At 42.5% G+C, this 144,179-nt stretch overlaps 3 protein-coding genes and 2 long non-coding RNA genes across 5 annotated transcripts in view; 3 read left to right on the top strand and 2 right to left on the bottom strand.

Moving 5' to 3' along the window:
- Positions 1 to 4,833: 4,833 nt before the first annotated feature.
- NEUROD1 (neuronal differentiation 1) lies at positions 4,834 to 9,502 on the top strand. Its single transcript, XM_072980958.2, has 2 exons — positions 4,834 to 4,953; positions 6,773 to 9,502. The coding sequence occupies exon 2, from the start codon at positions 6,783 to 6,785 to the stop codon at positions 8,007 to 8,009; it is 1,227 nt and encodes a 408-aa protein (XP_072837059.2). The 5' UTR covers positions 4,834 to 4,953; positions 6,773 to 6,782; the 3' UTR covers positions 8,010 to 9,502.
- Positions 9,503 to 19,117: 9,615 nt separating this feature from the next.
- Positions 19,118 to 24,874, bottom strand: LOC140702227 (uncharacterized). Its single transcript, XR_012081323.2, has 2 exons — positions 24,212 to 24,874; positions 19,118 to 22,840 (listed from the first exon to the last, which is right to left on the bottom strand). It is a non-coding gene; the product is annotated as an uncharacterized LOC140702227 (long non-coding RNA).
- A 60-nt stretch (positions 24,875 to 24,934) lies between these two features.
- CERKL (CERK like autophagy regulator) lies at positions 24,935 to 83,668 on the top strand. Its single transcript, XM_072980953.2, has 13 exons — positions 24,935 to 25,372; positions 45,240 to 45,482; positions 50,254 to 50,385; positions 55,801 to 55,864; positions 61,873 to 62,015; positions 68,425 to 68,499; positions 69,244 to 69,421; positions 71,015 to 71,083; positions 71,575 to 71,600; positions 71,677 to 71,785; positions 75,270 to 75,366; positions 78,500 to 78,675; positions 80,758 to 83,668. The coding sequence occupies exons 1-13, from the start codon at positions 25,042 to 25,044 to the stop codon at positions 80,837 to 80,839; spliced, it is 1,725 nt and encodes a 574-aa protein (XP_072837054.2). The 5' UTR covers positions 24,935 to 25,041; the 3' UTR covers positions 80,840 to 83,668.
- Positions 83,669 to 87,302: 3,634 nt separating this feature from the next.
- Positions 87,303 to 144,179, bottom strand: part of ITGA4 (integrin subunit alpha 4) — a 64,176-nt gene continuing 7,299 nt past the window's right edge. Inside the window, exons 3-28 of the mRNA XM_072980947.2 lie at positions 139,705 to 139,811; positions 139,237 to 139,363; positions 137,118 to 137,185; positions 134,478 to 134,604; positions 133,965 to 134,050; positions 132,662 to 132,724; positions 132,432 to 132,569; positions 128,135 to 128,246; positions 125,769 to 125,863; positions 124,234 to 124,324; positions 121,539 to 121,584; positions 119,285 to 119,439; positions 118,240 to 118,397; positions 111,241 to 111,390; positions 108,125 to 108,201; positions 101,757 to 101,907; positions 99,841 to 99,939; positions 98,705 to 98,784; positions 98,258 to 98,347; positions 97,036 to 97,126; positions 95,864 to 95,971; positions 93,999 to 94,118; positions 92,282 to 92,401; positions 90,786 to 90,884; positions 89,501 to 89,620; positions 87,303 to 88,353 (exon numbers count right to left, since the gene is read on the bottom strand). Coding sequence (XP_072837048.2) covers positions 88,249 to 88,353; positions 89,501 to 89,620; positions 90,786 to 90,884; positions 92,282 to 92,401; positions 93,999 to 94,118; positions 95,864 to 95,971; positions 97,036 to 97,126; positions 98,258 to 98,347; positions 98,705 to 98,784; positions 99,841 to 99,939; positions 101,757 to 101,907; positions 108,125 to 108,201; positions 111,241 to 111,390; positions 118,240 to 118,397; positions 119,285 to 119,439; positions 121,539 to 121,584; positions 124,234 to 124,324; positions 125,769 to 125,863; positions 128,135 to 128,246; positions 132,432 to 132,569; positions 132,662 to 132,724; positions 133,965 to 134,050; positions 134,478 to 134,604; positions 137,118 to 137,185; positions 139,237 to 139,363; positions 139,705 to 139,811 — 2,783 coding nt within the window. The 3' untranslated portion in view covers positions 87,303 to 88,248. The remainder of the gene's footprint in view (positions 88,354 to 89,500; positions 89,621 to 90,785; positions 90,885 to 92,281; positions 92,402 to 93,998; positions 94,119 to 95,863; positions 95,972 to 97,035; positions 97,127 to 98,257; positions 98,348 to 98,704; positions 98,785 to 99,840; positions 99,940 to 101,756; positions 101,908 to 108,124; positions 108,202 to 111,240; positions 111,391 to 118,239; positions 118,398 to 119,284; positions 119,440 to 121,538; positions 121,585 to 124,233; positions 124,325 to 125,768; positions 125,864 to 128,134; positions 128,247 to 132,431; positions 132,570 to 132,661; positions 132,725 to 133,964; positions 134,051 to 134,477; positions 134,605 to 137,117; positions 137,186 to 139,236; positions 139,364 to 139,704; positions 139,812 to 144,179) is intronic.
- On the top strand, positions 133,422 to 134,553 carry LOC144589349 (uncharacterized). The gene is made up of 2 exons (XR_013545434.1): positions 133,422 to 133,517; positions 133,724 to 134,553. It is a non-coding gene; the product is annotated as an uncharacterized LOC144589349 (long non-coding RNA).

The following is a 144,179-nucleotide window of genomic DNA, read 5'->3' on the forward strand; positions in this document are numbered from 1 at the left end:
CTGACGCCGAAGGACCCGGGAGAGTCCCCCCCCCCCTCACCGCACACCATCCCAGGGAGATCCTTCAGGGCGCCCAGACGCCGGGAAGATTCCCTCTGAGGGCGATCCTTCCGGAGCCCTCGCTAGGCACAGAGAAAGGGGGGCATTGGCGCCCCATCCCCAGCCATGCTCTCCCCCTCTCCTCCCCCCCCCGCGGTCCATCTGGCGAGATGGGAATCCGAGCCAAAGCCCGGCGTTCTCCTCCCCCCCACCGCACCCCACCCCCCACCGCCTTGAACCCAGCTCAACGGGGGTTAAAAGTGGATGAATCGGTCCCATCGGGGATCTCGCCTTGCAGTCTAGGGGCGGGCTCGATGGGCGGCGGGGAGCAAACGCAGCGATGGGGCGGGGAGTGGGGAGAGCGAGAGCAGAAAGGTTGGATGGCAAGAGGGAGGGGGGAGGAACCATCTCCCGAGGGTAAGCCTTCTCTCCCTCCCTCCTCGACTTTAGGCTTGCTTTGCTGGTTGCTAAGCGTCACGGGACGGCTCATAGGAGACTTTCTACCTGCCCCCCCCTTCACCCTCCTCCCTCCCCTGGCCACCTTTCCTCCCCGCCTCCCCCAAGCTGGCCTCTTCTGGCACACTCTCTGGAACAACCCTCCACCACCATCTCCTCCTCCTCCTCCTCTCGCCCCCCACGGCAAGTCCTGCCGCTTCCTCGCCCGCCCGACTCATTCCTGGAAAAACATCCCTCCCGGAAAGGGAAAGTTGCCCCACCCGATCGGATCGCCTTTTTCTCGCTCCTGGTTTCTCCCTATCAACAGACGATCCAGCCATAAGAGGCCTTGTGTGGCATGTTTGACAGAACATGTGTTCATGCGTGTGTCTGCAATTAAAAAAAAATCCAAGTCCTCATTGTGATTTGTGTATTAGAAACAAAGTCTTGACTTACGTCACATTTTTATTGGAAAAGGATGAAGTCACAAACAAGGCCACCGTCAAATGTAAAAAGACTTTGCAATATAGTTTTCTAAATCTGTGTCTCGCTTTCCACCTAAACGAATACTAGTGAGTGGTTAAATACTGAGAACCTGGTGCAACTGAAAAGTGAGGTTGTGACGGAGCTTGGATCATTTTAAGGCTCTTTTCTTAATGGTCTTGTGGAACTGCTCTGTTCCGCCTCTGCATTCTCCAGGTGGGGATGCCTGTTACCCTAATTACTTCCAAAGTGGCAGACCCATTCAGCCCTCTTCGGGAAGTTCTTCTGTCGGGTGGAGGTCTCGTCTTCTGCGCCAAAGTCCTAACCGGAGGATGACACCCCGGTTAAAGACTCGGGCGGCCAGATGGCGCGGCATAAACGTGTACACTTTTTTAAAACAAATAAAATAAATGTATAATATTTTCCTTCTTAATTCCACCCCTGTTCTCATTCCAGACCCTTTTCTCCAGTATCTTATCTCTGCTCTCCAATTGTCATATAACGCTACGCTCAAAACAGGTGGGATGGGGTGAAAGCGGCTTGCTCCAGGCCTTGCCGGAGGAATTCAACGCGGAAGCGCCTGATCCATTACGTTAGAGACCCTTTGTAGTAGGCGTTGTTTTGCCCCGGGAAGTGGGACTGCAGTCCTCGGGGTGGACTTCCTCCCATACCTTTTCACTCTCGGAAGCGGCACCCTTTCCCCTCCTCTTTGATTTGAAATCTTCTTGAGTTGAGTTTGGGAGGGAGGACTTGAAGAAGGGGTCGGAACTCGTCGCCTTCCATCGCTCTACACAACCAAGGAAATTTAATAGCCAGACCTCTTTGGTTAATTGCTTTTTTAAAAAAAAATTCTCCTTCCAGTCCTACACACAGGGACAGAGGGGCGGGGCCTCAGGTCCCACTGAACTCAAGGGGGCTCATTTGAGACTAAACGTCTCTAGGATTGCCCCAAAGGCTCCCAAAGATCTCCCTGAGGCCAGACTTGCCCATGGATCCATTAACAGACACCTCTGTCCGCAGGAAAATTGAGGGGAATGGACGGAGAGGAGCGAATTGGGGGCAAGAAGGCCTGGAAAAGTCTCGGAGGAAGCCATCAGGACTAAAAGCGGCCAGAAGCGAAAAGCTCCTGGTGAGGAAAGAGCAGAAAATAAAGTGACCCTCACTCATATCCACCATTCCTGGTGTTTGTGGTTGGTTCACAGACGCAAACAAAATGTCTATTGATTCTCTTCATGTTGCTGTTTTTCAAACTGATGACCCTCTCCTGGTGTTCTTCCGACGTGGCATCAACTCTAGCTGGCTTCGGCCTTTTTCTCCTGGGTGGCGGAAAGAAAAAGAGATTTACCCTTCCCCCCCCCCCCCCGTGCAACCCCTCACGATTCTGTCCCAGGTGCTTCGAAACCCTCGCCTGAAATGCCCTGGCCAGAACGGTCTGGTCTGCCTGCTTTTCCTTGACAAGAATTCTCATTCTCCCTCGTCCCCAAATCAAATGAAAGCAAAGCAAAGCATGTTTAACAGGATCGTACCATACTCGAAGGGATCCTCAGACGGTCTCCCTGGGGACAGCCAATCAGCAATATTTTCACGAAATTCTCTTGTTGCAGCAAAAGCAACCAAAGACCTTTTGGCACATTGAGGAAGAATCAGCTTCATTTGGCCCAAGTTCCTACCGACTGCAGCCCGCTTCATCCCACACATGCTTATGAAGAAATGGGCTAAAACTCCAAAAAAAAGTTTGTACCCAATAAGAATCTTTAAGGCGCCAACAGACTCTGATGCTTTTGACAACAGAGAACGGTGGGGGCGTGTAAGTTTTAGAGTTAATGTGGGGTTGCCCTATATGAGAGAGAGGAGGAAGAACGATTTCACACCTGTTTCTCAGTCCTAGAAATAGGATCCACACATACACACAAATCAGTCAAGTGCTGTTCTCAACATTATCCAAGCGCCCAGTGAACTAAGCCCTGCTAACTGAGCGCAAGCGGATATTTAGACCTCCGAGGCGCACGGATGAGAGACTTCGGGAAAACTTTTTGGAATTTGTGGACACTTCAGATGGGGGGGGGGGTCTTGGAGTGCACTGAAGAAGCACAAGGTCGCTCGGGATTCCTCTCTCAGCCCTTCATCCATCCAGATCAACATAGCATAGTAAGACGTGCACACCAGATGTGAGCTTGTGTAGGATGAGCGCTCCAGAGACCTGGCTTCCGATCCATGAGGAGCTCTGGAAACTCACTGGAGGGCCTGGAGGACAAGCTATTCCTCGAGTATCTCACCTGCCTCAAACACCCTCTTAGGCTCACCATTGAAGTGACCTGAGGGCACGCAACAATATGTGACGTCCCCCCCCCTCCGCCCGCCGGTGTGTCTGCCCGTCTCCAGTATTTCGCTAGCTCATGAATGGGACGAGATTGCAGAACGATCTGTCCATCTTGAAAGATCGCTGAGCTGCTAAGTATTGAGCTGAACAATATCTAAATATCGATGGCTCCTTTCTTCTCCGAGAAAGGTTTGTATGGCTTACCGAAACCCAAAAGGTTCATGAAAAGTTTGTGGGGGGGGGGGGGGGTCAGGCCGCCCGCACCCGTTGTTTCTTTTTTTTTTTTTTTGCTCTTCTCCTACTCTATATAAAGCCCCAGCGGGGATTCCTGTTTCAGGGGACCAGAGGCCTCTTCTTCGGAACGATGATGATGGAGACGGTCGGGAAGTTCCTGGCCGAAAGGCCCGTTCCTTGCCCTTGCTTGGGTCTGCGCTCGCTCGCTCTCTGTCTCTCAAGTCGTCGGGCAGCTCTTGGCCTGGGGGGGCTTCGGGGTTGGGGCTTGAGTCCGGCCCGATTTCCCTTCCGGAGAGCAGGTGCGCCCGAGGTTCCTTGCCGAGCCACCGGGGGGGGGGGCTGGGCTGGGCCTTGCATTGTTTTTTGGGGGGGCAGCGCAAGGCGAGGAGGCAGGGAAGCGCCCTGGCCCCCCGGGCCTTGGCCGGCGTCCCCTGAGGGGGATTTCCCTTCCTTCCGGGGGCCCTTTACCCCCGGGAGCCGCCCGGCAGCACCCACAGGAGAACAACCGCCGGAGGAAGGCCGCCTCCCCCCCCGATCCCTCCGGAGGTCTCGCTTCCCGGGAGGGCGCCGGTGTCGCTCCGGAGGCTGCCCGGCCGCGCTCGCTCGCCGCCGCCTCGCTCCTCTTAGGGAGCCTCCGGGGACAGGTTGCCAACGCCGTCCCTGCCGGTGGGGTGAGGGGGCGACCCACAGCCGGCCTCGGGACGCGCCCCCCCCAGAGGGGCCGCGGGAGGGCGGACGGGCTCCCCCCATCCTTGAAGAGGCCAAACAGGTTTTTTCCTGGGAACAATGAGAGGAGCGTGTGCGTGTGTGCGGGTGTGCCTGGGGGTGGTGGTGATGGAGGGAGCCCCTTCCCCCTCGCTCGCACACGCGCCCTCCTCTCCCGCCCCCCCCCCGCACCCGCTGCCCTCCACGCGCACACGCGCCTTCTGCCGGGGTCCAAAGGGTTAAGCGCTCCGGCGGGTCGGGAGCAGGTCCGCCGGAGTCGCGCGCGGGGCGACAGATGGCCGCGCTCCTCGGGCCGGCCGGGAGAGCCGGGCGGCATACAAATAGGCAGCTCACGTGACCCCCCTCCTCACCCCCCCTCGGCGCCTGGCGGGGGTGGCCAGATGGCGCGTGCCGGGCGAGAGTGACGCAGGCGCTGCGCGGGACGGAGGGAGGGGGAGGGACGGGGGAGCGAGAAGGGGGGAGGGCGGGAGGGCGGGGCTTCCCACTCGGCCCGCCCCCGGGGGCGCCTCTACGCACCGCCCCCCCGCCCCCACCCGCCCATATAACCCGCGTCTCCTCCGCGTAGCCCCGCAGGTGGGGGGGTGGGGGTGGGGGTGGGGGAGGGGGAATTAAAACCCGTCCGAAAGCCGGGCGCCTTCACAGCCGAGGAAAGCGCTCCAGGAGCAACAGGGGGATGAGACCGTCCCCGCCACGGCGCCGCCTCTGAGGAAGGACAGGTAAGGCGCATCCTTCGCGCCCTCGGAGAGAGAAGAGAGGAGGAGAGCGAGCGGGAGGGAGGGAGGGAGGGAGAGCGAGTTGGGAGAGGCCCCCAAAGGGTCGGGGCTCGGGAGCAAGCAAGGGATCCCCCCCAGCCCCCCCCCCCCGGTGTCTCTCTCCCGCTCTCCTCCTGGAGGGCTCCGAGCCCCCCCCCCCCGCCCGGCCCGGCCGCGCTTCCCGGGAGGGGCTGCTGTTCGGCCCCTTCGCGCTCGGGGCTTGACGGGGTCTTGGCTGAGGGCTCGCCGTCGGGGCGACGCCTTCTGAGGGCTCCCCGGACGGGAACCCCGGAGCGCTCCGAAGGCGGGCGTCGACTCCGCGGGCACCGCGGGGGCCCGCCTGGGACTTGCGCCCGCGCTTCGCCCTGGTCCGTCCAGGTGAGCCTCGGAGGGCGACGGAGCGACGCCCGGGGGCGGGAGAGGGCTTGGCGCGGTTGTTTTGGGGCGGCTGGCAGGTGTCGCGGGACAGGGGAGGACGCCCGAGAGGAGGAGGCGGCCGCCGCCAGGGCGACCCCGTCACCGGAGTCAGCTGTAGGGTCTCCTCCCGACCTACCGAGGAAGGAGGGCTCGGCTCCTGGGAGATCACCCGGCCCTGGAGATCCAGGTCGGGGACCGACATTCGACATGTCCTAAGGGCGACCGGGAGGGATGGCCACCGCGGCGAGGGAGAAGGGGAGGAGGCGCCGGGGCCGCCTTGGAAGGGGTGTCTGGGCAAAAGCCTTCCAGCTCGACGCAACTGTTGCCTTTGGATCCCGTTTGGGGCGGAAAGAGAGCGAGCGAGTCTAGCCGCTCAGCTGGTTCTGGCTGTCGGCCTTTTTTTCCACCCACCCTTCGCCTCACTAGAGAATTCTTCCCGAAAACGACAAAGTTCCTGGGACAAAAAAGAGAGAAAGACAGAGAGAGAAGAAAAGGGGGAGAAAAAAAGGGGGGAAAGGAGGCGTGGTGGGGTGCTTTCTGAGCGGTGGGCTGCACCTGATCCCTGTCTCGACTGCACAGCTCCGCTTGACTCTGGGAACAGTTGGGACGTCTGTGCGGCTATTGTCCAGCGGGTGGACTCGGGGCAGCGGCTGGGGACAGGTGGAGGGGGTGGAGACCCCCCGAAAGGGATCGATCCTGCCCTGGATGAAATAGTTCCTGGCAGCTTGCCTCGTCTGAACTGGCCCTTTTCCTCCTCGCCTTCGCCCTCTCGGTTTTCTTTTCTTTCTTTCTTTTTTGAGCACTGCGTTCTCTGTTCCGGCTCTGCCAGTCCAATTTCCTTTGGCTCCTAATCTCCTTACTGCCCTCAGCACGAATATAAACACGTTACATAATGCAATTTCAGACGGTAAATCTCATTGTAGTGGAGATGTGGAGAGAAAATTAAAAATTTCCTAGTTTCGGAAAGCTTTGTAAAATCCATTCCGTTAAGAGGAATGTGGGCCGACCGAGAACAGGGAAAGGAATATACCTGGGGCGATGTTTGGAAACTAAATCTGTTTAAGTCAAAGCTAACGTTTCCGTTGATTTTAACCGTGTTTTTATTCAAATGATCCCTACACACCATAAAGACAGAGGCGTCTTTGTACGTTCCCTCTAAAATCAGTAAAAATCTGTATCACTGATACTGAAATCAGTGTCACTGTGTGAACTACTGCCTTCTGAGTGTGTTCAGGATTGTAGCGCCAGGGAGTCTTTTGAGGACCACTCCCCTCCCCTTAAGTCTCCGCAAGCTTTCCAGATCTAGCTACCCCCCCCCCCCGCTTTCTCTTGACTCCCTCTCCTATGTGATCTTCCCTGTGCCCAGGCTCGCCAGAATGACCAAATCCTACAGCGAGAACGGGCTGGTGGGGGAAGCGCAGCCTCCCGGGCCCCCCAGCTGGGCCGACGAGCGCTTCGGGTCCCAGGAGGAAGAGCGCGAGGCCGACAAGAAAGCGGCGGACCTGGAGGCGAGGCACGCGGAGGCCGACCCGCTGCGGAACGGCGGGGAAGACCTGGAGGAGGACCTGGAGGAGGACGAGGACCTGGAGGAGGACGAGGACCTGGAGGACCTGGAGGACGAGGAGCCCGAGGAGGACGAGGAGCCCGAGGAGGACGACGGCCCCAAGCCCAAGCGGCGCGGCCCCAAGAAGAAGAAGATGACCAAGGCGCGCCTGGAGCGCTTCCGGCTGCGGCGGATGAAGGCCAACGCGCGGGAGCGCAACCGCATGCACGGCCTGAACGCGGCGCTGGACAACCTGCGCAAGGTGGTGCCCTGCTACTCCAAGACGCAGAAGCTCTCCAAGATCGAGACGCTGCGCCTGGCCAAGAACTACATCTGGGCGCTGTCGGAGATCCTGCGCGCCGGCCGCAGCCCCGACCTGCTCTCCTTCGTCCAGAGCCTCTGCAAGGGCCTCTCGCAGCCCACCGCCAACCTGGTCGCCGGCTGCCTGCAGCTCCACCCGCGGACGTTCCTGCCCGAGCCGGGCGCGGCGCTGGGGCCCCCGCCGCCGCCCCTGGCCCTGGGCCCGCCGCCGCCCCCACCGCCGCCGCCCCCGCCGCCCGCCTTCGCCGGGCCGCCGTACCCGTGCCCGTGCCCTTACCCGTCGCCGGGGCTGCCCAGCCCGCCCTACGGTGCCCTGGACGGCGCGCAGCTCTTCGCGCCCAAGGCGCCGCCCGCCGCCTATGCCGCCGCCGCCGCCGCCCTGGAGCCGTTCTTCGAGAGCGCGCTGGCCGAGTGCGCCGCCGCCGCCGCCGCTGCCGCCGCCGCCAGCCCGGCCTTCGAGGCTCCGCTCAGCCCGCCGCTCAGCGTGCACGGCACCTTCGCCTTCAAGCCCGAGCCGCCCGGCGAGCTGGAGAAGGGCTTCGCCTTCGCCAGGCACTACCCGGGCGCCGCCGCCGCCGCCAGCCTGGCCGGGGCGCCGGGGACTCAGGGGCCGCCCGGGCAGCTCTTCCCCTGCACCGCCCGCGGCGAGCTCCAGCTCGAGAGCCTCGGGCCCTTCGACGGGGCGGCCCCGCACGAGCGCCTAGCGGGTGCCCAGCTCCACGCCCTCTTCCACGAGTGACGCCGCCGCCGCCACTGCTGCCGCCTCCAGCAGCCCCCTTCCCGCCGCCCCGCCAGCGCCCCGGAGCGGCGTCCTCTTCGCCGCCTTCGGAAGTGGCCGAGCTCCCCTTCTGGCACCTCCCGCCGCCGCTCCCCGGTTCCCGGTCTCAGCCTACCCGGGCTGAGCAGAAGAGATGCAGACGACCCTTCCTATTTTTCCCTCCGCCCGCCCTCACCCTCTCCCATCTCATCGGCACAACAAAAATCGCGAGCAATAATTTGGATCTATGCAATGTGTTGATTTTTTTTTAAAGGAAAAATAAAAACCCTAGTCACGGGCCAGTTACAAAAGGAATAATAATGCTGGAAAAAAAGTTGGGGAAAAAAGTATATATCAAATTTCTATTTTTCAATCAACATTGTTTTTCCTACTTGCTACCTTCTCCCATGCTGAATTATTTTGTTGTGATTTTGTACAGAATTTTAATAACTTTTGATAAAACTATTTTAAAACCATGCAGCTTCATCAATTTTTATACGTGTTGGAAACAAAGTAGAATTCTATCTAATTTATACGAGATAATTTAAGTAATTTAAACCAGCAGAAAAAGTGCTTAGAAGAAGAGAGAAACGTCATTCTGTTGCCTTAGCACCTCTCTCCCATCGGATGTCCTTTTAGGTCCCGCACACCCCCACCCCACACACTGCAAGAAACCAGCGATGCGTTTCTTAGGAAACCTGTCCTGTCCTTACCAGCTCTCTATGTTTTTCCCTCAGAGGATGGAAGAACCTTTGATTTTCGATTACAACGTACAAACTAGCAAAAACTGGTGTACATATTCATTCGTGTTGTAAAGAGCAAATACTGACCCTCCTTTCCCCCGAAATCAACAGCTGCTTGACTATCACATTCAGTTTGAACTGTTTCTTGGCCATCTTTGGATCCTACCCCTTTGCGTGGTGCGATTCTGAGGGGCGGGGAGGACAAAGATAACTTGAAAACAGTAGAGTTTCCAGACAATGTTAAATGCATGATTTCTTATATGTAGGCACATGAATCCACGATTTTGTCATATTTACCGTCCAGAAATCGAAAGCGAATCAGGTTTATGATGGTTTGGTTATATAATAAGCCGATTGTAGTCAGTAGATTCAAACCAATCCAAAAACCATTTGACTTCGTAATTAGAACAATATAGTTATGCATGTCCAATGCAATCCGGAATAAGTGCTGTTCGAAATGTAAACGCGGGTTCAACTGAAATCAATCTGTACTGTAATTCTGTTCGTAACCCTGTATATGACCGTGTGATGCACATTTTGGGATTGTAGGAAACCACCTTTGCAACAACGTAGTAAGAAGTCGGTCCAATGTTGCATTTTCTTTTTAAGTGTGACCCCCCCCACACCCTCCTCCATTCCCTTAGTGCAAACAGTTCCTATGGGATTACTGTAACCGTTCCTAAAAGGTGCAACTGCTATTATTTGTACAATAAAATGGAGTTTTCAAAAGTATGTCCGGGTGCGATCTAATAAAGCCCTGGGGCTGGAAGGAGGGAGGGGGACGGTGGGAGATGATCGAAGCTCTGGGCTGTAGGGCATGGAGCTGCTGAGCTGGGCGGCCCCGCGAGTGAATGTCGGCAAGTATGGCCGCTGGCGATAGCGGAGCGTCCTTCCGGTCCTGGGGAAGTCACACGGATTCGCTTAACCGGCCCGGCGAGGCTGCGGTGGAGCTGTCCAGCTCCGAAGTGCTGAAATACCTTAACAATGAGGTACCACAGAGAGAGCTGTTCAGTTGACTCTCCGTCTGCCGTGACTTTCAAGGAATTCCTTCTTTGACTCCAACAAGAGGTCACACCGCATTGACCCCACAGAACTTTCTTTTTGCCCAAGGTAAGGAATTGGGGAGCTGGGCATGGTTATTTCGTGGAGTAGAAAAGGCACAGGATTTGGCTCATCTTTCTTTAGACTCTTTGAACTGAGCTAGGGCACTCAGGACAAGTGTTGTAGCTACACCAACATCTTTCTGCATCTGTATTTTCAACTGAAGCAGGGTGGGTCGTCCTTCTTGGAGAATATAATGGTCCCCTCCTTTTGCACCTGAGCCTTCCCAAGAGTACGGCAGTGTATGTTCATGGGTGGTCGAAGTTCAGAACTTTGTAGGTGATATGCCCTTCGCTTCCTCTTCCCTCTGATTGAAAAGCAAACACACCCCAGTATTTCCCAACCCAAAGTATTCACCTTGGTGCTTTTATCCAAAACAACATGGTTCTCTGGTTATTGTATGGTAGATGGATGTAGACAGAAGCAAACCCTGCCCTTTGCCCATCCCAATTATTCTTGGACTCATTAAACAGGAGACCTCTGGTGCTTCTTGGGAATTCTGTCTCCTATTCAACAGAACCCCTCTCTTAGTCCTAATGAAACTGCACCCTTATTACTGTTTCTTCTCTAGATTATGGGTTGGTTCTGAAATTTCTGCTGCCAAAATTTGGTGAGGTGTGGGTGATGATCTTCTGGAGAAAGACAGGAAATTCTTCCCCTCTGCCTGGGCTGGCAGCAGCATGGAGACTCCAGGATTTCAGGCACATATTTACTTTTGCCTTCCTTTTTCACTTGGCCCTTTTGCTTCAATTAATAGTTGTTGTTACTAAATTTCTAGAGAATCAGGGATCTCAAACATGCACAATGGTCCCAGTCCAGGGAAGGCAGTATTTATTTAATGCATACCCCCAAAAAGAACCCAGGGTAAACTTGTTGTTTAGTCATTAAGTCATGTCTGACTCTTCGTGACCCCATGGATGAGAGCACACCAGGCCCTCTTGTCTTCCACTGCCTCCTGGAGTTGGGTCAGATTCATGTTGGTCGCTTTGATTACTCTGTCCAACCATCTCATCCTCTGTCGTCCCCTTCTCCTCTTGCCTTTACTCTTTCCCAACATCAAGGTCTTTTCCAGGGAGTCTTCTCTTCTCCTGAAATGGCCAAAGTATTGGAGCCTCAGCTTCAGGATCTGTCCTTCCAGGGAGCACTCAGGGTTGATTTCCTTCAGAACGGATAGGTTTGTTCTCCTTGCAGTCCAGGGGACTCTCAAGAGTCTCCTCCAGCACCACAATTCAAAAGCATCAATTCTTCAGTGGTCAGCCTTCTTTATGGTCCATCTCTCACTCTCACAGGGTAGATTACAATGCAGTTAAAAACGGCTGCAATTAAGAACACAATTAATTAAATAAAAATGGAATTAAACATACAGTACAATCATATTAAAACAACTGAATTAAAACAGTTTAAATCAATCTTGAAGTATATCAGTATATGTAAAATAATTTTTAAAAGTAAACATCCTCCATTAAAATCTCCTTCCCCACTCGCCTAAAGATTGCTTGGATATTAAGGATTTTGCCTGCCAAAGGGAAGACAGCAGGGAGGGGGTCAGGCTAACTTATCTTGGAAAGGAGTTCCACAACCTGGCAGCAACCACTCATATGTCACATAGAAATCAATGAGATCATATTTGGCCATAACTAATCTGTCAATTGGTTTCAGCACAACATAAGCATGGCTAACCTTCTTCAGATTGGGTGTCTGTTTCACCGATGTACAAGAATGGCTCCTCTGTAACAAGGCAACTGGTGCTGTCCACTGTGTGTTTGCTCTTTGTACCTCTGACGAGACGTCTGCAGTGATTGTGCCATATTAGTTAACACTTGTTTGCTGTTGCATAGTGTGTGAAATGACCATTGGTACCATGGTTTGGTAGGCACTGTTGCTTACACAGAATAAGAGCAACACAACCCAGGGAAAATAAAAAAAAATCAGCTAAGGCCAAGAGCTGAGTGAAGTATAAACATCCTGGGATCAGGTCCTGCACTCCACTCAGCCTTCTTTCTCTCAGTATAGTTTAACTTGGAAGACAGCAACACATCTGTCAGGATCAGGAACAATTTATGGAGCTACCTTTAGCTAAGATGACCACCTTAAAGTCCTATATACAAATATCTTACGAGGGTCTGTCTGGTTTCTCATTACACCCTAGTTCAATACAGCATGGACCTTAAGAGCTGGCTGTCATGCGTTAGCTTAACTCTGTTGTGGATGACTGTAATTAGTTTGCAAGTATGCTCAAGTCAGCAGATCTGAACCTGCTCACTTGTAATAAATTGCTCCTGTATTGATCAAAACACCACATGGGTGGGTGCAACAGGGTCACACTGTTCAAGCACAGAGGCTCCAATGCTTGACAAAACATGAAGGGAATATATTTCATTTAATAATACCAAGCATGTGCAGAAAAAGCACAGAGTGTGGTACTGTACTCCTCTAGAACTGAAACCCTTTTCTTGACTGGAATCCACTGAGGACTATGTTGCAGAGATTTGAATTTTGGTTAAGTTCCTCTAGCTGCACAGCAGAAGTGCAGGGTTTTGCAGAGCAGAATAGTTTCAAGTTCCCCAGAGTAGACCACCTCTTTCCCATTATTGGGCACTTACAATCTCAACGACTAACTCTGAGACATTAGTAGGCGAAAAAACCATTTTCTTCATTTGCAGTAGTGAACAGGTCACACAGCAAACTGACAAACACGACCGCTTTCTGCAACAGACCTCAGCAGACTCATTGACTGCTTCTAACATACATAAGAGAGGAAAAGAGACAGAACAGGGTCCCTCTTTGAATTCAGAGGCAAGGAAGGAATGCTTGGTTAGTGCTGGAGAGACTGACAATTGTAAAAGGTTGTAAAAACTCTAACAGGTGACACTGCTGCCTCTGAATCCGAGTGCTGCCACCTGAAATTCAGAGGCAGAAACAGTGGTTCACTAAAGTGTACCGGAACATTGTAAATGTGCATAGGATAGTGCACTTCCTTTCTAGAAGGACGTATCTCCTTCCCTTTTGTGTTGGCAGCCATTGGTGGCAAATGAGGGTCAGAAGAGGCCAGAAAAATTATCTGGGAACACATACTGCCCATCCCAGTAAGCAGTGGATAGGGCCAGGGTGTGCTGCAGCTACTTCTGCAATGCCGAAGAAATATGTTGAGGTGGAGTATACTTTCTGGATACCGAAAGACAATCAAAATCTCAGCTTCATTCCTTCCCCTATCAGGAGAGACTGAAAGAAATGGGCATGTCCTCACTGTTAGATCATATGACAGTGAACCAATGACCTTGAGAGGTCATGAGTGCTCCAGTACCGTAGGCATTCAAGAGAAAATTGGACAACCATCTGTCGGACATATGGCTGTCTAATTTTCTCTTGAATGCCTTCAGCGATGGATCTCTTACCACCTCGTGGGGAAATTGGCTCCATAATCATACTGCTCTAACAGTTAGGAAGTTCTTCCTGATATCCATTGACTTGGATTCCTGCACTGAATGGGGGATTGGATTTGATGGCTTTATAGGCCCCTTCCAGCCTATTCTAAATTCTAAAGTGGAATCTTCCCTGCATCGCCTTGAAGTACGGAAGCATATTTTGACCTATAGAGGCGCCACTGAAAAACGTTGTCCATGAGCAGATAAATGACGAAGAACTAAAACAGAGTACATAAAATAAGAAAAATAAATTAATGCATACACCTCAGATTTCTTAATATATATGTTTTGTATTTATTTATTTATTCAATTTTTACTCCGCCCCTCTAGACAACGTCTACTCGGGGCAGCTTATATAGGTTGCAGTCTGTCTTCCTGGTATGCAGTTATTACCTTTCATCTACAGTAGTTTGGGTTGTTTTTTTTTTAAAGCAAAGAATATTAGACAAGCGAGGCATTTGCCTTGGGTGGTAGATACTTGGGTTGGTGTTCAATTGTTTGAAAGCAGGCATGTATATAACATGGCCTGCCCTGTGTTTCCTAAGCAAACCCGTTGCTTTCAGGTGCCCTGGTGGGGGCTGTTCCATGGAAAATGATCAGGAAAAGTTCAGTTCCTAGTCAAGTCTGCTTTTGTGCACAGATTGTTCTTTGACTTGGGTAGCAAAAGATATTAGGATAATCTCAGGTATAGTGGTGTTAAGGTGGTACTTCCATATTCACCTACTGATGTGAAGGAAGGGCAGATTTTACTAGCTAGAAACCGAGTTAATGTTGCTTCCTGCCTGCCTGCAATGTAGAAACCTGCTAATCAGGAGTCCTTTCTAGCACCGGTAGCTGAGGGAACAGAAAAGCAGCTCTTAGCCGTCTCTTCTTTATGCTTAGCAACTAGGAAATGAGATACGTAGCCAGGTTTCACACTGAGAAAGAAAGCATAAACTCAACCCCATGTTATCTCCTCTTTTGTCCCTGAGTCAGGAAGGGCTGATCGTTTTGTTTCTGTTCCTTTTCGGCAATAACTTAACCAACGTTTTCAAGTTTCTTCAAACTAGGGATGGAAAGGCTTTGGGGATTTGAGAGATGGAAATAATGTGAGCGAATGTGAAGCCATCCAAAGTCCATCCTGGGCCGTGAATGTCTGACTCTTAAAATGCTGCATTCACAGATCTCTATATTCAGCCACCTTTGTGTCATGTTAGGATTGCCAATTCTTTTTTTTTTCTTCCTGAGAAATTCCTACTTTTTCATAACAATGTGGCAGGGAAATGATCTTCTCTGTGCTTATTGATTAAGTGAAGGTAGTGTGAAAGTGGAGGACCTTTGTTTCATAAAAAAATTTTTTTTGGGGGGGGATATATCAATCTCTCACATGGACCTAGAAAAAAAAAGTCTCCATATGGGAAGGACTTTAAGCTGGAATAAAATTTTGATTGCAAGGAAAAATGACACTGACAGATTTTTCCATTCCTACCTCAGATTGCTGGACATTTAAAGGCTAGTGAATGTAATGAACTCTTTCCAGTGCTCATTCTACCCTAGTCCTCATATTTATCTGAAGGTTCTGAGAGGACAGAAGGCAATTGCCTTGAGGTTTATGGATTTTGGGATAGATTGCACAGGATACATACTTACATCACATTGTTTTTCCATAAAATTCGAGAAGACAAAAACAAAGGTTCCCATTTAGAAGCTGATCTGCTCCAGACCAGTTTTGGGGTCAGCAATACTGTTGTCTCATGAGCTCTTGTTGCACTCACTCACTTCCTCCGTTTGTTGCCGTTTGGAGCCACGAAACAACCACGGCCTCCAAACGGCAACACCACATTGAGTTGGGGGTTGCTGTTTAACCTCTGGCAGGGAGTCCTTCCCCTACTGCATCCCTTCTGCTCTAGCCAGGTGACCTGCCAGTATTCCCTTGCCACTGTGGCTTGAATACTGCCCACTACTACAGGCTGAATGGATACTGCTTTTTTAAAAAGTTATTTTAAAAAAATCTTTCTGGGTGAAATACACACAGCCTATGTTATTTTCGTGACACAGCTTTGATTATGTATCCCAGCACTAGCCTGCAGTATACATACTATAATATCTTGTCAATGTTATTTTTAAAAACAAGACACAGGATTTGTAAGCCAAGAAGTTTTACCTAAAAAAAGAGAGGTGTCATTTTTCCCAAGTTCTTTATACAGCTGAAATTTCTTTTACTTTATTTCTGTCCTTTATCTACTATGGTCTAGATAAAAGAATGGATAACACTAAAAAATCAAAGGTTATTGAAATTGGAGGATCATGATTTAAAAATGGGCTGGCATGCATATGTGTGGTATGGGAAATGCAAACGACAATCATCATTTTGCAGAACATATCCTGAGGAAGGCGCTCTGCTTAGTATGGCAAAAATTCCAAATACAAACCTACAAGAAAATTCCAGTATGGGTAGCACCAATAAAAGCATTCACTTTGAAAGTATTGAATCAGAAGGGAGCATATACTCACGTATAAAGACTTATTAACCAAAGACCAGAATATAAAAGATAAACAAGCTATAGAGAAATTGGGTCTAGCTACAGATTGGTGGTCAATGTTGAAATTAGAATCAAGATATAAAAAGGACAAAATTATGGGCTTTTTTGAGGGGAAAGTCCAGGTGGATGAATTAAGGATTTACACTAATGAGAAAATAATTTTAAAAAATGTATACATACTTATTAGAATACGACTTAGAGGATGAGAGGGTGAAGGAGGCGATGGTAAAATGGGCACAAAACTTTGGGTATAATATTGATATTGATGAATGGACAAAGATGTGGAAAGAGAATCATAAAATGACCAAGCCAGTGAATCTTAGCGAAAACATCCTTAAAATGTTTTATAGATGGCACTTTACCTCTGTAAGATTGGCAAAAATGTCAGAAGGGATCAGCAATGTTTGTTGGAAATGTAAAAAAAAATCCAGGTACTTATGATAATACATAGTGTTCATGTGAAACAGCAAAAAAAAATTTTGGATACAGGTTTGGGAAATGGCAAAAGAGATTGTTCAACAAAAATTAAGTTTTAAACCTGAAATGTTATCATTGAATATAATGCCAGAAGTTATTGACAAGAAAATAAAATATAGTCTACTATACGTATATATTCACAGCAGCTAGGTTACTCTGGGCCTAAAAATGGAAGAATGTAGAGACACCAATGATGGATGAGTTACTAAAGAAGATATTGGACATTGCAGAACTAGACACGCTTTCAAAGGCATAATGGGACCAAGTTAGAGATTTTGTGTAGCAAAGCTGGAAGCTGATACTGTATATAATTGGGCCGAGAAAAAGGCAGGAATTTAGTGCTCACCGGACCCCTTGAAGATACTCTGATGACCAGATGATGGTGAAATCTCTGATCCACAGGGGAAGGGAGGATGTTTAGTTGTGTTTTTTGTTAGTTATTTGTTAGATTTTTTAAATGTCTTTAAGTTTTGTATGTCTAGATATGAATAAAATGTTAAAAAAGAAGGTAATGAATGTCACAAAAATTTTCCTGAAAAGAAATCACACTCTTGATTGATTAAGATGGTATTGCAATTTTAAAACCTAGTCTCTATTCAAGTCAATCATTCATATTCATATCCTGGCCATAACCAAGCAAGCAAGCAAGCAAGCAAGCAAGCAAGCAAGCAAGCAAGCAAGCAAGCAAGCAACCAACCAACCAACCAACCAACCAACCAACCAACCAACGAACCAACCAACCAACCAACCAAAAGAGAACACATCACCAACCATTATTTTATTATGAAGAACACTATATTCTTTTTTTTTAAATGGAAAAAGGATCCTATAAAGAAGGCATTGCTTGAAGTTCTTTATTTTCTTCAACTCTCCCACAACTTAGTGCTCTTTTGCAAATCAATACACTGATACACAGAGGGGTGCATTCCTAGCCTGCTTTGCCTTTGGGTACTGCAAACTGCTCCAAATGCCTGGCTGGAGGTTCCTCTGTCTACATCTGATCTTGAGGCATCTATCCTGCTCTTGTGATGTACCATAAGGATATAGGCTCATCCAACAAGGCTCTATGGAGAAGGTCAACCCTGAAAGATCCTGGCATGAATCCCTTTCAGAGGAGTGGCTCAGCAGAAGGTGTCTGAAGAATAACTTTTTGCCAGCCCCCTCTAGGTATTCAGCTGCCCTTTGGCTCCTCTTACTAAATGCTGCATTTTTTCTGCTACAGCCAAGACCGTGATCTCGGAGCCACTGCCCCCTTTTCTTATATCCTTTTTTTTTTAAAGTAATGTACATCATTCTGGCTTTCCTTTTTGCCAGTATTTCAGGGTTGCTGCATGCAGGCTGAATAAACACCACACAATCTAACAGCCAACAAAAACAAGCTTCTGTATATAAAAACCAAAGCCTTTTATCACAAGCATATCCGTACCATTTCAAAACAAAGAAGTGAAATTATGCTACTTTAGTCCACTTATTCCTGACTTTAAATAAAAGTTAAAAGAGGAATGAAGAAGACGTGCTTCTTTCAAATTTCACATTCTCATCAACTATCTGCCAAGCCCATGACAGGGACATGGAAAAACATGTGCTAATTCTATAAGCCATTGGAAGACTTCAAGCTTTTGCTTCTCAAAACCCCACTCCGATCAGTCACAGCAAGTAATATTTTAAACGAAGAGAGTTTAGAAAATCATTTTGCAACATGGCATGACAGTTTACCATTCAAAAACAAAAAGGGTGTGCACACAGTTTTGTATGTACATATAACTATGTAAGAACACCCCACTCAAGCCCCCAGGTACATCTAAAATAACTCCATGGAACCCACTGTATGTCGCTCAATTAATAATATGTGAAAGGTAACTGCTAGTTAATAAATTACAAATATAATTATGAGATAAATGATTTCTAATCCTTTTTTTTAAAAAAGCAGCAGGATGAAAAGCAGTGGTGCAGATCAGGGTTTACGCACTTGGTTATCTTGTTCCAGAGAGTTCGTCCTGAATGATGAGAAGTAGAATGACACTCTTCTGAAAAAGGAAAAGGAAAAAGAGAGAAAAAGGCCCCATGTTTTGTTCCTTTTGGCCAAGTGCCTTCTTTCCAACTAGAAGGATTCTTCCAGTCAGTCAAAGGGTAACTCAGATGCCACCATCTTTTATTCAAAGGCAGGCACAGATGTTCCTTCTGCAGGGGAGGTTTTAATTTATGAAAAATGATATTGTTTATGCATGAATGCATTCCACATTTTACACAGTGCGTCCATCTAATAAGAGAAATCAGCAGAACCAGTGCCAATATCAGGAACATATTCTGCAAATTTAGTCCCTTAAATGTTTAATGAAAATTTGGAAGGCACTTGCAAACCATGAGAAGGCTTTTCAATGTGCTTCCCTTTTTTTTTTCACAGCTAATAATAAGTTTCACCTCCTCCAGCCAATGCAGTCGACTTCTGAGGTCTAAGAAACATCAATTGCTGCCAAACCTCAAAAGAAACACTAATTAAGAGAACAAACCAACGGAATGGGATATTGGTTGAGCCCTTACGTGGACTGATGTTCTATTTTATGTTTCCCGCATGTTTTGAAAATCCCAGGCAGTATTTTTTTTTCTCATGAAGAACTCTGCAGCCTTTTCATTTATGTAGCAAAAATAGAAAAGGATAAGACCTTTCACAGCAACATGTGCCATTGTCAACATTTCCACACAACTTTGACACCATCAACACAAATTAAAAAAAACAACAACACTGAGCATGTTAACAAGATGGTAGAATATGTCTGTTGGAAGTAGTCATTTCATTGACAAAGTCATCCTTATGTTGACAGTCAGTTTTCAATCCAAGTTTATTCAGAAGGCATCTCCTCATCTTTAATTTCTTAAAGTAAGTCTAGGCAGGACATAAAGCAGCACAAGGTAAAGATATCCCCCCCCCCAAACAAAAACCTTTTAATCCTCTCAGCCTGACTGGATAGAATGCAGACTTAGTCTTACTTATTTCAGTCATGGCTAAGTATAATGAATTTCAATCGATCTTCTAAGTAAGATAAAGATTACAATTCTGAATAAAACATGCACCAGATAGAGAGCGGTGCAAAGTGTTTTTTTTGCCAGCAGGAATGTCCTTCTGCTGGCTGATCTCAGAGATCTGCCGACAGAGCAGGCTGCCCCTCAGGGTTGCACCAATGTCTAAGATCTGGCAACATAAAGGGGAAAAATACAGGGACAGAGAACAGGTAGAGAAGAATTGAATTAATTCAGATCCAAACCTTCACCAGCATTGGGGTTCAACCTCTGCGCTGGCCCAAAGTTAGGCCAAGGTGAGGGTAAAGGTAAAGGTTCCCTTTGACAATTTTTGTCCAGTCGTGTTCGACTCTAGGGGGCGGTGCTCATCCCCATTTCCAAGCCATAGAGTCAGCGTTTTGTCCAAAGACAATCTTCCGTGGTCACATGGCCAGTGCGACTTAGACACGGAACGCTGTTACCTTCCCACCGAGGTGGTCCCTATTTATCTACTCGCATTCACATACTTTCGAACCGCTAGGTTGGTGGGAGCTGGGACAAGCGACGGGCGCTCACTCCGTCAGGTGGATTCGATCTTACAGCTGAAGGTCTACAGACCTTACAGCACAGAGGCTTCTGCGGTTTAACCCACAGGGTTGTCCTAATTAATTTCCAGCATCCCTAGGCTGGGAGGAGTTTTGAATCAGCACAGATTCAGTTGGCCTACTACCCATGGCCAGTATGACCAGTTTAGGATTGTACAGTAAGGATGGATCCAGGTCATTACTTAACATACTGTATAAATGTGGTTGGTTTGTTTTTGCAACTTTTCTGAGATGGCTTCTTTCAGTCCATAGAAAACTTGTTCAGTGAAGTTGTTAATAATTAATATTCACTGAGCATGGCTAGCATCTAGTACTGTAAAGGTGGCAGACCTATTTGCACAAAAGTTAGACATCTTTGTTGCTTTGTTGTAGTAGAGCTCCCTCCCACACTTTTTAAAAATAAGGTACATCTATTTATATTCTATCAAAGTAGATTGCATTAGAATGACTGGATTTATTATGCACTCTAGCATGGCCTAAATATGCTATTTAGCTGGAAGACCACTACTGCAACTGGTTTCTCCTCCACCGATACTTATCTGCTTAAAATATATTAATGCATATTAGAGTGATGGGTTGAAAAAACTGCAAATGAGTTGTTTAAATCAGTGTTTTACTCTGAAAAATATTGAAATATGTATTTAGTATGCTGTCACAAATAGGGCAATCCAGAATGAAGCCCAACATTGTTCTTAATGTATACATTAGATTGCCTGTTGAATATTTTTAGGCACTGAACAGCAGTTCTTATTTTTCTGGCACTTTGCATTACCAGAGAGTGGTGTAACAATGGCTGAAGTTCAGTAGTAAGCTGCAGCTAGAACAGATCCATTGAATCAATGGAACAGAGCTGACTCACCAAACCCTCACTGATTGAATGGGCCTACTCTGGTTGCAACTTATTTCCACCAAAATAAAAGACTAACATTATTATACATTATAGATAAAATCTGTGATACACAGTATGTAGCATTATTACGGTTGGACCATTTTATCAAATAGAACCAGGGGGCAAGTGTTGACAGGAGTGTAACAAGACGACTACCTGCTTTTTCAGCGAAGTAAAAAGAGTGGATCATGTGTGCAACAGAAGGCATTGGAGGAATGTGTCTCTTTAAATTACATTTAGTGCAAAGTAAAAGAGGCAAATGAGCTAAGTATCTGTTTTGTGACTGCATGAATTAAGAGGCAGAGATCATAAGGAACAAGTACTGTATGTCTGGATGTTTGTTAGTATTGTTCAGTGATCTTCACAAAAAGCTACTTCTCTCTGTTTCTTCTGTTGCTTTTCAAAACAAACCCTTGGCTTCATCACTTCTTAGTCAGTGATTCTAACCCACCAGGATGGATGGCTGTCTAAGGAGAGTCTGAATGGCGTGGAAATGCCTGTTCCCCCACTGGGGAAATGCTACTGGAGGCGCTCGTCTTCCATCATCAGCACGCTCTCAAACGGACAGTTCTGTGGGAGAGTCTTGGATCTTCTTGGAATTTTTTATCCACTAATAAAGAAACATTACTCTCAAAAACATATTCCTTATTGAGTTTGAGGCAGCTAATAGTAAATATGTATCTTAGCATTGGAAACATAAGCTATCTGTCACATTACATACAACATGTCACTTTCCTTTTTTAAAAAAATGTGGCATATCACATGAGTAATGCCTTACAAAGCCTTAAAAAAAACACCTTCGCTTCCTATTTTTGCCCCTCCATGGGGGAATGGGAGAAAGCTTTCAATTTTCAAAGATTGTGAAGTGGCTTAAGCAAAGGGAAAGCTTAAGACATCTGCTTGGTTTGATCCTGGAGATCATACATACTGGAACCAAATCCAAATTGGGCAATGCTACTCACATTAAAAATACACTCGCTCCTAACAGGTAGCCAAAAAGGTGCAGGAAAGCATAGATCGGGGACACAATCACTCTTCTGTCATGTGCTTACTGGGGAAAGGAGTGAATCCCCAGACTTGATCAAACTGTGGAACAATTCCTCATCTAGTCACACCCTTAAATTATGTATAAACTGACAGAAACATTTTGGATCTTAAACTGGTTTATGGTACCTCGTCATTACAGAAGAAAAAACTTGAGAAGCAATGTTTATGGCTGCAAAGTTACCCCTGTTGTCGTCCTTGCCGGTGTTCTGTCCCAACTCGTGTAATTTGTCTAAGAATTAAAAACTGCAAGAGGACTCACTCCTTTCTCCCTCTGAAACAGTTCGCATCCCAAAGAAGGAGAAGGAGCTAACATGTGCCCCAACACTGTAGCTGGCTTTGATATACAGAGGGAATCTTTGAGTGAGCAAGCCAAGTGACTCAGAATTGGATGTTGGATCTGAGTTGTATGACCTGAAGTTTTGTTCATGCATGCAGTCCATTCTGGTGAGATGGGGGTCCCAGAGATGTGTACTGGTTTGCTTGTGGATTTAGTCTTTCGACTTTGGGCATTAGCCAGCCCTTTCCATTCAATGGCTTCTGCCATCTCTGTATGCAGCAAACCTCCTTCTCTGTTCTGTCCATCTGTTCTTGCAGACTTGATCTCATAGCCTCCAGTGTGGGTGAGTTTGGGAGACTTTTATTCTCAGAAGGGAAAAGAGATAAAAGGGGAAATCGGATATGTGTAGATGTATCTTTAGTGACTGTTGTGCTCATATCTGATTGAATAAAAAAGGAAGATGTTCCCTCCATTTTAAATCTGTGTTCTTACAGAACAAGGAGCAGACTCAGCTTCTCTCCCTCCATATAAAATATCAGAAATATGTACTTTACTGAAAAATAAACATGTTTTCAGAAAAAGAAATAAAATATCTCTTGAGGCCAGGCGAGCTTCTTAGACAGAAGCAGCTGCAAGCATGCATGTTGGTTTCAAGCTCCTCTTCAGCAATTTGGAATTGATGGCCCATCTCTCAAAACAGAGTAGAGTCCACTCCATCTGTTGTGTGAATCTGGGACATTAAAAACAGTACATGAGTTTGAAACTGCCCACAAGAACTTGATGCACAGCCTTAAAGATGATTTATCATTGAAAGCTTGCTATTTGATTTTTCTTTTTGTTTCATGTTCTTAAAGGTCAATTAAAGATATCACCTGCTTCTGTATTCTAAAATCCATGTAGCTCTTTCCTTCTCTCCAAAGAAGGGTTCCAGGGGAAAGAAAAACAATGGAGGAAAATGTTTCTATTTTCTTTCGCTGGTAAGGCTTTACTGTAGTCAACTAACTTAAATAATAATTTAACATTAACAATTTAAAAATTGCATGTCCAACTTAATTCTTAGGTTTTAAAACTCCCTAATAGTTAACTACCGTATTTTTCCATGTATAAGACTATACTTTTGTATAAAATCTTTAGAATAAAAATTGAGGGTCATCTTGTACACAGAAGTAAGCTGAGGAGAGAAGAAAAACAAGTGGAAGGGAAAACAGGGATCAAAGCGATCCTGCTGTGCTTTCATCCCTTTTCCCCTACGCTTACTAAGTTCTTACTTTTGGGTTAGAAAAGTCTTATACATGGGGGTGTCTTATACATGGAAAAATATGGTGAACTGTTAACTCTTTCCTCCTAACATTTTCACCTTTGATTTCATGTTTGTTTCAGGAACTCAAAGCATGGCTCTCAAGAGCTCTCCAACCCAGATTCTAACTGGACTGGCAACCGAAAATTCAGCACGTTTGCTAGCCATGTCATTGGGAACGGAATTCCTTGGTTAAAAAAAAAAAAATCAGAGGGTGCCCAATCCTGATTTTGGAGAATTTCCTAGCACCTCAGAACCCAGTTTGGTGTTGCTGGGCAGATGGGAAATTCTTCAAGCAGTATAGATGGCTGAAATGAGGAAGGGTATTTTCCCCCCATGAATGTTCCATATGTGGATCATTAATTATATTTAGCCCTCAGGAAATTTAATTATTTATATACCAATGAAATAAAATGGGAGTGTGGAAGTAGAATATTAGGGATCATCATTGCCCCAAGCAATGAAAAATGAAAAAAAATTATATATTTATAAATCCTGAGTTGTATGTTTTTTGAATTATGGCTGTTTTTATACAGAGTTTAGTGTTACATGTACTCATGCTACATTCATCATATTACTTTTGGATGGAAAACTGTCAGTTAGACACAGCTTCATAAAAAACAAAAACAAAAACTGGCATGGATATTGATTTTGAGACGAAAGCCAGAGTCCATTAATGTCAGTGCCAAATGTCCCACCAGCTTTTATGGAAAGAAGGCTTTCCCTACTGTGTGTTTAAATGCCATTATTAATCCTTCTAAGGAAAATAGGACAACACAAGACGAGAAGAAGAAGAAGGAATACCTTCCGGATTCCACAAAAGCAACAGTGGGTGATGCCTTTTATTGGGCCACTTAAAAAGTAAGTAAGTTGCAAGCTTTCCTAGATGAAATCCACTTCCTCCGGCTAAGCACGCCTCCTCTTCATGCATCGCACAGAAACACTGTAGACAAAAGTCCAGGCTTTTCTTATTTGCTTTTTCACCAGTCCAATAAGTGGTGTCCTCTCCTCCTGCATTTGTACCAACTCGGGGACACCCCCCCCCCCGCGGCCTGTCCCTTCTGCGGTCCTTCCTGGTCATGTTTTTGACAGGCGCGAATGTATTGCCGCTTGGAACAACATTAACTTCTACAGGACCCGACCTCCTGCTAAAATCCGACCTCTGTCCGCACTTGCGCTGGCCGGATCTTTCCACTCCCTTCGGCTCAACAGAGCAGTCCTTCCGACAGAGTCTGCAGAGTGTCCCGGGTCAATCCGTCCAGGGGGCGAGGATTTGCTCCTGCCCCTCGCCTTCCCGCCCCCTCATCCCCCCCCTTCATTTCGCCCCAAGCACGCCTCGCCAGGCCAGAAAGACGTCCTTCTGGGGGGGGGAGAGAGGCAGGAAGGTTCCCGCCTTTCGCCCCCCAAAGGGGCTTCTCCCTCCTCTCCGGAGGGCAAGGCCTCAAAGCCTGGCCGGGAGCGGGGGGTGGGTGGGTGGGTGGGGAGGAGGCCAGGCGCGTCAGGCTCCCAAAGCCCTGCCCTCCGCTCCCCGTCAGGCCGGTGGGAGGAGGGAGGCGCCGCTACCTTGGCAGCCGCCGGGACGCGAGCCCGGTCGTCCCCCTCGCGCGGTAGCCTTTGCCGGGGCGGGCGACGGAATGCGCCGCCACCGGCGGGTCGCCTGGGCCGAAAGCCCCGCGGAGGGGGAACGGCGGGCCGAGGCCGGCTTGGGAGGCGGAGGGAGCGCCTCTCGCCCCTCTGCGACCGAGGAGGACGACGACGACGAAGCAGAGGCGGAGGCAGGGAAGAGCCGGGAGCCCGGCGGCGTGGGGCCAGGCACCCGGGCGCGGGAGGTGCAGGCGGGGGGCGGCAGCGGAGGCGCCCAGCCGCTCCTCAGGGGCATCTTCCAGATCCAGAAGGAGAGTTGCGACGTGGTGCTGAGCGCCCGGAGGCTCAGCTGGAGCCCCATCCGGCCTGAGGGCGTCGGAGGTGAGGGCGGCGCGAACGCGGCTGGCGCCGGGCAGAGGAGAGCCGCTGGACCGGACCGGACCGGGGGAGGGCTGGCTTGCTCCAGTGGCGAGCCCGGGCGGGAGGAGTGGAAGCCTCCCCCGGGCGCGCTGTCCCTCCGCTCCCTCCCTTGGTGGGCAGGGCGGCAGAGGGCGCGCTTCCCTCTCCCCCGCAGCGGCCGGGGCTCCGCCGGGGTCGGGATGGGTGGGAGGGTGGGTGGGGAGAGCAGAAGCCTCCTGCTGTCGAGGGGGGTCCCCGCCGACCGGAGGGCCGGGCCGGGCAGCGCCACTGAATCGCCCCAGTGAACAAGCAGGGCTGAGCCGCCCAGGGAAGAAAACGGTGGTCCGCGAGGGGGGCAAATCCCGGCGTTGTCTGAAGCTAGGCGACGTTGGACGACCGGCATCCGAGCGAGAGGAGGTCCTGCAAGCCGCTGACGTGGTGCATCGGGGTCCCCGAAGAGGGAGAACGCTGAGCGGAATGCAGCTCCTCTCACGTTCCCAGTGGTTATTAAGGACAGCAACAAACCAACCCACCCTGAGTGTTTATTAAAGAAATAACTTGGAATAGGAAAGATAGGATCCTAATTCTGGCTAACCAAAGGGGCAATCCGTGAAGTATATAGCTCACTATTTGCGTCTATATCAGGCGAAATCCGAAGAAAGAAAACAAAACAAAGGCAAAAACAGGTGGCACCTTAAAGGCTAACCATTATATTTTAATGTAAGCTTTGGTGGACACATCCACTTCATCAGACATATGGAAACATAGTGAAATGGAATGAAGTGTCGATGAAATATCAGTTTCACATTCTTTTTTTTAAAAAATAGTAATAAAACTAACATAAAATGTCTGTGCACACACAATACAACTGGAATTCCAAACCTGTGCCACCTTACCCCTTGGGACTAGCTAACCAAAAATATCCGTTTAAACCCTTTTCACCCCATTCTACTCAGTTTCACATTCTGAATGCTCATTGGTTGTTTGATGAAGCTTGCATTAAAATATAATAGTCTTTAAGGTGCCACATGTTTTTGGCTTTGTTTTGATTTTTTTCATTTCTTCAGATTTCGCCTGATGTACTTGAACAGAAAAACACAGCTACCTCTCAGGAAACTACATCTATTTGCCTCTACTTACCTTCACAATCACAACAGAATTCGCACTCAGTTTGTGGGTTTCATCTTTTCTCACAACTTCTGGGGTTGGATCTTGCCCAATGGCTTGATCAAAGTATAAGCTGCCATCTCTTCAGTTGGTCAGTATTCTAGGAGTTCTTTCTCTTTGCATATCTCCTACAAAGCAATGCTTCATGTCGAATTACAACATACATGAATTCACTCTTTTGGTGAGCCATATCTTGTACACCTTTGATTGTTTTCAATAATCTCCATGGATGAATTTTACCTCAGCCTAATGGTAGTTAACATAGCAATGGTGTCAACCTCCGGCCTCTGTGAAAGGTAATGCCACTGTCTTTTGTTCTCAGCTTGTCTAGGAAATGGCTTCTTCTCCATAGTGGAATAGGTTTGTTCTGGCTGTCTTTCAGTAAGTAGTGTCACAGGTCCAGCTGACCAGTAGCAGTTGACCACTTACAAGTGCACACCTCACAATCTTGGAATCTTTTCTTCCTGCCTCTCATAGTTTCGGATGTACAGTGCACATTAGGTGTCTTGCTGCTCTTTTGAGTGCTTCCCATTTTTTCTTGGTGGACAAACAGTTGCTTCCACATCTGGACTTAAACCTGTACTTATCACTGTGTTTGGTTGTATTAATCTAATATCAAGTATCCTTCTTTCATGGATGGTACTTGCTGAGTGGCTATCTCTTGGGCCTAGTCTTTCAAGAGGTTATTCTTTTTTTTTGCATCCGGATTCATAAGAAAGATTCATCCTTCAAGACAGTAAGAGATGTCTCCCAGTCATTTCATTTCTGCCTCTTTGTTCACAAGATTTATTAGTGCTTTACAGTGATCTGGATTTTCACAAGCCAAAATTGAAGATGGAAATTTCATGATTTTTTTTGGTCCCAGGATTCTCCAGGAATTTCCCAGGTGGGATGTGTGGCCCCAAAACACAAGTCTACAGACAGGCTGTATTTGCCTCCATCAGTTGCTTCTTCAGCCTTTTCCTACTTTCAAAACCATTGAGCCTGCCTCGGTGCTCCCTGGAGCCATAGGTGGTGTAGCCTCACTGCCCATTAGGCTCTGTAGGGGGCACCTTGCACAGAACTACTTATGCTCTAGCTAGGGCAACAACTCTCAAACTTTTGCCTGGGGAATTCTTGAAGAATTCTGGGAGTTGGAATCTTTAAAAAAAATGAAGAATTTATAGCCAAAATCATCAGCATAAGTCAGAATGTACGTTCACATATTTAAATCTGCTAGCCTATTCTTAGTAGCATGTGGTTCAGCATTTTGTTGCATGCTATTGACTGAGCTGATCAAGTGCCTTCTGGCTCTGCAGTTTCATCTGGATTTGCCCACCCCCCCCCCCGGCTTAGATTTCCCACCTTGTAGTACTGGCATGCCAATCCTTTGTCTTCTTCGACCTAACCCACTCAGAAAGGTTACTTTTTCTGTTTAATGTGGGCTTTTACTTTCAACAAAGTGGATGGCTCTGCTGCTTACAGTTTTCTCTGTTTTGGTGTTCTTTTGGCATTGTGGAATATTCAACTAGTATTGGTTCTGGGGGAATGGAACTGGTAAAACCAGGCCTTAAATATTTCACTTACCTTGAAAGCCCTATTAGGGTCGCTCTAGGACGATTCTGACTTGACAGCGCAAAACACACACGTTCTTTCTTTAGCTGTGCTGTCAGGTTTGGACCCTCTTTTGTTCTATGATTTGGGTGTAGGGAGAAACATTCTCAGGTGAGACTTACTGGTTATGCATAGCTCATATTTTTTTTTGTCGGTTGCTTTTGATTTCGAAATCTCATTTTTATTTCCATTGACTTGTTCCTGCTTTCTCCCTTTCACTGCATTAAGCACACTTGATGTGTCATGAGGAACTCCTGTAGTTTTGAATGAAGGTGCCTGGAGACTGTACTAAGTAAACACCAATCACACTTTAGAGATAATCTCAGTAAAATCAAGGCCAATTAATCCAGTCTTTCAGATGTATAATTGCAGTAGATGGCTCCTAATTTGAGCAGGGGAGCACATACCTTGAAAACGGAGCTGCCTCTCCACTTGGGCCACAAGCTACTTTTGCCTTACCTTCTTTCTTCTCACCTCTTGACCTTGGGAAAAAAATCTTAGTAGTTATAGCGGGAAAACTACTGTGCCAGTATAACGATCAAAATGTTTGTTTAAATGCCCCAAACAAAGTGATTATTACCTCCTTGGCAGAACACTGGGGGATTCTGCTGGGCTTGCATGGCTTAAAGAAACAAATATGAACAGGCGAATAGAAGCAGAGAATGAGAATGAATGTCCCAAGTATTTGTATAATAAATTCTTTCTAAAAATTGCATATTTCTCCCAACTACGTATCTTTCTGGGAATGACATATGGCAGTTATATTATACTCATTCCATTTATTTAGAGCTTCATGTCAGCTCTATGATTTAGGAGAAGCTGAGGAAACAATTCACTTTTAATGCACATAACCTTGTATGTATGTGTAAGCATTATTAATCACGCATAAAATTAATTACTTGTAATGCAGCTATTTAACACAAGTACAATTTAGATACACTGTACACAGATTGTGGGTCTACATACCTGTACAGCTGTTCACCCGTGATAATATATACATATGCTCATATAGGGATTTCTGAGGATAACCCATCCTTCACATGAAAGAATATGATATAGCATTCTTTGCCTTCTGTGGTATTCAATTTTCTTGATTAAAAGTAGAATCAAGACATTTTTGGGACTTGAGTAAATGGGTTACTTGACTGTGGTTCAAACATTTCTCAGAAAAGCATTGTGGTTAATCTACGCAAAAGTAATTCTTGGGGTGGAACTTGCATAGGATTGTGCTCTCTGGAAAAGTTACCAGTAGGGGGTATGTCACTTCTGGCGGTTGTTTTTATTTTGGACTCCCAGAACACTCCCAGAATTCATCAGGCAGAATTCTGGGATTTCCAGCTCACAGACCTACACCTATAGACACCTGTAGACACCTACGTTTTGCTCACCTGGTGCAGTGCTTACTCTAAGCCTACACTGCTGTTTCAGGCCTTGCTTCCTGTACAAAAAAGGAAGCTGCTGTTTTGTTTCTGGAGGTTTGTAGTTTTTCAGGAGGCATTCTCCTAAAGAACTGCAAAGGGCAATGAGACTATGATTTCCAGGAAGTACTGCAGCACAGTAAAAAATAAAAAACCTTACCAACAGGAAGCAAGGTCCAAGACAACTATGGAATCTCATAGGTATGTCTTGCTCCAGGTGAGCAAAATGTAGTGGTGGGTTTGTGGTCTGGAACTCCTGGAAATCTGCCTTGGGGAACTTAAAGGTAAAGGTAAAGTTTCCCCTTGACATTTCGTCCATTCGTGTCCGACTCTAGGGGCGGCGCTCATCTCCATTTCCAACCCATAGAGCTAGTGTTTGTCCAAAGACAGTTTCCATGGTCACGTAGCCAGTGCGACTAGGCAAGGAACACCGTTACCTTCCCACCGTGGTGGTACCTATTTATCTACTCGCATTTTGTATGCTTTCAAACCGCTAGGTTGGCGGGAGCTAGGACAAGCGACGGGGGCTCACTCTGTCGCGTGGATTCGATCTTACGATTGCAGGTCTTCTGACCCTGCAGCACAGAGGCTTCTGGGGTTTAACCCACAGTGCCATTCAAAAAGCAAACAGACAAAAACAAATGGCATAACCCTAATTACAAGTTCTGTCTAAACTATTGTAGATATAAGTAACCTTATCATGTATAAAAATCCTGTCTACTGATCAAAAACAACACTTAAGAAGCTGAGAAAGATGCTAATGCAAAATATATGCTGACAAAAATGTATGTAGAAAGGAGGAGAAGAGAGGAAGAAAGCAATGGGAAGGGAAGTCTCTAAAACAAGCCTGGTTAACTAAGGGTGTGTGCATCTGGGGCAAGATGTCAAAAAACACAAAAAGTGAAATTAGGAATGCCTAGAATTCCCCTTCCAGTGTTGCTAAATATGTATTGGGGTGTGTGTGTTTTAAGTTATTTGTGTGTATGTGGAGGTGATCACCTATTTCTGGAGGCTTCTAAGAGTGGCAATTCACTTCCACCCCCCCTAAAAAAATGAGAACATTAAGGCAGGGTTAGAGCCATAAAGGCAGCAGAACTGGGGGGGGGGGACCTGCAGTCCCAGAACTGTACTTTGTCCACCCCTCTTCTGAACAAAGCAAAAAACAAAAATAGGTTGAGTTTGGGACACATCGGTTGTCTGCTTAGAACTGTTTGGGACTGCATAGCCCTGGGCTTCAGCACTGCTCTAGGGTCTTGGCATGTCTCGCTCTGGCCTCAAAAACTGTTGCAGATCAAGGGATCTTTGATAATATTAGCTGCTGTTCTGTCCTGCCCTGTCTTGTCTAGCTGTTCCTTTTAATTCACTCCCTGTATTGTTTCCTTAATTCTTTCCCTCTCAAATCTTCTACTCTCAAGATCACTCCATTGAGCAGTGGTCTTTCTCTTCTGTAAGAGCTTCTCTGGGACAAAGAGGATTGTGGTTCAGGGAACCTGCAGGGTTTGTAGAGTTTACTTTACTTCAAGTGGGCAGAATCAAGCATTCTGGAACTAGTGAGTAATATAAGCACAGGAGGAGGGTGGGCATGGTGTTCTCTTTTCTCTTCCTTGTCATTTGGACAGCAACGCTCTGGAAGGCAGGGCGTCCTGTCCATCTGCTTAGCTCTCGAATACAGAAGGCTCTCATCTTCAGAAAGCTCCCCACAGGACTGAGGGAGGAAAGAGAAGGAACTATGGAAGGAACAGGCATGTTTACAATGCTAAATGCCTGAGCAGAGCTCATGTGTCCCTCCATTCATAAAAACGTATGTGTACAGTATTTTTGCTTGATACAGTAGTACCTTCAGTTACATAAAGCCACATTCAGGTGCTGGCCTACATGAGCAGAATCACCGTGCAACAAGGGGCGATTCTTGACCCTTCCTTCTCCATTGTGGCTTTCTTCAAGTGAAACAAAGTTTATCTACAGAGGAGAGGTTTCTCCACACAGATAGGCATGGTCTGCAGGTCAGTTGGAATCTCTTTTTGGCAGAGACGTCACTTTCCATATGAAGAAAGTGATGGCAGAGAACAGAGGCAGTAGAAGCTCCCCTCACCACATAGTGGTTCTCCTTTCATAAGTTAACACCTGAATAAGGCTTAAGATTCTTATACCTGGGTACAGATGAGTTGGGACGGCTGCACAGCTTCTTGAAGTAATGTGCATATGCTCTGTGCGCGCGCGTATGTACATATGTATGGTATATATACTTTTTGTAATGCGTGAACACCCTTCTGACCAAGACTGTTTCAGAAACATTGGTATCAATAGGCACTTAATTATTCTTATTCTTATTCTTATTTATTTATTTATTTAATTTATATCCCAACCTTTTAGACCGAAGTCTACTTTGGGCGGCTAACAACGGTATTAAAATAAAACAAAACAACAAATTACTACACTAGAGAATGGTGGAATACGTATTGACAGGAGGGAAGGCCTGTCTGAAGAGCCAGGTCTTAGGTTGGCTCTTAAAAATGCCCAGCGAGGGAGCCAGACAAATTTCTGGGGGCAGACTGTTCCAGAGCCGAGGGGCCACTGCTCAGAAGGTCTGCTTTCTTGTTCTTTCTGTTTGGGACTCCCTCGGCATTAGGCCCCTCAGCTGCCGCTCCTGGCTAGAGTGAGTGATACAGGTAGATCTAGGTGGGAGAAGGCATTCTGCCAGATATTGAGGCCCTAAACCATTTAGGGCTTTATATGTCATCATTAATACTTTGAAATCAACGAGGAAATGAACAGATAGCCAATGCAAGGCCTCCAGAGTGGGGGAGATATGTTGATGTTTTCTAACCCCAGTAAGAAGTCTGGCCGCCACATTCTGCACCATTTTAAGCTTCCGCATCAGTCTCAAAGGTAGTCCCACGTAAAATGCATTACAGTAGTCTAATCTCGAGATTATAAGTGCATGGACTAGAGTGGTGAGGGCCCTCACATAGGACGCAGCTGGGTGATCTGCCAAAGATGGAAGTAGTCGGTGCGGACCACTGACACCACCTGAGTTTCCATGGTGAGCGCCAGATCAAGATGTACCCCCAAGCTGCAAACCTCATTCTTCATGGTGAGAGTCAACCCCCCCCCACGAAAGTGAGGGAGTTTCCCAAACTGCCAATGTCTGGGCCACCTACCCTCAGGACCTCCATCTTGTCCAGGTTCAATCTCAGACCATTTGCTTGATCCATCCCAGTACGGCATCCAGATAGCGCTGAAGGGATGGAATGACATCCACTGTTGTAGGAAAAAGGGAGATGTAGAGCTGGGTGTCATCAGCATACTGATGACACGAAGCCCCATACACCCTGATGACCTGACACAGCACCCTCATGAAGATATTAAACAGCATAGGAGAGATAATAGAGCCCTGTGGAACCCCACAATTGAGATTCCACGGAGCCGATACACAGTCCCCAACCTGTACTCTCTGGGGATGGTCCTCCAGGAAGGATTGGAGCCAGGCTAACGATTCCCAGCTTGGAGAGCCTCCCCAGGAGGATACCGTGGTCAACGGTATTGAAGGCAGCTGAGATATCGAGAAGGACCAGCAGAGACATTTTGCCCCTCTCGGCCTCCCTCAGGAGGTCATCAAACAGGGGGACCAATGCCGTTTCCGTACCATGGCATGGCCTGAAGCTCGACTGGAACAGATCCAGGGCATTGGTTTCATCCAGAAGGGCCTGAAGCCAGTCAGCCACCACCCTCTCTACCACTTTACTAAGGAAAGAAACATTGGCGACGGGCCTGTAATTGCCAATATTGTCCACCGCCAAATTTGGTTTCTTCCTAATGGGCCTAATGAGTGTCTCCTTGAGAGACCCATTAATTATTGCTGTGGCCTATTCGGTTGTTGTAGGCCTGGCTGCTTTGATTAGCCAGGCCGGGCAAGGGTTAAGTGAGGAGGTGGTGGCATGACAGCGGTCAAGCACCTTATCTACCATATCTGGCATCACAGGCTGAAAGAGATCAAGTCTTAAGTTTGGATCCAACTCATATTTTTATAATGTATTATTTGATCGAGCCATATGGAGTGGAGGTTGCAGAATGCTTCAGGGAAGTTTTTAAAAAAATACAAGGTATAAAACAGGGCAATAGAATGCCCTCAGAGGGTGATTGAATTCATTATAAGGTTGTTTTCCACTGGCTAGGTACACTAGATAATAATGAAGCACTACCAACATTTGATTGTGTTTCAAAATATGTTTATAATTAATTTTGTTGGTGATCGGTATGTTCTGTATAGCAGTCAGCAATCAAAAATGTGGACTATTTCAAAGCTGAAAGAAATTGTAAAATGGCCATTCATTATCTTTGCTTGTTGACTTATTCATCTTAGCAGCTTTCTCTGTGTATTTGTTTGATTACTCAGGAAAGTACTCTGGTGTACCCAGATTAGAAAGTACCCACTTGCTCCCCAGTAAACTGTCTCTTTTTTTTTCACCAAAGCCCATCCCTCCCCCACGCTGCACTGGTCTTTTCTTCCATCCAGCCCAGTATTCACTCAGCCTAATACTCAGTCATTCTAGGTAACTCCCCTTCTGTGGTGTCTGAGAATAGTGGTCATATCCTCGCAACCAGTGATTACAGTTTAAAAAACAATATTTTTAAAATTTATTTATTTATTTATTTATTTATTTATTTATTTATTTATTTATTTATTTATTTATTTATTTATTTATATCCCACCTATCTGGTCATGTGAGGACCACTCTAGGCGGCTAACAACATAAAACATAATACAAAAAATATACATATAAAACAATTTTACATTACCAAAAAGACTGAAATAGAATGGGAAAGCTGTGGGAAAGGGGAAAAAAAGAGGGCATCAGGAATTATCTGATGGGAAGGCCTGCCTAAACATCCATGTTTTTAATTGATTCTTGAAAATACCCAGCGAGGGAGCGGCGCGAATCTCAGGAGGTAGATTGTTCCAGAGGCGAGGAGCCACCGCCGAGAAGGCCCAATTTCTTGTCTTTTCCTTCCGGGCCTCCCTCGGCGTTAGGCTCCTCAGCCTCACCTCCTGGCTTGCACGAGTGACATGGGTAGATCAGTATTTTTGTTAGGTTTGTTTCTATAATAGTGTACCATCACCCAAACTGTTTTTTTAAAAAATGTTCATTATACTCGTTGTGCGAGCGTTGACAGAAATTTGGTGAATAGCAGATGAAGTGTTCACTTCATAACTGCAAGAATAGAATTTCATAATCACAGTTTCTGACCCTCTTTAACAGAGGAGATTCCAAAAACCTACATCCAAGCGCTGTTAAAATCTACTTCTCTGTGGGCTGTATTGCTGTTTGAGAGGAACCAGTTTCAAGGTAAATTAATCCTACATTGTTAAATTGGGAAATCAGTCATATCTGTGCAAAATTATTGTATTTCTGGCTTTTATCATTTTCGACATTCTTCAGGAAAATCAAAATGAAACAAACTTTAGGAAGCATTTGTAGGCTGCTTAGCTATAAGTGGTTCTCATATATAAAACTGAATAGAAATGACAGTAAATCAAATGATAAGAGTAATAAAATAAAAACAAATCACATCAGTCAAAACATCACAGAGCCAAAACAGCGCAAATCTTATTAATCATAAGAAGGATAGGGCAAATGGCAGGTTCATATGAGGTTGCTGTCAGAAGCCTCCATGAAGAGCTGCATCTTAAGCAACCTCTTGAAGGTAGGCGGGGGGGGGCAGGTGCAGCTTGACCCGGAGCTGGTTCCACAGGGCTAGTGCCACAGCCAAGGAGGCCCAACATCTAGTGGCCTCATGGTCTCCTTCAGTGTGGCATAGCCTACTGATAGGGGAGTAGTTGTTTCCTTAGTTATTATGTAGTTCCCTCATAATCTACCTCTGTTGATTCAAATGAGCTACTCTAGTTGTAACTTGCTTTGGAATAGTAGAGTACGTTGCAGTTAGAGTAGGCCCATATGGACCAATGGAAGCTATGGAGGAGTTGGCTTATCAAATCCCCATTGATTCAATGGACCTGCTCAAGTGTAATTTACTCCTCTAAGCAACAGGATTTTGACCATTGTGTCCCTACCCTTGCTCCCCTGGCCAGGTGCCCCAGAAGGATGTTACAATCAATGGTATTGAAAGCTACTGAGAAATCAGGCAAATTAATAGGGAAAACAGGCATTTTCTTTGCCTCTTCCTTGGTGGATGTAATTTCCTTCCCCAAATCAGCATGGAAGCAGTTAATAATCTGTGAAACCCTATTTTTTTTAAAAAAAAAATAGTGAAACTTACTCAGAATTTATAAATGGCAGTTACATATAAAACCTGAATAATGATGAATTTTGTGTAGTATGTTCTTGCATGCTTCAGCAGTGTTGTAATATTTGTGTTTGTTGTTTTTCATGCTAAAAAGATGTTTTACTTTTTGTGAATTATGCATCCTTATTGGAACATTATTTTGGAACATATTGCATTGTGTACTTGATACACCATCATTCTACCATAAGGGTCTGCCGTTACTTCAGACACCAACTGATTTTATGACAGTATTGTATTTCTTTCACATATGCTTATGTTTTTGTTCAGATGAACTCAAAGAACATCTGTTACATTTGTGGTGGCATCTGCCACTTCCTTTTAGAATTTGACACTTTGGTGAAGCAGGTCTACAGTCACTCTAAGCTTTTCAGTGCTGGGAGTTATTTCACAAATAAATGTATTTGACACTAATTTACAGAATTATAGAATCACAGAATAGTGGAGTTGGAAAGGGTCTGTAAGACCCATGAAGTCCCTCTCCCTTGCTCAGTGCAGGAATCCAGATCAAAGCAGATCTGACAGATGGCTGCCCAGTTTTCTCTTGAATGCCTCCAGCATTGGAGCACTCACTACCTCCCGAGGTCATGTGTTCCATTGTTGTTCTGCTCTAACAGTTAGGAAGTTTTTCCTGACATTCAGCCTAAATCTGGCTTCCTGTACTTTGTGCCCATTATGATGTGTCCTGCACTCTGGGATGATGGAGAACAGAGCCTACCCCTCCTCTGTATGGAACTCTTTCATATTTCCCCTCAGTCTTCTTTTCTCAAGGCTAAACAGTTCTTTTCAGTCTTTCTTCATAGGCAGTGGTTCCCAAACTCCCCTGAGAAGTAGCAGTGACAGCAGAGCAGGAGCAGCAGTGAGGGGTGTGTGGTGGCCATAGAGGCAAAGGCATGCAAAGGAGACGAAGCTCAAGCCGGAAGGGTAGCTGCACTGCCAACTTGGTGAAAAAACAAAGGGAAGCATCCTCATTGCTCCTGACTGGCTCGGTGGTGCCCCAGGGAGCTGTGGTGCACAGTTTGGGAACCCCCGCTCATAGGGGTTGGTTTCCACTCCACTGATCATCCTTGTAGCTTTCCTCTGAACTTGTTCTAGTTTGTCGGCATTCTTTTTAAAGTGGTGTGTCCAGAACTGGACACAGTACTGAAGAGGAGGCCTAGCCAGTGCCAAATGGAGGAGGGGACTAGTACTTCATGGGATTTGAAAACTATACTTCTGTTAATTCAGCCTGAAATAGCATTGGCCTTTTTTTGCAGCTGCATCACATTGTTGGCTCATATTCAGCTTGTGATTTACAACAATTCCAAGATCCTTCTCACTCACAGTATGACTGAGCCAAGTATCCCCCATTTTGTAACTGTGCATTTGGTCCTTACCCCCCCCCCGGTGTAGAACTTTGCACTTATCCCTCTTCAATTTCCTTCTGTTGTTTTCAGCCCAGTGCTGAAGCCTATCAACATCTTTTTAAATGTTGTTCCTGTTTTCCAAGGTTTTAGTTATTCCACTCAATTTTGTGTCATCCATAAATTTAATAATTATTCCCTGCACTCCCTCATCCACCTCATTAATAAAAATATTGAGGAGCACCAAATCCAGGACTGAGCCTTATGGTACCCCACTTCTTACCTCCTCCCAGTTTGAGAAAAAGCTATCGATAGGCACTTTCTGAGTATGATTCTGTAAGTAACTATATATTGACTTGACACTTGATCTATCCAGTACACACCTGGTTAGCTTGCCAGTCAGAATATCATGGGGCACTTTGTCAAAGGCTTTAATTAATCAATAGTTACATTTTATGATGTTATGTAGAGAGAGAAAACTATTACAGTAATTGATAAGAAGAAGCAGAAGAGAACAAGAGGACAAACAAGAAATCACTTCCTTAAAATTTAAGAAATCAAAGAGTAAAGCAGGAAGCTGTGTAAATGGAGACTGCAGCCAAGAAATCAGAAGACATCTGAGCTTGGAAAGGCTCTAGACTTTTTCTAGGAACTAGAAAACATCCTCAAGTGCAAGAATTTTCACTGGAGACCAAGATGAAGATTGTCTACTACACTATGATATTCCTGATCACTTGTACACATGTGAAAGCTGGTCAGTGAGGAAAACTGACAGGGAACTAATTGCTTCATTTGAAATGTGTGGGAGGATTGCTTTTGGATATTGTGGACTGCCAGAAAGATGGGTAAGGGTGTTCAAGATCAAATCAAACCTGAACTCTCTCAAAAAACCGAAAATGACTATAAAATATCACCAGCTATTATATTTGAGGCACATCATGAGAAGACATGACCCCTTGGGAAAGGCCCTCGTTCTGAGAACTGCTGAAGGCAGCAGGAAAAGGGGAAGAGCAAGTAGGAGGATGGGTTGAATCAGTGAAGGAACCCACAGCCCTGAGTTTGCACGAGCTGAGTGGAACTGTTGACAATAGGATTTATTGGAGGTCTCTCATTCATAGGGTCGCCGGAAGCCAGAAGCAGCTTGACAACAAGTAACAACAATGGAAACATTAATATGTCTTGGACAGTATTTGGTGTGGGTTAATTAAAAAAAATCCTAAAAGCATTTTTTAAAAGTTCCTATCTGAGCGTAATACGTACTATATTGTGTCAAGAAAGAGGAAAAATTAATCATTGAAAATTTTTTAGTAGTGGAACAACAGTATGTCACATAAATTTAATATGCCATAATTCAATTTATTTTCCTTGTATGTTTACATATCAGTTGAATATAGGAAAGCATGTGTAGGTAGATGTTGCAAACCTTTCAGCGTCTCGAATTAACAGATGTCATGTTCTGTGTAGTGGTGTGTATCATAGAAACGGTGAGTGTTACAAAAGCAAAAATTTAATGAACAAATGACATAATTACTGACACCAGCATTACATTATTGTGATTGACTGACTGTGATTGGGATATAGTTGCGCAGATTTTTCCCCCCTTTTGGAAGACAAGATTATGTAAGGAACTAGAAACACAACAGCGAAAAAGACATAGAGAGTTAGAGAAAATAAATGCTTTTTGTTTGTCTTTTTGCTATTCTATAGTGGATCTTATTAACTACAGTGGGTTTGATCTTGGTGTTTGTATACAGATGGGCAACTGCAGGTAAGAGGACAATGCCAGTTTCTATTAGCAGTCAACAACAACTGGGTGTGCGTGTGATGTTTAATAAGAAGCTGTGAGATAATGGAGGAGATTGGGAACTTGCTTACAGTGCGCCCCCCTCCACCCGATATGGCCTGATGTCACAAGAGTGGCCATGCCAGTTGTTGGAGACATTTGGAGCCTTTCCATGTTACACTTTTGCAGAGCAGAATAATAATTAAGCACAGTATCAGTTGGGAAGGGAACTCTGCCTGTTTCTCCCACCTGGATGCACCACAGCTTGATAGCTGTTGGCACTCTCGGGCTGAGCTTCTGCGTCCTCGCAGCAGGAGCAGGCGGCGCCTGTGGCCGTGGCTACTTAGTATGCAACCCTCAGGGAATCTGGGGTTCTCACCTGCCATGCCATGCCAGGGAAAGAAAAGAAAAGAGAAGGAGTTGTTCGTAAAGGTGAAACTATACCAGTAAGACTTGTTCCATTGGAACAGCATTCCTCCTCTATATGACAACATATTATTTTGAGTTTATCGCTACCATTCTGAATGGGCCAGTGGAATTCTTTCGTTTGGAAGGACTAAAGTAGCCGATACATATTGTCACAGACATTTCTTTTCGGGAGTGGTAAAATCAGCATAACCCAGTTTTGTGCGGGGCGTTGGCTGATTGTTATAGTAAGGCACTTTCATTTCTATGGGATCTGCTTTTAAAATTACATTTCTGATCCATGAATTCAGTATTTCTAACCTGACTGACAAATCTGATTCACAGGTGGACATTATGATTACAGGCACCCTGCAGGGAAGCACTTGTGAGGAACCACCATGTATGTGTAGGGGAAAACGGCACAGTTTGAACTGGAAGTTGTCTTTTGGTCTGAATGTTATTTGCACACCTCTTGTTTGCGTGTAATATCTGCTACAGGAGAAGTATAAAGAATCATCATTTTAAAGACATCAAACACTACTTACCCTGTATCTCCACACACGTATGGATATTATAGTCCATAGTACAGGTTGATATTATAGTCCACAGTACAGGTTAGGAATAATAAATTCTCTAAATGTAGACAAAATTCTGTTTATAAACATACTTATTTTCTTTTTATGTCCTTCTTAGATACTTTGAAATAATAGCACACATGCACATTTGCTACTTGATGGTTATCACATCAGATGATGAACAGACTTAAGAGATGCATTATAGATCAAACTCCATAGAAATAATTTTTGTCCCATACCTAATGGAGGCACTTCACATGTACAGCTGGTCAGTTATAAACAGATGAGATACTGTGTGTTGATCATGCATCTGTGAATTGGCACTGAATTCGCCGTTAGTGTTTTCATTCTTTCTACTGTATAGCTTTGACTTTTCCTAGCCTTATTTGATTCTGCAACCATACTTGCAGCATTTCCAGAGTATTGGTTGCTGGATTATCATATACAATGATGCAACATCTCTTTCTACCAAATATGCTTTAGAAAGGAAACTTGCATTCATCCAGAAGCAATAGACTTTTCTAAGAGACTGCACAGTATTATTTAATCCTGTGCTTTCTTGCTGTGAGTGAAAAGTAGGTTTGCTTCAAATGGATCAGATCATATTGCTGTCAAATTTGTCTGGAAAAATTTTGACAGGGGCATTGAGCCCATTTGCTGTACAATGGGATTTATTTCCAGTTATGTGTGTGTAGACTGTATCCTTACAAGTGAAGAATACAATGTATGGCCATTTTGCACAATAAGGTTAATTGTATTTTATTTTGACTTATTTTTGTAAGTCTTGCAGCTCGGCCTTATTCTTGTTTTTACCGGGAAGAGTGGTGTTCAATCCTGGAACCTCAGAACCTCCAGAGTGAGTGATTACATGAGATTGTCTCCTCTTTTGAGCAGATAGTGCTTTTCATGCCTGACAAAGGTATAGAATCAGGTGGCTGAAGAAAGAGAAAAGTGTTGGAACCGTTGCTCTCCTTTTGCAAATGAATCATTGGCACCCTGTCCTGATCCACGAGCCTCCCAGACTGACTGGGGAAAGCTAACACCAACAATCATGTTCGTTCATTCATGTACGTGAGGCACAAGAACCCTTCATATAGATGTGCATTTTGTGCCCAGAAGAGCAGTCTCTGCAAAACCTGTTTTCGCTCTCACACTGTTCTTGAATCAGACCAGATGATGATTTAAAAAAAATAAAATCTCAGACCTTCTTAAAATTCTTTTTTCTTTTAAGGCACAGATGTATGTGAAACAAAAAGAGAGAGAGAGAGCTGAGTCATTGTTTTTGATGCATGTTGCCAAGTTGCTTCCAACTAATGGCAACACTATATATTAACTAATAAATTATTGACGTCCATCATTATTACTACATGGTGTGATAATTGTAGATCAGTGGAGGTGGACCCTGTCATGGTAGGTGCACATTGAAATGTGCATGCAACTGTGGCAGAATGCCGTGTGTTAAACAAAGTGCACAGCTGAATGCCTGCCATAGTCTATGTACTGCTGAAAGCAATGCCGTGTGGACAGACCATCTTCCCGAGGTTATGGATCCTCTTTGCCATGGGTTCAGCACTGCAGCAGTATGAAACTGAACGCTCAGAACGTGTGTTTAAAAAAAAGATGTTATCAGAACCTGACCTTACCATCTATGTCCCCTTAAATTATGGGGGCACAATACTGTACCCCCTTACACTTTTAAGGGATTGGCTGTCCTTTTGTTTGCCCGCTCTGGCGGATTAGTAGGCAGGAAATACCAGGAAGCAGCCATAGTAACTGTCAATCTTGGGACTGTGACTGCTATCTGGCAGAGACTTTTTACAGGCATGGAGACGACCCAGAAGAGCTTAGGCCATGCAACACCTTCCCCAAATCCATGCACACACTAAAGGGTGTGCATGGATTTGCCTTGTAACTCAGAAGACTGAATAACAAGACGATGACATGTATGTGTCCTCTGGCACCCTCCACCCTTTGAGTCCCTGGTGGAAGAAGAATTTTCAAAGATGATTTTAGACATTAATTAAAGAATATTTATGTCTGGGCATTTCATTTATTTTATAATATGTATAAAATTATATAAGTGCTTAACACATGCCAGTAGAATTTAGTATCTTAGTCACACTTATTTTTCATGCTGTATTTGAAAAAGTGGACATGTGCAGAAACTGTGAGTACAATTAGCATCAAGCAGATAAATCCAGCTCTAATCCTGTTTATGCTCTACATCAGGCAGATGTGCCAAAATTGATGGAGACAAGCTCTTGGCTTATAATAATATTTTTAAGAGCTATTCTAGTATTGTTTTTGTTAAGACCTTTCTTAATTTTAAGTGTTGTTTAAAAAAAGAGAAGAAGCCTAACAAGAGTCGCCTGTTTTATAAGGCTGCTCTGCTCTTATGGTGATGAAACAACCTGGCAGGAAAGATTATCTTTATTCCTTGTAATTAAATTGCCTTAAAAAAAATACAATGGCAAGTGGGTGCTGAATTAAATAAATAGCATGATATCTAATGTATACTTAAATCCCTTGTAAGAACAGATGGTACCCTGTAACCTTCTAGGTAATATGAGAGGAGAGTTAGTCTTTTGAAACAACTAGCAATAATCCGTATGATACTAATGAACAGAGAGTTCTTGAATGAAAGAAAAAAATTCTAGTGTTTTTTTTTTTTTTTGAAAAATACATGTTCAGATTATCTGAAAAATTTAAGATACGAGAAATAAAACACTTCCTCTTTAAATTTAGGGTTGAAATGCAGAGATTCAGGTGACGTTAAAGGATTTGGTAGTAGAAAAATTATTTCTAATGTTAACGATTATTCTGGAAAATATGTTTTGAAAATGGTGAAACTAACACCCCAGCCAGAATCCTGTTGTGAATTATTGCACTCGTGATGGTGTGGTATTCACAGTCTGCCAGCTTCATGCCTGATTGTGCAAAATGGCCCTACACCCCATTGCACGACTTGTGAGGCATGTGACAGAGAGAGAGATCATACTGCCTCCTGTTGTTTGCCTGGGCATTGTTAATTTGACCATGTCATGTAATAGGATTCTGGCCACTTTCATTTCCCTGTTATGTTGGAGAAAGGCTGCTCTACTGTGGTGGGTCGTTGCCATAAATCCAATTGATCCTAGAGTTGCAAGGAATGTTTGGAACACCTGATACTTCCAATGCCTGCAGCTTCTTTTGCGACAAGACCACAATAGCAGACAAACAAATCAGAAAAAAAAAAAAATGGTTGGCTAGAACCAGCGTATGGTCAGAGGGATTTGTCAAAGATATTCTGTTTGCACCCTTGATTATCTTGACCTTGGGCCTTAGGCTGTGATACTTCACCCGCTCCAAGACCGTCCTTGAATGGCTTGAAAGACACATGGAATGAATTGGACTTATTTTGCTCCATTTTACCATTATACTCAGGAGCAGGTGGTTTCCTTTCTTTATGGACAGGCACTTTACATTTAGCAAGGTAGAGAGTCAGCTCAGTGATGGTCACAGTGGGAAAGCATTCGGAACCGGTTACCTCAGTGGTTCTTAACCTTTGTTACTCAGGTGTTTTTGAACTGCAACTCCCAGAAACCCCAGCCAGCACAGATGGTGGTGAAGGCTTCTGGGAGTTGCAGTCCAAAACCCCTGAGTAACCCAAGGTTAAGAACCACTGGGTTACCTGACCTTCAGACCTTTAGGAAGTGGTACATGGCTGCCTTGTTTAGTCTGTTGGAATCGTCATAATATATTTTGTCCCTCTTTTTTGTGGTCTGAAAGACAAACGGTGAGACTGACTGAAAGACCATTGAACTTTGAATCCAGGGATTTCCTCTTTTTTTTGCCTCCTTCTTACCAACTTCATTTGAAAGAAGGATGCCTGGAATGAATGGTGTTCCAACCTGGAAACCATTTATGCCGCAGGACACTGTAGGGCTACCCTGAAGGGGAGGCATGGCGGGGGTAGGGTGGGTTAAATGTCAGGAAAATGATTACAAAATTGTACAGTAGTTCCTTCACTAGTGTTATGCTTCTGAACACTTCAGCCAGGAGGAGGAGGAGGAGGAGGAGGCTTGTGGCCATGAGCTTAATTGATTCAAAATATTGTTGAATCAACAACGCAACTGATAAAGCTGAGGATGTGAATGGATGATGGAATGTGTGAATTAATTTCTTAAAAGTCCTCGTGATGGCCTTCCAGCAAGCTTTTAATCCAAACATCAGGTTTTGGAGTTCCAGAAACAACCAAATGTTATTTGATTTTTTGCTTCAGCAGCTTCAGAACAAAGTTAAGGACTCTTTTCAATGCAAGGATTTAGTGGCAGTCTAATCTATGTAATTGTCAGCAAACTCTCTTTTTGGACACAGGAGAATATGCTGTTGTAATGGTGACTTTCCATGGCATACGCTGAAACTGCTATTTTAAATTTTTGAAGTGAGGATTTAAGAAGCATTGGGGAGGTTAAAAGGCCCCTTGCTAATAGCTTGAGGAGAAAAATGGCTCAGTTGACTCCATGCTCATCTTCTACTTTGTTGCTAGGCTTTCTTAGGAAACATCAAGGGAGAGAGTGGTCTCCTGGGGAATAGAGTAATATGAAATGAATCCATCCTCTCTATGAGAAAGCTTCTTCTAAACATTATTGGCAGAAATTCTATTTGCTTAGTGTGGTAAGTCACACTAGAGTAGGCCCACTGAATCAGTGGGGATTTGGTGAGTCAACTCCATACAGTAAGTAACACCTAAAGTAGACCCATTAGAATCGATGGGATATACAAAGGAGTTAACTCACTAAATCTGACCACTGACTGACTGCCGTAATGTGCTCTAGCTCTGATTCGTATTGGCTTCAGTGACCTATGTTGTGTTCTATTGTATTGTATTGTAATGCATTAATGTATTTTTAATTTATTGGATTATTTGCATTTATGTGTAAACTGTTAACTCCCCAGAGACTGCATATTGCACTATTGAGCGGCAAATGAATGAATGAATGAATGAATGAATGAATGAATGAATGAAATTATTATATGAAGCAAAAGGATTTCAGCCATTGAGTATGGGGTCAGAGCAGTGGTGGTGAAGCATGGTGCTGCTAGTAATATGAGGACCAGTCCTGAATAATTTTCAGGCTTATGTAAATCTTCTCTAGAGGAGTCATTTGAAATAATAAAGTAAATAAATATTTTTACCTGCACATTTATTTAGGAAGGAACTAAAATTGATTACATTGTGATTTTACTAGGAGATTGAACTTTCTCTTCCTCTTTGAACAGGTGGTTCAAGCATGGGCCAGCAGCATAAAGAGGAATACATTGAAATGAAAGATGTATTTTCGGTAAAACTGAAGCGACGTCGTCTTGCTGGGCAGCAAAAAGGTGGCTTGTTATTAGGCATCGCAATTTTTGTTTGTCTAAAAAAAGAAGGAAACAAACTTAAAGATTCCATCATCAATTTAAGTAACTTAAGTGAAGACCATTGTCACTTGTGGTTGAAACACATGAAAGAAATTTTGAGTGGTAAGTACTTTTCAGGAACATTTAATTTCTCTAGTTTCTGAAGGCCTCTCTCCCCACCTCTCTCCCCACCCACAGAGTTGCTCATGTACCGAAACATTGTACCATGGTCCTAACCATTAATTGAAAAATAATTTTAATTGACTCCAATAGGTCTTAATGTCTAGATAAATATGCTTTGGATTTCAATCTTATTCTGTGTGTCAGGGTTAGCACATTTTGAACTAGGCTAAGTTTTGGGTCAAACATAAATGCATCTGTGGTTTATTTAGCTAAACGAGGGTTTATTTTATTGTTCTTGCTCCTATGTAATACTAAGCACAGATTTATTTTTATTGTGCATGAATCTCATCTTTGCTGACATCCTTCTCTGGTACAGATGGTTAAAATTTCAAACTGTAGCCTACTAGGCCAGCTGTACTGTAAGATGTACTGAGGTAGCCATGTACTATACTATAGCACATTCTGGTGGCTATAAAGGACAACAAATGGTGAATAATTTAGTTTAATTTAATTTAATTGACCTGTGTCCAAGGCAAAGTTGGTCCTTATTCTACCACTGTGGCCCCTTATGTTCAACATGTCCATCAGGGAACCCAAGCTCAAAATTCCTGTCTGGGCCCAGAAGTGACCTGAAACCTCATCCTAGCCTGTAGGGTGACTGATATCCACAAGGAAGAGACCAGTGAGGTGGCAGGGCTGGCCTCTTAAGGCCTCTCTCCCCACCCACAGCGTTGCATGTGTCGTGATGCAGTTACAGTATATCATACAATGTCCCCCTGCCTCCATTGCTGGAGTGGGGGAATGCTCCTCCCTCCCTTCCAGCAGCATTTGCTTCTAAAGAATACTGCCTCAGTAGAGGATATAGAGGAGCTTTTTTTTTTTTGTATCTTTTCTACCTTAGGTTATCAATAGTCCAAATGAGCATAAATATTAAAAGGCAGCACTGCAGATAGTTCATTCTTTGACAACATTCTGTATCTCACATTGCACGAATAGAAGACTTGAGTTTTATTTGAATGCTTACAAAACTATTTTTCATTAAATACAAGTGAATGAAAATAGGAAAGTTAAAATCAAGGGCAAACATGAGTATCCTGCTGAAGAGCGTTTCAGAAAACTTTTGTGAAAGTTGTGAAAGCAGAATGCCCCCTTTAAAAAAAGTTTAGAAAGTTTTGATATGAATTATTCTTTTGTTGTCTTCATAACCTTCACTTACTGGAACATCTTCCTTTAAAGAGTAAAAGATTCCAGAGAATGTCATTTTATTTGTGTTCCAAGAAGAGAGATTCAGGAAAAGTCTCCTCCTCCTCGTTCTCCTCCTCCTCCTCCTCAGCAGGACAAACATGAATTGCCAAAAGAGGTCACGTTGGGTTTGATTTCCAGTTTTATCTTTTAATATTCTTTGTAATGCTCATTAGTTAACCTGCTTTTAGCATTTGAAACTTCTTAAGAAAGGAGAAGCTGTTCCACTGGAGTATATAATCCAAAGATAAGCCTAAAGTGTTGGAGAGATCCAAACGCCCAAATAGGTATTCCCCAGCACAGCTGTATCTTTCGTTTCTGTGTCATAACCTTATCATCATTTTAAACTGTAGAATTTCTTTATGCGGCAGAATTTCACCTCCTCTTGGGATGTGTGTGTGTGTGTGTGTGTGTTAATTTCTAAATCTGAAGTTTTGTTTGACTTCAGCAGTGAACAAAAATATAGCTGTGCTTTCAAAATGCAAGAGAGTACGGTTATTTATAGAAGAAATGTTTCACTGAATCTTCTCTACAACATGCCTCCCACAACAAGTTTGAATGTTTATGTCGAGCGCTTCATGCGTGACGGCTTAATTATCCCCTTAATGTTATACATTAACAATGTAACATCAATACAGTAGTGGTATAGTTCTAGTTAGCATGAAAAACGTTTATTCACCTCATTGCTTCTGTCTCTGTGTTACAGTTTTCTCATTGCTTGTTGTATAAAATATTAATAAAGTATATGACAGTGACATCATTTCAGGCTCTTAACTTTTGTAAACATGAGCCTGCTGCCATAAAACTAAACCCTGGAAACAGCACAGATGTGTGTCTGAGGGTAGCGTCTCTGCTGCCCTGCGAGCTTTTGTTTTCAGAACACCCTGATTAACCTCTACTTTTCATGGTTCACTGATTCACTGATAGATCAAGTTTAAACTAGTGCATATTAGCACATTTGTTACCACCGGAGGAACAGTTGGCTTTTCTGTTTTTAAAAGAGCCATTTCAGTTTGGCGGGTGGCAGGCGGGCGGCGAGCAGTAGAACAAGCAATTCAGTAGAAACGTTCATTTCTCGAATATGACAAAGTCTGCAGTTTGTAGATAATAGCTGATGAGAAAGAAAACTTTTAAACAGGAGTGCCTGCTAAAATAGGTTTTATTGAAGGGCGTGGGGGGGGGAGGCAAATATAGGAGATAAAATCACATCTAAGCAGATTCAGAAACAAGAGCACGCTTTCTAAGCTCTTTGGTCTGGTTTGGGAATTTGTTGGTTTTTCTGCCTGAGTGCCTTGTGGATTGAGAGAGGTACCTCATCCTTAACTGTCTCCCTGCCCAGTTACAAGTCACGTGTGCGTTTCTGCAGACTATTTTGGTGCCTTCTTTCCAAGTCATATGTAGCAATCTCAGCCCAATAAACTGGGCCAAGAGCAAACGGTGTGCTTGCACTGCCCTGCCCTCATGTTCTGCTGCCCTCCTTTTATCAAAAGCAGACCCTTGCTCCCTTGTGGGTGGTTGCTGATGCATATTGGAACTGGAGGCCAGAAACGGGCATTAAAGATAGCCCATAGTTGATGCTGAAAGGATGTCAGTGCTGCGGAGAGATGGCTAAGCTAGTCTTTCTGGGTTTATAAAACCTGACTTCAAAGGAGTCCCTTGCTTAAATACAGAAAAGCAGTCACAAAACAAAATAAGCTAATCTGCCTAATCCCAGGGGTGGGAGAAGCTCGTGCTGTGACATCGGACACTCATATTAGTAAAGAGTGTGCCTCTTTCAGCCGCAGGCTATCTCTCATGTCTGTTTCTGTCTGGAAACACCGATTTCAGAGTTCAGGAATGGGACCACTTTTAGAGCCAGGCACTGACTCAGATGAAAGCTTTAAAACAGTAGATGAAGTTTTTTCACTTGTTGGGAAAGCTCTGTCCATTAGTTTACCTCAAGGTGCACAGACTTTAGGCTTGCGTGATCTATTTTGGTTGCTACTGGAACTATGAGATCCATCCAACTAGAACTTTGAATGTGGGATGTGTAGCTAGAAGCCTTCTAACCGTTGCAGTTTGTTTTTGAGAAGAGGACCAAAACAGAACAGAGTTCTGCAATCAGAATCTCCTCCTGGGTATATATCCCTGCTTTAATCATTCCAGTGTTATAATTCAGAGCAACTACATGACATGTCATTTTGTCACTGCTGTCCAATAAGTGGGAATCAGAAGACTGTTGTCAGGCAGGAGCGTGCATGGAGAGGTGCAGACAGGCAAGTGGTAAACTAAGGAGAAATTCTGCTGGGGTTGGTGGACAGGTGAAGCTTAAAAAAAATCAGTGGAGACCAGACTGTCATTCTTAGCCAGGTACAAAGTCACAGAGAGAGGCAGTTGGGAGATCTGTGCAGGGAGGCGGTAGGGAGCTCTTGCACAGAGGTAGGGAGGAGTCATCATTGGGGTAGTGACAGTCCTCTTGCAGACTTGCAAAGCAGTAGCTCGTCACAGCTAAGGGTAGGTGCATTATATCAGTGGAACATATGGAGCAGTTGATTCACCAAAACCCCGCTGATTCAAAGGGCCTATTCTAGGGATGACTTACTACTGGATTTCAGCTCGTGCCTTTGTTAGAATATTAAGAACAGAGAAGTCCACAGATAATGAGTTCTTCGAGTGGGGCATAAACAGCTTTCTAAAACTTACCAGACACTTAGAAATATGTTAGGTGGAGGCAAGGCAAAGGTGGGTGCCGAGAGAAGAAGTGGAAGAAGGAAGAGAAAAAGGCAAAGTCAGGAGAGGTGGCAGACAGGAAGGGATATTTATAGTCAAGAAACAAAAGAAGTTGAGCTGAAGTTGAAATTTAGGTATGGGTAATGTCTCCTGGGCCAGTGATTTATTTTTCACCACAAATGAATATGGAACAACAACTGACAATTTGTTTAAAATGACCTAAACGATAAAGGTCTGGGCTTTTGTTTTTCCCCTCACATACCCCTGTTTCTTGATCCTTTAATCAAGGGCAGACTTCTTTTGCACCTGCTCCTTCTGTGTGGCATGATACATAATCTGTAAATCCTGAAAATTGTAGGATCAAATCTCTGCACCAACTGTGGAGTACTATTATCAGTTTTTTTTTTCCTGAGAGGCATTTCCTCCCAAATTCTCAGGAGAATACTCTCCTCTCACTTTACTTACCTCTTCCTCCTCTTTCAGGCCTGAACTATGACCTAAAACCTCTTTCTTCCTAGCTGTCACCTAATGCTCTTGATGACGCTGACTGACTCATTTGTACTGTTTATTCTTAGCCGTAGACTCATAAGCAGGTCAGCGCTCTGGTGGTTGTTTCAGGATTACGTAGGTGGTGGGTCTCCGTAATGAGGATCCTCGTGGAGGAAACAGTTATTGTTCTAGACAACCTGGAACTGCGGTGATTTTCAGATTGCACATCTATCTGCATATATTAGAATTAATCATCTTACCTTTTTTTTTTTCAAAACTGTATGTTAGATCCCTTTGAATATGTATAATGTGTGCATTTTTTTCCTTCCAGGTTTTCCAAATAGGCCAAAGTCATTAAAAGTTTTTGTCAACCCAACTAGTCACAGAAAAGAGGCTACTCATATTTATTATGAACAGGTTGCACCTCTCTTTAAGCTTGCTGACATCAGAACGGATGTTACAGGTAAGATGGTCTACACAGTGTGGTTTAATTCGTTTTTCAGACTGACATGACAGCGAAATAAAGCAGTCTCTCTGTGTTAGTATATTAGTGAGACCATAATTAACAAATGAGTACATTTAAAGTATTCCCTTTCTCATTAGTGAGTAGTGCTGCAAGGTTTTTAAATTATACCTAGGATGTTCTTGGTTGTGTGTTTTTTTAAACCCTCTCAAACTGATAATTAATTGCTGTAGATATAAAAAATGCTGGGTAAGTGGGGCTCATCAGCCTTGGAAGGCAGCCCATCTAGGAGAAGGAAAACTCTGATTCCAAACCTCCACTGCCTTGTGGCTATATCCACTGATGGAAAAGGTTTCAGGAGTTAACCTAGAGGCAAAATCGAGAGTCAGAGTCCCAGAGGCAGTTCGTGTAACTCTGCCAGCTCCTGCGATGTCACTGGAACCAGTTGTATTGGCTCTTGCCCTTCCATTGGACTATTTCAGCAATGTGGAGAGGGGGGATTTGCTGCTTGGGTATCAGCCTATCCTCCATATCATTTTACCCAGGCCTCATGCCCTGGAGAGGACACTCCAGCTTCGTGTACAGCATTGAAACAACACAGGAAGTAGCAGTTACCAGTTATAAGTCTTTACTTGACTGATGCAGAGCATGACGCCAGGGGCTACTTTCAATGGTAGGAGAGGTGATTGTACCTCACTAGGTAGCTACTGCCTGCCTGAAGCTGGGCAGTCCCAACCACTAACAGGGGACAGATTCCACAGTGTGGAAGGGACTGTCACTCTCGAATTGGCCTTCTCAGCCACACTAGACGCTGTTCCAAGTCCTCCATACAGAGCATGTTACCATAGTCTCCTGCGACTGAAGGATGTCTAACTATAAAAAAACCGGCAGTAATGTAAGACATGATTCAGTATTGCTACAATAAGCATCCTTGTTACACTTGTCTGGAAGTCAGTCACATTAAACTCAATTGCTTGTGAGTACATACATATGCAGAGGACGGAGGTGTAACTCTCATGGAATTCCATGCTCTTCTAGTTCCTTCTGCTTATAGAACAGATTGGCCAAAAAGATGTCAGAGGGAGAGCGCTAGGGGTACCCTTACCTTTCCAAACAGATGAGCGGGTTCTTTAAAACTAAAAGTGCAGCATGCTTGCTGTGTGTTAGCACTGGCTGTGTCTGTGTGAGCAAAGGAATCTCCTTCATGCAAAGAAAATCCAGAAGGGTTTTCACGAGTTAAATCTGGATTGATGAAGAATTATTGTTTGGATCCCCCCCCCCACCTAGATTGTTATGTAGCAGCCAGAAAAGACAATGTAGGTGCGGATCCTGATCTTAGTTTTCTTTGCATGCATGAATACTCTTACTTCCTTAGAAATTGATGGACATATGGAAAAATGACATAGATTTTCACTAATGAGCTGAATCACATTTAAATTATTTTGCAAAGTACTGTACGTGGTTTTTTTTTTAAAAAGTGCTGTGCATTTAATATAAGTGTATATAACTTGAAAGAAATTTCAGAAGATAAAAGATTCTGCTCTTCTGGTGCTCATGGCAACAATCACTGATATAACTTCTAATTAAAACAAATATGGGGCAAGGTTCAACACCTATTGTATAGCAGAGGGTCTATGACTTTCACAGTATCACAGCCTGTTTTGTTTATTAGGTGACACTCCACCCAGAGGTCACTTTGGCAAATTACAAGCAACAAATGTATTTTATTTTAAACCAAGCAAGTTCTTCTTTGCTACATGACCAAATCACCTGAGATAGATCACTCACACTTATTCTGAAATAAGTATTTCATCCTTAACATTAAAAGAACATACATAGACAGTGTACACAAAGACTGCATATAGAACAGTTCTAAAACACAGCAGAACAGTAGCTCAATAAACACATGATCTTTCAAAATAGTGATTTCCCCCTCATCTGAATATTTGTGAAAGGAAGAAAAAAAATGAGCTGATGATGTTAAAATGGTATGTTTAATTCTGGTGTTGATTTACATTTACATACATTAATTTGTCCTTTATAGGCCTAACATCGCTGATAGAACGCCTGGGTGTCTTTCTTCAGAACAGGCAGGATTTAATTGCTAAATTAAACAAGCTAAAACCTTTTAGTCCTTATGTAAGCAAAACCTCTTGCCAGACATTTGAGTTCAATGGTAGGACTGTGAAAATTCTTCATTAAGAATATTTTTAAACATTTTAAACATTCATTTTAAACATTAAAAAAATAAACTATGCTGTGATATGAATTCTTGTGTGAATTAGCACTTTAAGAATTTGCTTATCGTGGCCTTGCTGTGCCATATCAGATAAATCTTTACCTATCTTGGTCAGGATGATATGACCTTTCTTGCTCACTGTGTTTAATCCTAACATTTAAACTATGACTTTGTGCTCTGTGCATTAATCTCCGGCTTGTAACCTGCCCCTCTGCCCCAGCCATCATAAGGGGGCAAGAAGATCCGAAGCATTTGTTTGTATTCTCTCCAAAAGTGTTTTCTTTTTAATCAGTGATTCCCAACCTTGGGACTCCAAATGTTCTTGGACTGCACTTCCCAGAAGCCTTCACCGCTAGTTGTACTGGTCAGGATTTCCGGGAGTTGTAATCCAAGAATATCTAGGGGCCCAAGGTTGGGCACCACTGTTTTTACTATTTGAACTGGTTGAAGCTGTGCTTAATTTTAAAAATGCCCCCCCCCCAAAAGCTAGTTTCAAAACCTGTTTTACAGTCACAGTCAAACTTTATTTATTAGTATGGCCATAACAGCAGATCTCTGCAAATACTCTTTCTTGATCTCCTCCTTGGTCTTGCCTTGAAGGAGCAGAGAGGGGCAGTCATGCATGTTGTTTGAGGCGAAACTGTGGTTTAGTGCGACATCTTAACACATTTCTGTCCTGGTGGCTTTAATATTTTCCATATTTACCAGCTTAGGGGGTCAGGGAAGCTGGAGGAATGATTACCGGATTGTTTTGTTTTAACATTAATAAACAGCAGTGCAGGAATTAATATATCAATAACTAACAGTACAAAGTTCTGTCTCTAATCATAAGAGGGGTATGGAATCCTTGAGCAGTGCTGAAGGTGGGATTTGATCTATAAAAATATAAGAAACTCCTCAATGCACCACCTCCCCCAAAGCAGCTTTGGGTGTCTGAAAGCTAACTTACACATTTGTGATAGTACTAAAATATTGTGGTCTGGTCTGTTGTGCGCTCTGCACTCTGCCATCCTGCCTTTTACTGATTGAGGGCCAAGAGGAACAAATGATGTGATGGGACTATTCTGCTGTTCTGTGTGTCCTGGGTTCCCTCTGCAGGAACGGCCGTGCATCCATCTTCACAGAGAGTCGGATTGCTCACCTTGAGAAATTTGCTTCCCAGGGTAAAAAAGAAGGACCCCAATGGATAACTGTGAGGCTTCTCATCAGAAGCGTCAGACATGTTAAATTCTTTTTAGATGGCTTCCTGAGGAATTTAGAAGTGTTTAAAAGCACTGGAGAGAGCGAACACATTATCCCCAAAGACAGACAAACATGAAAGATTAATGTAATCTTGCATAAAATAATGCACATTCTTACACACACACATGCACGTACACACACACAAAATCCATCTGGAAGTGTCATGCCAGTCAGCAGAAACCTTTGATGAGTGGATGCAGCTGGGCGGTCTCTTCTGGCAAAAATGCCCTAGAAAATGCTGAATGTGGTTACGATGCTTTATGCCATCTGCACTATGCAAGCTCATTCTTTCTTTGCTGACATTTGCCACATTTGCACAGGAGTATCAACAAACAGAGACAGTGATGTAGAATGACAGATTCATTTCCTCCGGAGGCCACAGATTCTGGTGTGTACTTGTACCACCACCCTCCTGTGTTGTATTCCTTTGTTACTGGTATCCGTGTTTCTCATTTCCATGGCTAGTTAGAAATTTGCATTTAATGGTGCAATTTCAGATCATTCGTTTCTCTGTGATAAAATGACAAGCTCTAATAAATGAGGGGGTAGATGGACCTCATGTTTGTTGCACCTATCTGGCTTCTTTGGTAGAACCACAAGCTTCACACAGAGCCAGAGCAAAGAGCACGTGATTAGAATGAAAGAACAGGGCACCTTTAGAGACACTACATTTTGGTTTTGGTGCTAGATGTGAAGAGCACTCGCAGTCATTCCATACAGAAGTCCGCTTGAGTCACCTTGGACTTTCTGAGTTTCAGCAGCAAGTATTTATGTAGAAAATAATTTTTCTTATTGTTGTTGTTAAGCATTTGAGAGTCAGATCTACTACAGATCACTCAGAGATCTACTGGTAGATCTTGGTCTACGTTTTCCTGCCCACCCCAGAAGTAGAAGATACTAGTTTATTCCTCTACCTTATAAGTCAGTTACCATTGTTTTATGTATCCATTGTCTGTCTTGTAAAATAATTTATGTAGTTAAGTACCGTATTTTTCCGTTTATAAGACGCCCCCATTTATAAAACACCCCCACCCTTCTCTAACCCCAAATTAAGAAAACTTAGTTTTGAGTATTCAGCCTTTGGGCTCAGAACTCTCAGACATTACAAGTCCTTATTGAATCTGAGCACTGCCTACAGGTTCCACCTCCAATGAGGTGTCTTCCAATTAGTTTGTACAGCATCAGCTGACGTCAGTTACATAAGGCTCGTGATTGGAGGAAGTGAAGTCTCCTGACTGTAGGAAGCCTTGTGATTGGAGGCGGACTGTTTGCAGAGGCAAGGTATGTGCCATTTTGTTCTTGCCTCAGTTTACTTCCATGTATAAGACAACCTTCAATTTTTAGTCTAAAGATTTTAGGAAAAAGTATCATCTTGTACATGAAAAAATACGGTGTACCTCTACAGTTATGAACAAGTCATTATATACAACACACTTTTCTTTCACATTCCAAAATATATGGAAGAAATCTGGGAAACCATGTGATTGATTCTGTATGCATATAAAGAGGCTTTAGAACAGCACCACATATTGCATGGCCATCTGCTTTGGAAAGTCAGGAGAACTTCATGTTTGGTGTGGTAATTTGTTTCTCCAAGGGCAAAGGCTAAGAGGGAGACTGGGCCCACTGAGGATCTGTCTGAGAAAGATGTGCCTGACGAAATCCACCTTGCCGAGAACTTTCAGACTTTGCATCTGAGTGTAACATTCCTGGTGAAATCCATTTTGTCATGAACCTTTGGTCTTTACTTTCTTCACAGTGGTACAAGCCCAATGAAGTGGTGTTTTTATCTCTGAAAGCTTGCATATTGTATGGTGATTTTTAGTGGTTTGTAAAGGCATCGCCTATTATTTCATTTTGAATAGAAACATTGAATGTTATTTTTAAAATGTCTCATCATTTATGTATTATAATGGGTGATGTATCTTTTGTAGTCACTGAATATGAAGGACATGCTCTTACGTTGCTTAAGGAATGTGACCTGACATCATTTCATGGGTAAGAAGAACATTTTCAATTGTTTCCCTTCTTCTAATAGTGCCATTTATTAAGAAATTATAATAAGTGAAACAGGAACAACGTTCCTTTTAATAACCTGTAGAATTCTATCACTTGCATTGTGTCAGTCTTGCTAGTTCCCCCCCCCGCCAAAAAAAATCTGCTATTTATACAACAGCTCCAGTCTATACACAGAATTACACCTACCATCACGGGTTTCCCCACTCAGTGAAATCTGTCTGTGTTTATGAGAGTTCTGTGCATGAGAACACTGGCAAGTCTTTCTGATCAAGGAATTTAACTTTACATTTCCATACATGACACAAGTGTGTAGCTACCATCTTAGGTAATTTAAGTACTTAAGAAAACTTCCATTTTTCTTGATGATATTTCTTACATGCATTAATAATTTAATTTTTTTGAATTAATTTATTATCGTATCATATGTTCTTCTTCGTGGCCTCTGCGAATTACACTCTGGGTGATTTGCGCCTGCGCGGAGCCTCATCGGACGATTCTAGAGCTTCCGCTGTAGCAATGAACACATTAGAATATGTCCCTCCCCACCTGTATAAGTACCTTGGTGCCAAGTGTCCTCTTTCAGTTTCTTTCAACCGCCGCGTTGAGAGCCTCAAATTCTGCTTCTGTGAGCAAAAGAGAAAGAGAGCCTATTCTTGATTCCTTCTGTTATCAATCTTTTTCTTTTAAACTATTAGACCAAACTCTTTATCATCAGAGATTTTTCTTTTTCCCTCGCTTGGCCTCCAGCCGCAGCACCCCCCCCATCATCTGTTTTTCTCCTCTCTTATTTTCTCCTATTCATGGCCCCTTTCGGCCCGTTTAAGCACTGTGTTGTCTGTGACAATAAGATCTCACTTTCCGACGGACACGCTAAGTACTTCCTCCTGTACCAATTGCAAAAATTTTAAGCGCGGAGTTCTACGATCTCGCCTCTCAAGGCTAAAACTCTGACTTTGAGAACAATCCTTATAACCAGTTCAAATGGCCCAACCTCCCTGTAGGGCCACTTCCCAAACCAAAGCAATGGAAAAAGCCATAACTGAATCATCGAAACAGCATCCATCGGCTACACCAGCTCATTCTGATTCTCCATTTACATCATCTAAGACTCGAAGACACACAAATTGAAACCCTCCATACCAAAGTCCTCGACTTTGAAAACAACCTCTAAATGTCAGAGACTGACGGAAGCTGCTCCAACTCTGGAGCCTGTTCCTCCTAAACGAGCTAAACAGTCTAAGCCTACAGACATCCTACCACAACCACAACAACTCTCTGAATCAATTTCGGGCAGATCTCCCTCAGATGATGACAGACTTCTGTCTCATCAACCCTATTCTCAGTCTCCAGAATGAGATGATAGAGTCAACCAACTAACGTCCTCTCCTCCCAGTCCACGACCTTCCATTCCTTCCAACAATCCTTCGGTTATTCCATCACCCGAGGATTCCCATCCTGAACAGCTCGACATCATTCCATATTCAATGCCTTTGGATCACCCACCAATCCCTAACCAGGACCATCAACATCAACAATCTCGACAGCTCGCTTCATTGTGTGTGGTTCAAACCCACACGCAGTACATGCATCGGGTTGACATTTACCCCGACCAGTGCTCTGCTCGACAAATTGCACCAACTAGTCGACCAGGTGTTTTACCTGATTCGATAATACTTCTAATAGTTGGCCTACCTCTCGACAACCATCAGTGTTGAAGCGGCCACATCACTGAGAGGTGACTATACCTCTACCTGCTTCCCATTTGGTATTGAAAAAACCTCGGACAGTCAAGCAGATTTCATCCACACATGAGGCTTTTGCAGCCCCAGCCTCCCAATACTTTCCTACTACAATAGATGAAGGAAATCACTCTTCATGCTTGGCATCACCAGCATCAATTTATTCTACTGCCATGCCATTGCATCAGCAACCTCCGTTTCAATATCACAGAGACACAGGCTCTGATATCGACGATCCTCGATAGTCATCCTGGTCCATGGACACTCACTCCATTCCATTATGTCAACACAGTTCCCGGCCTCCGGTAAATCCAAGTCATTGACCCCAGCACCGTTACGACACCGACCTCAAGACCAAGGTCCATCCCTACCAATTGAGGTCTGTCGATGATCAACCACCATATTTCGATGTCAACGATCATCAACATCGACAGATGTCCATGGACATGCCGTTTCCATCTTTTCCGACTAATAACCGGCAATACTAGAAAACTGAGCCTCTTGACACTGAAGTCATTCGACAGTCCATTGATTCCAGATGTGACCTCGATGGCTTTGACCGTGGACCTTGGCCGCAGACTCCATCGGTGTTACTCACCTCTCCAGAGTCAGACATTGTTGATACTGATCTGCCGTCACCGGCAGAGGATTTCCAGACCTATGCCCAACTTACGATCTGCATGGCTATATCCCTTCATCTGCAAGTCCACCGACCATGGACAGAACCAGCTGATCATCTATAGGATCTGATCTCTAAAAATACAACCACTCTGGTGCACATAATCGATGTTACCATCTCTCCTTAGTACTGCACAGTGATCCTGGACAAAACCACCTTTGTCTTATACCATATCTAAACCATGATCCAGGAGCCATTTTCCTCCAAAAAAACAACAACAATAGCAGCAACAACCAGCTCCAAGTTCTATATTTGTCAAAGCCTCTCAATCGAGTTCTCGATACCAACAATCTCTCGGTATCGAGACAGCCGACGAAAAGACTCTCATGAGTAGAGGGCTTTACTCTTCCGCAGCCTTCACCATGCAAGTCGCTAATTATTAAGGAGCCATGAGAGCTTACCAATGCTTCCTCTGGGACAACATGTCCACCTTTATTGAATCCCTGCCAGGGGAAAGAAAGATACTAGCTCCAACTTTTCAACACGAAGGTCTCTCCATTGCTAAACAACAGATGCTCTCTGTCCGCCACGCCTTAGATGCTACAGCCAAGTCCATGGCCACTTCAGTAGCCCTATGCCATTTTTCCTGGCTCAGAACAGCCGTCTTAGCCAAAGATGCTCAGACACGTATCGAAGACCTCCCCTTCTTTTTCCTGCTGAAACTGACGATATACTAGAGAATGTACAAAAGAAATATTCAGCAGCCAGACATTGGGGAGTTTGCCCTTCCTACTAGCAACATTCTCAGCAAAATCAATGGAAATGACTCTATAGTTCGTACCAGAGGTTCCAATGAGGCTCCCCCATGACAAATCTCTTACAGTCCATACTTCAGAAACCAAAGAGCCAAAACTCAACAACAGCTTGCCATTAGGCGGAATGCCCGTAAACCCAAACACCATGTTTGACGTTCCTCTGACCAAGATCGCCACCCACCCTACAAACCCTGCCCTCTGGAAACACTTACCTGCATGGGAATCCATCACCACAGATTCCTGGGTACTCTCCATTATCAAAAATGGCTACTGCATCCACTTCTTTGACTTCCACTGACAACACACATCGTTACTGCACCATCACAACTCCTGCAAGAAGAAATAATGAATTTACGTCTCAAAGATGCCATACAACCCGTCTATCAAAACAACACCATGTTTTTCTATCACTATTTCACTGTCTGCAATCAAGATGAGGGACTTCACCCTATTCTAGATTTAAGATTATTAAACAACTACATTGTCACCACAAAATTCTGCCTGGATACTCTAGAATCAGTTCTTCCCTTACTTTGAAAAAACGACTGGTTCACCATCATAGACCTAAGAGATGCTTACTTTCATACTGCACACAGAAAATTCCTCTGTTTCCAACTTGGATCACAAGAATACCAATTCAAAAGACTCCCATTTGGCTTTGCAATAGCTCCGAGAGTATTCGCCAAGTGCATGGCGCCTGTAGCAGCCTACCTCAGACTTCAAAACATTCTCATCTTTCCATATATCGACGACTGGCTCCTTGTAGCACACTCCTGTTGCAAAGCTCAATGAGACCATTCATTTGGCTTATCAACTTGCTCAACAACCAGCCCCTACAGTGGTTTGCCCTCACTCCACCAGGGCAGTGGCAGCCTCTATAGCCTTTCTCTGCAACGTACCTCTTCTGGACATCTGCGCCTCTGCCACTTGGGCACAGCTGTCCATGTTTATCCATCATTATAGACTCAACCTCCGGCAGAAGTCTGATGTGGCATTTGGACGTACTGTTCTAGCCCCTACCTTGGTGTGACACCCTGCCTCCAGGTAAGACAGCTTATTAGTCACCCAGGGTGTGATTCAGAGGCCATGAAGAAGAACAACAGGTTACCCACCTGTAATTGTAGTTCTTCGAGTGGACCTCTGTGATTCATACATCCTGCCTGTCCTCCCCTCTGTCATGCCATTGTTTGCTTACTATTAAGCGGTGGTTGACACAACTGAAAGGGGATGCTTGGCGCCAAGGTACTTATATGGTGGGGAGGGGCATATTCTAATGTGTTCATTGCTTCCGCAATGTTAAAGCTAACAAATTTTAATTTGGTATAAGCTTTTGGGGATGATACCCCACTCCTTGATACACTTGAAGAAACGGGCTTCAATATATGAATTAATATTTATGCATCATCCAGTCATTTCTAATTATGTAGCTCTCATTGAGTTTTCTGGGAATAATAGAACTCAGAAGCAGTTTAGCAGTCCCTTCTTCTGGTAACACACTGGGATTATGCAGCTTGAAAGTTAACGCTAAATAAATCATGTTGACTAGAAATCTATTACTTTCATTTGTTGGCAAAATCAAAAAAGTATAAATGACAGGTGTTGAACTGCTATTAATTAAAAAACTGATCATGTGCTATGTCATGTGATTGTTGTGTAATAAGGAATACAAACAGACTTCTTAACTAATGGCAATTCACCTGTGTAATTGTAATTTACAATAAAAATGTGGATATGTAACTGAAGCAAACAGACGAGATAACCCAGTCAATGACTTTCAGCATGGCAATCAAAATATCAACAGTAAAAAAATGATTGTGGTGAAAATGAATTTACAGACGTTCTGTATGTAGTCATACCTTCATTCTTCTCCACAGTTAATAATCAATCATCTCCCTCTATATGAGTCTGCCCTGGGGCTTTAAGATCATCAGGAGCAGCCTTTCTCTTGGCCCCATCACTTTCACAGGTGCATCTGATGAAGACATGGGAGAGGGCCTTCTCTGTTGCTGCTCCCAGACTTTGGAACTCCCTCAGACCGGACTCATCTTTGCTATCCTTCCTTAAACAGGCAAAGACCTTTCTCTTCAGGCAAACCTTCCCTTAGGGACTGGCAGCCTGAGTGGGGTTTTTAAAAATGGATGGTTGCGCTCGGTTGTTTATAACTGTGGGGTCACGAAGAGTCGGACACAACTTAACAACTAAACAATAACAAGCCTTAAAAAAATCTCTTGTTATTTAAAATGTAATAATGGTAAGTGTTAGTGGTCAGAATCCTGTGGGTTGTATATGCTTGTGTGTAAATTCCATAACTCACAACAATAAATTGTCACTAATGAGGTATTGGTTGTATTATAAGGTACTCACCTAGTAATGTGACAGGTGCCATATTAAACTAGCATCAATTCACTGCAGTGAGTTACACAGATTAACTTAATCGTGAACAAATCATCAGTACAATTCTGACCATTAATTGTTTACGGAATCTAGCTAAAAGTAACTGTTAAAAACTGAAAGATGAACATTTCCTGCATTTAAATCTTGAAAGAAAAATCTGTGTGCTTGGTGCTCTTAAGCACATCAGGATGTCCATTCTTATCAGGCGGTACAGAATCAGAAAAAACAACAACTGTGAAATGAATATATTCTAATGGTTAAATAAATTAAACAATATAGACGATTTTCCTGGAGTATGTTAGCTCACTAAGTTGTGTCAGAAGGATTATAAAGGTAAACACTTTCACCCTGATCACATAAATGTACTGCAATAATTTGTTTCTGTCGTGATGAAGAATCTTGCAACTGGTTCTGCTTTAGGGTGGTTTCTGTTGGTGGAGATGGGACTGCTAGTGAGGTGGCTCATGGTCTTTTACTCAGAGCCCAGATGGATGCCGGAGTGGACACGGACAATGAACGTCCACCAGTCAGAGCAAAGGTCCCTCTTGGAATAATACCAGCAGGTGAGATCGTAGTAAGCGTGCAGGATAGGGTAAATAGTGGCATTGTGGATAGAATTGCTTCCATATTTTATTGGTGCAGTATTACTTTAAAATTTGTAATCATATTATATTATTTTTTTTAAAATCTCAGTAAACTTTTCTGGCACACTGGAAACTCTTTGGCTGACTTTCCCCACACAGAGGCCTAAATCCAACATTTCCCTGTTTCATCAGTTCAGCACAACATCCTTCCCTTCCTCCTCTTCTCTTTCTAAACTTCTTACACTTTGGAGGGTATCCTGCGAAAAAGGTTATTCCATGCACAGGGGGGCTGCAGTGCCAAGGGAAGATCACTCCACCTCCTCGGGTTTTTGCTGCTCCACTAGGAGAAGTCCAGCAATGGATCCCGCTCAGGCTTGGATATGACTCCTCAAAAAACAAGCTTTAACTCATTTCTAGGAATGTGGTGCAGGGAACAGAGTGACAGATGAGGATGCAGGAGACACGAATCTGAATGCCCTTTTGGCTATGGAAACCCATGGGGAGGAGGGGGGAGCTGATTAAACCATTCCTTAAATATCTCACCTACATCAAAAGCCCTATTAGCATTGCTAGAAATCAGTTCTGACTTGACACACACATTGAAGGTGTGATATACCACTTCTTTCTTATCCCATGTACAATGACTTGAATGGTAATAGACTTAAACTAGCATGCTGAGCTACAGTGGGGAAATAGACTTAAAAGAAAAGGCAGCCCTGACTAGGATCTGTGATCAGCCACTGGATCCTGGTCGATCTTTCTGATCATACACGTGTGTGTGTTTAGTCGTTTAGTCGTGTCCGACTCTTCGTGACCCCATGGACCAGAGCACGCCAGGCCCTCCTGTCTTCCACTGCCTCCCGGAGTTGTGTCAGGTTCATGTTGGTTGCTTCGCAGACACTGTCCAGCCATCTCATCCTCGGTCGTCCCCTTCTCCTCTTGCCATCACACTTTCCCAACATCAGGGTCTTTTCCAGGGAGTCTTCTCTTCTCATTAGATGGCCAAAGTACTGGAGCCTCAGCTTCAGGATCTGTCCTTCCAGTGAGCACTCAGGGTTGATTTCCTTTAGAACTGATAGGTTTGTTCTCCTTGCAGTCCAGGGGATTCTCAAGAGCCTCCTCCAGCACCACAATTCAAAGGCATCAATTCTTCGGCGGTCTGCTTTCTTTATGGTCCAGCTCTCACTTCCATACATCACGACAGGAAAAACCATAGCTTTGACTATTCGGACTTTTGTTGGCAAGGTGATGTCTCTGCTTTTCAAGATGCTGTCCAGATTTGTCATCGCTTTCCTCCCAAGAAGAAGGCGCCTTTTAATTTCAGGGCTGCTGTCTCCATCTGCAGTGATCATGGAGCCCAGGAAGATAAAATTTGACACTGCCTCCATATCTTCCCCTTCTATTTCCCAGGAGGTGATGGGACCAGTGGCCATGATCTTAGTTTTTTTGATGTTGAGTTTCAGACCGTTTTTTGCACTCTCCTCTTTCACTCTCATTACAAGGTTCTTTAATTCCTCCTCACTTTCTGCCATCAGAGTGGTATCATCTGCATATCGGAGGTTGTTGATATTTCTTCCGGCAATCTTAATTCCGGCTTGGGTTTCTTCCAGTCCAGCCTTCCGCATGATGTATTCTGCATATAAGTTAAATAAGCTGGGGGACAATATACAGCCTTGCCGTACTCCTTTCCCAATTTTGAACCACTCAGTTGTTCCATGACCAGTTCTAACTGTTGCTTCCTGCCCCACATATAGGTTTCTCAGGAGACAGATAAAGTGGTCAGGCACTCCCATTTCTTTAAGAACTTGCCATAGTTTGCTGTGGTCCACACAGTCAAAGGCTTTCGCATAGTCAATGAAGCAGAAGTAGATATTTTTCTGGAACTCTCTGGCTTTCTCCATAATCCAGCGCAAGTTAGCAATTTGGTCTCGAGTTCCTCTGCCTCTTCGGAATCCAGCTTGTACTTCTGGGAGTTCTCGGTCCACATACTGCTGAAGCCTACCTTGTAGGATTTTGAGCATAACCTTGCTAGCGTGCGAAATGAGTGCAATTGTACGGTAGTTGGAGCATTCTTTGGCACTGCCTTTCTTTGGGATTGGGATGTAGACTGATCTTTTCCAATCCTCTGGCCACTGTTGAGTTTTCCAAACTTGCTGGCATATTGAATGTAGCACCTTAACAGCATCATCTTTCAAGATTTTAAATAGTTCAACTGGAATGCCATCACCTCCACTGGCCTTGTTGTTAGCCAGGCTTTCTAAGGCCCACTTGACTTCGCTCTCCAGGATGTCTGGCTCAAGGTCAGCAACTACATTGTCTGGGTTGTCCGGGATATCCACATCTTTCTGATATAATTCCTCTGTGTATCATACACAATTGATACAAATGATTTAGAGCAGCTGCCTAAGATGGCAATTGGCCATATAGTTTAACTTTTTTCTCAGAACTATTGTTTACATTTGCCTCCTTAAGAAAAGATTGAAATAAATACAGAATATTATCTTGCTTTCACTATTTCACTTGAAAACATTTTAAAGAATAAAAGTTTAAAAATTTAAAATTAATATGTTGAAAATGGTCTAATAAACACAATATATGAATTAGGTGAAGCAGATAATGAGTTATCAAGTAGCATACAGCAACATAGCAGTAGTAGCAGCAGTTGTTTCTTACACTGAGCCTTTGTTTTTGTTTTCAAAATATTCTCTGTTTTCACTCTGTTTTTCTACTTGTTTTCTCTACTTTTACTAATATAATCATTTAGACTTCTTTTTTCCTCCTGTACTACCTGCTGTGTTTGCTGTAATCCATGGCCTACAATTTTTCGTGGTAAATATAATCTGTCCACATCACTTTTTGGATATAGTGCATGATGCATGTCCGTTAGTTTCTGTGTTTTTTGATCCAATTCTTCTCATTCGTTTTGGGTCCAATTATTCCAGCTGGATATTTAATTACTGGGACTGCCCATGTCTTTATGGCTTTGATTGTATTTCCACCATTTAATTTTGATTTTAAGATTTTTCACAGTCATTAATTTGAAATAAATTAAACAGCTGGAAATATAAATCACTACATGGACAACACCTGAGAAATATTGATGGAAAGTATGATCATAATTCAACATGGGCATGGCTAAAACTGGGAACCATTAAGAAAGAAACTGAAGACTTGATTTTTGCTACACAAGAACAAGCATTCGAAACCAATGTGATGACAGCTAAAATTCAAGGAACTGGGGCTAACAGCAAATGTCAACTTTGCCAAGAAAAAAGATGAAACTGTCACACTTCATCTGCAAATGCCAAAAAATTGCACAAAGAAATTACAAAATTAGACATGAAAGAGTGGCAAAAATAATGCACTGGTCATTATGCAAACAACAACTCACCAACCTCAAAAAAAAAAAAAAAACCAACTATGGGAACATCAGGTAGAGAAGGTGTCAGAAAATGAGTAACTCAATATCTTGTGAAATTTCCAGATTCAAACTGATAGACACCTTGAACACAGCATACCAGACATAGTAACATAATGAAGAAATGTCTGGATAATTGACATTTCAATTCTAGTGGATGCCAGAGTTGAAAATAAAGAATTGGAAAAATTAACAAAATACAAAGATCTGGCAATTGAAACATTTCACTTGTGGATGAAACACACTGCAGTGGCCCCCATAGTCATTGGGCTTTGGGAACAGTGTCAAGAAATTTCACCCAGTACTATAAGCAGTTGCAGATCTCAGAAATCACACCGTCAGAGCTACAAAAAATGGCAATATTAGGAACAGCATATACGGTGCTGATATTTAACCGATACTTAGGTTTCTGGTTAAAAGTTATATCTGTTATATAATACTAGTCAGTGTTTTTATGATGTTGATTGACTGTGCCTGATATTTTTGAATAATAGCGTGAATACTCTGACCTGCATTTGTCCTTATAATTGTTCTGAAAGTTGTTTAGGTGATATGAGATTGAATTCTTCCAGCATCTTATTCTGCATAGAGTAGAAGGGCTTAGTTTTTTTACTCCTGAGAAGAACTTGTATGTCACAAGTGAGTGCGTACAAGACTTCAAGTTGATAACTTTAAATTAGTATCTGACAAATGTGTGAATTAACTCTTAAATTTTGTTGTTCAAATTTGAGGAAAATTATTTGTTTTGTGTAGTTAAAAAGTATGCAATTAGAACAGATGTGGGCGAATTGCACTCCAGAGATCAAAGGAATGTGTTTTTGGAGAATTTTTTAGGCTCTGGAGGGAGCCCCAAACAGCGGCTTTTGCATTGGTAGCCAGAACGTCCCACTCCCAGAAGATGTGGTGCCCCCAAACACTTCTAGTCATGTTCTGTTTTGCCTTCCTCTCCTTTTTTTCGCCATTTCTACCTGAAAACGTGGCCACCATCCCCACAAAAGCGGCTTTTATATTTGGACATTTTTGCAGGGAAGTGTGTTTTCCAAGTCTGCATTTAGTTGTCTAAAGACTCCTCCCCCATGCACCCCCATTCTCCTCATTTCATAGTATGTGCTAAATGATAATTTTCTAGTGTGAGTGAGGGAGTGTGTGGATAGCCATTGGTTGAAAGAGTTTGAGATTTACAGGAAGGAAGATTTTGCCCGGCCAGAGCATTGAGCTTTTTAATGTAATCTAATAAAACCGGTCCAGTAGAAGAAACCTGTGGCAGTACTGCTGGCCATATAGGGACACCGTTCGTTGCTATGGGTACCACAGCTGAGGAACTGTGCAGAGGGATTTGGATAAAGAAGAGAAAAAATGGAAGGGTGGGAGAAAGCAGTTTAATTGCTGTAGAACAAAGGAAGGTTATATAATGAGTGTAAATTCAACAGTCCTAAATCATCCCCTTACATTGTTTTCTGCCTCCAATTAATTTGGGTTGAATTAAAAAAAATTCCTGAGATTTCTTGGTTCTGTGATAGTTTGGGCATTGGTGCAATTTTCATGAGACTCTTAGATATGCTTGAGTAGGAAGTCATTACATCACATTTATCTGTTTGGATGTGGGAGACATTAACAGACTTATGAATATTCATGTTGTCTGGTTAATTAAGTTAATTGTTCTGCAGGAGTGCTTGCACTTCCAAGGACATTTCCCCCACACAATTTCTTTCTGGTACCTACATCATTCATGCTTTACAGGAACGGCTGATACTTTTCACCTCTTTAGAACCCTCTGGAAGAAGGGTTACTTTGTTGTTGATGTTAACGGGAACCGTAGCTTTTCAGAAGTTGTAATTTATAGATTGAGTTGGTTGTGAGCATATATATTTGGAGAACGCTACAACATAAACAATCTTGAAACTGACATTAATAAGCAGACTTAAATTAATCCTGCAATGCGCTATCACAGAGAAAATGTGAAATCTGTGATCTTCTAAGAATAATCATGGTTACTTATTTGTAAATTTGTATTATTGTTAGAAATGTTAAGCCTCAAAAGAATAACATCATGGTAAAAATAAGCCAAATAATATGTTGCTCGTGGCCTTTGCTTTGAGATGGGAAAGTGTGTGATATAAAATATTTGTTTAGTATTTTTTAAAAATCTTGAACATAAAAGCTGGTTAGTTAGATTTCAAAGTTTTATGTTCTTGGAGCTTACCTTCCAGACTCAAAGAACACAACTGGCTCTTTCAGGTGCAATTATTCTGCAGTTCTGCATACTGGGATGTAAATCTCATGGAATTTACAAACACTAAGGAAGCATTTTTAAGACCTGAATGATGGCCATTTAGCTATAAGAACTCACTCTTGTCCAAGGCTATAGGGAAAAGATTGAAAGGCAAAAATCCTACATAAGGAGGAAAATAAAACCCCTCTGCAAGACGTTGAGTTAACAACTGGAGGGCAGAGTAAAGGAAAGCAAAGTGTGCTGCTTCAGGACTGCCCCATAGCACTTAAAGCAATCTCTGGTGGTTTATAATTTAATGATGCAGGCTACACATTATGCAAGCTATCAACTTCAAAAGGATGGAAGGCTGAATCAGCCTTGAACCGACCACCTGAGTCCATTGGGATCAAACTCAGGTCATGAGCAGAGTCTTCACTGCAATACTGCAGTTTAACCACGACATCACAAAGCTCCCGCAATGAAAATCAGCTGCCCTTCACTCATTACAATATTGTATACAAAACAATAGGTTTTGATATCCCTAAAATAAAATGGAATAACCCTAAAATAAAGTATTACAGGACCAGGCTGAGTCGAATATTACTAACATCAGTTAGGAAAGACATTATAATGACTCTAATGTGGGATGGAATGATGTCTAAATGAAAAAACCCATCCCTATCAATATAATCTAAAGAACCTTTAGTATGATGTACAGTAATCTTAAATATTTTATACTTGCTGTTTAACATTTGCAGGTTCTACAAATGCTTTGGCACACACTCTGAATGGAATTCAGCACACACTGACAGCAATATTACACATAATCCTGGGTAAGTAATTCCATATCTAATAGGTGTAGAAAAGAAACTGAACTTTATTAAATATGCCACATCAGTTTGGAGAACCAGTATACACAGGCAAAACTGACCACATTTACTTTTTTGTAGTTTGCTTTAACAAAATGGATAGGGTTGCATTTTTCAGATCCCTGTGATGATTATATATGGTTCAGACTAGTTTCACAGTCTTTCCAGTTTTATAAGAAAGGTAAAATGCCTCTATTATGCCCCATTCAACATTTTTTTCTGACTCTTCTTTAACCTAAAGTGAGCCCATGAGATCCAGAATATGATGCACATGTGCACTGTGCATACACCATCACAAATAACTAGGAGGGATTGCAGTTCAAGAGTAGATGACATGCTTTGCAAGCAGAAGGTGCTGGCTTCAATCCCTGGCACCTCCAGGCCGGGTTAGGGAAGGCCCCTGCCTGAAATGTTGGACAGCCTCTGCCAGTCAGAATTGAGAGTACTGGGAGATATGGACCAGTAATCGTCCTCAGTGTAAGGCAGCTTCCCATGTTTCTTTATTCCCATGGTTCTTGTGTCTACTCATTCTCTCCTTTTTCACACTAGGAAGGAGAAATGGATTGTAACGGTTTTAGTCTCAATGTGTTGATACTGAAATGCCTCATAGTGTAAATTGATTGTAAACCAACTTGAGCCATATGATGAGGAGCAAAAAAGAAGAAGTAATAAATACAAACCTATGTTTGCATTAATCTTGCACATCAGGGCATCTTCAGTCAGTGGACATGTGCACTTTCCGTACTCCAAGCAAAGTACTTCGTTTTGGATTCTCTTCTGTGTTTGGCTTTGGATCAAGAACATTAGCTTTCGCTGAGAAGCACCGTTGGCTGCCACCGAATCAGCGAAAAGACTTTGCTGTAGTCAAAACACTAGCAAATCTGAAGTATGAATTTTTAATGTTTATTTTTAAATGCTGTTTCTAAATCATGTTTCTCTGTGTTTTTTGACACTCAAGAAGCTCTAAACTAACCTGAAAAACTACTCCAGAAAAGCAGAGGCCAGGCAAGAGAGAATCAGTCTCATTCAAAAGCAGGCAACAGTATATGAGATAGAAAATCCACCAGCAGACCTATGCAGGCAGTAGTTTTTATCAGCCATTCCATCCCTTTCAATGCTTGAAGTCTTCTCTTCCCTTTTTAAAAGTACAGTAATCAGCAGCAAGCAGACCAGACAGCTGCAGAAATAATACAAGAAAATACAGGAACAAAAACAATCAAAGGAAAAAAACACACACAAAAAATACAACATAAGAAAAAAAACAAAGAGGGAAAAATCCCCAAAGAAATTGCCCCCCAACAATAATCCCAAGGAGGCAGGCTGACACAAATGGACTGCCTGGCAGCACCAAATAATCCAAAGAAATTGGGAAGAAATGGAATGGTATAGAGAATTGTGGGATATGGCTATTAATGATAAACTGACATGCGATATGAAAATAAGCAGGGGCCAAATGAAAAATAATGACTTAAAAAAAGTATGGAACGTATTTTTAGAACATGTATTTCGGAGAGGGAGGGGGTATACACCAAGTGAAGAAACATTGAAATTTTGGAATGAAAATGGATGGAAAGAAGTGTAATGCTAGTCCTGAGGGTGATGGGTTCACTGTTATGTTTTGTAATTTATAGTCTCGTAATTTACAGTTTGTTTTTTTGTAGCAGTAGGTATTTTGTATTTTTCGGTTTTTTATTATTATTTTTTGTACTTTTTAATTAAAATAAAATTAAAAAAAAAGAAATTGGGAAGAAATTTCCCCTCTCTCAAAATCATGGAAAGGCCAAAAAAAAAAAAAAAAAAAAAAAAAAAAAAAAAGGAAAGGAAAAGGAAAGGATCCAACATCAAGGATCAGCAGGGAGGCAGCCATCCAAAATGGTGGGAACCAGGATCTCAGCACACAGTAATTACACAAGGAAGGAACCCTTACTGGATTCCAAGTCCTTATTAATCCAAAATTCCTGCTGTTGTTCTGATTGAATAGCTCAGGGATCTCTAAACTATGGCCCATGGGCCAAATTAGGCCCACCTTGTCTTTTTATCTGGCCCCGTGAATGCTGCAGGCTCAGGTCCGTCCCCTCTAGTCCGTGCATGTGTGCATGTGTGTGTGTACCATTGGCCCTCAAAAAATGTGTAAAATAGATGGTGTGGCCCTGATGCTGAAAAGTTTGGAGACTCCTGGACTAGCTGCTAGCAATTCTTGTGATTCTCTTGGATGAAATATTTCTGATGCAATTTGACAGACCAAGGGTGAAAGAGCGTCAAAAGGCTTCATGAAGGAAGGAGTGCTAAAGAAACATGAAGCTTTGGTGTATCTCTCTTTTGTAAATACAAATCATTCACGTTTTTGAGGCTCTCTTTCAGCAGTCACTGAAAGAACATGAGAACCTCTTTCATGCTTTGTGTATTTTAGTTAAACATGAAAGATCCATCTCTAAAAATATATATTTTTGAGCTAAGAGTATGCTCTTTCTGTCCCTAGGCCAGAAGACTGTGAATTGTCATTCCTACCTATAAAGCCCTTGGAGCAAGATGCCCAGGAGAACGATAGGTATGTAACAATCAGACAGTCGTGAGGCTGTGTATTCAAGCTATCCAGTAACAGTCCCAGTTCAACCCAGAGATAGTTGTGATGAGTTTAAGCATCACCAATTTCAACAAAATTTTCCAAAATGGTTTGACTGGAACCATTGTAGTGAACAGCAAATAAATGAGTATCTTTTCTTTGAGCGACTTACTAACTTTTAATAAACTAAATAGTCTGTCATTTTTGTTCTTTCAGATTGTGCTTTGTTTTCATTAATACACTTCAGCTAAAGCCATGAAGCCAAAGAAATCCCTTTCAACTTCAGTTGGACTTAGTATCAATAATGTCTTTAAGATTAGAACTGAAACTTGTCTTTTAAAGATATATTAGATTGTTCTCTCCTGAATCTGGATGTTTAATTCCATTTCACATGCTCCCTTTTTAACATTTGCTTATTAGCGTACATCATTCAGTGCTTGTTAATTCTTTTTTTTTCCTAATGCATTTATTTTTAGAAAGAAGAGAGAGGGACTAAAACTGGGTAAGTTTTCAAGTTTAATCACTTACAGAAAAGAATTAAGGCTGCTTGACGTAATGCAGTGTGTTGTTATATTTAGACAGCAGGGAGGATTGGCACAAGATCCACGGTCACTTCCTGAACGTAAGCATAATGGCAATCCCTTGCCTTTGTTCAATGGCACCAAGAGGCTTGGCACCTAATACCAGGTCAGTTCAGTAAGGACTTACGGAATTAGAGGAATGTCTCTGGCCTCTTACTCTAAAACCTTGGCTTTCCCCAGAATGTAGGCTTGTTTTCATGAGCAGTCTAGACCCTCTGAGGTTGGGTGAGAGGGATGAAGAGGGCTGAGGTGGACTACGGTTGACTCTCTAATCTCAGGAATGGTAATCAGTTTTTGGATCAGGCAGATGAGGTCAGCCACCTAGAATAATCAGTAGATAATTACAGTGATTAAATTAGTTTACAAGTCTGACTTAAGTGGTAGTCGTCAAGTGATGAGCTCCTGTGGGCTTTCATAATGAGAGATCTACCTCTTTTGGATTTGCTAGAGGTGTATTGTAAAGACACAACAGATGCTGTAAATACAAAATGTAGAAGTTCCAGTGAAAGCCACTTAGCAGAAATACAGTGAAAGACTAGAGTCATGTATCATTATAAAAATAATTAGCGCTGCTATCATTAGGGAATATTTTGATATTGCCTGGTTTGGTGAAGACTGGGTTTCCTCCAAGCCGGTAAAGGGCACTTTCCTGGGGGGCCCATTTCATGTGTGTATAACTTGGATGTCTGAAGCCCAATCGTCACCAAACTTGGAGGGATTGTAGAGGAGAGTGAGATGAAGCTCCTCTATGATAGGTACCTGGGAGGGGGCAATCTTTCCTGCGGGGGGCTACTTGTGGGTGTTTAACACAGATATGCAAAATCCAAACTTCACCAAACTTGCAGGGCTTCTAGAGGAGAGTCAGGGGAAGCTCTTCTGTGATTTTGGTGTCTCTAGGTACTTGGTGGCTGTTTTATAGGGTTTTAAAGTAAAATAATGAATTGATGAATTGATTCATCAATTTGTCAGAAAAAAATTATACATTTGTAACTAGTGATTTATCAGCCTAGATGAATCATGAATCAAAACGAATCACCATTTTTCTGATTAATGCCCATCTCTAGATAACACCAACATTTCCCCATAGCTTGCCATTCATCCAGAATAAATACATTTCAGATCTTTTTTCATAGGCACTGTAGGCAGTTAGGAAGGTTACATCATTCCTCTTAATTGGATTGCATTATTGTATAATAAAGAATTGAAACTTTTAAGTTGACTGCCTTTTACAAGTAATATTTTTTTAAAGCTCTGGTACAAAAATGGCTTTAGTGTGTGAACAACAATATTCCATCAGTCATTTTGCTTGGAATTTGTTATTTCACTTGCAGATGAGAGACTCCTCTCAGCATTTGGTGCACAAATCTGACCAAAGTCTTTATGTATTTGTCACTGTGGAGCAACTTTAATGAGTTATTTTTGGACTTTGTGAAAGGGGGAGGGGAATTCAAAATCCACTTATATCTTTGATACAATCTGGGAGTAAATCTCATGGAATTAACTTCTGAGTAAATATTTTAAATATTTCAGTAATTTTTATTTCAATAGAATTGAGTAAGAATGAAATTGGTCTGTTGACCAGGCAATCCCCTTTACTATGTTTGCTTAAAACATATGTCTCCATGGACATCTGACATTACTTTCTTGATCTAGGGAGTAAACCATTTCAGGAACAACAGATATTTGGGAACTCATATTGAGTGCTAGTCAGGGCTTGGAAAAGGTGTATTTATTCCCAATGGGTAGAAACTCATCAGAGGGAGATCCAAACTGGAAATAAGGAGGAATTTCCTGACAGTGAGAACCATTAAGCAGTGGAACATCTTGCCTCCCGATGTTGTGGATGTCCCATTGCTGGAGGTTTTCAAGAAAAGATTGGACAGCCATCTGTCCAGGATGGTATGAGGTCTCCTGCCTTGGGCAAGGGGTTGGACTAGAAGACCTCAAAGGTCCCTTCCAACCCTACAATGATTCTATGATTCTATGAATCCCCTGATGAGCATAATGGTCATGTTGGCTGGAAGATTCTGGGAATTTATTTTTAGAAAGTAACATTTCCAGGCCCTAGTAATAACATGGATGTAAGGCCCTGTTGTAGCCCATAGCAGACACTGGTCCTGGCGCTAGCACATTTTACCATTTAAAAGGAGCACAAAGTGGGTAACGTGAGCTTTGACCTGGATACTGAGACATTGCCATGGGGCCCCGAGAGGGAGAACAAAGCTGTGATTAGAGCTTTATTACAAAAGGAAAGATGATGGATAAAGCAAATAGAGAATAGATGACCTATCAGTCACTGAAAACTGTCCCAAAGAGAGTGGACAGAAAAGAGTGAAAGAAACAGTGCTGTTGTGTGATGCTTGAACTGAGAGGGAGAGTTTAGTATGAGTGGCAGAAGGAGGAGATGGAAGCTGCAAGAGCTGAGGAGGAAGACAGAAAGAATTTGCCTATTCTTCCTCAACATCTATCAAGAAGCATGTTTCAGAGAAAGTTTCAGTGAGCAGGATCTTGGGCAGCAGGGGAAATCCAGAAAGAAGGGAGAAAACTGTATTTACAGGATAATCACAGAATGCAGGGGTAAGACAAGAGGTCTCAGAGTGGATGCTTTCTAGAGTGGGTCAGATCTGCTCTTGGAAGTCATACTTGGTTTCAGATACCCAAGACCTTACCAAGTAAGCAGAGATGGGGATTGTTGCAATATCTTCTGGGAAGGATGAAGAACGTGCAAGAATGTTAGGCTGGCTCTGGACCTTGTAAATTGGCAAGGGGCAAGTTGGAACCCCATTTGAATTAGGATATGGAAAATTGGGCTAGGCTGATGGCTCACATAATGCAGAGGGCTTGGAGAAGAAAATCCATGTTGGTAATGAGTGGTGACTGTTCCTGTCAGACTGGATGCAGGATGTGACACTATCAGCTCATGTAGACATCCCACATCAAAGCTGCCAGTGTCTCAGAACAAGCTGGTGATATCACAGAATGATTTTGCTGCTCTGAACTAATAAATTTGTGCCTGTAAGTAAGAGATAAAACTGCTGGCTGGGTAATAGGAATCTGGTTGTGGAGTCAGAGGCTGGGAGTTTGATTCCCCGCTGTACCTCCCAAGAGAAGAGCCAGCCGGTGTGGCCTTGGGAAAGCTGCAAGGTCCCAAGATGTGTCCCCAGAAGAAGGGGGTGGGAAAGCACTTGTAAGTACTCTATACCTTGGACACCCTGAAAAAGGTCGCTATAAGTCAGAATTGATGGCACACAGTTATTGTTATTTAAGAAAGGGATGGCCCTTCAGCCTTGTCCTTTGTCTGTAATATGGAGATGATAATACCAATATCTGCAGGGTTGTTTTTAAGGATAAACAACATATTTGTGAAGAACTATGATGACGACTTTATACCAATAATTACTATTGATGCTAATATTGACTGAACTTTATTTTATATAATTTATTTTAAAAACTGTGAAGTACATGAAATGCTAGAGGTACCTGTATCTTAATCAATGGACATCTGAGGTTTATTTCCTTTATAATAGCACTGATGATAAAAAAAATGGCATCAAATTTAATGTTTTAATTGAACTATGTCATTTTTTTAGACTTAATGATGGAACCCTTGCTCTTATTGCTGTACGAAATACTTCTCGTCCGGAATTTGTTAAACACCTGAGAAGATATGCTAGTGTGAAAAACCAGGTAACAGCTTATCTTTATATTTTGCAACCCCAAATTGTTTTGATTAGATTTATTTAACCACGGTGTGTAGCAAATACTAGAACAGGTAACAGTGGCATGATTAGAAAAACAAAGCAAAATATCTGAAACATAATATTAAAAAAAAAGCCGATAAAGATTTAAGATAGAAGTAAATGCTTTGCAGAAGATGTTGGTGCCTTTGTAAGGAGACTTAGCTTCCTGTCAGAGTACATTAGCCCACTTTTATCTGATTTTTGAAAATCACCAATCAGACTAATACCGATTAGCCTATTTCTGTCCATCTGTTGTGGTTTAGTTATATATGGTTCTTACATATAGGGAGTTACTAGCGTGTAAAGCTGCTAAACTGATTGTGAAAAATCTATATTTAAATGAAGAATACATTGAGGTTAGAGTCAAATGGAAAGTGATGACATTTTGTTGACAGAATTTTTAATGTTCATCTGTACACACAGTAAGGGAGGAAGGAAAAAAAAGATTAACAGCACAACAGATTCTGTAGTACATTTACAGCTTTAACACACAGAGAGACCAAAGTGGCACCCATCCCATGCAGCGTTATCTTTAGCTGGGGACCAGGACGGAAGAGAGTGTGGTCTTTTGCATCACTATGGGATGTGCTTCATGAGTATTTATTCAGAAAGCACTAGAGGAATACTTCCTTAAAGGACTAGAAAACAAGAGGATTTCAGAGTTGTGGGAGACTCAGATTTGTATTAAACACATGGAGTCTTCTCAAGGCTGCACTAAGTCAGATCCTCTTAGGGTTGAGTTCTGGTAAATATGAGCAAAAGCATATGCCTGTGTGTTTGTCTGAAATTGTTTTGTGGAAATTGCTTTTCAGTGTTTTGGAAGTCCCAGGGTCGAGGTTTGAGAAACTGGATCGTAGAGGAAAGTGCCATCATCACCACCAGTTTACTGATGTGAGATGGTGATGGAAACGCAGGCAGCTGCAGTCTGTTGACCCTTTCAAATTACTGACAAGGTCCCTGTTGTAGTGTATCTCTGGGGCCTTTTAAGAACTGCTCACCACTTGCTGCTAGGGTAAATCCAAACCAGGTGATGTCTGGTCTACACATTTCATTGCTGATTGAGACAGAGGTATAGAATGAAGGTGAAGATCAGCATGACATAAGAGTATGTGATGGTACATATTACAGGGCCAAGAGAAGAAGTGTTACTCTAGCATTTCCATATCAGGCAAAATCCAAAGAAACAAAACAAAACAAAATCTTGTGAAGACTATTATATTTGTAATGTAAGCTTTCGTGGACACGCCCACTCTGTCAGACATAAAGAAAGAGAATGGAATGAGATGTAGACGACATAACAGTTTCACATTCTAAATGTTCATTGGTTACATGCAGCGATTAGGCCTATGCACCTGCTGTAAAAATTCTTCAAGAAGACAGAAAACAGACACCGGGTCTGAGTAGAGATGTGGGGGGAGATAAGAGAGAGGGGGTAGGGTTGACGAGATAATTAAACCTCAAGAGGGAAAAGAAAGACTGAAAGAAGTTAGCAGAGTGTTAGTGTAGGGAATATAGACAACTTTTACCTTGGTGCCTTGTGATGAGAGATGGGCTTGGTAGTTGTGAAGAAACTAACAGTGGGTAACAGCAGAAGTGTTACATTTGGTAGTGACTTAAGAAACCTAGGCTTATATTCAATCCATTTCTATGGGTGTCCATCATATATAGAATTTTATTTCAGCTGTTTCTCTCCGTATTCTTGATTTGTGATGATTCTGTCTTCTTGAAGAATTTTTACAACAAGAACCTAAAACAAACATAAACCCAATTACTGCATGTAACCAATGAACATTTAGAATGTGAAACTGATATTTTATCTACATTCCATTCTGTTTCTTAATGTCTGATGAAGTGGATGTGTCCACCAAAGCTTACATTAAAATATCAGGGTTAGTCTTTAAGATGCCACATGTTTTTGTCTTTTGTTTTGCTTTGTTTCTTTGGATTTCACCTGATATGCTTGCACAGACTAACACGGCTAACCTCTTCTAAATCTGTCATTTCCATATACTCTTTATTGCAAGGAAAATCTTTTAATTGATTACTTCCTATTACAGTAACACAAAAGCAGAGCCTCACAGACCAATTTCTGGGTTTTTTGAAACTATCCTCAGGCAATTATATCTTTTAATTTAGAAAAGCTGAACCCATTTAGATCATTCCAGGTAGATGAAGATTTTGTGTTGCTTAAGGTGTGGAAGCACAGGACACTGTTTCTTGTGGGTTAAGTGAACATTTGCTTTTCTGCTGTCCATCTTTATTACTGGATCTGAGGAGCTCAAATACAGTTCCATGCAGCACAAGTTTCCTTTAAATCACAGGTTTTAAAATAAACTGTGAGTACTCATTAGTTTTAATGGGCCATTTTCAAAGCTAGGTTATTCATTCATTCATTCATTTAGATTTACATACTGCTCCATTAGTGCAGAGCGCTAATTATGAGAGGCATTTGCATTCCACGGAACATTCAGGACACAATCCAGCAAAGTTAGACACTGTTGATGTGACATTTTGGACCAAGGTTTAAGTCATTTTCGCAGCAGACCCATTAAAACTGATGTGACGTACATTATCTCAGGCTACCTTAAGTCCCATGAATTTTAGTGGGCCTGCTCTAACTTATGACTAAATTTGGGTCCAAACTTTTGATTGCAAGTCGTGCTACTTAGACACTTATGGCCTACATTTAAAGAACTCTTATACTGAAAAAAAGAATCTTTGCCATGGTTGCCATTTCTAACCATGATTGTTTTAAAAGCATTGCTAGATTTTCTGTCTGGCAAGAAGAAAGAAATGAGAAAAGAAAAGCATTGATGCAGAGGAGGTTGCACTGCGCTGCAGAAATGTATCTTCCCGAATCAGGACTTTCTAAACTTTATATTGTAAGACCATTTGAGATTATTGTCAAGTTTAGTGTGTTTGAGATAATTGCTGACAAGTGTTTTATTCTACACATACAAACGAAAGCATATGCACATCTTCTTCACCCTTCAAGGGGGGGGAAATCAAAATGGCAAGTGTCTTAGAATGTTTAACGGTTTCTTTTATAAATGTTCTTTTTGGGTTTGTTTGTTTTTTAGTTCAGTTTTCCTTTTGTTGAAACTCACATTGTGGAAGAAGTAAAAGTTTGTCTGAGGACTGAAAAGGAAGATGGCACTAGAGACAGATTGAATTCTGTAGATTCTGCACAAAAGGATACATACCCTTGGAATGTAGATGGAGATTTAATGGAATGGCCATCAGAAGTTCATGTTCGGTAGGGTAAAACGCGGGCACGTGACCTTTAGTAATCACTAACTGGTTCATTAGAATTAGTAATTCCTCTGATATCTACCTAATAGGTTTTGCGTACTATAGTTGAAGACTTTGAATTTAAGATAGGCAGAGCTGTGTGGGGCCATGTTAGGGTTTGCCTGCACACTATGCTTCTGGTCCAGTTTCTCCAGAGTGCATAAAGCACGCGCGCGCACGCACGCACACACACACACACACATACGGGGTTGTAACCAGAGACTGGAAAATCCGTGGAAAATGTTCACGTTAACATTTGATAAGCTTAAAAACTCGAATCAAATTACATTTATGGTGAAAAGAAGAGATTTACTTTAGTGATTTAATTTTCATTACATTATGTTACTTTAATGTCTTATGAGAATAAAAGTGAAATTTTCCAGTTTTTACTTTTCTCCTCACTTTTGGCTGTATTTGGAGAGAATTCAAGAGGTTCAAGCATTTTTTAAATTCCTATTTCCTGTCTATTCAACTGAAAACCTTCTTTTTTCCCTTTCTCCCTCCCCATATAATTTCATGTCCTTACCTTTACAATTTCTTTAGTTTGCTTTAAGATAGTTCATCTGGCTGAGCAATAGAGATCTTGGAGTGGTAGGAGAAACAGGGGGTTTGTTACATAATTTAAGGATGATCCTGTTGTCTGGGAACAGCTTTCTTTCTCTGTACTCTCCCATACCTGACTAAGTTACTGTTGTAGAAATGCTGATGTAACCCCCCTGATGTAACATTACGTTAAGGATTAATTAAATAGCTCAGTTCCATTAGATGTCCAATTTAATTGATAACTTAGTTGACTGCAATATGTAGTTTAGCAGCAGGGTCCAAACTGCAGTGCCATAACCCACCTACCCCCCACTGGTCTTATGTGACTATTATGCTTAATAACAAATGCAGCAAAAAGTACACAAGCTAGATTCTTCTCACCATTGTGACGGTGTTCTGTTTGGTGTGTATGTTTGCTCGGCTGTTCTCCTTTACAATGGTAGAGTTGGTCCAATGCCTCTACAGTATATGGGATTATGTAACATGTTGATTGGTCTCTAGGCATCTAGGCCTATCTGCCAGGTCCACAAATTTGGTGAGGCTATCTGGTGTAAATCCAGTCCTTGAAGGCATGTATGTCAGAAATGTAAAACAATGAGAGTGGCAAATACCTCAAATTATTTTATGATGCATTATTTGTTTCAACCTTGGGGAGATAGCAAATGCTTCCGAGTGCTACAGAAGTAAAATGTAAAACTGCACAATAACCAGTGTGGTATAATGGATAACGTGGTGGACTAGGACTCAGGAGACCTGGGTATAAATCTCTGCTTGGCCATGGGAACTCACTGGGAGGGGGAGTGAAACAGGTGAAACCAGGTCTGAAAAGATCTCACTTACCTTGAAAGCCTATTTAGGGCCACAATAAGTCAGTTCTGACTTGATGGTACATAACAAAGTTGTGCCTGTCCCTGCACACCAGAAAATACGTTTCAAGACAACTATACAGTTCTAATCAGGTGTTACACTGAGATGTCACATCCTGTTTCAAGTACAGTTGTAGCTATGTGCACTGTTTCCTTTCCTTGTTTTGTAATGCATGAGAAAAAATTGAGCTGGCCAGTGAAACCAGTATTTCTTACTTACTGTCAGGGAGGGTCTCTGAAGAAGCTTCCTCGCCTTTGCTTATTTCTCATGGATGGAAAACATAGACCTCAGATTCTCTAGGGCTGCAGTTTCATTTGTATAGTGTTTAATATTAATAGCTCTGCCCATTTGATTCAACAAATTGGTTACATGAATAACCCATTTGTAATAAATTAAATTGGCATACAAGAACTCTGGAGAGTAAAACAGACCTATATTGTTTAGGATAGTAGCAAAACTTACGATTTTTTAATTTGTAAAATTATAGGTAAAATTAGAACTTTTTTTATTTCTGTAGAGTTGCTCATAAGTGCTCAAGTAACATGTCATATTACTATCATAAAGCTAATGATGTTGATATGACATATGTCACATTATGTCATGTGTAATATCTCCTGTGTTCTTCTCTCATCTTCAGGGTACATCCCCAGTTAATTACTATGTATGGAAGGAGCGTTGATGCCATTGATCATCTAAAAGGATCATGTAGCTGTCTTTAGAAGGAATTTATGAAGAGATTATGTGTTTCCTAGCAAAATCATGTTTCTGTCCAGATATTCCATTGTCTGTGATAAAATGGTGCAGACAAAAATCCAAGCCTGGATGATGTCAATTCCAGAGGTGGATCCTCTTCTCTTGCTAATTTCCAGTGAGAGGGGAACAAGCTTCTATATCTTCAGTTTTCAACACTGTGACTGTTTAGTTGCTGCTAATATGATCGAGAGTTCTCAGGGAAATAAAATGGAATTATGTAATGCTCAGAAAAGCCTTGTGTAAGGAAAAAACAAACATGATTAAGGTGTTTGGAAAGTTGGAATGTAAGGTATTACCAAATGATGACATCCTCTTAATTAGCTTAAATATCTAATAAGTGACATATGGGGTGAGTGTGCAATTGCACGACATCTTAAACAGAAAATAGGCAAGAAAAGAGTTTCTCAGCCTTGTGCTGTGAATCATTTCGTGTAAATAATATTGATATCACTTTGTATGGAATGGAACCTTAAAAGTGCTGGTTTTTTTTAATTTAACTTTTTTGAAATAAAGGACATGATTTAATTTAATTTTTATATATACAGAAAGGACTGGATCAGGAAAGGAGGATGTGTACAAGTGTGTTTCTCCAACTGAGGTCCTGCCTACAGGGCCAGATTGTGGTTGGAGCAAAAAGGCCACTTCACGTCCAAATTTCAGGAGGAGGGTGTTTGCGCCCAGATGGTGTTACTCTTGAACTCCCCTCACTTCAACTATTGACTATCCTGGTTGGACTCCCCCTAGTAGGGATGCCCAAGGCAGAACAGTCAAGACTACGATGCATCCACGCTCCTCCTGGATTAATGGTCCCATCAGCAGAAGAGAATGGACAGTTCCATCAGTGATGGCGGTAGGGAAACCCCTGTAGGGCAGCTACCAGGTGGCAGCACTAAAAGTAGGAAACAAAGCAGAACCAAGTGTTGAAGAATTTGACCTAGAAATTAGAAACCAAGAAGGAGAGTTTTGTGAAGTCAACAATCTAAATGCAAATGCATGCTTGAGGCAACCAGACAGATTACTGTACACCTGGACATCACTAGATGGCCAATACAGAAATCAGATGCACTACAGAATTGGGAGCAAAAGACAGAAGCTGTAATATCATAGAAACAGAGAATAAATCCTCATAAAGAATAGATTTCCATTACTAAATTCAACAACCATAAATCAAAAGAACTGTGGATCAAAACCAGAGACAAAATTCCAGTACAAAAAGCAAAGGAGAGCTTAGAAGATGACTCAGAAAATTGTTATTGATGGATGAAAAGATAAATAAAAATAGGGCCAGAATCCAGAATGCAACTTTTCAATGACTTGTGTAGAGACAAAAAACAAACCACAATTATAATCGCTGGTGTGAAGAAATAAGAGGGGGGAAAAAGAGAGAAAACTAAAAATCTCTTCCATAAAATCCAAGAAATCCAAGGGAAATTTAAACCTGATATAGGGACCCTGAAAGATCAACAAGAGAACATACTGTTTGCCCAGGATGAAGGAAGGAGAAGGCAGAAAATAAGGAAACACTGTACAGGAGAGGTGTGAGAATGACAGATTCACGAAGAGCCGTGCAATGAAGAACCGGCCATTTTAGAAAGTGAGGGAAAGCTACCAGGGGTGGGCATTTCATTTTTAAGGAGTTCCATTCCCATTATCCACACGGCAGCAACTTTAGAACCACTGTATTGCCTATGCAAGCAAAGCAAAGCTCATGGTGTTGCAAAAAAAGAGACTTTTACTCTGTATGGAGCGAGAAATGCCTGATACTATGCTTTATATGTAGATAATAGCAAAGCCTTTATGAAGATCCCAAGATCTTGTTTTGAAAGAAATGTGTGTGCCTCACTACTTGATTGTCCTGAGGCAAAACTTGTATTGTGGGCAAGAAGCTACTGTTAGAGCAAAATATGGACGCTCAAGATAGCTTCCCATGGGCAGTGGGGTCAGACAAAGGGTACATGTTATCTCCCTGTCTGCCTTATGTCATCAGCTTCCAACATTAAAACTTCTAAAAAATTAATTTAACATCTCCTCCTCCCCTTTTCTAGGTTCTGATTCTCCCCAAGACTCCCTTTTATTTATTTATTTATGTATTTATGTATTTATTTATTTAGATTTATACCTTGCCCATCTAGACAGATAGTCTACTCTGGCCTTTTGCCCCGGGGGAAGCCTTTGGGAGCCTTGGGATGGTGGATGGAAATGAAGATAAGGCAGGCATGGCATAGCTGAACCAGGCACCTCAATATTAGAGATGTGGGAGATGATTCTTTTGATAAACTACGTTTTTGGCCTCAGGGGGAGGAGTCATGGGCAGTACTCAGAGGCTTGGAACCAAAAGAAGGATGGAAATAAGCAGCACAAGGGACGTGGTGGCTCTGCGGGCTAAACCGCAGAAGCCTGTGCTGCAGGGTCAGAAGACCAGCAGTCGTAAGATTGAATCCACGCGACGGAGTGAATGCCGGTCGCTTTGTCCCAGCTCCTCGCCAACCTAGCAATTCGAAAACATGCAAATGCGAGTAGATAAATAGGTACCACCTCGGTGGGAAAGCAAAACAGTGTTCCCTAGTCACGCTTGCCACGTGACAATGGAAACTGTCTTCGGACAAGCGCTGGCTCTACGGCTTGAAAAACAGGATGAGCACCGCCCCCTAGAGTTGGACACAACTGGACTAAAAATGTTAAGGGGAACCTTTACCTTTTTAATTCCCATGTATGGGAATCTGCAGCATGACTCTATGGCTGTCCTAATCCAGGCCTCTTTATCAGTCAATAAACGGGGTTCTAGTCACCCAGCATTTTGTATCTTCATTCTGTGTCAATGTTTGGACTTTATCCAATAGCTAGGATTGTATAATCAATGCAATACCACCAAAGGCAGTGTCTCCTAAACATCAGGAAATAGAGGGCCAACTCTCTTCTAAACAGATTGTATTCTGCTGCTTTTCTGTAAGTATATATAGAAATACCCTTAATTTCATGTCATCTTTTTAAAACGTTTATACTTTGAATTACAACTTTATCGGAGGTAAATTTATTTATTAATTTTAGGAAATATCTTACAATGGTTAAGTTACACACACTTAAGCTTCAGGGAGAAAGATAAACCTGACAAAATTAGTTTTGTCATATCCCCTCCCCCAAGTCTCTACCAGTAATGCACAGTATTTGTAGCAGAACTTGACCAAATTTATGACTAGTATTCAACTAGACTGCAAAAGAGCTACCATTAATTTGCTTTCTGCTCATGGAAGGTAACCTTACACGACTTTGAGGGGTTCTTACATTGCCCTATACCACAACTCGTGTTCAATCCTGATGGGTTCAGATAGCCAGCTCAAGGTTGACTTGGCCTTCCAGCTTGCTGAGGTCAGTAAAATGAGTACTCAGCTCATTTGAGGGGGGGGGAGTTGTTTGCATAATTGTTGTAAACCACCCAGAGTTGAAACAACAAACTCACCCCATTCAACATGGTCCCATTTTCATTAGCTTTCCACCAATTGAGCTGCGAAACACACATTTATTTATTGGACTTATTTATTTATTGGACTTATATACCGCCCCATAGCGCTACAAGCACTCTCCGGGCGGTTTACAATTTAATTATATAGGCTACACATTGCCCCCCCAGCGAGCTGGGTACTCATTTTACTGAGCTCGGAAGGATAGAAGGCTGAGTCAACCTTGAGCCGGCTACCTGGGATTTGAACCCCAGGTCGTGAGCACAGTTTTAGCTGCAGTACAGCGTTTTAACCACTGCGCCACCTCTGGATCCACACCATTTGGTGAAATTATTTATTTTAATTTATTTTAATTAACCCAGCCTTTTAATGGATATGTTATGAAAACTTGCACTCAGACTGAAATGGCGAACCTTCCAAGAACAGTGTATCCTCAATACATAAAACAAACACCTTCTGGCTGTTACAAAGATTTCATAAGGCATGGTTCTATTTGGTCAAGCACATATCCAGATCATTTTGTACCATGTTTCAGAGCCTTTAACAATGTAATCTTTGAGATACTGTATAACTGGTGACATTGCAAAACACTTCTCTACAGATAATGGTCTGTGGATTAAAGTACAAGTACTTCATCTCTCTTTAGAATGTTATTCTAAAAGACATTAATCATTGAACGAACCAAAATATTCTGTTCTAAAAAAATAAGATCAAATGTATCTATACATGTCTGACACCGTTTTAGAATAAACAGAATTGTTTAAGAGGAAATTGCATGACACAAAGTCTACAGAAGAGTGGCTTCCGCGCAAACATACACACAGAGACCAAAATCCTGTTGATGTAAATCTACATGGTAGAAGCTGATTATGTCCTTAGCTTCCAACATTAATACTTTTTAAAAAATCAATTAAAAATTTCCTCTCCCCCTTTTCTAGGTTCTGATTCTCCCTAAGACTCCCTAGAAGACAGATTGGCCTGGCGTGCTCTGGTCCATGTGGTCACGAAGAGTCGGGCATGATGAAACGACTAAACAACAACAAGACTCCCTTTTGCCCTGGGGGGAAGCCTTTGGGAGCCTTGGGGTGGTGGATGGACGTGGGGGGGGGGAGTCTTTAATTGCCAAAAACTGCTGTCTGATCTGGTGGTGAGCTTCAGAGACTAAAGGCTTCCCCAGGAAAATGGAGCCCCCCCCCCCCCCCGGGAAATTTGCAACCTAAAAGTAAATTGACATCAACAGATTCTGCCCAGTAAGAGCATCCAAGCTGAGGACAGCATATACAGTACAAGAATTCACAGAGCATGGACCCAAAAAAGTATTTTCAAGTTTAATTAAATGGGTGGGGGTAAGGAGACCAGATCCAGCCCCCAACCCACTATCTCTAACAAATGGCACTGCAGTGAGGGTGGCTTTTCTGTCCTAGAAGACCCCAGTTGAATTTAGAACTCTGGGCAAATGGATTTGAACAGTCCATCCTGCATAACCTTTATTTTTTCCCCGCATCTCCCCCCTGCCTTCTTGCCAATGAGTTCAAGGTGTGGAGGGGTATTCACCGCCATACCATTTTATCCTTGCAACAACCCTTGAGGGAGAAAGATCACAACTAACCAAAAGTCACACAGAGCACTGTCGTGGGTCCATGCGTTCATCTGCTATACCACAGAGGTCCTCAGTACATGAAGGAGAACCAAAACTGCCATAAAGGCAAGGAGGCACGTGAGCCCAGTGTGACCAGTTTCCTTCCCCCCCCCCGCATGTCAATAGAAGCCATGAAACGGAACCACTGAACAGGCTCATGCCTTAACACCGTTCATTGACAGAATGGATGCTTCTGTGAGCACAGCACTTTTCCCTGGAGATGGAAGTTTATTGCTTCCATGGGGGGGTGGCAGGGAGGGGAGAGAGGAGAGACACAAAAACAGAAGAGTAGAATGACTCAACCTACTGTCTTCTACAGAAACTAAAATATGTACAGTGTTATGCCACATGTAGTTTGGAGGTGCTGAGAGGTCAATATTTTTATTGTGTAATGGGGTAATTTCCTAGTGTACAATTTACCGTATTTTTCAGTGTATAAGACTATACTTTTATCTAAAATCTTTAGACTAAAAATTGAGGGTCATCTTATACACAGAAGCTGAGGAAAACAAAAATAAGTGGAGGAGAAAGCAGGGATCAAAATGATCCTGCAGGGCGTTGATCCCTGCTTTCCCCTCCACTTGCTAAGCCCCACTTAGATTTCTTAATTTTGGGTTAGAAAAGTGGGGGGGACATCTTATACATGGGGGTATCTTATACACAGAAAAATACGGTATATGAGCTGGATCCGTGAGGGCATGGTTACATAACAAAGGGAAACTGTTTTTGAATCAGGTTTGAGATAAATTTTAAAAATTCATCTATACAACACAGAGGAAAGTACAGTGGTGCCTCGCATAGCGATTGCTCCATTGAGCGACGAAATCGCTTAGTGATGGAGTTTTTGCGATCGCAAAAGCCATCGCTTTGCGATGGTCCCTATGGGGTTTTTTTGCTTTGCAATGATCGCAGGGAAGTGATCATGGCAAAGCGACCCTTTTTTAACAGCTGATCGGCGGTTTCAAAATGGCCACCGGGAAAACAAAATGGCCGCTTGCTATTTTTCCTCGCTTAAGAGGCAGCGAAAATGGCGGCACTATGGAGGATTTTTGCTTAAAGGTGAGGTTTTAAGCCCATAGGAACACATTAATCACGTTTTAATGCATTTCTGTGGGCTTTTTAATTTTGCTTAGCAATGTTTTCGCTTAGCAAAGTTTTTTCCGAAACGGATTAACGTCGCTAAGCGAGGCACCACTGTATAGTGTTTTTTTTGTTTTTGCCTAGGAAATGTGTTTTTTGGGGGGTTGGAAAGTGAGGTATTTTACCCAGCTGCAAGAGGTCTGTTTATTTTAAATCGCTGGTGCAGTTGATTTATTTTTAATTGTTTTGGCCTTTATTGTGTAAATTGTGCCTGTGGGGTTTGTCAAGTAATGGATGCTAGGATCCTGGGTTTGGGGCTGAAGGAAAATCTTGCAGTCCAATATTAAACGAATATTTAAAATACCCTGCTGCAGTGAGTGACTAAGAAGCAGCCAGTGCGAGGGTGGGTGGGTGCAGGTCAAAGCCATAAATGCAATGATTCTAAAAGCCCAGGTAGCCTCCTCAAACAATATACAATGCAGTTTAAAAATGGATTTAAAAAGTCATTTTCATAGTGTAACTGGACCCTGAGCTAAGTATCTGGCTCTGGAGCCAGAGGTTGGGAGTTCAATTCCCCACTGTGTCTCCTGTGAGTAGAGCCAGCCTGTGTGGCCTTGGGCAAGCTGCATGATCCCAGGATGCTCCCAGAAGAAGGGAATGGTAAAACACTTCTGATTACTCTCTACCTGGAAAACCCTGAAAAGGGTCGCCATGAGTCAGCACTGACTTCATGGCACACAGTGATATGTTGCAGTATGTCAGCTCACTCATACATGGCAGACACAGAATGTATTGAAACAATTGTTTTTCCAGTCTGGGTTTCAGAAACTCACTCAAGATTCTCTTTATTGCTGTGTCCCAGTTCTGCTGATAATGCTGTTATATTTATAACGTGATTTGCTGCTTAGCTAGGTAGTAAGGCAATGCACGGAATTCAAGTATCACTGGTGCTGCATGTCAATTTTTTTTCCCCATCAGTTCTTCCCTAGTGTTGAACTAAGTGAAGCATCTTTGCATTTGAAGCCAAAATGGTTTTATCTTTACGAGTATTCTTCAGAATGTTTATCGTTTGCATTTTAGGAAGCTAATGATGATGCAACTGTTTCTCCATTGAGTTATACAGGAGAAGCACTCCTGGTTTGATAGTTCTTGCCGTTTGTGCCTTTGATAAAACACTGGCCATTACGTTGAAAAACTCTCAGTCGTCACCGTTGTCATTTTGGCTGCCATTTAGAAACCTCCAGCTTTCTCTTCCATCTCCTTCCTGAGGAATCTGTTTGTATTTCCTTTTAAAGAAACCAACCTAGAATACAGAATTTCAGAATCAATTAAACTGGTGACCCAACTTATCCAGATACTTCTTATTTATGCCACGTTCAGTCCACTCTCCCTGCCATGAACTAATACTGCTGCAGTTTCACATTCATCGCTTGCATCGCTTGTCTGCTTTGCATCCTTTCAAGCTAAGCTAAATTGGGGCACATGAATTTTGTATACAGTATATATCTTTTTATGCAGTAAATGTTTTCAGGCATGTTTCAAAAAAGGGTGACTTTTCAGATGCAGATGGACCACAACTCTTACAAGTTCTGAGCCTTCTGCTGGCTATCCAACATTGCCTGTTTGTTGAGAAGATGAACTGCCCAGTATCTTCCGTTCTGTACATGATGATTAGTATCTCTACAATATGAATGGGAGATTGAAAAAAATGGACGAGGGTCCATGAAAGCTAATGTCAAATAAAATTTAAGTCCTCAGGGCACCACAAGATTGCTTCTTGTTTCAAATATGAGTGACCTGCAAACTACCTCATGTTAATAAAACCTGAATTTGGACAGAATTATCATTGTTATGAAAAGACACAATAGTATATCATTTTCTGAAAACATTGAAAAGATCACTAAGCTTTTTCATGGCTGAAAAGAATTAGTATTTGTACTGCCTTTTTGGTTGTTTTAGACATTGAACTACACATTTTTGTAGGGCAATAAAATGTTTTTTAAACTTTCATTTTTATGCCTCTGCTTCCCCAAATACACAGGGGTAAAGTCACAGTAACAAGTATAAAACTTGTGTATTTTACTAGACATTGGCCAAAATCCTTTTATGTAATTATGCCTGCATAAAGCAAGCAGTGTAACTTTTGGAGGCATATTTCCTGAAGTTAAAAAATGACCATTGACATTATATTTTGCAAGCAGTGCAACACAACTCATTTCACAACAAATAATGTCCACAATGATTTCTTCACCAGGGCAATTTGCCTCTAAAAATTATGCCATTTGCATTATGTCAGCATAACTATACGATAAGATTTTTGGTCATTGTTATTAACTGGTTTACTTTATAGAAATGGTAAATGGAAAGCAAGGACAGCTTTCGTAATGAGCTATAATAAAGACTCAATCAAACAAAAATATACATATGTGGGATTAAATTGAAGTACATACCTTCCATAAAAGAAATGCAAGAAATAATAGCAAAATAATTCCAATTATGGAACCTGTTGCAATGAACAACACTGTAACACTGGTCTTTGTCTTTTGATTATGAAGACCCTCCAGGATGACCTGCACACAATAAGGTATGTACAATAAATATACTAGAAATAGACTTGACTTCAGACATCTTTTTACAACAGTGACATCATGTTTCTCATAAAAAGAACAAGCAGGGCTTTAATCTGCATGGCATGGTTGACTTGAAGGTGGCGATGGGGTCACATGAAAGTTATTTGCCAAGTGTGCTCATAATTTCTGACTAGTAATTATACTATTGGGACGTGATGGTGCTGTGGGTTAAACCACAGAAGCCTCTGTGCTGCAAGGTCAGAAGACCAGCCATTGTAAGATTGAATCCATGCGACGAAGTGAACCCCCATCGCTTGTCCCAGCTCCTGTCAACTTAGCAGTTCGAAAGCATGTAAAAATGCAAGTAGATAAATAGGTACCATCTTGGTGGGAAGTAACAGTATTCCGTGTCTAGTCGTGCTGGCCATGTGACCACGGAAGATTGTCTTCAGACAAAGGCTGGCTCTATGGCTTGGAAACGGGGATGAGCACCACCCCCTAAAGTCGGACATGACTGGACTAAATGTCAAGGGGAACCTTTACCTAATTACACTATTACAATGATTTTATAGGCATCTGGGTTTTCATCATAATATCAATGACAGGGATTGGCTTCTTAAACAAACTCAATCAAAAAGTATATTCCGCCTAAGACAGTGGGGAAGTATGTCAGTATTTGACCCAGATATAGCACAGGTTGTGCTCCTGATGCCCAAACTGAAATTATTACAGCATCTGAAATGGTTGCTGTGACAAGCCAATTGCCTGCTCTTCCCTTGATAAGGGAAATCCTAGATGAAGACCAACATAGACCTGAGATGGACTTCTCAGCAGCCAGTGATGAGGCTGTTTCATGTTATATGCCTCCCAACCCTAGGTCTCCCCTTCAGGAGCACATCTCCTTCATCTTGCATTATTTTTGCTGTTACAACTAGCCTTAGTAAATGCTGCCCACCGCTTCACACTGAAGAGGTTGCAGCAAACCATTGAAATTTCCACAGCTGGTTATACCAGCTAGCCACTGTATAACATCCGGAGAACTTATCAAGACCGTTCATGATGATGTTGAAGAAAGCTAAAGATACACTTTTTAAAAAGGTTAAGATCTTCACCCTCCAGTCAGGAAATAATATTTTCTAACAAAATGCTACTTAAGGATACTTACGTATGTTTTTTGCTTGCTCTTGTGCAACTCAATGACCCTGGGACTTTGCTCCGATGAAACTTTTGCTTTTACTTCAAGTATAAGTGCTGAAGCTTCATCCTGGTTTTAAAAGGTATGTCACATGGTCTGAAAGCAAATGCTACACAAGGGATCCAATAAAAAAAACTGATGGAATACTTTACTGACATTAAGCAATGCAGGAGTGGGAAACTTCTTAGGACACAATCCAGCCAATGTCAAGCACTTTTCGTCTTTTTTGACTGTATAAAGCGTTAACTATTTGCATAAGCTTCTACGACTGGCAGAATTTAAAAGTGCAAAACTGCTTGGATTTTGCCCTAAGGGTGGACAAAATAATCAGAAAAATACATCCATTACGGAGAGTGTCCTAACAGAAGAGGCAAAACGTGAAGGCAGCTCTATTTTGTTTAATTCATGCTCTTTTGGCAATTGCCAAAAGACAGTTTGTTATAAAAAGGATTCACAAATGTTTGGGGTTTCTTTTATGTTTCCTCTTTCATTTAATCTTTTGGTGCCCTTTCACCCTTTGTCAAATCATCTGAGAATTTTTTTCATCCAATAGCGTTATGAAGGCTCTCAGCAGTCAGCCAATCAGACTCTCCACAGGTGTCGGGAATTTTGAATTTAAATTGCCTGGAATCCATGGAGGAGTGATCTTTGCTGAGCTCCTAGTGTCCTCCATCTTGGATTGCCCGCTGCCTGCCGTGCTTCCACCTTGAATCCATGCTTTTTGCCTTTTTAAAAGAGAATTTCTTTGGAGTATTTTTACCACTGCCAGGAAGCATTCATGTGCCTGCATGCCTCCTTGGAATTATGATGTTTGATCCCCTCACCCTGATTTTTGGGGCAAAACTTTTCCCCCCTCTTTTTTTATTTGGTCCTTTCTTTTCTTGGCTGATTTTAACTGTCTGGGCTTGGCCTATCTGCTTCTGCTTGGCAGACTCAGTGAAAAGAGAAGGCACCAAGTGGGAGAGGGGAGAGAAATCTTTTTCAGTTTGACAAGTAAAGGAGCTTTGATTCTCTTTCCTGCCTTTTGCTGCTTTACTGCTTTCCTTGCTTTCTGGGAGAGGGGAGCTGTCTGTCTGTGTTTTCTTTGGCTATTTCCCCCCTCTGTGTGCATGCATGGGGCTCCTATCCCTCTTTAACTGATATCTGAAAAATGGTCACTTTGTTAATTTACTGTTCATTCTGTTAAAAGTGCAGGGCTGGGAATTTTTGTGAGTGCTTCTGCTGGGGTGGGAGCTAGGGTTGGACTTTACGGCTGTGCCAGTGGACCAATGCACTGGGTGAGGAGTAGTAGTAGTAGTATTTGTTGTTGGGGCACATCCTGGCTCTTTTATGAAAGCTAAAGAGCCACCCTCCAAAAAAGGTTCCCAAATGAAAGAAATATGAAAAATGTTGTTGTGCATGTCCCTAACATCCACAACCTACAGTGTGATATGATATGATATGATTCTAAAGAGTAAACTATTTACCATGCTTAATAGAGAAGGGGTTGCTTCCAGATGAATTTGAACAGTTGCTTCTTTCCCACTTTCCATGTCTCCAAAGTTGCAAAATATTTGCAAACAGAAGGTGTCGTTTTTCATGCAGTACTTCAGAAAAGAGAGAGCATATACATGATGTTATGTGCAGCAATTAATTTTATTTCATTTTTCAAAAAAAATTATGCAACCGATATTTATTGCCCTCAGAACACTTTCTATGAGCAGATGTCTCTGACACATTTGGAATAGGTTTACTGAGAGATAATATGATTAATCTGAAAAGTTATTTCTGGTATTGTTGTTAGTGTTTGATTTCTGGTTTGCACCTAACAATAACCCATAAACTGGATGATGTAAAACCAATGGTGGTTTGTTCCCCAAGGCCACACTGTAAAGAGGAGCACAGAGAGCCAGCACCTGTCCTACCCTGTTTCCCCAAAAATAAGACCTAACCTGAAAATAAGCGCTACTATGATTTTTCAGGATGCTCGTAATATAAGGTAAAGGTAAATGTTCCCCTTGACAATTTGTCCAGTTGTGTCTGACTCTAGGGGGTGGTGCTCATCTCCGTTTCCAACCCATTGAGCTAGCGTTTGTCTGAAGACAATCTACCCATGGTCACGTGGCCAGCGCGACTAGACACAGAATGCTGTTACCTTCCCCCCGTGGTGGTACCTATTTATCTACTTGCATTTGCATGCTTTTGGCAAGAACTGGGACAAGCGACGGGAGCTCACTCCATCATGTGGATTCGATCTTACGACTGCAGGTCTTCTGACCTTGCAGCACAGAGACTTCTGCAGTTTAACCTGCAGCACCACCATGTCCCTTGTAATATAAGAGCTACCCCCAAAATAAGCCCTAGTTAAGTGAAACCCCACCATCTGCCATTGTGCAGCAACCAGAAGAAGATGACAGGGATGTATCTGAATAAATGTTGATTGTTGTACATGAAAAAAATAAAACTTCCCCTTAAAATAAGCCCTAATGTGTTTTTGAAGCAAAAAATTAATATAAGACCCTGTCTTATTTTCAGAGAAACACGGTACAATATTTTAAAGACCTTGATCAGAAGTCATACAAACTATCAGAATGATTAGACTCAACAAGAAATACAAATCATGAAGATTGTTGGCATAAATTTTATGATTGGCTTAGGAACAGAATATAAATTAATATTTAATAATTGAAAGCCTAAGATCAATTTAGTATTAGAATATGTATTATAAATTGGTTACACCAGAAACTTATGTATCTTTGAAATGTAATAGATAGGAATGAATATTGTAAAATGTTCATGGTGATTTACAATCCATTTAATCCCATGTCCCTGTCCCCACCAACCCTACAAAATAAAACTTAAAAAAAGAAGTTGTACATTCTGCCCCTCTTATCATTTTCAAGTACCGCAGAGTGTCAGTGACTTAAGTTGTAAATGTGGTTTGGTTGTTCAAGTTTGTTATTGTTGTCATAGTTGTTTTGCATCTTAACAATGATTATTTCTTGAAAACTGGCAAAAATGCTAGACACAGGAAATATATTTATATTTATAACACATCTGTGTTTCTACACCTTCTAGTTTTATGGCAAAAAGAGATTTTTCAGTAGTTATAAGCAGATCACATGAATATAATGTCTTCTCTTTAATAAAATATTTTCCAAAATATCTGAAAAAAAGCACTTATGAATAAAGTAGACAAATTACCATTAGTCTCTTGTCAGGTTTTGTAAGGAATGTAATGAATTCTTGCAGCTTATTCTCATTTTTTTCTGGTAAAGTACAGTTTCTTGTATAATTTTTGTAGAAACAATGTCCACTGGTTGTCTAAAAATGAGAGAAAGCACAATTAAACCTGGTTTTCAAATGCTAAGAAAAGGAGAAATGTCTACCACACGCATGAACCATCAATCAAAACAATTGTAATTACAAATGAAGGGGTCAAATTAATGCATATAATATATATCTTAGCCTAACCATAGCCACCTGGCTTTCTGTAAATTGCTTTGCTATATAAATGTATAAACCTAATGTGTCAGGGTTTCTGCTTAGCAGAGAAGAATAGACGGGGGGGGGGGGGGAGAGAGAGCCTGCCAGAATTGCTGTTGCTTGCAACTAACTAGTCTAACTGGGAATGTGTCCTTGGTCAGTGATAAGGGACCTGGGAGTCCAACTGCCCAGAAATGGGAGGGATGATGTCTGCAAACCTTCCTTTCCTCCTTCTGCTCCCCATTCTTTGCCTCCCCTTACTGGTTTAGAAGCTTTTAAAAGTGTATTCTGTAATGAGCGTGGCACGCTGCTTCTTCGCATGTTTCTGCGACTGACGTTCTGACCATTTGCTTGCTTTGAGCTGAAAATGAACAAATATCTATTGGATCTCTCTGCCTCTGGCCAATTGATCAATGCATTAGAGACAGGCAAAAAGCCGGAAAATAGTCTTGGCACCCTTCACAAATAACCACAGTATTTTGACAGAACTTATTTGGTTCTTAAAACTTGGCCAGAAGATGAGAATTTAACATAAACCATTTTGGAAGCAGAGAGGACAGATCTAACATCTATGACTACTCTTAAGCTTTTACATTTTAGCTATGCTGGGAGTCAGGCAAGAGGGCAAATTTGGAAAGAAAAGTGCACCCAGTGCAGTTCCTCTGTGTCAGCATCGATAATGGGTACAGGGTATCTAGAGGAAGATTCTGAGCCCTAGCAGGGAGTTTTAGATTCACCGTGCCATCTCTTAGGGAGCGGGAAGGACATGAAGAGGCCTGGGTAAACAGGATGCTCTTGCCACAGACAAAACGGTAAGAGACCCACGGTATCTGCTACATGCAGGTCTCCATGCCCTCACCAGTCGCATAAAAGGCCCTATGCCCTTAACTCAACCAGTCATGACAGAAGATTGGAGGAAACTGCAGGCTTTTCAGGTCACCAACCAGTAGCTTCAAGGCAACCCCCCCCCCCCAGCCAAGAAGGTTAATTAATTAATTAGACTTTTATACTGCCCATCTGGCTGCCAAGGGCACTCTGGGTGGTTTACAACATTATAACATAATAAACGGCAATTTAAAAACAAGAAACATAACAGCTATATTAAAAAAAAATTTTTAAACCCATACGCAAAACAACATAAAATTAACCAAACAATAATTTAAGGTAGTTTAAAGGCAAGGTGGTGGAACCGATAGTATAAACAACCACTGGGGATCATCTGCTTCCCACTTCCCTCCAGAAGACTATATGGTCCAGCTGCAGTTTTGCAGTCTGATCAACTGATTGGCAAGGGAAGATGCTCACAGGTCCTCTTGCTCACCTGTCTTGTTCCCCAGCTTGTTCTAATCTGCCTTTCTTTACCCCATGCTACTCCCTTCCTCATCAGCTGTGATCTGTCAGATGGGTCACAGAGGTCCTAGGGCTACGCTGTCCTTGATCTCTGCTACCTGAGCATTGTTCCCCTCTTCCTTATCAACTCAATTATAATGTGTACGGTTGGCTCACTTTATGAAAGGCATTAACACCTGGCAAACTCAAAACATTGTGTCCCATATTGAACTCCAAATAAAGGAATAGCATACTTTGACATCCAGAACATTAAACAGCTTGTCGTCTCTTGGCACGAAAGAATTGGGTATCTGTATCATCAGGTCTACAGCCGGAGCCAAACTTAGTCCAGGATTACTGACCTGAAGAATAAATGAAGTCATGAATAAGGCTGAAATGTATCTCAAACGAGGAGTCAAACCAGAACTCTCTTCCAAAACTTAACAAATACCAGAATTCAGATAATTTTGATTTCAAAATTCTGAGCCAATATCTGATTTTTTTTACTGGTTTTATTATGTTTCTATGTTTTAATATTTGCAAGATACGTTCAGGTACCGTACTCTAACTAGGCTGTATATTTCAAGGCCTACAGTCTGTCCACACTGCCATATAGTTATGGCTAGGTTCAAATCTGAGAATTTGAAGGGTTGGGTGGGCATGTAGGCGCTCCTGTCCATGCGCGAAGGGGTGGGGGACCACTCATGCTGGCGCATGTGCATGTGCTCCCCCACCACGAACGTGGTAGGTGCCCCACATTCCTCAGAGGCCCAGCCATTCCACAGTCCCAAAAACGTTGGGGACCGCTGCTCTAGAATATTCCGAAGAGGCTCCACGTAGGCACAGATCACCCACAATGTGATTCAGAGGCCACAAAGAAGAACCAAAAAGTCCTTGTAACTGCCAGTCATTCCTTCCTAACATTTAACCTTCACCTAGCTAACTCTCTTTCATGGATAAAATCTACTATAATCCTTGTCCCTCTTCTCCCTCTTCATTCATAGCTCTGGAAGTCTTGGTAAAAGATGAAAAACAAAGAGCCAAAATGTTCAGAACCCCTTGTACAAAATGGGTGTTTCCACTTATTGCAAATAAATGTGTTCACTTCATTCAATCTGTTATTTGTAACTCAGTATTTTAAGCTGTCCTTCTTATTCACTTAACCTTAGAAAGCAACTGTGTTACAATATATCACATTTAAAGAAAAAAAACATGGGAAAGATACATTGAAACAGTCCTATGAGAAGAAACATACTCGTATTGGGCTGGAAAGTGTAGATTTATTTAAATCAAATTAACTTGCTAGCTAGGAAAGAAAAAAAAACTATTTTATGCTTTGTTCACTTTAAATTTCATTTTCATTTAATTCACACATTCAAAAGGCGGTGAAAACAGAGAATAGTGCCTGTAAAGAAAAAGCTCTTACATGGAAAGTAAAGTTGATTGTGTCCTTCATGCAAGTAAAAGGTGAATCTTCTTCGCTGGGTCCGTAAACAAATGATGTTGGCGTCACAAACCTAGAAACAATTTTTGTTAGAAAGAAACAGTAAACAAAGTATCTTTGTTAAACTGGTTGCAAGCACACACTTCCTCCATTCTAAGGACAGGATGTTAGATAATTGCACATTAAAAGAAAACGAAGAACAGCAGTACCTGTGGTGCAAGCACAGATGAGTTCACTCACTCTAAAAGATGATCAAGTTCTTTTATGGGGAGCTAGACCAACGGGTTAGAAGACCATCTTGCTCAGTATTCGTCTATACCACTGGTTCCCAACCCCAGGTAATCCAGGTCCTCTTGGCCTGCAACTCCCAGAAACCCTGGCGAGCACAGCTAGTGGTGAAGGCTTCTGGGAGTTCTAGTCCAAGAGAACTGGGGTTTACCCAAGGTTGGGAACCACTGGTCTATACCGATTGACAATAGAGACTGGCAGTACAGAGGGGCACCCCAGCACCTCACACAGATTCTTTCCAAAGCTATCCTTGAAGATTCCAGGGACTGAACCTGAAGCCTGCAACGTATGTTCTGCACACTGACCCCCTTCATGTATCAAGCCCCTTGCAATCCTGAGTTATACCTGCTTTAAAGTCTACTGTGTACCACTGTATACATCCTTCTTTCTGACATGGCTACCTCCATCACCTGAATAACTCAATATTCTAAGCCCTAGTGTTTCTAAGAAATTCAGAGTTAAAACAATTTACAGAAATCTTAATAAAGCTTCATTGGAAGAAACTTTTAAAATACTGCATATATCGAATGATAGTTGCAGTTACACAGGCAGATTTAGAATTTTTTCTTAGTTCATTAATTAAAAGCAAGAATTTACCAGGAACAGAAACATCACGCAAATTAACACCCTGTTTAGTAATAAGAATCTTGTTAGTTAATTAAGTTTCAGCTTTGCACCTACTATTTTCTGATATATTCTACTGTGTGAGTTCTGCATCTCATCTCAGTATATTGCTACCATTATATTTATTTGCAAAGCTTTCACATTGCCTTTCTACAGAAAAGCACTGAGGTCAATTAAGGTACAAATAGAAGCACAGCAAGGTACAGTCAATTAAAAAACAGTTAGAGCCACGTTGGCTTCCTTGATGTCCTGTCTGTCGCATTCCACTTCAGAAGCAAATTCATTAGCTTACCCATGAATATTCAGCTCAACCTCATGCTTCTGGGGTAAAGTTAAAATTAAGCTGTTATCCGACAGGAGGTCATTGGCCCATTCATTTTCACTGTGGAAGAAAACGAACATTACAAAGCAACACAAGAGAACGCGATGTTTGGTTAGAGATAACACGGAATGTGCAGTGCCGTGACGTTTAATGCGATCTAGCCCAAGGTAAGCAGGTTTATTCCCACCGATTTCAGGGGAGGAGTGCCCTCCATTTGTCTTGGAACCCTAGAGGTTTGTTTTTAACCAAAGAAAAATACTTTAAAGAGCTTTCAGTTGCATCCTGCGGGACTTCCACAGATTACAGAAGACAGGCTTTCCTCCAGTCTAGTAACTCCTTGCTTAATTCCCCCTTCTTTCTTTCAAATGCAAAGATAACATTAATCCACGAACACCATCTGCAGCAAATATTATTTACCAGGTTGCATTAAGACTGATGCGGAGGTCATCTCCTGCCCTGCTAAGGGAGCTTGCATCCAACACGAAACTAAAATCCATCTGTGGAAGAAGTGAAACATTTCAGGGTTAAATTAATGCTTAGGTATCCCCCTCATTTTATATTTATGTAATTTTATATATTGGCTGAATTCCTGTTACAGAGTCCTGTGTGTGTGTGTAATGGTGATCACAGCAACAGCAGTAGCAGATCTTCTGGCAATTTTGGGGTGCACATGACTCTGTTGCATTGTGTATGAGTGGCACACACTCCGAACCCCCCCTTTTAATCAGCAGCAATTTGCCTTTAGTCAGTGGGGTTTTCTTTGTATGGTAGCAGCATCACTGTTTTACATACAGAACTGCGCAAAAGGATTTCAGCCAATGTTGTCAACATCAGTGGAAACGATGCTACTGACATTTTGATTGTACGTTGCCTTCATAACTCATCAGCCTAATCCTTAACATGCACACTTGGACATAGGTACAGTACTATGCAGTTTAAGACAATTTATTTTCTCCTAAGTGAATCTGACACTGTCAACTATATTGATGTCCTTGTTTCCTCCTCCTCTCAATTTTGGGGCCTGCATTCACTCACTCTACATGCGTCTTTGATTTAAAAAAAAAGCCAAAGGTATGTTAAGCATTGCCTGTGGCAGCACCCAGCATACTGATCAGCAATAAAGGATTCACCCTGACTGAATGAACTGTTCTTCTGGTCTTATTTCTCTGCAAATTTCTCTTACCAGAGAGATGGAATTGTTACCAAATGTATGCCAGCACAGATGATAGTGGAAAAAAAACCCAGTCCCAATGTAAAGGCTATGTGTTAACCACAGACAAAGAAAGAAAGGAATCGCTGGCTATCTCAGTGGCTTAGGTCTGTGGCTGCAGAGTGAGAGGTTGGGAGTTTGATTCATCAGGCCCAGATTCCTTGACAGGGGTCTGGGCTTGATGATCCATAGGGTCACTTGTTTGAGCCATGCTCTGGTCCATGGGGTCATGAAGAGTCTGACACGACTAAACAACAACAACAACAACATGATGCAACACTGGAGCTGCCTCCCTTCCCATCAACAATTCGATCCTGAGAACCGGTTTGCCCTTGACGTTTACCTTTGATAGGTGATCTACATATAAATACCCCACACTGCAGTCAAGCCGTACTCCCTGACCGTCCTTTTCAGACACTTCACAATGTATCTGGGTCTCTTCCTGTGAAAAGAACAACAAGAAGAACAAAGTAGAAGAGCAGCAATGAAAAGAAGAATACGGACTTTTGCCAAAGTTATACTCTTTAAAAGCATCAGCAACAAAACTTGGCAAGATCCATTACAGTTTTGTCCAAAAAAAGAAACAAAAAGTGTGTGTTGGGGAGGAGGAGGACTGCCTCCCTCTAACAAAGGGCTTCCTTGAACAAAGCAAACAGCAGTGAATGGAGAAATATTCATTTGGAAAATGATACAGAGAATTAAGGTTAACAGCAGGGCCATGGTGCCAATCTGAACCAGTGACTCCAGGTACAGAATACTGAAAAGTGGTTTATCATTCCTTTCTTCTGGGGATGTCTCTCGATTGTGCAGCCGGCCAAGGCCATACAGGCTGGCTCTGTGCACAGGAGGCTCATATATAAATGAAAGTCAGGTTCATTAACAAGTTGCCTTCAATACACTGTTTTTAATGCTCTATTATTCCATTTGATCCTCTCTATGCAGCTAACAAGACTGATTAACTTCAACTACTTAGAGGCTAAAGTATAATTTCCTGCCTTAGATATCAAAATCATGTCTTTCTAGCTATAAACTCATTGTCAGTCCACTTAAGAATTACATTTGAATAAGCTTAAGTTAAAAATGACAGCGCCTGTTCCGCTCAAACACAGTTGCTGTCAAAAAAGCATATCACGAGGGGGTTCTACCTGTGCACTTAGTTGTTTATATGAAAAGCTGTCTACAATCCTCTGGTGAAAATAACTCTCAGTTACCCCAGCATAGTTACTGTCAATCTAAATTATGTGAACAGTCCTTTTAAAAAAAACAGCTAATCGCTGGGCACACCCATGAAAATTAAATTCCCAGCAGGATCTCAGAGTACAGTAGCATGTAAAATCATTCTCAGTTGGCTGTTTCTGTCCATTTCCCTACATAAAGTGTAGAATAATTAAAAGTACTACATACATATGAAGTCTCCCCTTTCCCATTTGCTTCCAAGGCTTTCAAAACAGAAATTTTCAAGGCAGGGGCTTAGTGAACTATTTCTCTTTCAGAACAATCAGTAAAATACTTTCTGAGTTATTTTCAAAACAGTTGCTAAATAGCTGTTGGAAGCCGTGTAAAATAACCTCCAGTGTTAACATAGTGACCTGGTGCAATTGTGACTTTTTAAAAAGATGGGCAGAAGCAAAGCAAAAAAAGCAAAGCGTGCTGCTTATATACCGCCCCATAGCGCTTCAAGCACTCTCTGGGCAGTTTACAATTAAATTATGCAGGCTACACATTGCTCCCCCAGCGAGCTGGGTACTCATTTTACCGACCTCGGAAGGATAGAAGGCCGAGTCAACCTTGAGCTGGCTACCTGGGATTTGAACCCCAAGTCGTCAGAACAGTTTTAGCTGCAGTACAGCGGTTTAACCACTGCGTCACGAGGACATTGAAAGAAAAAATAGCAGCTTGTCTCATGAGGGTGCTGGTTTGTTGTGGTTTGTGCAGTTTCTTCTGACTGTGGAGAACACAGAGGACAGAGGAATCTGACGAATGAGAGAGAACTGGCAACTCTGGCCCATGGAGGGGAAAAGGGAGAAATTCACCAACACCCACCCACCCCTTTGCACCTGGCTGAGAGTTCATTATTGTCCCCAGTTGCTTTAGGTGGTTTCCTTGGGCGATCACTGCTGGAGAGATGGGAAGGAAAATTGCAAAAATGTCCCATTTATTGATAGCCAGATGCATGGGGGGGGGGGAAGAGTACAGATAATCATTTTATCAAAACAAAGCAAAGCAAAACAACACACACACAAAGAAACATGTTCTTACCTGCTCTAGAATTTTGGTGAAATAAAGACCTTTCGGGAGCTGGATGTGGAGGGCAGTCTGATAGGCATCGCTCCCAGTATTGCACAGAGAGACGTTTAACAGCAATGTCTTCATATTTCCCACCGCAAGGTAAGATTTCATTTCATGGGGCCTATGGGGAACGAATATATTACGTTAATGTAGATTTGCCGCAGCGAAGAAAATAAACACGAACAACCAAAGCTCAAGTTACTCAAATATAAAATAAATGTGTTTAGGTTTCCTCTAAGCTTAAGTGGAGTTGGAATTTGTTCCTAACTCTGATGTCCACAGAAGATAAAAAGTAATGCCCAGTGAAATGCAAGGGGCTGCCTTCGTCCATTTCCATGGTCTGTGCATTAAGAAGACCCATCTTGGAATGTCACCTTGCTTATTTAAATTGATTTCCCCCTGCAGTCTTGCACAGCTCATATTGAACTTTGTGTGAACATAATCATTGTTTGGCAAGCGGTCATTTACCGTGGTAACCGGGGAGCTAATTGATAAACTGCTTAGCTGAGACTACCAAATTATCTGATGAGTTGAACTCTCTGAAACCCAGATAACCTGGTTGCCTGTATCGCCTTGCCAGTGGTGCCCCGCTTAACGATTACCCCGTATAACGACGAATCCACTTCATGACAATGTTTTTGTGATTGCAAAACGATGTTTGAATGGGTTTTTTTCACTTAGCAACGATCGGTTCCCTGCTTTGGGAACCGATTTTTCGCTTTACGACAATTTTCCAACAGCTGATCGTCGGGTTTCAAAATGGCCGCCGCTGTGCAAAATGCCCCCCTGCTGTTTTTAGGACTGATTTTTTGCTCTACAGGCACCGGAAAATGGATGCCCTATGGAGGATCTTCACTGGATGAGCAGGTATTTTGCAGATTGGAATGCATGAACCGGTTTTTAATGCGTTTCAATGGGGTTTTTTTAAATGACAATTTCACTCTACAGCAATTTCACTGGAACAAATTAACGTCGTCAAGTGAGGCACCACTGTACGTTTTATGTAGATGGGAGCAGAAAGACCCATACTCACCAGGGTGACTTGGGGTCTGTCACTGTATCTCAGTCTGATGTGTCTTAGACAATGGCTATTAGCCAAAAAACGACAGCTTTAGATTGAATGTTTTTTGGTGGTGATGGGCAACATTGGACATTTGCTTGAGCACCTTGGAAAACAGGCAGGATAATACTCAGAAATGGGCGTATGAATCTCCACTTCTTGTGCCTGAACAGGTAACGACTCTGTCCCAGGCATCCGGAGGAGCTCTTTCCAGAGTAGTTTGGTTCTGTGTCTTCATGAGATTAGATGAGAAGGACATGATATGTGGCAAAGCTGTAACCTATACAGTGGGGTCTCGACTTACGAACGGCTCAACATACGAACGTTTCGACTTACGAACTGCTCTCATGGACTCGACTTATGAACTTAGATTCGAGTTACGAACTCTTTCCCCCCCCCCCCTTTTTTAAAGCTAAGTCATCTTAGGTTAAAAGGAAAAAAGAAAAAATATCCCCCTCTAGTGGCAGAAGGCGGAATAGCAGCTTCCCATTAGTTTCTATGGACGAAAAGAGCAGATACGGATTAAATGGTTTTCAATGGCATTCCTATGGGAAATGCAGATTCGACTTAAGAACTTTTCGACCTGAGAACTGCCTTCCAATACGGATTAAGTTCGTAAGTCGAGACCCCACTGTAATACAAATTCTATGTTCTCCGTTTCCCTCTTAAACTATGAGGGGAATTTTTGCTATTCTCCACCCAATTATTATTTCTTATCTGATGAGGAAGTGGGAGGTGCTTACAAGGTTCCCGCTAAGCTGGGTGCACGCACACACAACTCTGTTTCCCTCCATGCAGCTGTCTTCCTCCTCTGCGATCGCATTAGGTTCCAGTGCGTGCGCGGGGGGGGGGGGAGCGGCAGAGCCCCGCCCAGCAGGGCTTAAAATTAGAGGGTATTTATTTATTTATTTATTTATTTATTTATTTTATTTATTTTATTTATACCCTGCCCATCTAGTCTTCCGGGTACATTGGGTGCTTATCAAATGGTCACACACACACACACACACACACGAGAAAGAGAGAGAGAGAGAGAGAGAGAGAGAGAGAGAGAGAGAGGCAAATAGCATTTTTAGTCACCCTCAGTCTTTGACCACACTCTTTTTATCCCTCCTTTCATTGGTCTCCATTGGAGTTTTTGTGTTTACTGGAACTGCTTAGTTACATATCGTTAGCAATGAATGCCTTCTTTGTTTGCCCGTTCTGTTTCTGCTATTTTAACACCCATTGCTAAGTGTATCTGTTTAATTCCGCTTTTATAACCATCTCCTGCTCCATAAGACCTCCCCTCATCTTTTAGCTCTCTGTCACAGAGAGCGCAAGGCAGGACATGTGCGCATGAGTGAACATGTCTATCTTATGTTCCACCTCATGTTTCCTAATCACGTTCGCAATCAAACGGTACCTAGGAGGATTTATAAGTAAACTTCCATTTGACATTAAAGTTTAATTAAGACTTGCAGAAGAGCTGCCTTGAAATAGACATTTATCAAATATTCTGGCTCCAGACCAACACATTAGTCAGTGAACACCTTGGGGAGAAAAGTTGGCACTCAGACAGGCAACAGAAGGTAAAAGTACTACATAAGCAGCTAAGTTTCAGATTACAGAGAGAAATGCAAATGTTAACATTTCAGTGTCTGGATCACAGATCTGTTCAAAGGTTTTTTTCTTAATATTTAAATAATTCTGCCTTTCTCTTTCCAGTAGTAGATTTTATTGCATTTTGGTTTTTTTTAAACAAGGTGCTACTATAGGAAGAATGTACATAAACTTATAGTAAATCAGCAGGTGTGTATCTGGCAATGTGTGAAATGAGTTTTTCCGCCTGTAATTATGGTTTATTATTATTCCTTAATTAAATGCATATTAATTTAAAACATGGGTATAATGTATACATGTGGTAGAAAGGAGTGCTGTTGTTATTTACTGCCAAACTGCCTCCAACTTATGATGACCTTATGAACGACAGCTCTTCAAAATGTCTCGTCCTCAACAGCCCTGCTCAGCTCTTGTAAACCCCAAGCCTGTAACTTCCTTTGGGGAGTCAATACATTTCCTATTTGGTCTTCCTCTTTGCCTACTGCCTTCCACAATTCCCAGCATTATTGTCTTTTCTAGAAAATCTTGCCTTCTGTAAGGGTTCATGCTGTGAATCCAGTTGCCTCCTCCTCCTCCTGGGGTCCCACATATTCAGACACAGACAGATTCAAGTTGTAAAGCCTTCACATTTATTTTAGGAACATCAATAAAACTGTTTATATCAATTTGAACATTGTCTTCCTCCTTTTCTTCCAAAGGGGCTGAAAAGGGTTTCCACTCCTCTTTAACAACCAGGTTCCTATAACTAAGGTTCCAAGGTCTCGATTGCTCTACCGGCTGCCAGTCTTTCACCATCGTCCCCATCGATAGTGGCAACAGGGGTGGCACGGACACCTCTCACAGGTATTCTTCCTGCCTCGTGCTCTCCCCAGGTTCCATGAACTCCCAGGTTCCCAAGGCCCTCGGCCTCCTCCTCCTCTCTTGCACTCGCCATTCTGCTCTTTCTCCCCTTTCTTGTTCTACCCTCTCCTTTTCTTCTCTCAGTTTCCGGCTCCACTCTCTGGTTCCAGTCGCTCCCCAATATGATGGTTTCGGGGGAATGGCTGCTCTCCACCTGTGATCAGCTTCCTCTCTCTCAGCACCATCAATCTCTCCCACTTATGGGTCCACGGGTTTTCCAACCAGATCCATCCCCACCCTGGTAGTATTTTCCCCCTTACTCTTGCTTTCTCCCGCCTTTACTATCATTACTTCTGTCTCACTTGCCCTTTTCCCACTCCCTCCTTCTTTGATTGGTCCCTCTCTTTCCCATCCTTTCCTGCCTTTCCCAGATGCTCCTTCAACTCTCCCATCCCCTCCTCAGACCCTCAATGGCTCTTCCTTCTTGGCCCTCCTTGAGGGAACCTGTAGGTGCGGTCTCTGAGATTGCTGTCACTCCTCTACTTCTTTCTCTCTCTCCCTCCTCTGCTGGAATGGACGGTGCTCCTGCGAGAGGTGTCTCCATCTCGCCTCCTTGCTCACACCTTCAAAGTAGGATAGCCTATGTTTTGCAATTTTTGCCTCCAGAGAAAAGTCATGCTTGATTTGCTCTAAGACCCAACTGTTCATATTTCTGGCAGTCCAGAAAGTATCTGCAAAGTTCTCCTCCAGCCCCATATTTCAAACGAATCAATGTTTCCTCTGTCAGCTTTCTTTCCCATCCAACTTTCACAGCCGTAGATGGTGATCAGGAATACAAGAGTGTGGATGATCTTGGTCTTGGTCTCCAGTGACACATCCTTACACTTGAGGATCTTTTCTAAACCCTTCATTGCTGCCCTTCCAAGTCTTGGCTGCAGTCTCCATTTGGACTGATGATCCAACCAAGATAAACAAAATCTTTAACAATTTCAATTTCTTCATTGTCAGTATTGAAGTTCTGCAGTTCTACTGTAGTCACGATGCTTTCTTTCTTAACGTTCCACTGCAGCCCTTCTTTGGCACCTTTTCACTTTCATTAAAAGTTCTTTCAAGCCATTGCTGCTTTCTGCCAGTAAGATGGTGCTGTCTGTATATCTTACATTATTGATGTTTCTTCCACCAATTTTCACTCCTTCATCTGAGTCTAATCTCGCTTTCCATATCGTATGTTCTGTGTACAGGCTGAACAGATAAGGGGATAGAAGACAGCCTTCTCTGGCACCTTTGCCTATGGGAAACCATTCTCCACATTCTGTACTAACAGCAGCTTCTTGTTCACAATACAGGTTATGCATTAGGACAATCAAGTGCCGAGGCACACTCATTCCTTTTAGAACAGGCTATAGTTTTTCATGATCCACACAAAGATGTTGCTGTAGTCTATAAAGCATAGAGTGATCTAATTCTGAGATTTGTTGAGTGTCACTGCTGTTGCCTCCTCTGCCCGTGTCACCTTCAGTTACTGCTGCCGCCTGGATGTATCTTAGTTTGGTGCCTCAGCCATGAACACCCTGCCTCGGGGTCCAGACCCATCATGAGGTCTGGCCTCCTGATGGCACTGCTCTCATCTTCACTGACACACTCAAACCCTTTCCCCACATTAAGGTGTCCAAGAAGGGGAGAAAGGAATGTTACAGCCTAACTTATAGAAAATGTGATGTTCACAGGTGAGAAATGTAGCATTTACAGATGAAATAAGCCAGTTCTTGGTAGATGACTCAAGACAATGTTTCACACACTTGTCCAGGTGACGTGAAAGCAGTGAACCCAGTTGTTTATACCTTGATCTGCCCATGTTGTGCATAAGATGTGTGTGTGTTCGCTAGAGTTTAAAGATCAAAAGAACACATGTGGGAGGGATGTGCTAAATTATTCACTCTTTTTAGCTGAACATACGAACACTCACACGTTGCCAGTGTTCTATGCAAGTACGTGAATTCTAGCACACAGACTGGACACGTCTTGTTAGCGTTCAACATGAACAATAAACCTCACCGACCCCAGCCTGCAGGCACACGCTTCTAATTTCTTCTTTTTAATGACTCATTCCGGATACCATGCCAGCTGTGGTGACAAAGCCCTGATGTTTCTGTTTGATATTTTCATGTCTCCTCTCTTAACCTTTCCCAGTCTTGTATCTTAACATGAGCAGCTAAAAAGCTTACTTAAAAAATAATAATTAAAACATCAGCGGTGAGTCCATTTTTACAAAGATATTAATGTGCCAATAACAGTACAGATTTTCAGGGCAACAGAAAAGTTCATCCACATAAACTGTTGACAAATGGCTTTTACAGACCTGTTATCTTATGCAAAGCAACCTGTTCATGTGTACACACCAGTTCCAGTGTTTACAGTGCCACCTTGGCAAAGGCTGCAGCCACACACACCAGTTCCACGTATTTAATAATATCCCACAGAAGGGCCAGGTCTGTGGGGACTGTCCCACTAATGGAAGAGATTCCTTCAGTGAAAAAAAGAGGGGTGTGTGGCCCTCTCTCCTCCCTCCTCTACCTTTCCATAGCCTCTCAAAACCTTCTCCTAAACAGGGTTTGGGACAGTATGAAGGACTCATGGGGCAAGGGGGAGCCCCACCGAACCTGTGGAATCTCTCGTGTTAGATCAGATTAAGTCCTTATAGGTACCGTGCCTCTGGAAATCATTTAGCAATCCATTTGTTCAGAGAACTAAGAGTCTACTTTTTGCTGAGACAGAAAAGGAAGTCTATACAGCTTATTTAGACTTCTGAATCACTTAAAAATCACAGTCAACTTACTTTGGAAAGGAAAGTTTCCCAGAAACTTGCAAGTCAGCAGAACAATTTTCTTGAGGACAAAACCTTGCAAACACAAACTTAAAAGAACAAAAACAAGCATTATTTCATATTCAAATACAAAGTATCTGATGAGAAATTTATTTATTTACAGTGCTGCCTCGCATAGCAATGTTAATCTGTGCAGCAAAAATTGCTGCTAAGCAATTTTGTCACTATGCGATTTTAAAAAGCCCATAGAAACGCATTAAAACCTGTTTAATGCGTTCCTATGGGCAAAAAACTGGCCTTAAAGCGAAGATCCTCCATATGGCAGCCATTTTCGCTGCCTCTTAAGCGAGGAATCCGTGCAAAAACACAGCAGGCAGCCATTTTTTTTACCCGGTGGCCATTTTGGAACCACCTATCAGCTGTTAAAAAATAACCGCTTTGTGATGATCGGTAAGCGAAACTGGGAACTGATCATCGCAAAGCGAAAAAACCCCATAGGAAACATTGCAATGTGATCGCTTTTGCGATAGCAAAAACATCGCTATGCAGTTTCGTCGCTAAATGGAGTGCCCGTTAAGCGAGGCACCACTGTATTTAGAATATTTTTACCCCACCTTTCTCTTTAAAAGAATGCAAGGTGGCTTCATGATTAATATAGCTGTTAATCATGAAGCCCCGAACTATTAATAGTATTTTGCTACTGGCTTCCTTCCTTTCCTTCCTTCCTCATTCCTTTACGCCAAAGTTTGGGACTTCAAACAGAAAGCCCTCAAGGAGTTTTTCAGACTGAGACGACACATGAGACGATAATGTGGCTAAAAGGACCTAATTAGACAAAAAGGACCTAATTAGAACCACTCTGGTTCTAACAAAAGAACCTAATTAGAACCACTCTGGCCATCCATGACTAAGTCAAGTCTTCTCAACTGAGAGATGACTGCCACGGGCAGCTGCCTTGCCATGTTGTTTCTATGAGATGGACTAATGATGATATCTAGGCATAGAGGACAAGGAAAGCCCAAGACAGGCTGTACCCAGCAGCCACAAACCCTCTAAGGCTCTGTTTAGGAATATGGTACCCAGAGCTGGCCTGGATATTTCGGCATTGGAGGCCGATCATCTCTCACATGCTCTGTATAGGAAATATACAGTAGTAATCAAATAAATGCTAATGGTCTGCTGCCCTTCCAAGACATCTGAAGTCAGCTTGCTTGATGTGGGCACCTCACTCTGTCTAACGATAGGGGTCCAGCCCTCCTGTTGAGTTATGAGACAGGACGATTTCTACTAAATGAAATGATTTTTGAAAGAATTGGATAAGAAACTGGTTTGTTAAACTGCTTTGCCGCTCAACGTGGAAACCACACCAGGAAGTTACTTTTGTGTTTTGTTTTGTTTTATTTTTCCATAATGCTTTTGATTTTACTAAGCAGCTTTATGAGACGAAGAACCAAATCCTTTACTTTTTCCTTACAATAGTATTTGTCAGTGGAAATAAATATTAATCTAGAGGGGTTTTTGTTACATTCTTAGCAACTGCCTTTTCAGTCTCTGTTTTAGAAAACTCAAGAGTAAAGCAGAAAATAAATATATTTGCCATGATGCAAGGAGAAAAGGGATCCATACAAATACACTTATTTATTAATCATTATTTGAAGTGTCTTATGGACGGTGATAGATTACTCTTTTGACTCTCTATTCACAGGAACAACTCCATTTGTTTTTAAAGATCTCCTAGGTTAGGCTACACATTTTTTCCAGGACTATTTGGAATAGAGAGAAGTGGAAATTTAAAAAAAAACGAAACCCAAATAACAGATTTGGCCATCTGGGCAGAGAGCTTTTAAGTGGTTAGTTCTTAAAACTTTGGGTTTCAAACCACGTGTATTCAATCACGCAAGTGTCCAATTGTGCCTCTGCTTTTCCTTTTTCGTGATCTTTGATACGTATCTATATGGCAGGTAGGTACAACATGGTCCTTCCAAGATGAAAACAGAAGTATTTGGCCAATGAAATGGAACAGAATTTCCTCTCAGTTCATTTTTGAATATTTTACCAAAATATTGAGATCACGTATTCAGGACAGAATGAACACGACGTTCTTTAAAAATCTGAACACAGGAAAAAGCAAAATGGAAAGATTTCATCCATCTGTGGTCTTTTGCAATCTTATGCGCACTTGAAAGATAACAATGGCGAGCATAATCTGGAGTTCCATGTTACTAGTAAATACATGATTTGGGCTGACTGTCCCTCTTGTGTATTACTTCCTTGTACAATGGCACGTGTGACAGTTCTACAATCAACAATATTTCTACCACAATGTTGCCAGGAATGAACGAGGGTAATCTTGAGGCAGTTATTTAGTCCCTCAGAAATATATAGGGCAGGCAACGTCCACCTAAACACATGCAGGTATGCATTTGGTAATTTTACATCCCACACTTTCAGCTCCCAAGAGTTCCCAGGCTGGCAAACAGTACAAATACAATTTTACTAAGAATGCAAAAATAAAACTGCATAATTTGAATTTCAGTCTAATTCAATGCCCATACAAAAGTATCTGTGATAGCAACATTAAAACAATATTTATAACACCATCTTCCAGAATTCCCTTTTCTTTATTTCTTTACTATTTAGGCTGATTTGTCTCTGTGCTAACCTGTCCAATAAAATATATACTTGGATTATCATGTCTTCTGGTTACAAACACTTTGTAATTACACACGTAGCCCATACCGTATAGGATGGATAAAAATCAATGTTTTTTTAAAAATCAAATCAATTTTTTAATTTGAATCTTCAAAAAAATCTATTTTTTTATTTACATTGTGATTTAATAATGGACTCAAGTTACAGGAAGCCAGATTTAGGCTGAATATCAGGAAAACCTTCTTAAATGTATGACAACGGAACCAGATACCTCAGAAGGTGGTGAATGCTTCCAACATTAGAGGCACTCAAAAGAAAATTTAGACAACCACCTGGCAGATCTGCTTTGATCTGTATTCCTACCTTGAGCAGGAGGCTTAGACTCAATGACCTAATAGGGCCCTTCCAATCACTGATTCCATGATTCTATAAATCAGTTTGAATTAAATCCAATCCACCATGATACCAAGTCTTACCTTGCTGCGTGTAACATTGCCCTCTTTCCGTTGCTGAAGAACTGGCTGGAGTGGTGGCAGTTCATCTGTAGTTTGCTTCTTTAAAACATGATCTCCAAGGCGATAGGTGGCTTCAACATGTATAGGAGCCAGGATATCCCTGACGTCTTTCTATGAAAAATGGAAACCTAATGAGTTAATTACATAAAAACAAAGAAACATGTGCATTAAAGGTGGGAGATGTGTGACCCTCCAGGTCTTATTTAAATAACAACCTCCATCAGTCCAAGTTGGGACAGTCAATGATGACAGATGATGGAAGTTGCTCTGCAGGAATATGTGGAGAACCATATCTTCCCCATCAGTGATGTATGTCAAGGAAATCCTCCGTAATATGAAACTCTACTAGCTCAAGTTAAGTTTTAACCCGCATACTAGTGCAGACCTGGGCAAAGTGCGGCCCTCCACATGTTCCTGAACTGCAAATCCCAACATTCCTCACTATGTGGGCTAGGCCCAAATCTCCTCACTATTGGCTGTGCAGGCTAAGAATTATGGGATTTGGAGTTCAGCAACATCTGGAGGGCCTCATTTTGCCCACCCCTGTTAGTGGGTTGCAAGTTTAATGCAAGCAGCAAAGTAATGGTAGCTTGAGACAAGGGAGGCATGGGCCAAACTGCTGTTGGGACTTTACTCATCCAGAAGAAAAATATGTTGTAAGTTGTCATGACCAACTGATGAAGTGCTAGACGCATGCCAGGCACATGCTTAGTTGTGCTATCAATTGCATAGCCAGCACATGTCATACACCTTGTCGATTAGCAACCATCAATTATGGCACATTAAATGACTCCTCTTGCAAATCTGAACAGGATCTTGGACATTAGGCAGAATGAATGATAAATACAGGAAATTACTTCAGATATATAACATGACTTAGTATTACACTGTACATTCAAGATATATAGGGCAAGGTATACTAGAGAAAATGTTCTGCTTCAACCCCTGGGATTGCGTTGGGTTATAACATCGGGAACAAGTCACTTCAGGATTCTATTTTAAGCCAAACTATCTCAGAATGCAAGCAATTTGAAAAATAAAGTATTACAATTTATTTTCTTTCTTTACTGCAATTCTATGCTGCCTTTCTTCCAGCAATGGGACTCAAGGTGCTTACAGATCATTAAAACACACACAAATTAAGATAAAAATTAAAATGATTAAATATTAAAGTATTAGAATCATCATATAAAAACAAATTAAGAAATATGAAAGCATTTAAAAACACATTAAAAATAGGATACAGTGGTACCCCGCATAGCGACGATAATCCGTTCCGGAAGGCAAATGTCTGTGGTCGGTGGTGGCTTCGGGGTCCTTCCGAGGCCGCTGCCGACCGCTGGCATTTTCCCCCAGCTGAGCGGTGGGGCTCCTGCTCAGTTCGGGGAAAATGCCCCCTCCGAAGGGGAATGCCTGTGGTGGCCTCGGAAGGACCCTTCCGAAGGGTCCTTCCGAGGCCACCGCCGGCATTTTCCCCCAGCTGAGCGGCGGGAGTGGTCCTTAGGAGGCTTCTGCCGCTCAGCTGGGGGAAAATGGGGCCTATGGGGAAAAATTGCAAAGCGATCGCAAAAAAGCCATCGGTATGCGGATTCGTCATTCAACGCGGTGCTCGTTATATGAGGCACCACTGTATATTGGTTGCAAGCCTATGGCAACTAGCTATGCTGTACTTGCAGCCAAAACTGTGCTCACAACCTGGGGTTCGTCAGCACAGCAGCTCAAGGTCGACTCAGCCTTCTATCCTTCCGAGGTCGGTAAAATGAGTACCCAGCTTGCATAATTAACTTGTAAACCGCCCCGAGAGTGCTTGAAGCACTATGGGGCGGCATATAAGCAGCACACTTTGCTTTGCTTTTAAACACTATAAGTCTGTTTTCAATTGCCACTGTAAACAATGAATTAATGACAGTTTGAGATAAGAGAGACACTGGCCAAAACCCTGCTAGGACTTCACTCATGCACAAGAATACTCCCGTCAGTTGCCATGGATAACTGATGAGGATAAAGAGGACCAACCCAGCTTCCCAGGGGAGGGCATTCCATAACCATTGAGAAGGCCTGATTTCAGAGTTTCCCCAAGCCAGCAGCTAAAGGCCACTTTCCAGGTAGAGGGTTCACTTTCTGGGTGTATAACGTGGATGTCTGAAACCCAAACTTCACCAAACTTGGAGGCATTGTACAGGAGAGTTTGGAGAAGCTTCACTATGATTGCGGTGTCTCTAGGTGCTGGAAGGGAACTTTTCTAGCAGGGCCTCTTTGTGGGTGTATAACATGGATGTCTGAAACCCAAACTTGAAGAAATTGTAGAGGACAATCGGGGGAGGTTCCCCATGAATTTGGTGCCTCTAGGTGCTGGGGGCGCATTCTACAGGGTTTAAAAGTAAAAAACAAATTGACAAATAGATTCATTTCATCAGAAAAAAATCCTAAATTTGTAATTCATGATTTATTGACCTAGACAAATCACAAATCAAAACAAATCACAATTTTTCTGAGTTGTGCCCATCTCTAGGTGTAACTAAGGCATGTGCCACTGTAGCTGAATGCCTATTCCCAGATCGGCCTTTCAACTGATCAGATGCCCCTCTGTCCTGTCTCAATGATGTTTCAATCTGTTTGCCCCCATCCAGTCTATCACTGACCCCAGAAACCAATAAAAAACTTAAAGAGCTTCCTTGGGTTTAAATGGAAAAGAGATAAATTTGGGTGTCATTCACATACTGATGGCACCAAACTCCAGGCAATCTCTCTCAGGAGTCTCATGTAGACGTTGAATAGCACGGGGGACAAAACAGAACCCTGTGGGACCACACAAGTCAATGGCCAATGCGTTGACTAGGAGTCCCCCAGCACCACATTCTGAGATTGGTCCTTCAAGAAGGAGCAAAACAGTGCTTCCAAGTTCCATTATAGAGAGATGGTTCAGAAAGACACCATGGTTGATGATAAGGTAAAGCTGCTGAAAGGTCCAGCAGAACCAACAGAGACAACACTCCTCCTGTCTAATCAGCAATGTTGATTTAAAAAAAAACCCCTATGTTTAAAAGTCAGAAAGCCACTGATTATCCTTTGGATGTCTCTGCTTTTAATTCTAATCTGCAGGCTTGCATTGCCCAACCTACATTCTCCAGTTCTCTCATCTATTTACTTTCCCTGCATCTGGTCTGGCTTACTCCCATTTCACTTATGAATTATTAACATTTTAAAAAGATATTACATACATGATTTGCTCAGGAAACTTTCAGGACACATTAAACTGCCTTAGTTTCACAGAACTACAACAGTCACAGAAGGAGGAGGGGACACTTACAATATGTCTAACTTCAGCATTAAACAAAAAAGAAACAAAGGAATGGCCCAAAAGTTTGACTTTGAATCAAAATCTGGGTATTCAGAATACCCAGATCTTGAGACATGCCGTCTGAAAATTAATCCATTAGTGTTTAAACTTCAGAAACTGAAATATCAATCCATTATTGTTAATATAAAAATCTGATACAGTGCAACTTGTTGAACTGACTGTATTAAATTACAGTGGTGCCTCGCTTGACGACGTTAATTCGTTCCAGCGAAATCACTGTAGAGCGAAATTGTCGTCAAGCGAAATTTAAAAAACCATTGAAACACACTGAAAACCGTTCAATGCGTTCCAGTGGGCGGAATACTTGCTCATCCAGCGAAGATCCTTCATACAGCGGCCATTTTCTGGTGACTGTAATGCGAGGAATCTGTCCCTAACACAGCGGGGAGCCATTTTCTACAGCCGGCGGCCATTTTGAAACCCGACAATCAGCTGTTTGCTGATCATTGTAAAGTGCAGAATCGGTTCCTGAAGCAGGGAACTGATCAAAGTTAAGCAAAATTCCCCCATCTAAACATCGTTTTGCGATTGCAAAAGCGCTCGCAAAAACTTCAACGTTAAGCGGATTCGTCGTTAAGCAGGGTAATTGTCCAGCAGGGCACCACTGTATTACTTCACTAGTGGAAGCAGCAGAAAGAGAACAAGACAAACAGAGGAAACCACAGGCTTTATTGTACAAGACCTGAGCAGGGCTGTTAGTGACAGGATGGTTTGGAGGTCATTATTTCATAAGGATACCAAGAGTTGGAAGCAACTTGGTAGCATTCCACTACAACACAGATAAACAGTAGGTTCTAGACCGTTCTTTCAGTGTTGGTCCTTAATGGCACATTTGCCATTGACTCCTTTTGTTTTAAAACTACCCTCATCCACATAGCACTTTTAAAGAAAACAGATAACCAATCCCATAATGCATGTGTTAAACTAGGAATGACCCACTATCAATCAAACCCATGCTACAAGGAATGCTCTGTTTAGGGGAGAATTTACGCAAATCAGACCAGCTGCCTTTTCCAATTGGAGTCAGAAGCTCCTTTTGCTCCAGAATTGTTCACAAAATGCCAGAATTGTTCACAGTTCAGAAAATATTTTGAAATTAAATTATTGTGGGGGACTGTGGTGACTGTCCCCTGGAGGAAGTCCATGTGCTAGGAAATGGGTTGCTATGACCTGGAGTGTGGCCTGTACGACAGGAAGCTGAAAATTTTTGCATTGCTTATCCTAGGTTTTCTGATGACTGCTATGGAAACTTAAGTAAAATATCTAACAAATTTTTAACTGTATATAAAGTAGTGGCTTGAAGCATAGTTAGTTACCAAATGGCTTGAGGACTGTCTATATCATTTGGAAGTCAATAGTTTCACAGGAACTCGACATTAAAATGATGCTCTGCTACTAAAACCATTTCTAATTAAAGGCAGGTGTGACAATAAATAACAATTGTCATTGATATTACTTTACATACTATATAGTACTATATTTATTCATGGCATTTGGGGTAAGGAAGGAAGGAAGGAAGGAAGGAAGGAAGGAAGGAAGGAAGGAAGGAAGGAAGACTCAAGTGAACAATAATAAATTAAATCCTTTTAAAAAAAAACTCCTTTGGTCTATGAACATGGGATACTGCTTCTATGTCTATGATTCAAAATGCCAGAAACTGACATTATGTCTTGCAATATTGGGTTCACATTGTCAGCAGGGAAAGGATGCAAAACTTTACATAGCAAAGGGCAGCCTGAATGTTGTCAACACCAGTATCAGCAGCCAAGATGGTCTATACCAGTGGTTCTTAACCTTGGGTTACTCAGGTGTTTTTGGACTGCAAGAAACCCCAGCCAGCACAGCTGATGGTGAAGGCTTCTGGGAGTTGCAGTTCAAAAACACCTGAGTACCCTAAGGTTAAGAACCACTGGTCTATACCAGGGGGATAATCCAGATGTTCTTGGACTGCAACTCCCAGAAATCTTCACCACTAGCTGTGCTGGACAAGGTTTCTGGGAATTACAGTCCAAGAACACCTGGGCTACCCAAGGTTCGGTATATGATCCCTTCTTGCACTCATTACCATTCACAAACAGATACTGAACAAGGAACAATGCCAGAACCTAGCTCTTTTCTTTTTTCCCCCTTTTCATCAGTTAACTACATCTTATCCAAACTCAGCCATGACTTTTGCTTTGTGACTACGAACTGTCTACACTAAGTCTGCCAAATAAGGTTCTGATTCATCGACTCATTCAATAATGATAACTTCCTGTTTAGAGGGCCTCCTTCTATCACTAATGGCCATTTTGACCAGTCACGTAATATCAAAGGTGGGCTTTGGTGCGCCTTTAATAAAAGCAGTGCATAAGGTAAAGGTAAAGGTTCCCCTTGACAATTTTTGTCCAGTCGTGTTCGACTCTAGGGGGCGGTGCTCATCCCCGTTTCCAAGCCATAGAGCCAGCGTTTTGTCCGAAGACAATCTTCCGTGGTCACATGGCCAGTGCGACTTAGACACAGAAGGCTGTTACCTTCCCACCGAGGTGGTCCCTATTTATCTACTCGCATTTGCATGCTTTCGAACCGCTAGGTTGGTGGGAGCTGGGACAAAGCAACGGGAGCTCACTCCGTCGCATGGATTCGATCTTACGACTGCTTGGTCTTCTGACCCTGCAGCACAGAGGCTTCTGCGGTTTAGCCCGCAGTGCCACCACGTCCCCGCAGTGCAGAACAGCATAAAAACATAGCAACAGGGACAAAAAAAAAAGTCAGGTTAAAACTGAAAATGCAATGTCTCAGAAAGCAAGAGTGAACAGAAAGATATCTACCTGATATGAAAAAGACAGTACAGTGGTGCCTCGCTTAAGGAGCGCACCGTATAGTGATGTTTCCGTATAGCGATCCCTTTTTCGGGATCGCTATACGGAAACATACCCGATCGTCGCAATGGGGAAAACCCGCATTGCGAAGATCGGGTATTGCAGTGGCCATTTTGGAGCCGCCGAACAGCTGATCGGCGGTTCCAAAATGGCCGCCGGAAGCCCGGAAATGGCTGCGGGCAGCCGTTTTCGCGCCCTGCCCTCGCTTAGCGAAGGCGCGAAAATGGCTGCCGGCAATTGGAATCCTCGCTGAACGGGTAAGTAAGAAAGGTATTGGAACGCATTAAACTAAGTTTAATGCGTTTCAATACATTTCCCCTACCCGTTTAGTGACGATTTCGCATAGCGAGGTTAATCCGGAATGGATTAACCTCGCTATGCGGGGCACCACTGTACTTGGCACCAGCCAAACCTTCCCAGGAAAGTTATACCAAACCTGAGGTGCTATGTCAGAAAAGACTGGCCAGGGATCACCACCTGCCTTGCCGATGAAGACATGGACACACAGAAGGACTTCTAAGCAATAGCTTCATAAGAGGGTAGTTTAATGTTTCCAAAGTCATGGGTCTGTACTATGCCTTTAATAACAGACAGTAGCTGGTGACCATGTTATTCTTCCTTTTGTGAAAGGCGGAACCTGCTGACCTCTGCAGATCCCGCTGCTACGACACAGCCCTCTCTTGCTGGCAGCCATCACTTTATCCCAACAAGTCTTACTTAAGAAGGAGAACACATTACCCTCATGAAGGCTTGGTGAGTTCTACAAGTAACGTTGTGGCCACTGTAAATCTTGAGGCTTCCAGAGGTTGTTTCAGATGTCCCATTAGATGCAAAGTAAAACCTAGCTGCCAATTCTGCCCTCCTGCTGACATCCAGGCTTAGATTATAAAGCAGCACTGTAAAAATTAAGGAAGAGATGATCTACGAGCGAGGATTTGGAAAGTAATTTCAAACGTGTCCCTCTATGTTGATTAAAATGGACGAATGAACTATACCAGGTGCCTTCTCAAAATATCATACACAATTTCATAATCATTCAAAGGCTGGAATCCTGTTGGCACAGCTCTTTGCACGTAAGGCTGATGACATCATCAGCCATTGCCTTTTACCTTTAATTAAAAGGTTCCTATTCTGCTCCCTACTCCTAAGTTCCGAGACTCCCTAAGGATCCCTTTTGATCTGAAGAAGCCTTTGATGGCCTCCGGATGCAGGAGAGCCTTTCATGTCCAAAAGCTGCCACAGCCATCAGCTTTATGCACACAGAGCTTCACCAGATGAGTACCCGCTTAAATGCTGTAGACCTCTGCATTCAGATCTTGAGCACGCAATTCCTAAAAATTCTTGGAAATAAAATTATACCCATACATGTTTTCACTGACACTGCTACAGTCTCAGCACCTGAGCTTTGAAAGTCCCAGCAACTTTATCTCATCTAGTACAGCCAGCGTTTACAAAGCTACGGCCAATACCAACCAAGTGGTATTCAAATTGGACAGCAAGCATAAAAATACATAGAACCCCATACACTGTTTCGAAAAGATAAATTACATCTTAACAAGTGTGTTGCTCCCACACATAACCTAAGCATTCTATCCCAATTGTAACAATTTTATATCATCCCCCTCAAATACTGGTGAGTTGGCTTCAATTTGGTATAACAGCTAGAAATAAATTCCACTTAAGGAACTAGCAGCAAGCCACTTTTCAAACAGACAAATCAATGCACATACTCAATCAGCAGAGAGCTGAGAAAGAATGCTGAAAGACGGATCAAGCAGCTTACCAATATACCCTGGAACAGTTTTGCCGCTATAGTTAAAACAAAGCATCAGATCCACACATACTGCCGGTTTTCCATGTAATAAACAATTCAACTGAGTTCGATTCACTGACTCGGGGTGTTTCAACAATGCTTCAACAACTACCACTGCTCTTGTCCTAGAAAATAAGAACAGATTACCACAGGACGCACTTTTATGATGTCACATTCCCTGCATGGTTCATGTTCATCCCATTGTTGTGAACAGAAAGAATATTTATTCATTATGTCTTGGATTCTAACAATCCGGCTACAATCCCCATGCAATGTGTAGGTTGTCATCCCCCCCCCCCCGGTTTTTGTCAAAATGTGATGTAAACTTGAAGGGCAAATCCAGACCAAGATTACTGAAAGTGGATGACCTTCATCCTTCTATTTCCAGCTCCCACCAAAAATCCATTTCACAGGCCAGCCAACAATAGATGCCACTGGTGTGTATGTTTTACTGTTGTTAATAGCTGTTCTATGGAGTGGATTTCAGGAGGACAAGCAAAAAGGGACAACCGACTTAAGTAAGAGTAGAAGGTATCCTATCTACAACTATATTAATAGGTTCCAGGAGATAAGTGGGTAAATAAATAAGGTACACTTAATTTGTGACTATACATTTTCCACAGATTTATGCCATTGGGATTATGTAATGGAAGTAGTATTTAAGAATTCTGGACATCTTTGTTACAGCGCAATTTCCTGAAATAACAATCATATGACTACACCTTGTGCAAGCACACAAAAACAATGCAAATGTGGAAGGGATCCTGCTGGGCATGCAACATAATCCTCCACTGCTTTTACTCAATAAGACAACTGGGAAGCATAAAGACTTGGGAGGCTGGTGTACATGCATTCCCATGTCTCTCTTGCAAACATTAGATTATGTGAACAAAGAAAATCAGAAGACTTACATCTAATTTTTGGCTATTTTGGTGCATCTTTGTTTTTCTGACTTTTACAAAATATAGTGGTGCCTCGCTTAACGGGCGCCCCGTTTAACGACGAATCCACATAGCAATTAAGTTTTTGCGATCGCATTGCAATGTTTCTAATGGGAAAAAATCACTTTGCGACGTTCGGTAAGCTGTTTCGCTTACCGATTTCCGCATAACAATGTTTTCCCAACAGCTGATCGGCGGTTCCAAAATGACCGCCGGGTAAAAAAAATGGCCACCCGCTGTGTTTTTGCCCGGATTCCTTGCTTACCGGGCAGCGAAAATGGCGGCCTTATGGAGGATTTTCGCATAAAGGTGAGTTTTTTGCCCATAGGAATGCATTAAACGGGTTTTAATGCATTCCTATGGGCTTTTTTATTTTGCATTGCGACGAATCCGTATAGCGACGATTTTGGCTGCACGGATTATCGTCGCTATGCAGGGCACCACTATATATAACATGGAAGGAGTGAGAGGAATCTAACAAAGCAATTGGTAAACTGATATTCAGAAATTTCACGGCAAGCTTAATGTTGCTTTTAGCTAACATGCAGTGGCTAAAATTCTGTTGCTTAGCACAGTAAATCTGAGTAGAGTAGTTCCATGGTATCAATGGGGATTTACTGAATCAACTGCTCCGAAAGTTTCATTGATTCAAATGGGTTCATTCTAAATGGGTTCAGTTGAATCAATGGAACTTTTGGAGGAGCCAAAATTCAATGGGCCTACTCTAATGAAATTTACTATGTTAAGCAACAGGATTTTGGCCAAGAAGTCGCAAATGGGTTAGTGTGCTTCTATGGACTTACAGAAAAAGAAACACACACACTGCCTTTGAAAGTAAAAATCCATGTTAATAGGCAACTATCAATCCACATCAGTTAACATTTAACTAGTTACTATCTTTAACCCCATTTTGAACTGCACAAATAGCAGTTTCCAAAATTTCTAAATTTCCATTCAATTCAAATTAATTTCAGGGCTGTTAATTTTTAACTTTAACCAGTTACACTTTTTCTACTCTTTCCCCATGGCTTTGTCCGACACATGGATTTTGACACAACCTCAGTCATGATAATCTCTTAGGGACAGCACAGCCATGCATTTTTCTGTATGCTAGTACTTTAAATCTGCCAGTGGAGTTGAGAGCTCGGGAGCTTAATGACTACGTTCAGAGCTTGATAAAGAGCCTTATGGGGTCAGTAGCATACTGCAAATTTATTTAATTGCATCCCATAATTCAGCATTATGTCCAGTTGTCTCTAAGCACTGAAATGTCTTCAGCTCACCTCAGCAGCACAGCAGAATCTGACAAAAAAGCGCCAACAGCTACATCTGTAGGGAGAAAAAAAACAGATTGATGATGATCATTAGTCACAACAAATTGTCTCTCAGACACAATCCCCTTATTGCATATTCACCTCTTTGACTGTATTAAATTGCTATTTGCACATTATTAATTAGAGGGGATATGGTGGTACATTAAAGTACATCTATCACAAAAACGTCCTGAACAGAATAATTGAGATATAGCTATTTTGCCTTTATTCCTTCCATTAAATGATTCCTCAGCAACTGGTAAATATCACAGTTAAGCTGCTACTCAAATCTGTGCAACAGTTCTAAAACTGAAGAAGATAATTATATGTACAACTATTCAGCCATAATGTTCTTAACAAGAATATTGACAAGAAATAATAAATCTCCTGTTCAAATTGCAAAAGAAGAGTGTAAAATCTGAAACACAGGGGAAAAACTAATAATAAATCTTTTGATTAACCTCTTCATAATGGATTTTTTTTTTTTTGCACAGAAGAAGAAAAGACACATGATGTAAGAGCCCTACCTCCAAAGTTCTCAAGATCTCCAGCACCAAAATGAACCCCATTGCACAGGAGTTAAACTTCAGTACTGCAGTCAAGCCTCTGCTAATCCTGAGGGGTTAGCTGGATTAAGCTTGACTCAGTCTTCCATCCTTCCAAGGTCGGTAAAATGAGTACTCAGCAAATGGGGAGGGGGCAAAGTGTTTCTTGCATAATTATATTGTAAAGCACCCAGAGTGTGCTTCAAGCACCAAGGGGCGCAATGCACCCTCTAATTTTCAGCCTGCTGGGTCGGGCACTGCCCCTCTCTCATGTGATGTTGCCCCTAGATGCATGTGTGAATCCCACCCCCCAGGGTTCCATCATGACCAGAACCAAAGGGGTTGAAAACGATTGCTGCATGGAGGATGAAGAAAGCTGTGCGGAAGGAGGCGGAGTCTCCTGCGTACATGTGCGTGGCTTAGAGGGAACCTAGATGGCACGATATATATGCTGAAATGGCCACCACCACAGGGTCTACATATTTATGTGCTGAGGCCCGGGAAACAAACAAGGATACTTAGCATCCACCCCACAATTTTGAAACACAATCATTTGGAGAAGTCTATGCGCAGTTGACCCAATGCATGACAAATTCCTCTTTCATGCCTTTGGCATCAATGAGGGAATGCCGGCGACATTGGGAGTGGGACTAACAGACGGGGCCACTTCTTTGGCCCCTCCACATGTCCGAAGAAGACACAGAGGAAAATTTCTCGGGAGGTCCACTGTATTGCTCTTTTGATAATATGGGGAAGTTTCAGACAGCAACCTTTGGAATAGTCTCAGAAAATACTACTTCCCCAGTTGCAATAGCAAAGGGTAGTATCACAATAGAAGTTGGTAAAGTTATCTAATATGCCCGACGTCTTCGATAAACCTTCATTTTTTCTTTTTTAATTTCTTAATGATGTGAATAGAAGAGGGTATTTATTCATTTGGATTATCAGATGACTTTTTTGAGCCTAAAAATTGGTGCCTAGGTTGACTGCAGTGCCAGCTGCACCAGAACAACTCCATGAAACAAGAAGATATATATAGCAGGGATTAAGTGTTAGGTCAGTATCATAAACAACTACACTGACGCAAAACCAGTTCCAATTGATACCTGTATGTAATACCTGTATTGATACCTGTCTTCTTGGAGTTAAAATGAAGCAGAAACATGACAAATATAATCAAAATAAATGTTAATTTTTCTTGCATTTCATTTCATATTTAGAAGATTAGACCCATTGGTCCTTCATGTCTTCTCTATATAATGGTTATCAAGACATCTCAAAAATCCACATGAATCATTTACTTAGAAGTAAGTTGTCTATTATCTTCCTCCTGAATAGACAGACCCCCAAACATGTTCAATTGCTCACAAAATGCTTTCAGAAGGATAACATAATTCCCTCTTGACACAAATGTCTTGTTTTCAAGCAAGCCAAATGCTATCAACAGTGGCCACTGAAAGATGAAATCGTTCACAGGTACTTCGATGACCTTTTTGTCATAGAGGCAATAAGATTCCTTAGTAGGAGCTACATTTTGTTTCTGCTTCTCCACTGTCTTCTTTCCAAATTAATAGATTCCAGTACATCCCAGGGGAAGTGGGAGCACTGAAAAATAAAACTGGCAGACCAGGATTACAAGCCTAGACCCACTAACCTGGGAAAACGCTATATGTAACTCAGCGGCCATATGCTATGGGTTTCATGAGGCATCCGTTGGCAATTGTGCCAGTCAGCTCATCTATACTGCAAGGCAGCCATGCTTCTCTTTAGCTTCCTCTGCTCAGAGAAGCAGGTGCGCACCCACTTACATTGTGGGTGGGAAGAGACAAGGGGAAAACAACTGCACAACTGTCTACAAAGACTTTATCTGTACAATTTTAGACATTGAGACTAACATCTATGTCTACTTCTATGGACATGTGACCTGGTTGTTTCAAAACACTAATACTTCTGAAAATTCTAGTGTGCTTTATCATCTTTTTCATATTGTTTTCGTTCTACTCATTTGTATTATTTGTATCCCACCTATGTTTTAGAAAAAAAAGTGGACAACAAGCACCACCACCACAGCCTCTCTGCTGCTTTACATAAACGATTCTGAAGCAAAACACTCAACTCACCTGCGTACCCATTGTTGTCTACATCGATTCTCCCCGATATGGACTGACCAAACATCCGTAAAGTGTTGCTGATCTGACGCCCCTGTATTCTCTTTTTAAAAAAGATAGCCATTTAATGATATCTAAAAATTGTGTCACTATGTTTGAGAGTGTATGTCTTTTTTAAATGAAGTAATAGCTAATGCATAAAGAAATAAAGCAAATCAGATTTCCTGATAAATTATTTCCTTTTCTCACCATAGTGTTTTCACATCCAATTTCACATTTAAATAATGTTACATTCAGCTCCATTGGAAACATTCTCTTTATTATCCCCTTAAGAGGCCTTGCCAAGACACTCTGCCACAAACTCATTCTACGGGAACTCTTCCTTACTTTGGAAGGACATGAGTGTTGATGAGACAAGGAAATAGGAATGCTGGGTATCAAGAAAATACAGTGGTGCCTTGCTTAGCAAGCGCTTCATTTAACGAAGAATCCACATAGCAATGAAGATTTTGCGATCGTGAAAGCGATCGCATTGCGATGTTTTAGATGGTAAAATGGTTTCGCTTACCGATTTTCACATAGCAATGATTTTAGAACAGCTGATCGGTGGTTCCAAAATGGCCGCCGGGTAAAAAAAATGGCCGCCTGCTGTGTTTTCGCGCCCTTTCCTCACTTACCGGGCAGCGAAAATGGCGGCCGTATGGAGGATTTTCACATAGCGGTGAGTTTTTTGCCCACAGGAACACATGAAACGGGTTTTTATGCATTCCTATGGGCTTTTTCTTTTTGCATAATGACGAATCCGCATAGCGACGATTTTTCCGGAATGGATTATCGTCGCTATGCGGGTGCACATTTACACTTGCCCCATTTGGAATGGTGTTCCTCCGTGAACAGAATACATCATCATCATGTGCCATCAAGTCTATTCTGAATATGCTGTGGTTTTCCAGGTGGAGAATACCCAGAATGGTTTCCCATCCCTTTCTTCTGGGACAACCCTGGGACAGTGCAGTTTACCCAAGGCCACACAGGCTGGCTCTACTCACAGGAGGCACAGTGGGGAACTGAAGTCCTCACTCCACAACTAGACAGCCAAACCACCAAGCTATCCAGCCAGCTTCATTGGTGCACGTTAAAAGAGTGCTGACTAAAGAACTGCACTTGGTTGCTTTTGCAGTTGGGACAGACCCTAAAACCTCAATCCTAGTTTCACATTTCTACTCATGCATTTTGACCTAGTTTTCTTACATGAGCTACTCTAATTTTTACTCCTGGAGAAAGACAGAAAGATTAGCAACCTCTTTCCCTAATAAATGAAAGAAGGCGTAAGAGTGGACCATTCCTTCTTATCTCATCTTTCCCTCCAACTCAACCAGTAGTTACTCTGACGGATTATCTTGCTGTTTGGAAATGTGTTGTCCTTAAACTGCAAGTCTACTAGGCAGGGACCATGTCAATTTTATGTTCAGTTTTGTGCTTTATTTAGGGTTAACAACTGGATACTTTTAAATCTATAGTCCCGGGGACCGCTTAAAGAGACTCACCTGTGAGAAAGCAGGTGATATGCCGTCCTTCCTGCCATTATATATGTAAATTGCCCCTTCTAAATCATTTTCCTGTGGTGCTCCAATGGCTACATCTATAAAGGAACAGACAGGAAAGAAATGTTTGCGTTAAAGACATTGAAGATGCCAGTGTTTTAACTTACGTGCATAGCAGTTTGTCCCAGTTTTGTATGTGGATATGTTTATTTTAACGTAGGACATAAAGATTATTTCACACCATCTGGAAAGGTGGAAATATAGTTTCTCCATCACCACTAATTGTTTAATTAGCAGTTAAAGGTTTCTGGAAGACTGGGAGGGGAACAAAGCAAAACATTATTGGCTAAAGGGACAGAAACTTCAAGGTTACCGGTTGAGAGCCACTTTGAATCCCCTACGGGATGAAAGGCAGCATATAAACAAACAAACAAGTAAACAAATAAGGTGAATAAAGTGGCATAAAGAGCAATGATGTATAACAATCCATCTAAAAGTCATACTCACGTAGCCAGACGCTGGGGGAAAGCTAGGCTGAAGAGAAAGTTCTTTTTGTCTGCTTGCCAAATGGATGGGAGAAGTCAGAGGAAGACTGCTTGGAATGGAAAGTACCACCAGTTTTGGGAAAAGAAGTTATTGCTAATTTCTAATACAGTAGGTTGGTCATAACCATATTTCCATTTCTCCCAAAACTCCTTTTCCCCTTCTTCACTCGTGTCATCAAACATCAGAATTTTTTTGCTCGTCAACAAAGATCAGGCCTTTCTCTTGGTCCTATCACCCTCACAAGCGTGCTTGGTCAGGACAGGGGAGAGGGCCTTCCCTGTTGCTGCTTCCAGACTCTGGAACTCCCTCCCACTGGAGGAAGCCAGGCTGATGCCATCTTTCCTATCCTTTCGCAAGCAGGTGAAGACCTTTCTTTTCAGGCAGGCTTTCCCTTACTGACTGGCTGCCTGAGTGGGATTTTTTTAAAGGATGATTGTACCTTACTGCATTGAATGCATTTTGGTGTATTTCAGCCATCTGATTGCTGCGGTTTGGACCAGCTGAAGTTTCCTGACATTTTCCGTAGGCACCCCACATGGAGTGCATTGTAGTAATCCAGCCAGGATGTATAACTAAGGCACGTGCCCCGTGGCCAAATCAGACCACTCCAGGAACCTCTCCAGTATGAGCACAGTAATGACAGAGATACTATTTGTTTAAGCCAAGGCACTTATTTTCCTCCTTTAAAAAAAACTCTTAACAACCGATTAGTGCTTTGCGATGGGCAATGCAGTTAAAAGGCAAAGGAAGGCAACTGGTTATAAACAAATGAGTGTTTCCTATGCCCGGGTAGTTTTATTCCTGCAAAAGAATTGAGGAAAAAGAAGGGTAATCCTTTCAATTACCTAAAGCAATAGACAGAGTAAGTGATCCGTGGAGAAAAGAGTTCTATTGCTTCGAAATACATCTAGCTTTGAAGAAAATCACTTGAAAATCGAGGGGTTTTTTTTCCAAATAGAAGTTTTGTGTATCCAAATAAATAATGCTCCCCAACAGAAAGAGAGAGAAACTAGACAGACAGATAGGATATTATCACAAACTACTGCCATGAGGCAGCTGCCTCACTCTGCCTAATGATAGGGCCAGCCTTCCTGAGGATCAGTCTCTCATCAGCAGTGAGCTGTAAATTGGTTGTTTGTTGTTTAGTCATCTTGTCGTGTCCGACTCTTCGTGACCCCATGGACCAGAGCACGCCAGGCCCTCCTGTCTTCCACTGCCTCCCGGAGTTGTGTCAAATTCATGTTGGTAGCTTCGATGACACTGTAAATAACAGAGGCTATATGCAAAACAGAGGACCAACATGCTAATATTTTAGCTGACCAAAATACTATATGTTATTCCACTCACTGGCTGTTTCGAGAAAGTCTATCATGATTCTGAACACAGTTTCTACTAGAGATGGGGGGGCATTCGTATATGAATACTAATATCCCCACGTAGCTGGACTTAATGAGGATTCCCCCCCCGATCTGGATTGTCCACGTATGTGTCAGGTGGTGGCGGCCCCGCTCGTCCATCCAGTCGCACCCAAAGCATTGCTCTCTTCCCGCTCGGCTGGCAACTCAGCAGCCTTACAGGGAGACCCCTCCCACTGCCTGGAGCGGCCAGCTGAGCGGAAAGAGAGCAATGCTCTGGGAGTGATTGGAAGGATAAGCCAGGCTGCTGCCGCTGGCAGACACGTCAGCAGATGGGCCAGCCACAGGAGCCAGCCCCTTGTTAAGTCCATCTGCACAGAGATATTTGTATTTGTATTTGAATATGAATATCTCTACTCTCTACTCTTCTATTTTATTACTATAGATTTCAAATAGACTTGTCAGTACCTTCAAAGCCATCATTATCAATGTCTCCTAAGTTGGCAATGGAATCTCCAAACCTCGCTGCATACAGATCATTCCCCATCAGTGCTGTTTCCAGTTGCGTCATCTCTGCTCCCTAGAAAAAAGGAATACTTCTGCATCACAACAGAAATGGCAGGTGCATCAATATAGTGCTTTAGTGACCCCACAGGTGATTAGAAGGCAGAATATGTGCAAACTCTGCAGGAGGAAAGTAAGAATTCTTCTGTTTGGGCAAAGACAAAGACTTTGAAATCAATGAGATTTCAACATGAGAGAATTAAGCATATCCTTAAGCTTTTCTATTGATGATAACAAGGACAATGTTAATCTTTTAATTTTTATTTTGCCACCAGTGTAAAATCTTTATGCCTACCAATTCATCATTTAGTTTTCTTGGCCTTTCCCAAATGGAGAGCCCTGTCATACATCAGTCACGTGACTTGGCACATGACAGGAAATACAAATACCAATGTCTCAACTAGTAGCACTTTACACTTGAAATTAATGCCATTGGACTTACGTTGGCAAAAACATTCAATTGGATGTTGCTCCTTGGTCTACAAACACAGGCTTGGGCAATTTTTGCACCATGTGAAATTTTATTTTAATTTATTCACCATGTGAAATTCAGATCCAGTGTAATATGTTTATCGGCTCGTAGTAGCTTTTTTCTATTGTACTTAGTCAAAACCCTGTTTTTCTCAGAATAAATCTAGGATACAAATCCCATTAGATTACACTGTTTGATTAATAAATTTCTGCCTTTATTTAATTGGCAATTGTGTTATTTAACTTTCCTCTCAAAGTATGGAGTGGCAAGGTCATGTCTTCTAGACAGTAATTGGCAGGGCTGTCAACTCATAATGAAAGTCATGATTGACAGAGTAAATCTGCTTTCCTTTACCTATGAATAAAATATAATTGTAAAAATTAAAAACAACAACACTTCAAGAGGGTCCTTCTCGGGGCTATTGGCAAGTCATCAGACCCAAGTCTCAAGTCCCAGTTCTAGTCTTTGGGCCTCAGTCTTGTGTCCCAAGCCTTGAGTATGATTTTCAAGACATTTGCTCCAACCCACCCCCAAGGCTTGGGACCCGGGATTCAGGTCGAAACTCGGACTGCACATGGACCACCCATCCGATAGGCTGGCACATGCACAGAGAGTGTGGGCCGCCCTACCTGCCATCCATCCATCCACCTACGTACCTCCATTGATGTACCTGCTGCCCAGCTGATAGGCCAGTGCATGAGCCGAAGAAGGGGCCGACTTCCCTCCCCAGAGCCAGCTGCTGCCTCTGCGTAGGTGCCAACCTATCAGAGAGAAGGTAGGTACAGGGGCAGAGGCAGCAGTTGGATCCTGGAAAGGGAGCTGGGCCTGCTGCCTCTGAGGATGGCAGCAGTGGGTGGCAGGTAGGGAGGCTCACAGGGACTCAACAACACAATTCAAACAAATGGGTCCAGGTAATAAGTTGAGCCTTGAGCACCCACTCCCCGAAACCACCAAGTCAAGTCCGAGTTAAGTCAGACTTGACAGCAAGTTCCAACTTGTGTGTCCCCCATCCCTGGTCCTTCTCAAATTGTTTGTTTACAGATAAAATAATAATTGTGTGTCATCAAGTCCGTTCTGACTGGTGACCCTTTTCAAACTTTTCCAGGCAGAGAGCACTCGGAAGTGGTTTATTATGGCCTCCTTCTGGGGACACCCTGGAACATGTGCAGGTTGCCCAAGGTCACACAGGCTGACTCTTCCCTTCAGATGCTCAGCAGCTTGGAACGGAACTTCCAATTTCTGGCTTGGCTGCCATTGATAATGGTTCCTAAAGAAATGAGCCCCAGAGCTCAAGCTGACGGTTGCCTAAGACAGGAGAAGAGTGTGCCATTTTCATTTAAGTATCAAGTGGTGATGGGGGGGATGAGAAGGAGGAGGAGAAGAAGAAGAGAAAGGAAGAGGAGGAGGAGATGAGGAGGAGGAGGAAGTGGCACAGCAAAAGCAACAACCAAGAGGATATGGCACATGGCTGGAGGCAAGAATAGGAATACTGATGTGAAATTCGTGGGTATTGTAAGGAGACAGATTGTAATACAAAAGCACAGGTTAATGTGCCTTGCACTACTTCACATGGCAGGTAGGAAATTTCACACTGAACTCCTCTCCTCAAAGTGAAGAAATTTCCTATACATATTTTTAAAAGATGCAAGGGAGAGTGATTCCTATCGCCTACTCTTCTCCTTGTCTGGCACAATATCAATATTAATATTAATCCGTTTCAAACATAGGGATATTCTCTGACATGGTTCACTCCAGAAACAGTTCAAAATTTACCATACTGTCTCTTCCTGCATAACTCCAGTGGGCGCTCTCTGTCCTTGTTCAAACTGCTCTCTTTGATTTCAATACATGCAGATGTACACACAGTATTTTTTTAATATAGGTCTTTAGGCCCTATATTATTATTGTTGTTGTTCCTGCTGTTGTTAATATGCCACATTTCTCCTAACAAGGGACCCAAAGCGGCTCATAACATTAAAAATCACACAATTAAAAACACAATAACTTAAATATTAAAAGACAAATTAAACAATATATGATTTTAAAATACAATCAAAAGATTAAAACATGAAAACATGAAAAAGATTACAATTATCTGCTAAAATAGGGTTCAGGGATTCAGTTGTAATTGTTAAAAGTCTGCCTGAAGAGATGGGTCTTTAGCTTTTTTCGGAAGGATAACAGGGAAGGGGCCATCCTGATCTCCCGAGGGAGAGCGTTCCATAGCCTGGGAACTGCCACCGAGAAGGCCTTCTTCCCATGTCCCCATCAGCTGTGCTTGTGCTGGCAATGGGACCAAGAGGAGGGTCTCCTCTGCTGATCTGAATCGCTGAGAAGGCGCATATAGGAAGATACGGTCCTTCAGGTAGCCTGGACCCAAGCTGTATAGGTAATAACCAGCACTCTGAATCGGGCCCAAAAAGGGACTGATAGCCAGTGCAGTTCTTGTAACAGATGCATTATATGCTCCCTGCAGCTGGCCCCAGTCAGTAGTCTAGCTGCAGAGTTTTGCACCAGTTTCCGAACTGTCTTCGAAGGGGTTACAGTAATCCAAACGGGATGTAACTAAGGCATGTGTCGCTGTAGCCAAATCCGACATCTCAAGGAACGGGTGCAGCTGGTGCACCAGCTTTAGCTGTGCAAATGCACTCCCAGCCACCACTGAGACCTGGGCATCCAAGCTTAGGGATGAATCCAGGAGGACACCCAAGCTTTAGACCTGAATATTCAGGGAGAGTGTGACCCCCATCCAGCACAGGTAGTACCCCTATTCCCTCATCTGTCTTTTGAGTAACCAAGAGCCCCTCTGTCTTGTCTGGATTAAGTTTCAGTTTGTTTGCCCTCATCCTGCCCATTACTGATGCCAAGCACAAGACAGCTTCCCTGGAATTAGATGGAAAAGATAGAGTTGGGTGTCATCCGCATACTGGTGACACAGAACCCAATCCTCCAAACAAGCTCTCCCAGCGGTTTCATGTAGATGTTAAAAAGCATGGGTGACAAAGCAGAACCCTCAGGAATGCCACAGACCAATGTCCAGGGCATTGAGCAGGAGTCACCCAGCACCACCTTCTGAGTTCTCCCCTCCAGGAAGGACTGGAGCCACTGTAAAGCAGTGCCTCCGAGTCCCATCCCAGAGAGATGGCCCAGAAGGATACCATGGTTAATGGTATCGAAAGCTGCTGAGCGGTCCCCCTGTCCAGTTCCCAGTGTAGGTCATCCACCAAGGTGAACAAAGCTGTCTCTACCCATAGCCAGGCCTGATACCAGTTCGAAATGGATCTAGATAATCTGCCTTATCCAGGAATCCCCGGAGCTGAGGAACCACCACACGCTCCAGTACCTTGCCCAGGAATGTGATATTTGAGACTGGCCAGTAGTTACCCAGTAGACTGGGATCCATACATTAGCAAAAAATAAAAATAAAAAATAAAAAAGCTATACATAAAATAAAACACTGATGTTAGAGATGCAGGTTTGCACATAATAGATAACAGGTCAATAAATGTATAGGACTAACAATTCTGTTTATGGCAAGGCTGTTGTGCTTTCAACAGCTTATGAAAGGATATAAATTTGCCAGGCACATTTTTTCAGTACCACCGCAATGCCATGGCAGAAAGACTTTTCCCTGTTCTAGGATGGTGCCACTTGTGAAAAACCGATTCTTTCCATCAGCCCTTGTTTGGAATCAACCCGCATCACCCTTGTCATAAAATAAATACTCACCGATCCCGAGTTAATGTAAACATAAACTCTTCCTTCTTCTCTGACTTTACTATGCATTGGTGCTCCGACAAGTAAGTCTGAGAGGCCGTCTCCATTCAGATCCACTGCGCAGACAGTAGCTCCAAAATAAGAACCAAGCTGACCACAAAGGAGAGAGATTTAGCTACTGATTCATCATGGCATAATATTGGATATATCAAGTTCAGCCTTCGTCAGCATAAAAGCATTACCTTTTTACCCTTTAGTTCAGTCAGAATTGAGAGATGCTTTGGCTCTATTTTGAAAATGTATGCCTAAAATAGAGAAATAACAGGTGTTAAGTGCATCATGGGTCTCTCAAAAGCAGAAACATTTAGCAGGAGGTATAATAAAGCCAAGCCAAGCCAAAAGGTCAAGAACCTCTTCACTCTGTTTTCAACCTCACGTATCCATCCACTCCAGATCCCATCTTTGGGCAATGCCTGCATATGGATGCTTAAAAGTAACAAATGCTTATGTCTTTATATTTTTTAATATAATGTCTTTTATATTTCTTAAGTGTTTTTAATTTTTTTAAAAAAATGTTTTTATCTACTTGTTTTAAACTGATTTAATCAGTTTCTAAAATATTGTGATCGATTTTAGTGTCATTTTAAGCTTTTAAGTATAGTCTATTCTAATATTGTAAGCTGCTTTAAGTCCATTTGGATAAAAAAAAGGGGGGGCTATAAATAAAACACTCCCTCCTGTCTCATCAGAGACACCTGGCAAATTATATGAAACTATCCTTCCCATCATGTTTCAGCCTCTGGTTAATTACTGCACTGAGAGAAAACAGAGACAACAGGCCTGTTGTGACGGGCTCTATTCCCTTCCCTAGGGCTTAACACGAGTGCCTAGGCTCTCCCCTTCCTGCCTGTCGCTTTCCCTGCATGGAGAGGGACATGCCTGCAGAGGGGTTCCTCCTCACATGATCTTTCCAGGGTTCTTCCTCATATGCAGAGTCTGCACACAAGCAGAAGCCTCTCCGCTGCTTTCCACGTGGAAGAAGCAAGACAGAGATGGAAGGGCCGGGCAGTCTCCTCTCACTGTCCTGGAGAGAACTAGGTGAGTAACAACTTTAAAGGGCTTAAGGGAACGCTTCAGTGGAGAGGTTAACAATGCCAGCTCCTGCATCTCTTTTGATCAAAGGCGTGCAGTTTGAAAGATGTCACTGTTCACCTCTCAGATCCAATGTACACAGAGAACTACGCTTATCAGATTAAGCAGCACTCACAACAGGAAAAATCCTTACTCCATCACTGTCCATGCAGAGAAAGCAACCATGTGGTGGGGAGAGCCTAGGCACCTCTGTTCAGCCTATTCCAAGAGAATAAGGTATGTCATGACTTAAGAGGCCTTGGGACAACCATATCTTGCAGCCTCTGACAAACAAGCTCTTCTGCACCACTTCGTACAGCAACCTGATTCTTACACGGACGACTTCTGATGCCATACCACCACCACCACCACCGTCACCGTAACAACAGTGCAAACAACAACACGAATTCTTACTTTGCCAGTCTGCTCCTGCTGGGGAGCACCTCCAATTACTTCGGTACTCTTTGGTGAGAGGAAGTGACCAGCTCCGACAGCATAACCTGTCAATAAAAGAGAAATCCAGGACTTTGCCTTCCAAGGAATCCGTGAACAGTTAGGAAGGGTTCTTAAGGATCTCTGGGCTTCAACAAGCTAACGGGAAATACGCAGCGGCCTCTGGAGCAAATGGCAGTGAGACACACATTGTTCAGTGTTACCATGGTATTCGTGTTCATGTCAGAGCAGGGCCCCTAATTCCACCTGCTGAAACAGAAAAGGTGGATGGCTTTTTCTATTATCACCAGGAACAACTCAGTCACTCTTAAGTGAGAATTTTCTATCGTAGACATGCAACTAAATTCCGTTTAGTTTTGCTTTGCTTTCCCGGAGAGGAAGACCAGCTATGGCAACCAAGAGAAGCATAGCTCCAGCAACTGTATTCAATTTAGGGATTCATATAAAAACATACTGATAAAATATTTCAATCACCTAAATAACTCCCAGACTTTACTTGATTTTCATCCACGTATGACAGGAAGATATTTGCTGTTTTATTGTATACAAAGATGGATCCAGTCCAATAATCTGATCCTGGAGCTCCCATAATAATTAAATCCTGGAAGAAAACAAAAGGCTTAAGTCTTAAGTTCTTAAAGATAATCAGAGTGAGTCATATTTATTCCTGCTCTGTCTGCTTTAAAGTCTGTGGTGCTACCTAGCAATAGCTAAGTTTGTTCAACTGGTCACATTATTCAGTAAATAGAACAAGGCTAAAATGTATGGCAAATGTTTCATGTGCTTAGCTCTTCCATTGCTGAAGATTACATCTGCAATGAATCTCAAGCAATCAGTAAGCAAAGAAAATAAAGGGGGGGGGGAGCCCTGCCCTTCTCAGCAGAACATTTTAGAACAATTTTTATTCTGAACATAAAGTGATGGTATTTAGTGCAGTATAATGATCCTTTCAATCCCATATGGATTCCTGTTAGTTTTATTACTGCTCTGAATACGTTACTCTGAAGCAGGTTAAAAAAAATCTTACATTTTATTATTTATATATTTCCAAATTAGAGAAGATGATTTTATATTTTAAAAAATATGGCCCATGTTGTGTGTTATAAAGTCCTGCTTGAGTGGATTTACCCTTTCTAAAATACACTGTGTGCAGTACATCCGTCAGAGAATATAGATTGGCTTAAGCAGGTAGTAACACCAGCAGCCACTTCCACAGCTACACCTGGAGCACGAATAGGGCTCCCTCTCAGATTGGTCGTTTCCTCTGCAATTTTCAAGGTGCAGCCAGGGGACCAAAAATTGCACGGGACACAATGCAATGTTTATCTACTTGTTTGTTTATTGGAAGTATTGATTGATTGCTTTTCTGCCCACCAAACTCCATGAAGTAAAATGCAATGAGGCCACAAAATGAAACAAAATATTCTTTTGGAAAAAAAAAACAAATTCAGCCCCTAAAGGCGTGGCAAAATGAAACAGCTTGGACTACCCATCAAAAACTCAACAGAGATGGGAGTGTTATGTGCCATCAACTCAATCCCAACTATGGTGACCTTCATAGGATTTCTGAAGTGCATGAGATATCTAAGGGGTTGTTTTACTTCTGCCACACACATTCCTCCAGGAGTTCTCATGGTTGTGGAAGGGATTTGAATCCAGGTATCCAGGGTCCCAATCCAGCCCTCTACCCACTAGATCAGTGGTTCCCAATCTTGGACTGCCAAATATTTTTGGACTAAAACTCCCAGAAGCCTTCACCACTAGCTGTGTTGGCTAAGATGTCTAGAAGTTGGAGTCCAAGAACATCCGGGACCCAAGGTTGCAAACCACTGCATTACACCCTGCCAGTTCTCGCTTGTTATGAGTTAGAAGCCCTATCATGAAGGTGTGGCCACAGAAAAAGCTCTGTCTCGTGTATTCACCAAACCAATTAAAATGAAACAGCCATGATGCCAAATAATGCCTCCAAAACCATCTCCAAAAAAATGTTCAGTTCAAATTTGACAGGAGTCACTCCAAAATGGCGCCCAACCAAGTCTTACCAGCAGGACCATCAGAAGGATACAAGGAGTGGTGGCAGCAAATGCCACTAAGGGTGCAACCAGAGGGTTGCAAAGGCTCACCCCTGATCACATCAGAAGGGGACACCTGAATGGGAGCAATTTCCCTTAAAGCTATCCTTCTGTTTGCCGGGGAATTACTCCAACCTGCCCCCCCCCCAAAGTAAAAGCCCTACACATGGACCAGACAGGTCCTGCTTGGGGAGGGACTGGGGTCGGGTTGGAGTACATTTCCCCATCTTTCCTGCAATCACCGGGGGAAAGATCCGCCTGGCCTGCTCCACAAGAAGTTCAGATTGCAATCTATTTCTCTGTGTGGTCACACCCTCAGTCCAGCAAAACAAAAAGGGCACCCTTTTCCTCTTCAGCTCCTGGCACAGGTTATTCACCATGGCAATCAAAATGATTTCTGCCCCAAATTCAAATGATTGGCTGTTGATGTGTCAAAAGCACTGACCACTAGAATTATGCAGGGACTGGAATGCTGGACAGGGGATTTGAAGATGCATCTCTATGTAATGAAACCCACCAGCCACTTTGAGCCACCTGCTTTCTTTCAGCCTCTCATGTCAGGGCTGCTGTGAAGAAAAAGTGGCTGACAGTCATACACGCCAACTTGTGTTCACCAGAGGAAATCGATGTATCAATGTAACTAACAAATAATATATTTTTAAATTTTCTGTTATATGATGATGACGATGACGATGTGTCATCAAGTCAATTCTGACTTAATGCAACCCTTTTCAGAGCTTCTTTAGGCAGAGAGTCCTCCGTGCTTAGTAGTGGCTGACCAGACCCTTCCCCTGGGGAAACACTGGGATTGTCCAGCTTGCTCAAGGCTTACACAGGCTGGCTCGTCTCCCTGGAGGCCCAAGTGGCAAACTGAACTCCCAATTGTTGGCTCCACAGCCAGATGCCTAAACCACTCAGCTACCCAACAGCTATTGTCCTATAGGTTAGGTAAATGTGGAAGTACTGTAAAAAGGAAGCACGTTTTCATTCTTAGAATAAATGAATACCTTTAGGAGAGAAATGACATCCTTTGAACACATACCTCCATGTAAAATGTTGATATTCCAGCCTGGCAGGATCCATATTTTTCTCCATATCTTCTCCAGAAATCTGAATATTTTTAGAAAAATATAGAAAATGAATATTTTTTTAAAAAAAATACAACACAAAAACACTAATCCTCCATGAATAATATCACAAATTCTTTACAGCTGTTTTGACAAAACGGTTGGGATTAAGCAGCACTACAGGCATTGACTGAAAGATAATATCCTGCTTAGTAATAACAGAAGACTAAACGGTTTAAAAAGTGCCCTGTTCAGAACGTTATCATCACTGCTCATCCTTCCCTTCAAAACTGTAAATTATTGCAGGGCAACCAACAAACTAACTTTAACAGACAACATTCCTATCAATATGTCACATTGAAGCCCTTCTTTTTTATTATTATTATTGTAACAGACTTTATCAAAAAGCTAAGCTGATGGCCCTGCTGTTTTTCTTCCCATCCCATCTGCAACACTGGACAACATCTGGGAGAGCCACCATTCTTTCTAGAGGATCTCTGGCATGGGAAGGACAGGCAATATCTGGAGCACTGTATCTACCACCCGGCTTCTCTACTCAGTGTGGCAGGAAAGAAAACAAGCCTACAAGGCACTTCTCCAGTCTCCCCACCTCACCAGAGTGGAAGTGGCTGCATCATCCATTTTCCTCTGCTGAAGCCAAGGGCAGAGAGAGGTGGGGGAACTGAATTATCTGAAGGGCAATTATAAACATATGTTCTATTCTCACCCCATTTCATATCTTACCCTCCAACTCTTTAACAGAGGAGCTGTGGCAGCAACAGCACTGGCCTCAGGATCAGACAAAAATCAGGGGAATGTGTGCTTCCCGTGACAAATGCATTTTCCTCCCACAATTTAAATGTCTTTAGGATATGTGGGTGGGCAATCAGACATGCAGATAAAGCCCCCCCCCCATTTTTTAAAATCACAAAACGAAGCACATGAAATATATGTTTCGAACATGAGACAAAATGCTTGCATCTTTCAATAGGCATCTTTGAACACTGAAGGGAACACAGCTTCTAAATAGGAGTCTTGTTTGACCTTCTGACCATAGGCGACAGAAGACACAGGAAATGTGCCGGCCAGCTATAGCACCCATCAGAGGAACACAGCGTGTTCGTCCCTGATCACACTAGGAAAACCGTTCTGAGCCAAGCATGGGATGAAGAAATGGAGGGAGACTCAGTTCTTCCAGGCTACCTGGTAATCCAAAGGAAACAGGGCTGCTTCTTCCTCCATGAGCTTTACCTATTGTCATCACTGCCAGTGCACCTCCACTCTACACTACACTAAACAGAAAGGGAGGTGAAGGACGAGGGGGAAAAGGGTGAGGGTGGAAGGACATGGGGACAGGTGCCTGAAGGGTGGGCAGGTGGGTAAGAGAGGGGATGGGCAGGTAAGTGAGTGAGTCAGCGAGCAAGCGAGTGAGGGGGGCAACCAAGCAGGTGCTGGCTTTTTTGGCAAGTCTGGTACTTTATTATTATTGTTATTGTTGTTGTTGTTGTTGTTGTTGTTGTTGTTGTTGGTAGTAGCAGCAGCAGCAGTAGCAGTAGTATTCCTGTCTATATGGCAGCAGGAATTGAAACAAAGGGGGGATGGGGCATTCATGTATGCAGAATATGCCATAACTGCCCCAAAATAAATAGACCTCTGACAGGGGAGCAAAAAACCCCACTACCCTGGCACTGCACTCTGTGTGTGCGCATACCTCATTTGTATGCTAAAATGTATATCCTTTTTTTAAAAAGGAGAACCCGGTTATAACAGAAGGTTCTTTTGTCATTGGGATACAAGCCCCAATTTCTTAGGTGGACAATATCTGAATGACTGTAGAAAAACACAGTCATTGTGTTTGGTTGTATAATCCAACTTTCATTCTGGTATTTCGTTCACCTTCAAGACTCCTTGCACTTCCTTTTTATTAAAAAATATATCTGCTTATGTTAATCGCTGCTCCCAAGAAAACCACTGACAAAGGCTATGTTTTGCCTCTTCTTGCTACGGAATGCTGAGCATTTGCCTGATCCTCATTTTAAAAGATGGAGTCTTTTTAAAAAAATATTTTACCAGGTTGTAACAAAAAATACATACCCTTATAACAAGGACATAATCTCCGACTCAGCAGTGTCCGAAAATCGGAAGGAATGTCATAACAAACGCCACTAGGAAGTTTATTCTCTGTGATATAGTATACATTTTTCCATCGATGCCCACAGGCCTGTGTTAAAAAAAGTAGTAGTAGCAGCAGCAGCAATGATGGTGAAAATCAATGTAATTACGGTATTTGAAGGAGAGCTTAGAAGAAAAGAAGAGACACAGCAGATTGCTTTTCAGTGAGCCAGACCATTAGCCCAACCATTAGCCCAGACCATTATCATCCACCCCAAGCTCCATGCTGATTTCAGAGAGGAGATGTTCCCATCCTGACCTGGTCATGTCAGGAATGGAACCTGGGACCTTCTGCATGAACAAGTAGGAGCCTGACACCAGAGAAAGACAAACCCTGCTCCGCCAACAGACAAATACCTATGTTTCAGGATTGCGTAAGATAATACTTACAACAATTGATCCGTTTTCTCCTGGCTGCCTTGACAAGCTCACTCCCAGCCACTGGTTGTCTCTTTCTTCTAAACAGGTTTTTCCACATTTCCCCCCTTGTGGGGAACCTTTAACAAGAAACAAGCAAACAAATAAAAAATTCCATAGATACCTAGAACACAGTCTGAGAACCACACTAATACTGCATCCCTTTACTTCTCTGAACAGACTCCAACAAAATTTTGGCCTTCTAGATAATCATTAACAGACATGGGGTGGAAAAAAAAACATACACATACCTCAACCCTTGAGAACCCTTGAGAAAAATTCTGATCAGAATTTTTCAAAGTTTTTCCTTTTAGGTTAATCATTAGCCAGGAAAAAAATAGTTTATTTGTTTGTTTGTTTGTTTGTTTGTTCGTTCGTTCATTCATTCGTTCGTTCGTTCGTTCGTTCGTTCGTTCACCAAAAGCATACTAGCAACAACATTATACTAGGGGGAATTTAAGCTAATGGTAAATGCTTCAACACGATTATGATGTGTAGGGGGGGGGCAAACCAGGCCAGGGACAGAGAAGGAATAGTGGCATAGCCAGCTTACTTAGAGAACAAGTCACATTTCCTCTTCTGGCATACAGTTCCATCTGTACAACAGGTGATATCAGTAAAGAGACTCCAGTCTCAATCAATAGGGCTATTGGAAGGCAGATCCATTCACGGAACAAAAAGAACAAGAGAATTATAGAATAATGAAGCTGGAAGGGCCTCTAAGGCCACTGAATCCAAAACCTTGGTCAAGGCAGGAACCCAAATCAAAGCAGATCTGACAAGCGGCTGTCTAAATTTCTCTTGACTGCCTCCAGTGTTGCAGCACTCACTACCTCTTGAGGCAATTAGTTCCATTGTCATACCGCTCTCCCGATTAAAATGTTTTTCTTGATATTCAACCAAAATCTGGTCCCCTGTCATTTGAGCCCATTGTTGTGTGTCCTGCACTCTGGGATGATTGAGAACGGGTCCTGCCCCTCCTCTGTTTGACAGCCTTTCAAGTATTTGAAGAGTGATATCCTATCTCCCCCCCAGTCTCTTTTTCTCAAGGCTAAACAGGTCCAGTTCTTTCAGTTTTTCCTCTCAGCGCTTGGTTTCTAGTCCCCTGATCCTCCTTATTTCCCCCCTTCTGAACTTGTCCCACTGCGTCTGCATCCTTCTTAGAGCTCGGTGCCAAGAACTGGACAGAGTACTCAAGATGAGGCTTGACCAGAGCTGAATAGAAAGGAACAATAAACTCTTCAGAAAAATAATGCACCCTTCTCTTTAAAAACAGCAAATAAGGACCGAGACTGCTCAGAGCCAGGGAATGCTAAAAGACTGTTACACCTTATGCAGACGTTACCCCTGAAAGCAGGCAAAGGCTATGTTCATGATGGGGACCAGACCACCCCCGTTATCCCCAGCCCCAACACCTCTCCACTCTGCAAGTCATTCCGATCTTTGTGAGAAGAGTACAAAGTTCTTGAAGAGGATGCCTGTAAGTACATTTGGTCTCCCAAGCTTCCATGACCCTGCATTATCATTGGGGAGCTGTGCCGGTTAAGTGAGTGTTGTAAGCAATTCCAGTGAAATGCATGAACAAGCTCTTCTTTAGACCTCTTTGCTGGGGGTGCAAATGTCTAAATGACATCCAGGAGAGAAGCGGCAATTCCTTTTTCATGAGAAGAGAGGATTCTTTGGAGAAGACCATAATGCTGGGAAAACTGGAAGGCCGCATTCCTCATCCAGATCTTCCTCATTCAGGCCTCGTTCATGCAAACAAAGAAGTTACCACAAAAACCGGGAGTGTGTCATATACAGGGCTATATTACTTTGCTATGGCGTCTTTAGTCCGTAAGAAGGAACTTTGGCCAAGTGACCTTTTCTGCTCGGAGAAAAAGAGGAAGAGGGGCGACCCTTGTTTTCTCTTCTCAGCATCCTTGATTTCTCAGAAAAGGCATTGCAACATATAGCTTGTCCAATCCAGAAATGGTTTGCTGAAGGCAAGAAACACGCAGCTAAGTTTACAATCCACTTGATAAAACCATTTTCTTCTTCTTTTAATTATTTTTTAAATAATTTCATTAAACAAACATCCATCTTAAACAACATAAACCTAACACCATAATAAAACACAATTACATAATACACCAGTGTTACCATCACCCTCAGGGCTAGCATTAATAATATTTTAAAATTTCATTCAGTCCATTTTCTTTCCAAAATGTCACTGTTTCTTCCCTCAGTGCATACCCCTTCCCTCTCCGAAATACATATTCCAAGAATACACTCCATATTTTCTTAAAATCATTATTTTTTGATAGGCCTCTTCTTATTTTCATTTCGCATGTCAGTTTATCATTAATTGCCATATCCCATAGTTCGCTAATACCATTCCTCTAAATTGAGCTGGCTATCATTTTTCCAGTTTCTTGCAAAAATTAACCTTGCTGCCGTAATCATTATTACTATTAAGTCCTTATTTTCTTTCAACAATTGATCATTTTTGATGAGTTTATTGCAATAATACAATATCCATATTATTTTTATTCAATACATTTTGTCTCCTAGCCCTCTTTGTGTCAGAACCCAGGCCTTTCACATTCCATGTTAAAAACCTTAAATGTTTAACCATTCTCTAATTTATTTTTTTAAAAAAATAATATTAGTCCTGATTTGTGATTGTCAACTATAGTGCTCCCCAAATAAAAAAATAAAAAACCCTTGAATTCCTATGGAATTCTTCTACCACCCCCTTCCCCGCTACTACTTTTCTTCCCCCCCCCCATCTTCTATCAGATTCTTCTGGTCTCTTCTACAGACCCTGGGGTGGGGGTGGGGAATGTGTCTGGTCCTACCGGCCACCACTCTCTCCGTCTGACTCTATTATATTCTATTGAACCCCATTTTACCATATGCATATCCATAACTACTTTTTTCATATATCCGTGTTTAAATATTCATATATAAATTTCTTCACATCAGATATATAAGTATCTATAATGTTTTTGGTTTTTTTATGTTTTTCTTCCCAGAGTTCTCACTTTTATTTTCCAGTAAAAATCTTATTTATTCTTCTATTACCCGTCTCCCCATTTTATAATCCTTTTATCTCATTTTCTTCTTGATTTTCTCTCTCTCTTTTTTTTAATATTCCTCCTCCAAATTTATCATTAACCATCACTGGGTACCTCCTTAGATACCTCCTTAGATATCTTCTTCCAAGCACTATCTTATTTTTTTTTAGCAGTACAGTGGTGCCTCGCATAGCGATGTTAATTCGTTCCAAAAAAAATCGCTATGAGAAACCATCGCTATGCGAAACACCATTTCCCATAGGAATGCATTGGAAACCGGTTAATCCGTTCCAATTGGAACGGATTGCCGTCATTAAGCGAAAAAACCCATAGGAAACATTGCTAAGCAAAACAATGTTTCCTCCATTGGAATGTATTGAAGCTGACTCAATACATTTCAATGGCTTTGCGAAGTCAATTTTTGCAATTTTAAATGTGTCATACAAGGGGCAAAAATGGTTTTAAATGCTTGGAATAGCTTCTGCACCTTCTAAAACGGGTGCAAATGTAATTTGGCTTAGATCTGACTTTTCGTTAATTTAGGATGAATTTTTCCCCCCAACTTTTGACAGCTGTCAAAATCTGACAGCTCCATTATTTCCTATGGGGGAAAAAAATTCACAAAAAATTAATGAAGACTCAGCAACTGTTCTAAATGCTTGGATTCGTTAGAGGACCCCCTAAGTCGTGTGCAAACCTGATTTGGCTTTGATCTGAACTTTCGTTAATTTATGGCGAATTGTTTTCTCCCCCATAGGAAAGCATGGAGCTGTCAGATTTTGACAGGTCCATTGGTTCCTATGGGCTGAAAAAAAAAATTAACCATAAATTAACGAAAAGTCAGATCAAAGCCAAATCAGGTTTGCACATGACTTAGGGGGTCCTCTAACGAATCCAAGCATTTAGAACCGTTTTTGACCCTTCTAAGACACTTTTTAAATTGAAAAAAGAAACATCGTTAAGTGAAGCAGGGGACCTAAAATCGCATTCGTTATGCGAAGCATGGTCCCAAACTTTGCTAAGCGAAAATCGCCCATAGGAAACATCGTTATGCGGTGCATATTATTTTCTAAAAAACACATCGTTATGTGAATTCATCACTAAACGAGGCAATCGTTAAGCGAGGCACCACTGTAAATAGGAATCTGTCTTTTCAGAGAAAGGCACAAATACGTTGGTGGCAGCTTCTGATCACAGTGACTTCCTTAGTGTAACCTGAGGCAAATCTCTTTGGTTGCAACTATTTGTCTCACATACACTGTATTTGGTAATATGGGAAAGAATTTATTTTGTAAGTCCCAGCCCCCCTACACCTACCAGTGGATCTAACCATGGGTAAACACCTAACTCAGCACTCAATATATCGCTTGGGGTTCTTATGGATTACTC

This window comes from Pogona vitticeps, chromosome 1 (genome assembly GCF_051106095.1).
Source record: "Pogona vitticeps strain Pit_001003342236 chromosome 1, PviZW2.1, whole genome shotgun sequence".
In the NCBI taxonomy this organism is placed as follows: domain Eukaryota; kingdom Metazoa; phylum Chordata; class Lepidosauria; order Squamata; family Agamidae; genus Pogona; species Pogona vitticeps.

Bases quoted from the DNA above. Each gene is read 5' to 3' on its own strand.
- NEUROD1 (XM_072980958.2), top strand. From the start codon at position 6,783: ATGACCAAATCCTACAGCGAGAACGGGCTGGTGGGGGAAGCGCAGCCT.
- CERKL (XM_072980953.2), top strand. From the start codon at position 25,042: ATGCGCCGCCACCGGCGGGTCGCCTGGGCCGAAAGCCCCGCGGAGGGG. The intron at 45,483-50,253 runs GTAAGTACTTTT...TTTTCCTTCCAG, and splicing joins CATGAAAGAAATTTTGAGTG to GTTTTCCAAATAGGCCAAAG. The intron at 75,367-78,499 runs GTAACAGCTTAT...TTTGTTTTTTAG, and splicing joins ATGCTAGTGTGAAAAACCAG to TTCAGTTTTCCTTTTGTTGA.